This window comes from Saccopteryx leptura, chromosome 4 (genome assembly GCF_036850995.1).
Source record: "Saccopteryx leptura isolate mSacLep1 chromosome 4, mSacLep1_pri_phased_curated, whole genome shotgun sequence".
Taxonomy (NCBI): domain Eukaryota; kingdom Metazoa; phylum Chordata; class Mammalia; order Chiroptera; family Emballonuridae; genus Saccopteryx; species Saccopteryx leptura.
The window spans coordinates 84,301-211,968 of record NC_089506.1 but is presented as its reverse complement, the minus strand read 5'-3'; the positions used below and the strand labels follow the sequence as shown (position 1 = coordinate 211,968).

At 46.6% G+C, this 127,668-nt stretch overlaps 2 protein-coding genes, 1 long non-coding RNA gene, 1 other non-coding gene and 1 pseudogene across 13 annotated transcripts; 2 read left to right on the top strand and 3 right to left on the bottom strand.

Annotated features, from left to right (window-relative positions):
* Positions 1–9,826: 9,826 nt before the first annotated feature.
* Positions 9,827–40,992, bottom strand: FBXO25 (F-box protein 25). 9 transcript variants are annotated; one of them, XM_066380029.1, is made up of 12 exons: positions 40,859–40,922; positions 38,800–38,878; positions 35,128–35,268; positions 32,269–32,372; positions 31,298–31,347; positions 29,089–29,181; positions 23,276–23,369; positions 21,625–21,809; positions 19,660–19,839; positions 14,140–14,283; positions 12,462–12,488; positions 9,827–11,385 (listed from the first exon to the last, which is right to left on the bottom strand). In XM_066380029.1, exons 3-12 carry the CDS (start codon positions 35,259–35,261, stop codon positions 11,296–11,298), a joined length of 1,101 nt encoding a protein of 366 aa, XP_066236126.1. In that variant the 5' UTR covers positions 35,262–35,268; positions 38,800–38,878; positions 40,859–40,922; the 3' UTR covers positions 9,827–11,295. The 9 variants fall into 9 exon arrangements, with proteins under 9 accessions (XP_066236126.1, XP_066236128.1, XP_066236127.1 ...); XM_066380031.1 differs by lacking the exon at positions 40,859–40,922 and adding an exon at positions 39,483–39,787; XM_066380030.1 differs by lacking the exon at positions 38,800–38,878 and having other exon boundaries at positions 40,886–40,992.
* A 254-nt stretch (positions 40,993–41,246) lies between these two features.
* Positions 41,247–42,235, bottom strand: LOC136402558 (uncharacterized). The gene is made up of 2 exons (XR_010750988.1): positions 42,136–42,235; positions 41,247–41,786 (listed from the first exon to the last, which is right to left on the bottom strand). It is a non-coding gene; the product is annotated as an uncharacterized lncRNA (long non-coding RNA).
* On the top strand, positions 41,780–58,900 carry LOC136402557 (zinc finger protein 705A-like). Of its 2 annotated transcripts, XM_066380036.1 has the most exons (6): positions 42,840–42,903; positions 44,212–44,297; positions 46,244–46,304; positions 49,051–49,176; positions 51,422–51,502; positions 53,866–54,995. In XM_066380036.1, the coding sequence occupies exons 3-6, from the start codon at positions 46,293–46,295 to the stop codon at positions 53,902–53,904; spliced, it is 258 nt and encodes an 85-aa protein (XP_066236133.1). In that variant the 5' UTR covers positions 42,840–42,903; positions 44,212–44,297; positions 46,244–46,292; the 3' UTR covers positions 53,905–54,995. The 2 variants fall into 2 exon arrangements, 1 of the variants encoding a protein (XP_066236133.1); XR_010750987.1 differs by lacking the exons at positions 44,212–44,297; positions 46,244–46,304; positions 49,051–49,176; positions 53,866–54,995 and adding an exon at positions 55,282–58,900 and having other exon boundaries at positions 41,780–42,903.
* Positions 58,901–59,021: 121 nt separating this feature from the next.
* On the top strand, positions 59,022–59,128 carry LOC136404618 (U6 spliceosomal RNA). Its single transcript, XR_010751339.1, has one exon. It is a non-coding gene; the product is annotated as a U6 spliceosomal RNA (small nuclear RNA).
* Positions 59,129–77,637: 18,509 nt separating this feature from the next.
* LOC136403391 (zinc finger protein 337-like) lies at positions 77,638–117,661 on the bottom strand (annotated as a pseudogene).
* Between the last annotated feature and the right edge of the window lie 10,007 nt (positions 117,662–127,668).

Genomic DNA, 127,668 nt, shown 5'->3' with positions numbered 1-127,668 from the left:
CATTAGGACAACACACCCGCGGAGCCACCGGCCAGTGCTTCCAGGACCTTCTTGCTGAGTGTCGGCTGCGAGGCTGTGTCCGTGTCAGAGAACCGCCCGGTGCTCCAGGGGCCGAAGGAGCCGCTGTGGCCAGGCCGCCTGTGCCGTTAGGACTCTCGGCTCTGGGCCTGACTCTGCGGTGGCTGCCCCATGAGCCCCGCTGTGACTTACAGCTGTGTGGGCTTGGGGTCCCTGTGCCAATGTGGGTTGGCTCTGTGGCCCAGACGGTGGCTTCCCAGGGTTGTCTGCTGTGCCATTCCACCTCAGGGAGTCCTCTCCTCCCTGGGGGCAGCTGTCCCGAGGCTGGTCCTTGTTTGGGCCACTTTCACTGGTTCTGGACGTTGACCGAGGCTGTGTGCTCCTGGGGGATGTTGTGCGCGGTTCCAGGCCTCACCAAGGCCATATGGTAGTTAATGTGTGCGCCCCCTACCCCACCTCAGGAGGCCGGTGATGAGCGAGCCCTCCTTCCCACCAGATCTGCCTGCTGACAAGGCTCCTTCCAGAAGCCTCTGCTTTGTCAGTACCTGGACGTGGGGACAGCGGGCAGGCCTGATGGACATTTGTTCCTTCCTCTGGGATCGGTGACCAGTGGGGACCATGTGTGGGGAGGCCAACCCCCTCCGAAAAATTGGGGCCAAATCCTTGGCTTTCTCCCCCATTGCCTGAACAAGGCCATGTCCTCTGTGCAGCTGTCTGTAGGACTGGACACCTTCAGCCAGGAACCCAGAAACAGAACCGGTGGTTTGTGTGATGGTGGCATCCTTGCCAGCTGCCCGCAGACCTCCCTGCCCTGGTTCTAACCGTGTAAACTCCAGGGTGTCAGGCCTGTGCCTCCCAATGCCAGTTCTTACAGAGAAAGCTGGTGGAGGAGGACGAGGGTGGGGGCGGGAGACACGGCCGGACCACCACGCAGGGCCCTCCTGCAGGCCCCGGGGCTCGGGCCATGCTGTGGGCAGTACCAGGTTTTAGGACCTCTGCCAGGAGGCTCACCAGTCACCTGCTGAGCACCAACCCTTTGGAGCTCAGCTCTGAAACGGCCCTTCACTTGGTGATGAAGTTGTGTGTGCAGCAGGTCGGGGGGCACAGGCCCCTGGCTTTAGGAACCACAGGGACTGGGTCTAAACACTGGCTCAAGCCCAGAGAGGGTGAGCCATTTGTCTGTGGTCACACAGTGTGCCTTGCCAGTGACGCGGGTGTTCCTCATCTCACTAGCGTGGGGGGCGGGGGGTCATGGGACGGCTGACCAGGGCTCCCAGCAGCTGCTGTACCCCCAGCACAGGGTTCCACCCTGCTGGTGAGCATGTGCCAGGCTGTTCTTTGCTGGAAGTGTCGAGTCCTTGAGAGGCCACGTCACAGCAGCAGTGGAAGCTGGGCCTGGGGGCTGGGGGGCCAAACAGAGCCATTTCCATGGCAACAGTGGTATCTGTGGGCACTTAGTCCATGACCATGTGAAACGAGTGTTAAGAAAATTACAGTGAGGTGTTAGTGCAAATGGTTAAAAGAAAAGAGCTTCTAGCTGGAATTGACCTTTCAAACCTGCCAGCTGCCCTTCCTGCTCCTTGTCCCCCAAGCTGGGAGAGACGTACCAGGGACCCTGGGCTCCCAGGCCTCGGTGACAGTCCCATGGGAGGCAGGCAGCATTGGCAGCTACTGTAACTTTTAATGCGTCTCAGGCACTTGTCACTCTGCCTTGGTGGCTGGGGCTCCGTCTCAGAATGGGAGCCACGTGGTGATCATCTCATTTTCCCCAGAGCAAGCCCGCCCCCTGGTGGTGGTGGGAGGGGGACCCACTCCCCTGGTGGTGGTGGGGGGGCTGCTCCCCTGGTGGTGGTGGGGGCCCTCTCCCCTGTTGGTGGGGGGGGGCCCCGCTCCCCTGGTGGTGGTGGTGGGGGGCCTGCTCCCCTGGTGGTGGGGGGGGGCCCGCTCCCCTGGTGGTGGTGGTGGGGGGCCTGCTCCCCTGGTGGTGGTGGTGTGGGGGCCCGCTCCCCTGGTGGTGGTGGGGGGGCCGCTCCCCTGGTGGGGGGGGGCCGCTCCCCTGGTGGTGGGGGGGCCGCTCCCCTGGTGGTGGTGGGGGGCCCGCTCCCCTGGTGGTGGTGGTGGGGGGGCCCTCTCCCCTGGTGGTGGGGGGGGCCCTCTCCCCTGGTGGTGGTGGGGGGCCCGCTCCCCTGGTGGTGGGGGGGGTCCTCTCCCCTGATGGTGGTGGGGGGCCCGCTCCCCTGGTGGTGGGGGGGGGGTCAGCTCCCCTGGTGGTGGTGGTTGGGGGGTGGCAGGCCTGTCAGCAGGGACCAGGTTATTCCCACGCTCTCGTACATGACCTGGCATGTTTCCATATGGCTTATTTTTGGAGGGGACAGGTATTTCAATTAAAAAAAACACACTTTATTATGAAAAACTTACAGAGTGGAAGAAATTGCAGCGGACGTTTTAACGTGGCGGCTGCCACCCGACAGGTGCTGACGCCGTCCCCGCTGCGCGTCTGTGTGTTTGAGGAGCTATTTGAAAACTGGGTGGTATGTTTAATGCAGCACTTAGAGTACAGTATAGATACCATGAGTTTTTTCATTAGAAAAAATTACTGAATTTTAAGAGGAAGGGAAACAGGCGGGGGGAGAGACATTGATCTGTTGTTCCACGTATTCATACATTCATTGGTTGATTCTTGTCTGTGCCCTGACCGGGGACTGAACCTTCAACCATGGCATGTCAGGATGATGCTCCAAACAACTTAGCCACCAGGCCAGGGCTTTATCGTGACATTTCACCTACTTTCAGGATGCTTTTTTTTTTTTTTTTGTATTTTTCTGAAGTTGGAAATGGGGAGGCAGTCAGACTCCTGCATGTGCCCAACCGGGAGCCACCCGGCATGCCCACCAGGGGGCGGTGCTCTGCTCATCTGGGGTGTCGCTCTGTTGCAACCAGAGCCATTCTAGCACCTGAGGCAGAGGCCACAGAGCCATCCTCAGCGCCCGGGCCATCTTTGCTCCAATGGAGCCTTGGCTGCTGGAAGGGAAGAAAGAGACAGAGAGGAAGGAGAGGGGGAGGGGGTGGAGAAGCAGATGGGCACTTCTCCTGTGTGCCCTGGCCAGGGATCGAACCCGGGACTCCTGCACGCCAGGCTGAAGCTCTACCACTGAGCCAACCAGCCAGGGCCTCAGGATGCATTTCTAAAGACAGGATACCCTCCCTCCTAGCTGTTGTATCAGTAACACACCTTACAAAAATAGTAATTCCTGCCTGACCAGGCAGTGGCGCACTGAATAGAACGTTGGGCTGGGATACAGAGGACCCAGGTTCGAGACCCCGAGGTCGCCAACTTGAGCGCAGGCTCATTTGGTTTGAGCACAGCTCACCAGCTTGGACCCAAGGTTGCTGGCTTGAGCAAGGGGTTACTCGGTCTGCTGAAGGTCCATGGTCAAGACACATATGAGAAAGCAATCAATGAACAACTAAGGTGCTGCAAAGAAGAATTTATGCTTCTCTCTCTCCCTTCCTATCTGTCCCTCTCTGACTCTGTCTCTGTCACACACACACAAAAAAGTAATTCCCTAATATATAATACCCATATATGGATTCAATTTCCCAATTGTCTGTAAATGTCTTTTTTTTGTGTCTTTTTTTGTTTGTTTTGTATTTTTCCAAAGCTGGAAACAGGGAGGCAGTCAGACAGAGTCCCGCATGCGCCCGACCGGGATCCACCCGGCACGCCCACCAGGGGGTGATGCTCTGCCCATCTTGGGGCGTCGCCCTGCTGTGAACAGAGCCACTCTAGCTCCTGGGGCAGAGGCCAAGGAGCCATCCCCAGTGCCCGGGCAAACTTGGCTCCAGTGGAGCCTCGGCTGCGGGAGGGGAAGAGAGAGAGAGGAAGGAGACGGGGAGGGGTGGAGAAGCAGATGGGTGCTTCTCCTGTGTGCCTTGGCCGGGAATCGAACCCAGGACTCCTGCACGCCAGGCCGATGCTCTACCACTGAGCCAACCGGCCAGGGCCTGTAAATGTCTTTTTAGCCGTGTTTGCTTTCTCCACAATGCCAGGACATGGCGTCTGAGTTGTGCCTGCCGGTTGTGTGGGCTCGGAAGCACTGGCTGGCTCGCTCCTCACTCGCCTCTGCAGGCAGGCAGTGTGGAAGCTAGTAGCCCTGTACTCGGGTGTGGGTGGGGGCAGTCTGCTCCCTGTGCGCCCACCAGTGTCATGGCCGCTGGTGCCGTCGAGTATCCCTCGGACTTCTTTGCCACCCACTCTGCCCAGGGGCCGGGCTCCTGCCTCTGCTCTGTGTGTTGCCTAGTGTCTCCAACAAGCTCTTTCCTGGTCAGTCTCCACTCAGTTTCTGGTGATGGTCCAAGGCCATTATACCCTCTGCATTTGGGTCACCGTTCCCTCACCAGGGTCTGAAGGGTCTAACCCCATTCCAGCGTGTCCCTGCTGGTGGCTCTGTGCTGTCAGACTGTCCATTTGGACAGACTTCTGTCAAGAGGTCATGTCTCAGCATGGCTCCTAGAGTTGCGGATGGTATTCTCACGTCATGATGAAGGTGGAGGAGAATTTCAGCTTTCCAGACTAGTGATGACTAGGGATTCCTCCTGGAGTACTGCTGTTTTCATCTACTTTTCTTACTAAGTCAAAATCAGGGTTGCAGTTTTAGGAAAGTATGTGTATAACTTTTTAAAAGTACAATGTAGATAATTTAACTGTTTTCAAGAAAGCTGAACAAATCTGGAAGGGAGTGACAGGAAATACCATTTGCTTTGAGCTCTTGTCTTTTTTTTGAGAAGTGATTTTTTTTTCTTTGGAGACTAGGGCTTCAAACACTCTTCCCCTGGAGGCTTTGGAATGGTGCAGTGAGCCAGCAGGAGGGTCTGTAAGAACTCTTCAAAGCTCAGCAGCAGCGGAAGCACCAAGCACGTAAGCAAGCCCTTCCCTGGGGGCAGGGCGGAGACCAGAGACAGTGCTCCCTGTCTGGTCGGCTTCTCAGGAGACACAGCCCAGGCGGGGTGGGGGTGGTCGGGGTCCTGGACTCTGGGACTTAACTGCTCTTCTTACTTTATATTTGAGAGCTGTGTGTCTTCAAGAAGGCACAGGGAGCAATGTGCCAACGACATTTTGTCCAGTCGTACACTTGAAACAATGTCATCCCAAAAAACTCAATTTAAAACTAGTAATATGAGCTAAGAGATTTGAACTATTGGAAAGATGTGTCAAAATGTAAATAATTACCTCAAAGTAGAATTATGGGTAGTGTTTAAAATTTTGTGTGTTTTGGATTAAGGCAACTTTTCACGACAAACATACTTTAATTCTGCAATCAGAAAGCAGAGTAATGGCCCTGGTCAGTTTGCTCAGTGGACAGACATTGCAGGTTTGATTCCTGGTCATGGCACACATGAGCATCGGCCCTGGGTGCTGAGGATACCTCAGTTGATTCAAGCATTGGCCCCAGACGGGGGTTACCAGGTAAATCCCAGTTGGGGTTCATGCAGGAGTCTATCTCCCCTCCTTTCACTTTAAAAAAATAAAAGACAAAAAGTAGGGTAACAAGTACAAGAGGTAACATTACCTAACTTTAAGTGGAAACTATCAAACATACAGAAAAGAGACAAAGGTTAAGTTATGTATCAGCCTACCAGCCCTGTATTTTCATGGCACACCACTTGAGAATGGTTTTCATTTTTTTTTTTTTTTTTTTTTTCAGAGACAGAGAGAGAGTCAGAGAGAGGGATAGAGAGGGACAGACAGACAGGAACGGAGAGATGAGAAGCATCAATCATTAGTTTTTTGTTGCGTGTTGCGACACCTTAGTTGTTCATTGATTGCTTCTCATATGTGCCTTGACCACGGGCCTTCAGCAGACTGAGTAACTCCTTGCTCAACCCAGTGATCTTGGGTTCAAGCTGGTGAGCTTTTGCTCAAACCAGATGAGCCTGCGCTCAAGCTGGCGACCTCGGGGTCTCGAACCTGGGTCCTCGGTATCCCAGTCCGACGCTCTATCCACTTCGCCACCGCCTGGTCAGGCGAGAATGGTTTTCATTTTTAAAGTGAAAAAATTAAGATGACACGAAAAGTACACGCCAGTCATGTGACCAAACAGTCATAATAATTACACGCACATGTGAACCAAGATTCAGTTGCAAAAAGACGTAAACACTGAAGGAAGACGGCAGACCACCCTGGGGGGCGACCCCCACCGGTTCCCAAGTCTCAGAATAACGGGGAAAGCATCACTCAGCTGGTGCGGGAGGGGGAAGGGAGGGAGGGAGGAAGGGAGGGAGGAAAGGCGTCCGTGTCCTGGAGCCCGGAACCATGCTCAGCGTGCAGACAAGCCTGACCTCTGAGGTCAGGACAGGACCGGCCACTGTCACCACGTCCACACGGCACTGGGGGTCCCGGCCAGACAATCAGGGAAGAAGAAACAGAAGCATGCAAGTTGGAAAGGAAGAAGTAAAGTGATCTGTTTGCAGGTGACATTCTATGTAGAAAACCCCAGAGTCCACAGAAAAACCCATACAAACGGCACATCGCTGTGTTTCTACACACTGACGATCACACGAAAAGGAAATTTAGAAAATTCCATTTGCAATAGCAAAAAAACAATAAAGTTCTTTGAATAAAGTTAACAGAGGAGGCTAGAGAGCTGCACACTGAAAACTACAAAATGTTGCTGAAAGAAATTAAAGACAAGTAAAGGGACAGACATCTGTGTACACAGCAGGGGAGGCTCCGCATTCTCACTGCCAGGCCATCCAGGGCGTAGGTGCAGCCCCTGTCAAAACCACAAAGGCATCTTTTTTTTTTTCCCAGAATTAAAAAATCCATCCTAAGTGTGGAATCTCAGGGGACCCCAAATGGAGGCATCAAACTTTCTGTTCTCAAAATTTACTGCAAAGCCACAGGAATCAAACAGGTGGTCCCTGCATAAGGGCAGACACACAGACCAACGGAACAGGACAGAGCCCGGAAATAAAACCCTCACACACATGGTCAACACTGTGGGGAAAGGGCAGTCTTTACAACAACAGGTGCCAGGAAAACTGGACATCCACATACAAAAGGATGAAGTTGGACCTTGAGCTTATGCTATATGCAAAGATTAACTCAGAATGGACCAAAGACCTAACACTACAAAACTCTTAGAAGAAAACAGAGGGAGGAAGCTTCAACATTGGATGTGGCAATTCCTTGGATATCACATAAAAAACACAGCCCACAGAAGCAAAAGGGGTGAACACACACTACAGTGTATGGAGATGTGTTGTGGATTGGGGCACCTGAGACATGTATAGTTATGTTAACCAGTATCAACCCAATGAAACTCAATTAAAAAAAGAACAGAGAAACTGGGCCACATCAAAATTAAATACCTCTGTGTATCAAAGGACACAATCAGAGAGTGAAAAGTCACCTTATACAACGGGAGAAAAATATTTTCACATCCAACATCTGACAAGGAGTTAATATCCAGAATATATAAACTCAACAACACACACAACAATACGCACAACTCAATTTTAAAAACGGGCAAAAGACCTGAACAGACATTTCCCCAAACACAATAAACAAAAGACCAAGAGCACTGAATGAAAAGGTGCCAGCATCACTGATCCTCCCGGAAACGCAAATCTCAACCACAGTGAGCTATCACCGCACAGCTGTACGGATCAGGAAGACAGGAAACGGGGGTCAGGATGTGGGAAGGAGGGAACCCTCAGGCACTGCTGGGAATGTGAACTGGTGCGGTCACTGTGGAGAGCAGTGTGCAGGCTCCTCAGAAAGTCAAGCTAGAACTACAACAGAACCCGCAATTCCACTCCAGGACCTAACCCAAAGCAGGGTCTGGAGCCGACGTCTGCACACCCGTTTTCAAGAAGCATCATTTCAGAAAAACCAAAAGATAAAAACAATGTGATACATAGACACAGTGGAATGTTATTTAGCCTTAAAAGGGAGGGAACTCTGGACACCTGCTCTGAAAAGGAGGGACCTTGAGGACAGTGTACTAAGTGAAACAGGACAGTCACTAAAGGCAAACTGCGTGACCCCACTCACAGGAGGTCCCTGGAGGAGTCAGATTCGCTTCACATTTCATGGGGGGTCCACCAACTGTTCAAAAGAGAACTGATACCAATTCTTCACAAACTCCAAAAAACCCAGCAGAACACTTCCAGGGCGAGCTCATTCTAGGAGCCATTTTCACAGATACAAAGACCAAAGTTGTCACAAGAAAAGTGTAGTCTAAAATCTCAGTAAAATTCCAACACACTGAGTCCAACAACTTACCCTTTAGGATAAAGGATAGATGGTGACAGAAAGAGATGTGACTTGGGGAGGGGAGCACACAATACAATATCCAGATGATGAAATACAGAATTGCACACCTGCAACCTATATAATTTTATTAACCATGTCACCTAGTACATTCTTAAAGAAGGATGAACACCACAGCACTGCAGTGCAAGGTTGACTGAACATACAGACGTCACCAGCAGACACATTAGAAGGAAGACAGACCACATGATCACCTTAAGATGCGAAAAAGGCAGGCTCTGGCTGGTGGCTTATGGATACAGTGTTGTCCTGGCGTGCTGAGGGCGTGGGTTTGATTCCCACTTAGCACGTACAAGAAGCAGTTATGAGTGTACAACTAAGTGGAACGAGTTGATATTTCTCTCTCTCTTCCCTCCCCACCCCTCAAATAAATGGGACTTTTTTAATGCAGAAAAAGCATTTGACATAATCCAACACCCTTGATAAAAAAAAAAAACCTCCACAGCCTGACCTGTGGTGGCACAGGTCAGGTGGATAAAGAGTCGACCTGGAATGCTGAGGTTGCCAGTTCAAAACCCTGGGCTTGCCCAGGCAAGGCACATATGGGAGTTGATGCTTCCTGCTCCTCCCCCTTCTCTATCTCCCCTCTCTAAAATGAATGAAAAAAATGTTTGTTTTTTTAAAAAAGAACCAAAACTCCAAAAGTAAAACAGGCAAAGAACACATGAGGTAATTTACCAAAAACGAAACAACAAATGGTCAGTTAAATATACAGAAGCGATGTTAAACCTCATAATCCATTCCTTATTAAAATAGCACCAGCAGCAAAAGGAATAGTCACATCCTACATATTTCATCTCTTAGAAGAACTGTAACAACTTCTATTTTCAGGAGCAGTCTGGGATACCTGGTCTGACTCTTACCCTCATCTCTCCCTCTGGACCCCTGGAGCTGATGAGCAGATATACAGACATTCACCACAGGGTCACTGTGTGCACAGCGGAGCTCAGAACAGCCTGCATGCCCCCACGGACTGTTCCACTTCTGTGATACTGTGTAGCCAATAGAAACCACGTTTCCACAAATGTTTCATTCCCATGCAGACAGGTGTGACAATTAAGAAGCATAATTCTTAGCCATCAGGGTTAGTTCAGCACAGAATGTGGAGCTGAGAATCCAGAATCATCATTGACAAATATGCAAACTGCAAACGTTAATCTGTTTAGAAGAAAGAGCATTAACGAAGGGAAGCAGGAATGATTTTGTGTTGGCCCGGACCTTGATAATTCAAAGAGGAAAACACACAACCATAACTCTCTCCACAACTGCTGAAAGCAATGGCCACATTCTTTCTGGCAAGCAGTTGTTGGCAAGATTATGGGCGATTTTATTTTATACACCTATATATACATTTTCTAAAGTGGACATGCATTATTTTTTAAATCGAAACAATCTTATAAACATTTCATAGGTCTCAATAAATACCAAAACCATGGGCACATCCTTTTTCAGTAAGATGCAAAACCAACAATGTCAAGTCAGTGAACAGGATTTATTGTCTGTAAACGCGGTGTCAGCACAGAGAAGTCAGGGTGTGCCAGGCTGCCCGATCTGTCATGCTCAGTAGTCGTCTGTCCCTCCAGGGGGCTGCTGAGGACCCCCAGACAGCCTGTCCGAGAGCCTGGAGCCCTGTGCACGAGCAGTGGGGCTGTGGTGGAGGAACAAGGCCACAGCACTCACACCTTTGCTGGTCAGTCTGCACAATTCACAACCCAATCACTAAACACCAGAACGGACACACAAATATTTTCCCTAGGGTGGTTCTGCATTCAAAGAGGAATCATTTGGACACAACCCATGTGGTTAAAATACATCTTAAGAAAAATAAATATTCTGCAGTGTATTTTACAAGGATCAACTGTTCTGTCCTCCACTCCCAATTACTGCAAAATCGAGAAACTCCCATGTGACAAGTAAGCCTGATACTGGCCATTAGTGTCAGTTCAGCACAAATGTGGAGCTGAAAATCCAGGATTGTTTTAGAGCCATATTTATAAAGATGCAAAGTTGCAAAGTTTCATACACTTAGAAGAAAAGAATTTTTTTTGTGTGTGACAAAGACAGAGAGACAGAGAGAGGGACAGAGAGGGACAGACAGGAAGGGAGAGAGATGAGAAGCATCAATTCTTCGTTGTGGCTCCTTAGTTGTTCATTGATTGCTTTCTCATATGTGCCTTGACTGGGAGGGGGGCTACAGCAGAGCAAGTGACTCCTTGCTCAAGCCAGCAATCCCGTGCTCAAGCTGGTAAGCCCTTGCTCAAGCCGGATGAGGCCATGCTCAAGCTGAACTTGGGGTTTCGAACCTGGGTCCTCCATGTCCCAGTCCAATGCTCTCAACACTGTGCCACCGCCTGGTCAGGTGAAAATTTTTTAAAGAAGTTAGTTGAGCCTGACCAGGCGGTGGCACAGTGGATTGAGCATCAGACTGGGATGCGGAGGACCCAGGTTCCAGACCCCGGGGTCGCCAGCTTGAGCGCGGGCTCATCTGGTTTGAGCAAAGCTCTCCAGCTTGGACACAAGGTCGCTGGCTTGAGCAAGGGGTTATTCAATCTGCTGAAGGCCCACAGTCAAGGCACATATGAGAAAGCAATCAATGAACAACTAAGGTGTTACAACGCACAATGAAAAACTAATGATTGATGCTTCTCACCTCTCTCCATTCCTGTCTGTCCTTATTTATCCCTCTCTCTGACTCTCTCTCTGTCTCTGTAAAAACAAAAAAAAAACACAAAAAAACAACAACAACAAAGAAGTTAGTTGAAATGACGTCGCTTGGTTCCTGGACCCTCTCACAGGGGAAAGCAGGCAGCCTCCTGCCTGGGTGCCTCTCCTGCTCTGTCCGGGCAGCACGGCCCCCGGGCAGCACGAGTCCCAGTGAGTCACTCCTGCGGGCATGCAGGGCACCAGCTCTGACTGGATGGACGGCAGGGGCGAGGGCACCTCTAAAACTTGAAAAGGTCGATGAAGTGCTGTGGGGACACAGGTGTGAAGCAGCTGTCAGGGTCGGTGGCCGTGCAGGGGTGCCCTGAGTCCTGCGGGAGGAGGGAGACGGTTACACGATTGGTCAGCAGCTATTTGTGTGAAGAGGCCCAGAACCCATTTCGAAGGTGATGAGAATTATGGAGAAGGCAGCATGCAGTTTTCCAGTTCAGAAATTTCCTGGCAGATTTCTGCTCCAGTAGATTCCATCTAAGCCGCCCGGCTTGGAGGAAGGGGCCACCAGGGTTCCTGCTGCCCTCGTCCCAGCGGGGGCTTCCCTCGGCAGCTCCTGGACGACTACCCGCACTCCCACAACACCCGAAGACCCCAGACTGCATTTATGAAGAAAAATAGTTTTTTTGGAAAAAACGGACAAACTTGAGAGAGAACAAGGTACCTAAAGATTACAGGCTGGTCTTGGCCAGTTGGCTCAGTGGTAGAGCATCAGCCTGGCGTGTGTAAGTCCTGGGTTCAATTCCCGGTCAGAGCACACAGGAGAAGCACCCATCTGCTTCTCTACCCCTCCCCCTCTCACTTCTCTCTCTCTCTCTCTCTCCCCTCCTGCAGCCATGGCTTGATTGGAGCGAACTGGCCCAGGGCACTGAGGACAGCTCCATGGCCTCCACCTTAGGTGCTAAGAAGAGCTGAGTTGCTAAGTAATGAGCAACTGCCCCAGGTGGGCAGAGTATCGCCCCCTAGTGGGTTTGCTGGGTGGACCCGGGTCAGGCGCATGGTGGAGTCTGTCTCTCTGCCCCTCCCCCCCAATTAAAAAAAGAAGTTACAGGCCAGCAGGAGTCAGAGGCCAGTCAGGTCAGCGTATTCCCTAGGTGGCCACAGCGAGGATGTGACCACCCCAGGTGCTGTGTGGTGCCTTTTACCCAATGGCAATTGCAGGAGACACATCTACCGCTTCCCCTCAAGGCTGAGCCTTTGGCTCAACAGGACCTGAGGTATTTCACGAACACCCTTTCATGACGGCTGAAACAAGCGAGCCTGGGCAGTCCGCTGTTGGTCACCCCGTGGGCCGTGCACTGTGCAGCTGAGGCTGCAGTCTAGGTGTCAGGGTGTCCCAGGGGGGCAGGCAGCCTCTGGGTTAGTCCCGAGCAGGGCAGAGAAGAGAACAAGGTACCTTGAACAGCAAAGCAAGGCGGCAGTCCTTGGAGATGTGAAGACAGATCGGAAGGAGTGCAGGGAGGGAGAGAAAGGAGAGAGATTAGAGAGCTGGGCTGGTGTGCACTGCTTATGACAACTGAAACCGTCAGCTGACACACGGGCAGTTACAGTGGTGGCAACGTGAGCACACAGACCCCAGCGGTGCCCCGAGACCCAGAACTCAGAGAGGGTCTTCGACCACAACACGGGGCATGTCCTGGCTGACCAGCAACGAGGTGGAGAGACACCTCACCTCAGGCTGTTCACTGGGGGACACAAACACAGCTGCTCCTGGCACAGTCAGTACCCACTGACAGCGTCACTCACAGGCTGGTGTGGCCCACCAGTCACAATGGACCTGGACGGTGCTCACGTGGACAAAGTGCAGGAGACACTATGAACAGGACACAGTCTGCGCTGTGAACGGCCGTCCCAGCTGTGTGTTTGCCACTCTGCTCCTCTCTCATGACAAATTCTGTGCCACCCCAGCAGCAGCTCGTCCACCTGCCCCTGCGTCTCTGGGTTGAGTCGTTTCTGTCATTCTGGACTCGGTCTGGTGCTGCTTGGTGCTGGGGCCTGCTGTCCAGGCCGGCAGCTGTGCCATCCAGGTCTGTGTAAATGCCTCTCTGATGTTCGTTAGGGTGAAGTCACCCAAGGACACTTCTGGAAGCATGTCCTCATTAAGGACACGTTTCTAGACAAACAAGGTGGTGTTTGCAGAGGCCCACCCCGAGGGAGGGGGCCTGTGGGCTGCAGGACGTCACAGCCTTCCCGTGTTCCCACTTTTCCCTGTGAAATCTCACCTCAAACACATTCGACCTCGAGGCAGAGCTTGGAAAGCACTCCTGGGGAAAGGGTTAATGTGAGGAAAAGAAAATTTTACCGAAGAGGAGGACGCAGAAGTTCTCCTTGAGCATGGAAAATCTACTTTTATGAGAGACACTCTGGACAGCGGAAAGTAAAACAAAGACTCGGCAAGTCTCGGGAAGAAGTATCCCTAAGGTGCTCTGGACGCAGAAAGTGCCAGAGATAAGTGTCCAGGTGTAGGTTTCTCCAGGAAGCGCTGGACTTGCTGACAAGAATGAGAGTCTGGTTAAGTGCTGACCAAATGCAGGAGAAGCCACGTTCACTGTGACCGTGTGACTCGTGTGTGTGCGCTGGGCAGAGGAGCCAGCTGGAGGCCCCGAGGGGGGCTTCCCTGAGGACAGCTCCGCTGGCCGGGGTGGCTGTGAGGTGAAGGCCAAGTCTGGGGCCCAGGTAAGAAGAGAGCTTCCTTTTTCTCAAGATCGGGGCTCCTAGGAAAGGCATCAGCCCAGCAAACAGCCCCCACCCAGGACGAGGGCCCAAGGACACCAGCCCGACCGGCCAGCCTCACTCCCCTGGGGGATGTGCCCCTCCACGCTGATGTCACAACAAGGAGGACCGTCACCGGGGAGGGGCAGTGGCCAGACACCTGTTCTCATCTCTGATGCCGCCACAGTGCACGATCCAGGTTTACAGCCCTGTGCCCCGGCCCCAGCGCCTGGTGACGTATATCATTCTCCTCCTCATCACACACAGACTTGCTCACCTTCTCACCACTGCGGTTCAAGTTCAGTTGGAGAATTTGTTTCACCGCATTGCAGCCCACACCCCGAGCCAAGGGAAGCCGTTACCTTCCAGAAGAGGATGCTGCAATGCCGGCAGAACTGCAGGGTGTCCCCGTACTGCTCTCGGGCCGGATAGCACTTCTGCAGAGCGAAGTACATCAGCTTCCACTCGACGTGGCCTTGCTCCGAGAGGATCAGGTGTCTGCAGAACTGGACACACGTGGGACCGGTTCAGAATCGCAGGTGGTGTTCACAGCACCGTCTGAGAACTACTTACAAAAGCACACAGTGCATGAAACACTGGGTTACTGGAATTAAACTTACTTGGATTAAATTGATAAGGGACTAATCAGACAAACCAACGTCCATACTATGGAACACCATGCAGCTGTTAAACATTTAAATATTCGGATCTGGTGATGCTCATATTATGTAGTGAAAAGTAAGTCTAATTGTATGTTATACATGTGAAACTAATAATAATATTGTATGTCAAATGTAGTTGAAAAATAAGTTTTAAAAATAAGCTATATACAACATATATTTGACAAGGGACTTGTATTTAGAATACATAAAGAACAAACTAGTCAAAAGACAACCCAATGAGAAGTGGGCGAAGGGCATGAAGAGACATGTCTGCAGATACACAAATGGCAGAAGGCGCTCAGCATCCCCCGCCAGCCGCAAGGAGGGTGATGAGGGCCAAACCTGACGCTCACACATGGCTGGGGGATGCAAGATGAGCAGCGCTGTGGATGACAGTCGGACAGCTCCTCAGAGATACAAACATGGTCACGGTCTGGGCCCAGAATGTCCACACACCCAGGAGACATGCAGGCGCATGTCCACAAAACGTGAACGACCGTGGCCACAGAGATCACTAAGCCACAAGGTCCAACGTCCACCCAGTGATGGGCAGTAACAAGTGTGGTCAGAAAGGACTACAGCACGAATGAACCCAAGGGTGTTACGCTGTGGGAAGGCCCGTCACAGGAGGGCCAGCTGTCACGGCCACAGGTGCTAGAAATGTCGGGGACAGAGTGATGGGGACAGCTGAGTCCTGTGTGACGCTGACAGGCGTGGGGCTTCTTGCTGTGGTGATGGACACGTCCTACCGCTGACTGAGAGTGCATCTGAATAAAGGTGTGAAGAGCACCTGTTACAGCCCGCAGGTTCTGTGCCTGTGGAAATGCTGGACAAAATGCATCAACCAAAGGTCCAGCAGAGCCACCTGGGAGGGGGCGGTTTCTGCTCTTCCTCAGCACCACGCGGACGTGGGCTCCAGACCAGGGCATGAACGTCAGCACAGGTTCTGCGGTAGAAGGTCTGGCCTTCACTGGGTAAGACATGCAACATCAGTGAGGCTCAAAAAAACCAAACCCCGTCTGTCAATGTTTCCGAACCCTGGTACACACATGCCTTGTTTTTATATTTGAAAATAACTTTACTTTTTATAATTAAAACCAATCACCTGGATAATACATGCATACTTCAGTTGTGGCTTTTGAGGCCTCTTGAAAGTATGATGGAGTCGGTGGAAAGCTGTTTTTAATGAACTTTGCAAAGCGGACAGCTTGAAGAAGAAAGCAGGTCAGGCCTGTTACTGTGACTTTTATACCCTGCAAGCACGGTTAGAGAATGATCCCTAGAGGGTGAAATCAGCTGTCCATGTGGCCACTGGGAACCTGGGATGAGCCAAAAGGTCACATGGGCTCCCCGTGTTTCCTCCTAAACAACCGACTGTGTTTCCTGAACTCAAGCCCAAGATCACACCAGATGCCCATCAGCTCCTCCTTCAGTGCCGTCTCAGACAGGTCCCTGCATGTCACCTGCGCCGTCTCAGACAGGTCCCTGCGTGTCACCTGCGCCGTCTCAGACAGGTCCCTGCGTGTCACCTGCGCCGTCTCAGACAGGTCCCTGCGTGTCACCTGCGCCGTCTCAGACAGGTCCCTGCGTGTCACCTGCGCCGTCTCAGACATGTCCCTGCGTGTCACCTGTGCCGTGTCAGACAGGTCCCTGCGTGTCACCTGTGCCGTGTCAGACATGTCCCTGCGTGTCACCTGTGCCGTGTCAACGGGCTGGCCTGTGTCCGTGTCTTACTGTTAGCTGCTGAGCCCTGAGGAACAGGTGAGTTTTCCTGGATGTTGTTTTTACATCTGGTCAAGAGAACACACGCAGACGAGAGCACCTGCAAAGCCAGTGCTGCTTCTAGCCTGACATCAGGTGCTGGGTGCACAGACCCTTTTCAAAGTGGCTTCTGTATGGAAACCAATGCAAGGACCTCGCAAGTGGTCAACAGGTGTTCTAAGAAGCTGCCAGGCACTCTGACCCCCACGCGGGGGACAGCCGGGGGGACAGCCACCCACCCGGCTGCATCTGGGTGGGGCCCACGCGTGCTCCTGGCCTCCGTCCCAGACACACCTCCCTCCCTTGGCCCTCGGCCATACCCTTCCCTGCAAACACGCAGTGCCCCCCGCCCCGTGCCGATCCACACTGCAGTCTTTCTTCCCTGTTCAAACCACTCCTGACTCCTCTGCTTCTCCCCCAGTAAGTCCACCTAGAATCGTTTCCTGGTGTCACTCAGAAATTAGCAAAACTGTCTGACAGGTGTCTTCCTGGATCCTGGGTGGCTCTGGGACCCTCAGCACCTCATCTTTGAGCCTCAGGGACCCATCCACCGGCTTCCTCGACGCCTACCCGCTCCCAGCCTTCTCTCCCGAGTCCCGCAGGCCCGAGGACCCCCTGCACTCTCATACCCCCAAGCTGCTGGGCCTTTCTCAGACCCCCTGGTCCTCTCTCCTGAGAGGCACCTCCACCCACCCTGTCTCCAGTGGCCACTCCCATGTTCCCCCAGGGACGCCATCCCATGCCTGCAGAGACCCCTGGGCACCTCTTGCCCACTGCCCCCACCTGGCCTCAAGTCCATGGGTTTTGTCCACATCTGCACCTCTCTGCGCCCCTCCTGGCACAGCCTGTCACCTGGCTCTCTGCGTCCCACTGTCTGTCCCTCAAACTACAGCTGCACTTGATCCAAGCGCTCCCTGCAGTGGCCGTCCCAGCTGCCAGGCAGGATGTGGTCTGAGGTGGCTTCGCAGGCCCGGCAGCTGCACCGCCCCTCAGGTGCTCAAGCTGACGGCGCTCTGCACGCAGGGCCTTTGTGCACGGGCTCACTGCCCGCAGACCCCAGTTCCTCAGGGAGTCCTCCCCGTCCCGCCCTGCAGGGCAGATGGTGCTCACACATGCAGTTCTCCCTGATGGTGTCCATCAATGTCCATCGCCAGCTCAGCCAGACTTGTCTCTGAGATGCACACAGAGGACCACCCTGACCCTGTGCCCAATGTGAGGGTGTCCAGGGGGCACTGCAGACAGCCCTGACCCCGTGCCCAATGTGAGGGTGTCCAGGGGGCATTAACAGACAGCCCTGACCCCGTGCCCAATGTGAGGGTGTCCAGGGGGCATTAACAGATAGCCCTGACCCCATGCCCAATGTGAGGGTGTCCAGGGGGCACTGCAGACAGCCCTGACCTCGTGCCCAATGTGAGGGTGTCCAGGGGGCACTGCAGACAGCCCTGACCTCGTGCCCAATGTGAGGGTGTCCAGGGGGCATTAACAGACAGCCCTGACCCCGTGCCCAATGTGAGGGTGTCCAGGGGGCATTAACAGACAGCCCTGACTCCATGCCCAATGTGAGGGTGTCCAGGGGGCATTAACAGACAGCCCTGACCCCATGCCCAATGTGAGGGTGTCCAGGGGGCATTAACAGACAGCCCTGACCCCGTGCCCAATGTGAGGGTGTCCAGGGGGCATTAACAGACAGCCCTGACCCCGTGCCCAATGTGAGGGTGTCCAGGGGGCATTAACAGACAGCCCTGACCCCGTGCCCAATGTGAGGGTGTCCAGGGGGCATTAACAGACAGCCCTGACCCCGTGCCCAATGTGAGGGTGTCCAGGGGGTATTAACAGACAGCCCTGACCCCGTGCCCAATGTGAGGATGTCCAGAGGGCATTAACAGACAGCCCTGACCCCGTGCCCAATGTGAGGGTGTCCAGGGGGCATTAACAGACAGCCCTGACCCTGTGCCCAATGTGAGGGTGTCCAGGGGGCATTAACAGACAGCCCTGACCCCGTGCCCAATGTGAGGGTGTCCAGGGGGCATTAACAGACAGCCCTGACCCCGTGCCCAATGTGAGGGTGTCCAGGGGGCATTAACAGACAGCCCTGACCCCGTGCCCAATGTGAGGGTGTCCAGGGGGCATTAACAGACAGCCCTGACCCCGTGCCCAATGTGAGGGTGTCCAGAGGGCATTAACAGACAGCCCTGACCCCGTGCCCAATGTGAGGGTGTCCAGGGGGCATTAACAGACAGCCCTGACCCCGTGCCCAATGTGAGGGTGTCCAGGGGGCATTAACAGACAGCCCTGACCCCGTGCCCAATGTGAGGGTGTCCAGGGGGCATTAACAAACAGCCCTGACCCCGTGCCCAATGTGAGGGTGTCCAGGGGGCATTAACAGACAGCCCTGACCCCGTGCCCAATGTGAGGGTGTCCAGGGGGCATTAACAGACAGCCCTGACCCCGTGCCCAATGTGAGGGTGTCCAGAGGGCATTAACAGACAGCCCTGACCCCGTGCCCAATGTGAGGGTGTCCAGGGGGCATTAACAGACAGCCCTGACCCCGTGCCCAATGTGAGGGTGTCCAGGGGGCATTAACAGACAGCCCTGACCCCGTGCCCAATGTGAGGATGTCCAGAGGGCATTAACAGACAGCCCTGACCCCGTGCCCAATGTGAGGGTGTCCAGGGGGCATTAACAGACAGCCCTGACCCCGTGCCCAATGTGAGGGTGTCCAGGGGGCATTAACAGACAGCCCTGACCCTGTGCCCAATGTGAGGGTGTCCAGGGGGCATTAACAGACAGCCCTGACCCTGTGCCCAATGTGAGGGTGTCCAGGGGGCATTAACAGACAGCCCTGACCCTGTGCCCAATGTGAGGGTGTCCAGGGGGCATTAACAGACAGCCTTGACCCTGTGCCCAATGTGAGGGTGTCCAGGGGGCATTAACAGACAGCCCTGATCCCGTGCCCAATGTGAGGGTGTCCAGGGGGCACTGCAGACAGCCCTGACCCCGTGCCCAATGTGAGGGTGTCCAGGGGGCACTGCAGACAGCTCTCACTCCGTGCTCAGCACGGGGGTCAGAGGGCACTGCAGGCTCTAACCCTGGATGATGGAAGAGCAGGCCTGGCAGGTGTGCTGGTTCCCACAGTGCAGGACCAGGGGAAGGAAGTGGACAGCGGATGCTGCCTCCGGTCAGAGGACCCCGGTCAAGGAGGACACGCAGTGAGCTGAACTGGAGCTCCGAATCCAGGGGAAAGGACAGCACGTCAGGACTGTACATGCTGCCACAACAGAGAGAACACTCGGCCCTGCTCTGTTCATTCGGGATATTTCTGAATTGTGGTTCTTGTTAAAAAGTGTGAGAAATAACCTATACAAGCTATCGAAGAAACCACAGAATTGTAATAAATCCGGTCATTTCTGATGCTCTGAACTGCAGCCGAGGGCTCCAGTGTGAGGCCGCTGCACTGACCTGTTTCTCAGCAAAGTGGTACTGACACAGCTTCTTCCACAACCGCCTGTCCTCACTGAGCAGGTACAGCGTGGGGGTCACCTGCCCCAGGGTGACGACGTCCCACCCGTCTGAGAGCCTGTACAGGATGTTGTTCAGCGTGTGTAAGGGCAGGTCGCTGAGCGTGAGGCCATGGTTCACCTGTGGAAAGGGGTGACACGTGGTTACCTTCGGCCACTAGAATCCAACGGCCAAGCAAGGCCCGCAATCCTAAAGAAATGCTGCTATGACCTTGGCTGGTTGGCTCAGTGGTAGTGTTGGCCTGGCGTGTGGAAGACCCTGGTTTGAGTCCCAGTCAGGGCACACAGGAGAAGTGACCATCTGCTTCCCCACCCCTCCCCACCCCCTCTCTCTCCTCTCCTCCCACAGCCATGGTTTGATTGGTTTGAGTGCATCGGCCCTGGGTACTGAGGATGGCTCTGTGGAATCTCCACCTCAGGCACTAAAAATAGCTTGGTAGTGAACATGGCCCCAGATGGAGGTTTCCAGGTGTATCCTAGGCAGGGCGCATGTGGGAGTCTGTCTCTTTATCTCCCCTCCTCTCACTTGGAAAAGAAGAAAAAGAAAAATAATTAAAAAGAAAGAAAAACAAAACGCAGCTCCCCTCCCCCCACTCCCCAGTGTGCCCCGGCCTGTGTCCGTGCCCCACGCCCTCCTCTGGGCGGCCAAGGTGGCGCTAGCCACGCAGGAACAGTGGGAGGCAGAGGAGCCAGACACAAAGCAAGGCCGGTCTGTGGTGACAACTCCTCCAAAACCAATCCACACACACGAGGTCCATTTACGAGATGACGACACTTAAAAGGGACCCCAGGAAAAAAGCAGAGCTGAGGACGCTGCCAAAGGCCACGGGGACAGAGTTCAGGCCCAACAGAGCCAGCCCGAGGCCATGCCCGCCCTGTCACTGAGGTCCCTTCCTGCTTAAAACTCTAACTTCAAATATACAAGCTACACCTCCCTCACCCCAGCTGGCAGCTGAGCACATCTGTCCCTCAGGAAAGTGACCCTATCTGTGTGCTCATCAGAGGCCAGGCCACAGGGGCCTGTGCCGTGTCTGGCCTCCACCATCCCTCAGTGTCCCCGAGAGCCTCCCCCTGACAGAAGGCCGGCATCTGTGTGGCCCCAGCCGGCTCTGCCCTGCTGCCCGCTGTGCCCTCAGTGATGATCGGCACCTACCCCCCCCCCCCACCGTGTGCTTCTGCTGAGGCAGAAGTGTCCCCAGCTGAGAGCACTCGCCGAGGACAGGGAACTGTGTGAGGACACGGCCCACAGCAGCTGAGAGACAGCAAGCGAGGGAGGCACTCGCTCCGCAGAAGCCACGGCGAGGGCACGGCCACGCACTACACCGGAGCCTCGACGCACTGACTGTCGTTTGAGCCAGAAACACCCAATTTCTCTGAAAGGTAAACTAGTTTCCTGCCTCGTCACCCACAGAATTAGCTCTTTTCAGTAACAGCTATAACCCACTCAAGGGTCTCTGGTCCGAATCCAACTTAAAACAAGTTCACACTAAGAAAGGGTGAAGACAAGAACTCTTCCCAGCCTGACCAGGCAGTGGCACAGTGGATAGAGCGTCGCTCTGGGACGCAGAGGACCCAGGTTCAAGACTCTGAGCTCTCTAGCTTGAGCGCAGGCTCATCTTGTTTCAGCAAAGCTCACCAGCTTGGGCCCAAGGTCGCTGGTTCGAGCAAGGGGTCACTTGGTCTGCTGTAGCCCCATGGTCAAGGCACATATGAGAAAGCAATCAATGAACAACAATCAATGTCACAACAAAAAACTGATGATTGATGCTTCTCATCTCTCTCCGTTCCTGTCTGTCTGCCCCTATCTGACTCTCTGTCTCTGTAAAAAACAAACAAACAAACAAAAAACCCCTTCCCAGCGCTGTGAGTCTCTGGAGAGGTCAGGACTGTCCTGAGAAACCCGCACCTGGGTCATCTGTAGGTTCTGCAGCTGCCGCTGCCAGGTGAGAACCGTCTCTAACCGGCACACCCAGATGTTGATGTTCCCCACCAGCACGGACTTGCCCACTCCTTGGAGCAGGATGCAGAGGGTGGAGCTCAGGTCTTGGAGAAGGTCTTTGATTAGGCGAGGGTTCTGGTGGTCGTCGAGCACTGGAAGACACACAGACAACACGAAGGTGGACACAGCTGCCGCCTGTGAGAAAGGATCGCGTTTCACAGTCCGAGTGTCACCGACAGACAAAACGTGGTCCATGCACACAGCCTTAGAAAGGTGCAAGCCTGCCACGTGCTATGACTGGATGGGCCTCGAAGGCACCGTGCTCAGTGACAGGGACGCTGCTGCTGGGGGCATCCCTGGTTGAGGACCGGGAGGACTCCGGACCACAGAGACAGAAGTGGCGGTGGCACCAGGGACACTGCTGCTGGGGGGCATCCCTGGTTGAGGACCGGGAGGAGTCCGGACCACAGAGACAGAAGTGACGGTGGCGCCAGGGGCTGGGGCACGGGTGGGAGGGAGCGCCAACTGGGGACGGAGATGAGCAAGTTCTGGACGGGATGGCGGTGAAGGTTGTACAACAGTGTAAATGTACCTAACGCCACTGAACTGTCGCTTCTAAGTGAACAGAGTTGTTATTTTCCTATTATGTGTATTTTGCCACAATAAAAACAATGATCTAATTTCACTGAACTCCAAATGGGCATTTTTGAACTATCACAAATATGATGATAAAGTGTTTCCTGGCCCCGGCTGGCTCAGCGGTAGAGCGCCTTGGCCTGGAATGTGGAAGTCCTGGGTTTATTTCCCGGCCAGGGCACACAGGAGAAGCGCCCATCTGCTTCTCCATCCTTACCCCTCTCCTTCCTCTCTCTCTCTCTTTCCCTCCTGCAGCCAAGGCTCCACTGGAGCAAAGGACGGCTCCATGGCCTCCACCTCAGGCGCTAGAATGGCTCCAGTCGCAATAGAGCGACGCCCCAGATGGGCAGAGCATCGCCCCCTGGCGGGCATGCCGGGTGGATCCAGTTGAGCGCATGTGGCAGTCTGTCTGTCTGCCTCGCCCACTTCTCACTTTGGAGGAAAAAAATGTTTCCTGACAGTGCATTTTTGGTCAATAATTTTGACTTTTAACTGTCACTCTGTTTTCTTTATACATATTTATCATATAGAGAACTGATGCTTAAAAATGGCTGTGCAGAGTCATAAACTCATATACATGTAGAAACCCCTAATGCTCTGTTTATCAGCCACTAACTAATCAACATAAGCTTTAAATGATGAAGAAGCCGCAGGTCAACCTGACACTGCAGCCCCGCCTGGGATACACGGCTGACCTCCATGGGACCAGTGGCCATGTTATCTTCTTGTTACAGGGTTATAATATAATGTTTCCTATTATGATATAACATATTCCTTTGTATTCAAAAGCAACTGTAAGGAAGTCAGCAGCAGCCACTGAGCAGAAGGACCTGGTGGGACTGACCTGAGCCTTTGCTGACCCTGTCACATTAGTAATGTCGCTGCTGTGACAGTACACACACTGGGGGAAAGGAAAGAAAAACCCCCTCCTCATATTAAATTTCAATATTCCGACAAATAAAGGTATTAATCACCCTCTTACCCTTTTGAACGATTTTATCCAAAACGCTGAAGTAATTCTTTTGTGCCACACCACTCAATGAAGTTAGCTGGGATTTTGCAATGAGTTGCAGTAGCTTGAAAGAAAGAGGGAGAGAGCTAAGTCAGCATCAGTCTGTGTCACATGCAAGCACAAACCACAGCAATGCGGCCAGCAGGGACGACTGGCCTGCAGGAGGGCGCGGCTCTCCTCCTCCTTCTCCTCTGCAAGAGGGACGCCTGCCACTCCACCCTGAGCGCTCTGTGCTTTCCAAGGACGCGACTCGGACTGTCCTGGTCAGCGCCTTGCACGTGCTCAAAGCGCACACTCCAGCCTGTTCTGCAGGAAGGCCTGCTGGGTGGGGTCTGACCCCTAGCTCTGTGCCAGTCCCATTCTGCTTCCTCTGAGACCCCAGCTGGAAACGTGCGGGCTCTTCTCAGTCTGCCTGTCCCTCAGCTGAGCCTCCCATTTCCCTTCTAACCCTAAACACGTCACCTTTATTCTGCCGAGGGGAAGCTGTGCAGTTAGCTCGAGCATTTCCTCCTATAAGCAGGCCCCACACTGCTGTGTCTCACTTTGCTCCTTCATTTATTTTTCGGGGCATTCACATCACTAAATGAGAGGCACAGCAGGCTTCCCGGGTGCACCTGCAGCCCCACCTGCCGCCTCCACGCAGGCCATTCTTAGTGCGTGTTGGCTGCTGGCTCCTCACTGTGCACCCCACGGTGCTCCTCACTGTGAACTGCTGATGTTACAGTCCTCTGCAGAAACTAGGAAAAGGTTTCAAAATCTTCAAATGTCACCCGCATCTTTCCATTGTTTTCAGGGCTTTGCTGTTTAAAGGAGCCATGAAGTACTTGGGAAACAGGGAGGAGTCCGTCCCCAAAGCAAGTACCACTGGAAACAAACCTCTGGAGCTAAAGGGCCCGAGACAGGCGAGTCCCTGGGGGACACAGGTGGTGGCCAGGTGAGAGGCAGCGCTCGGCCTCCCGCGGGGCAGAGGAGACAAGCGAGGAGGAGGGCTGGGAGGCGGGAGGCTTTGGGTTTATGGGCGACTCATCCCACCCGGACAACTGTGTGGTTTTGGCGTTGGGACACCGCAGTGAACAGAGCTGACCGCATCCCTGCTCTGCGGGTGAACAAACGTCCAAACCAGCACACACATGGTCAGCCAGCAGGCGAGGACTGGGAGATGCTGTTTTCCTACCGTGTGGTCAGGAATGTCTCTGTCAGAAGCAGGTGTCTGGGGTGGAGGTGGAGGGAAGGTGGGCAGTGTCCCGGAAGCAATGCTGAGCTGTCCCCGTGCACTGAGCTGGAGTTGGCCCCACTACCTTATGACCCTCTTCCTAAGACTCCGTCTCTACTGCACTGGGGACAAGTCAATGAGGTTGCACTGACAAACATGACAGGTTTTCCTGGGCAATTTGATTTGGAAGATTTCCTTAGAATGTGCGTTTGTAAAGACAGTGGACGGTGCACAGGACCTGACTGCTCACGATGGCACAGGGCTGCAGCGTCAGCAAGAACATGCTGTCTTCCTGTGTCCAACAACAGAATGGCCATCGCTGGACAAGAAACAAAGACACCGACCATTTACTCTGTCCCCAAACACCACACTGAGCTACAAGTCTATCTCAGAGGCCTTTTAAAACTCCAGCTCAGGACGCTACGGAGCTCCTGTTTTGTGGTGAAGTAACTACAGGTGTGCTAACAATTCCAAGTCTTTGGTTAATTTCCTTATTTAAAATTTTCAAAATTCTACCAAGTTTCTTTGATTTATCTTAATGAAAGGAAGGTCATAAAACTGACCAAAAGTGCAGTTACCTCTCTTAGTTACTGTAACGGGACTGGACCAAACACAGGACGTGTCTACCAGCCAGGATCAGGGTTACATCGTGTCCTCACTTGTCGTGTTTTGTTCAATAGGCAGTTTCTTAGGGCACATTATAAAATAATAACTGCGAATACTCAGTTAATGAGAGAAAAATTACTAGTGAATGAAAAGATGTCAGTTTTTACTAATTTTCTGAAAGTTAGTAAATTTAACAGCTCAATGAATTATGGTAAAGGCTCTTTAGTAACCGGCCAGGACCATTTTCACAATCAATTATAACAGTTGTTTTTTAATTAAAGATAGATGCTACCAGCACCTTATCGTAATGGTGATGTCATCAACACCCAGTTATTCTGAAACTAACATACATGACCTCTATAAAGAAGTCTCAATGAGACAAACCACCACCATCCAGTGGTGCAGGCGGCGGGCAGGTGCTTATCATGTGTCAGCTGGGCTCACGCTTCCCAGACAATGGCATGGCCAGGTGAACACATGTGCTGTCCAGATGGACCCACGTGCGTGACGTTTAAGGACTTCCCAGCTGCACAGACAGGGTGGCCCTGATCACACACAGGTCTGGGAACTGTGTCAGGAGCCAGGCAGCTGCTGTGAGAACAGGGCACTTCACACTAGTTTTCTGTTCTCCTTTAAGAAGTGTAGCGAATGCAGCTTGGAAAAACAACATGTATTCTCCAAAAATAACACTGAAATTTGGAAAAATGACTAAAGTAACCTATATATGAAAATGTTTCAAATATTTTTAACAGACAATATGAAAAGGGGCTTATCATTTTATAGAAAGGATTGTGGAACAGACAATTTAATTTAGATATATTTTAGAGACATCAAACTTCCATCGCTATCAAGGTTTAGGAGAATGAAGACTAAACTTGTATTCCAAAGGACTTATTTTTGCCAACTGAAACAATTTATAATTGAACACTAAACTCAAATACTAATTTTTATTCAGAACTGCCTGACCAGGCGCTGGCGCAGTGGATAGAGCATTGGACTGGGATGCGGCAAACCCAGGTTCGAGACCCGAAGTTGCCAGCTTGAGCACGGGCTCATCTGGTTTGAGCAAGGCTCACCTCAAGCAAGGGGTTCCTCGGTCTGCTGAAGGCCCATGGTCAAGGCACATATGAGGGAGCAGTCAATGAACAACTAAGGTGTTGCAACGAAAAACTGATGATTGATGCTTCTCATCTCTCTTCGTTCCTGTCTGTCCCTATCTGTCTCTCTCTCTGTCATTGTAAAAATAAATAAATTAATTTTAATTTTTATTCAGAACTATGTGTAGTTGTTTAGTCTCCGTTTAAAGTAGTTAGTTTTAATTGAACAAGAGTACTTTATATAAAATGTTAATTAAAAAAATAAATTTTTTTCATGTAAGTTCTCAGGAAAGTATTACTGAAGGCCACTGGGAGCAAGAGGAACCTCTGGCAGGCATTTCATAAAAATGCTTCTTTCCTGCCATAGCCTGTGGACAACCGTCAGGAGACAGGACAGCCCCCCCCCACGCCCACCCCCGCACCCCCCACCCCCTGCTGTGGAGCTGCGGGAGAACCTGCAGGGTGGGGTCTGGAAACCAGCACGCACAGCCATGCCTGTGTCTGCAGCACTGAGGCCTGGACAGCCCGGAGGAGAGGGAAGGGTCTCCCTCCAGGTAGCAGCAGCGAGCAGAGGGCGGAGGTATGTCCCAACCCAATCCACAGACAGGCAGCGAGCAGGGGAAGGTGGGAGGGGGGGCGGGGGGGGGGCAGGAGGGTGGGGCCTCAGAGCACTTGGCATCTCATGGGCCAGCGGCCTGAGGGTTTCTCTCGGTCTTTGGTTCTAACAGGAGGCGGAAGGCAGCAGTCAGGATTGGAAGTACTCGGGGGGAGGAGGGGTCTTGTGAAGGCGCTAGAGGAACAGGGCAGTGAGGTGGGACGGAGGCTGAGGGGGCGCCTCAGAGCTCAGGAGGGATGGGCCTGGGGGAGGGACACAGCTTCGGGGAACCAGGCACTGCTGAAGGTAGGAGATCGGTTCCCTGGGTCCCCAGACACAATTTAAGGGCTTTTAAATTCTTTATTTTTTAAAACTGAATTTTCAAAGAGACAGAGGAAGGGAGGAAGAGAGAGACAGAGAAACACTGATTTGTTGTCCAACCTATTTATGCGTTTATTGGTTGAATTTTTTTTTTTCAGTGAGAGGAGGGGAAATAGATTCCTACATGCACACGACCAGGATCCACCCAGCAACCCCATCTGGGGCCAATGCTCTAATCAACCAAGCTATCCTCAGTGCCTGAGAATGACGCTCAGATTAACAGAGCCACCGGCTATGGGAGGGGAAGAGAGAGAAAAAGGGGAAGAGAAGCAAATGATCATTTTGCATGTGTGCAGTGACCAGGAATTGAACCTGGGACGTCTGCATGCTGGGCCAACACTCTATCCACTGAGCCAACCAGCCAGGGCCTCATTGGTTGATTCTTATATGTGCCCCGACTGGGGATGGAACCTGCAACCTTGGCATAGTGGGAAAACACTCTAACTGAGCTATCCAGCCAGGGCTAATACATGAATTTTATAGTTCTTTAATTATAACGTATTAGTAAACAATCGGCACAGAAAACCTATGATTTCACAGGTATTACTGTCTAAAATAAGGCTAAAGGAGGCATTTCCATTTTAAAAGATGCCGGAAGGCAGGGTCCTCAGTAACAGTGGGGCACCCAGGTAAGACAGGAAATCCCCCGGTGGCTCAGGTGACAGGATCAGTGACTCCTGGCAGCCACAGGCCCTCCCTCAGCAGCTGAGCATCCGGCTCCTTCTCCAGAAGGACCCAGACTCCTGTCCCCCAACCCAGCCCTCAAGAATGAACCCCGCTGGGTGGACAGGGCAGGACCATGCAGTACAGTAACTGAGTGTGATCCAACGATGAGATATGGAGAAACAGTCATCGTGGAACAGACCCCTGTGGGCACGCACCTCCCCGCTCCACAGCTCGTGACAGCTCTGACCACTGAGTCAGGTCTCTGTCCTGTGATGGAGACCCGCGTGTGCACCTGTGCAGAGCTCAGGAGTGGACAAAGGAGCCTGAACTCGCCACGCCCACTGCCCGGGGAAACCGACTGAGACCAAACCAAACAGTTAAAACCACCTCTGGCTGCCTGACCTGTGGTGGCGCAGTGGATAAAGCGTCGACCTGGAAATGCTGAGATCGCCGGTTCAAAACCCTGGGCTTGCCTGGTCAAGGCACATATGGGAGTTGATGCTTCCAGCTCCTCCCCCCTTCTCTCTCTCCTCTCTCTCTCTCTCTCTCTCTGTCTCTCTCTCCCCCTCTAAAATGAATAAAATAAAATAAAAAACCACCTCTGGCTTCACAGTTGCCTACCCCCCAAGATTTTGTCCTCATAACACTTCTGACTCCTGAAAGCCACCATACGGGAAGTCTTTCCCAACCCAGCCAGCAGCTGTAGGAACCATCACTTCCTGCTCACCTGGAACGGCAGGAAGGAAGGTGGAGGGACGGCAGAGCAGGTGACTGCACACGGCCAAGAGCCTTTCTTTTTGAATGCTGACCAAGACACAAATTTCTTCTAAAAAGGTATCAGTAACCCAACAGGCTTTTGTGAGTTGTTTTGTGTAAATTTCCTTTTTCCTACGAGCTTGCCCTTCCCTGTGAAACAGGGCTCTCAGGGACACAAAGTAGGAAACACAGGTGACAACTAAGTAAGCCCACAGAGAAACGTTTGCTTCCCGTCACCTTGGACAGTGTGCCATGTGTGCAGGTTCCAAACACTGCACGTGGGGTTCAGAAAAATTGCCTAAAGACGGCGTGGGAGACGGCGGGTCCCCACCCTGATCCCAGAGAGGCCCGTCCACTGAGCAACACCAAACCTACCTTCTCCTGACCCCGCTCCTGTGCTTACTTTCTACACAGCAAGTCTGTGTGTCTTCGCACAGTTGCCAAAAGCACCTCCCAGAGAAATACTCACTCTGACCACGTAGCTGAACCTGCGGACATCCTGCACGGCACTCGAGAAGTCCAGGCGGGTGAAAGCCTCCCCCAGCGTGCAGTAGCCGTGCCGCTGGAAAACAGGCACCAGTCAGCATGCAGCGAACGCAGAGAACGCAGCGAACGGGCTGCCAGGTCAAAGTGAACTGGCTGCTAAGGTGAGTCTGTGCAAAATGTGTCTTAACTCTCGGCAAAGGAGATTTGGTTTTATTATGATGTAGTCCATATTTACATGAGAGTAGAATCATTCCCACCATCGGGACAGCACACATTAACATTTCACACCACTGTTGAAAAAGTGACACAGACATTTACTAAGTAGCTCATTGATTTCTACTCGGTGGGAGGGCACACTAACCCTAAAATCACAGAAAACGTGGGATATTCCAGGTTGCACAACCACAAACACATAACTAGAGTGCCCGCTGCTGTGAGGGTGCCAGCCAGCAGTACCCATGCTGGGAGTGTGCCCGCAGGTCTGCAAGTCTGCCCAACACACCGAGTGAAGGCAGAGGCTTTTCTTGAACGATGGACCCCGTATTCTAATTGGTTTGTATCGATTGGTTTGCACATATGGTTTCAGGCTTCACTTTAAACTCAAAGTATTTGAAATACAAAAAAGTCTAGAAAGAGATTTTCAATTCCGAGTCGTAGGGACAGATAAACGGAAATAATCATATAAAACAAAAGGTGCGCAGAAGAGGGTTTAAAGGAGAGACACACACCTCAGGTTCAGACAAAGCTGCAGGAGAGGGACAAATGTGTGGTCTGTGCCAGGTCCCAACAACAATCCTCATGGGGCACAAACTGACAAAATGCATGTACTTAAAACATCCAATACATATTTTAACTGAATACCTACTATGTACAAAGTATTTTCTGGGGGCTTTTGGGGAGAGGTGGCAAAGGTTAATTAGATAGAATCTGAAATCAATCATAGCTGGCATTCCTACTTTCATGTCTTCTCAGTGAACAAAGTTCTAGTTCTGGGATAGCAGACTTCTCGCCTGGTCACCACCCCCTCACACCAGCCTCTGCTTAGTAGGGAATCAACTCTGCCTCATGGAGAGAACAGCAAATAGCACGTCTGAGCCATGACCACGCCCACCTCCTGGGGCACTGGGACCACACAGGGGGCAGCTTGGAAAGTGCCAGCAGCCGTTGGCCATCATCAGCCATGTGGACAGGCAGGAATCCCAGGAGAAGAGACAGAAGGGCCTGTAGCAAAGGCAGGAACAGCTAGCAGAGAAGTGCCAGCTCTCAGTTTCCGCCTGCTTCCTCCCTGAGCCTGGGTACACTCTGCTCCTGGGACCCACAGAGACTCCCAGACTCCCTGCCAATTCCATCCTGTTGCTGCGGCTGGGCTAAGTTGTAGTCAGTATGGTAACACGGACCAAATGAAATAGCTCAAACAAGGTGAGACTCGGCCATTCCTGACTGTGCGTCAGACTGCAGGCCAAGGGTGAGCTGCCTCACACCCTCTTAATGTCAGCCATCACCCACAGGTCAAATAAGTGTTGTCTCAGAATCTAATCCTTAAGCTTCAGGAAGCTGGGCTGGCTTGAGAACACCCATTATTCTCCCTTCTTGAACATTTAATTTATTAAATTATATTCCCCAGTTGCTACAAAATGAGGTTGCAAATGCTGAGTTTCTCAGACTGCACAGGCAAGTAAGCTTCCCCAGATACTAAGCAGGGAAAGAGGAAAGATGCCTGGTTGATGTGAGCAGACTGTTCTATGGCTCATAAAAAACCTTTTCCACGTTGGTGAAGGAAAGGAGAGGAAAGGTTCAAACTGCTCTGTGCAGATTCACAGTTGATTATGAATGTCGTATTAGCTAGTCAACATATTAGATGAAGGTTTAACAAAGGTTCTCACCATGCCAACACAGTAGAGCCACGAGCACCACAGGCTCAGCACGAGCAGCTGTCGTGAGAGGTGGAGAGGAAATGCCACTCTCTCTAGGGGCCATGCTTGTTCTGTGGATTCAGGTTTGTACCCGCACCGACCACATACACATGTGCACATATACACACACACGAGTTACTGTTTCAAAGAGCCTCATGTATCTTCATCTGTTAGAATGTGAACCACAGATTTGATGTTGCAAAACAAATAACTTGTGTGAAATTACACATTCAACATAAACAACACAAAATATATGCTTATTTATCATAGAATACTTACTTCTCTTGTGCTTTCTTTATGTACATAGATCCATTTTTCACGATAAAAACCTAGAATAAAAATAAACTTTCTTTTTAAAATTTGGGGAATCATTTCAAAATGAAGAATTTCAGGAACTTAAAATAGTTGCATCTGTTAACAAAATTATCTGATGTATAGATAGAATGATATTGTAATGTAAAATCATTACATTTAATGATTTTACTTCATTAAATGTAAAAAGAATTGCTTTGTTTCCTAACATGATGCTGAAACATATCTCTACATAAGAAATTATTTAAGACAGTAACAACTCTAGTAACTAAGAAGGAAATTAGTGTTACTAATGACTGTGGTAATAATGAAAACATAAATCATTAGAAGAGTGCGATTAATAAATATGTTAACAAAAAGTTCTTCTGTCGTTCCCTTTATGTTGTATTTGATTTAAATAAGTCTTTTCATGTAATTCAAAGCCCCAAGGATCATGATAGCTGTTCCCCACAGGACCTGCCTTCCTTCTGTACAGGTGAGTACACGGAAGCATTGTTCACAGCACAGGGGAAGCCACAGTGCAGAGCAGGCCTCGTCCAGGTGAGTCACTGCCTCCAGCCCCACACTCCTACCCAGCTGACCCCGCTCTGACTGTGTCTGTGTCGGTTCTGAACGGCAGTGTCTCCTGCACAAAGGTCCAAAGTCAAGACACCTCAGGTTTGGGCTCGCTGCAGGGCGGGGGACTAATTACGACCACTATTGTCAGTCAGATGCACGGGCTCTTTTGTGGGTTTTGCTAACTCTTGTTTTGTTTATGTAAATCTTACTAAGAAAATGGTTGAGTTGCAAAAAATGTCATCAAGAGGTCTGTGGGCAGCACTAGACAAGTACTGTTATTACAGCTTTGTGTCACTTTCCTAACAAGACTGTCAAAGTGATTCAGTATGCCTACATAGCAAGTGAAATATAATGAAGTTATTAAATGAAAATGACCTTACATTGAGTACTGTTGTCATTTCTAAAATGGTCCTTTTTCCTTTTCTTGGATGTATATCCATTCTCTTCATTAGTGAATATTTCTTTATCTTCACTATTTAAAATGCTGAAATAAAAATACATTTTATTAAAATATCTTTACAGGGGGATCCTCATTTGGCTTTACATTTTTAAAATGATAATAAATGTTTTGCAATTCAGGAGATCAAAATAAAAATCAGTTTAAATTCTGAATGCAAGCAGTTAATTTTTAAAGTGATGTATCACAGTTTGACATTACATGGCTAATGTCTAATATATTCTTTTTGTTTTGAGAAACCTAAAATTTATCTTGCTTATTTTGAGAACATTATATCAGGAAGTGCTTCACATGTTTTAGAATGTCTCAAGGGTTTTCATATGCTCAATTAAGGTAGTTTCAGACTTCAAAATGCTTTATTTAAACAGGCAGATTATAAACAAAACTAGAAACACTCTGGAAAAATGTTAATATGACAATATGATACCTGATACTGACTAATGATTTGCCATATTCCTGATCCAATGTTACACAAATGTTGGCCTTAAGTGACATGTTAGACCAGATGGACTTAACAGACATATACATAACTTATTATCCAAAAGCAAGAGAATACACATTCTCAAGTGCACATGTGATGTGTTCCAGGATAGATCACACATTAGGCCATAAGATGAGTCCTTTTTTTTTGACAGAGAGAGAGAGAGAGAGAGAGAGAGGGACAGATAGGGACAGACAGGAAGGGAGAGAGATGAGAAGCATCAATTCTTTGTGGCAGCTCCTTAGTTGTTCAGTGACTGCTTTCTCATATGTGCCTTAACTGGGGTGCTATAGCAGATCGAGTGACCCCTTGCTCAAGCCAACGACCTTGGGCCAAGCCAGCAACCTTTGGGCTAAAGCCAGCGACCATGGGGTCATGTCTATGATCCCACACTCAAGCCAGTGACCCCTCACTCAAGCTGGTGAGCCCGTGTTCAAGCCAGATGAGCCTGTGCTCAAGCCAGTAACCTCAGGGTTTAGAACCTGGGTCCTCCATGTCCCACCTGAATGCAGATGGGAGGCTGACACTGCACCGTGGCACCGTGGGCTGTGCAGATGCAGCTGCACTCCCAAAGCAACTAGACGAACCGTCACTCCATCCCTGAGCAAAGGCGGGCTCTCAAGAAAGAGAAATACATTTGTCTCATGTAAGTCCCTATTATTATGGGTCTCGGAAATACACTGCCCAAACTACAGCTGTTAATTTCCTCTGGTTCCTCACCTATCATGTGGGGTTAATAATCATGATACCTCTCTCTCAGATTATTGTAAGAATTAAATGTTTTAAATAAAAAGAAAGTGTGCCCTGGCTGGTTGGCTCAGTGGCAGAGCATAAGCCCAGCATGTGGAAGCCCTGGTTTGATTCCTGGTCAGGGCACACAGGAGAAGCGACCACCTGCTTCTCCACTCCTCTCTCTTCTCTCTCTCTCCCCTCTTTCTTTCTCTTTCCCTCCCACAGCCATGGCTCAAACAGTTTGAGCAAGTTGGCTCTGGGCACCGAGGATGGCTCCATAACCTTGCCTCAGGCGCTAAAAAATAGCTCTGGTTGCAATGGAGCAAGGGCTCCTGATGGGCAGAGCATCGCCCCCTAGAGGGCTTGCCGGGTGGATCCTGGTCGGGGAGCATGTGGGAGTCTGTGCTTGCCTGCCCACCTCTCACGTAATAATAACAACAACAATAATAATAATAATAATGATAATGATAATATAAAAAAGGAAGTATAACTGCAGAACCAGCTCAAACTGGTGCTGTCCTACTTCTAAGGAGATGCTGAGTTGCTTTGAGAGACAAGAGACCACAACTGCCACTCTGCAGCCACAGGGAGCGCAAGAGAGAAGCTTGACCTCCAGCTGCATGGGGAGCCAATGCCTCGTCCTCACACAGAACCAAAGGAGCAGGACACAACACCTGAACCTCAGAACCCTCTCGGGAGCGAAGGATCTGCTGTTCAGGAAGATCTGGGCCCCTTTACCATACAGCACCACCAATAGTGAATCCATAACACTCCAACTGAAGGTGCCCAGCCAGCACTTCCACATCCCAGCCGGTTCACTGTGCACCCCTCCTTTCTTTCTGAGAGACAGAGACAAGAAGGGAGAGAGATAGGAAGCATCAACTTATAGTTGCATCACTTTAGTTGTTCACTGATTGCCTCTCATACATGCCTTGATGGGGGGGGGGGGGACTGAAGCAATGACCCATTGCTCAAGCCAGCAACCTTGAGCTCCAGTCAGCCATCTTAGAATCATGTCGATGATTCTACCCTCAATCTGCACTCAAGCCGGATGAGCCCACACTCAGGCCGGCAAACTCAGGGTTTCAAACCTGGGGCCTTAGAGTCCCAGGTCGATAATCTATACACTGTGCTGCCACCCCTTAGAACTGCTCCCTGTGACCCTTTAAAATTTGCCCTGGACCCTGGAAAGGGAGATAGATTTGAGCCTTGCATCCTGTCTCCTTGTTGGTTGACATCACAATAAAAGCCTTTCCTTTTTTCAAAAGCTGGTGCTATTGTGAAGCCAATACAGCTTTTCAAAAGCTAGTGCCATAGTATTGGCTTCTGTGAGCATCAGGCGGCGAGCAGTAGTAGCTCAGTAACAAAAGCAGCATCTGTGTGTAGGGACTGACAATATACTGGGCTCAGCCGTAGCTAAATAAGTTCTTTCAACATACCAGCCTTGAGTGTGGGCAGATCTCAGCCAGATCACAAGTTACAGAGCTTTGCAGTGACTTGAAAAATAGATAAAACCATAAATGTTAAGCAGGCTTTTAAATGACATGGCTCTGCTTAGCTGTAACCTACATGTTGTGATTGATGTTACGCTGGTTATTCTCTCTTTCAAGTTCCTCACTCAAGGATTCACATCTTTTCCAGCCGTCTTCTGTTTTAATCCAACTCCATCCAGGAGATCTCCAGTCCTGACCCAAAAATGGCATAGTTCTCCTATAAAAAACAATTGATTTATGTTAAAAATATATGTGTAATTAGCAAGTTTCTTTTCACTTAGAACATTTATTCATTCTTTTTTAAAAAGGAAGTTCTTAATATTTCAATGTTTGGCCCTGGCCAGGTAGCTCAGTAGGTTAGAACATTGTCCCAATGTTCCAGGGTTAGATACCCAGTCAGGGCACATACAAGAATCAACCATGAATGCACAACTAAGTGGAAAAACAAATGAATGCTTCTCTCTCTGTGTCCCTCTTCCTTTCTCTGTCTAAAATCTATAATTTTTTTTGTGTGTGTGACAGAGACAGAGGGAGAAACAGAGAGGGGGACAGATGGGGACAGACAGGCAGGAAGGGAGAGAGATAAGAAGCATCAATTCTTCATTGCGGCTCCTTAGTTGTTCATTGATTGCTTTCTTATATACATCTTGACAGGGGGGGGGGGTACAGCAGAGCGAGTGACTCTTGCTCAAGTCAGCGACATTGGGCTCAAGCCAGCAACTTTAGGCTTAAAGCCAATGACCTTTGGGCTCAAGCCAGTTACCATGGGGTCATATTTATGATCCCATGCTCAAGCCAGCGACCCCTCACTCAAGCTGAAGAGCCTGCGCTCAACCCAGTGACCTCGGGGTTTTGAACCTGTGTCCTCTGTGTTCCAGTCTGATGCTGTATCCACGGCACCACCGATTGGTCAAGCTAAAATTTACAAATTTTTTAAAAAAGTTTTTGAGCTATGTAGCAGCAACATATGCAGTGCTGTTTTGAGAATTACTTGCCAGGGTCTGTAGGATAGATCAAATGGGAGAAAAGAGGCAGAAAGAATAACTTATTAGGCAAAAGAAACTTCTTGCCAACACCTCAGTTAACAAAATAACTCTAAAACTTTATGACACACAAGCACTATACTTAGCTGCTCAGACATTATGGGCACTCACCACTTAATACACCCATATCCAGGCCTCACAAGCAAACCCAATTTACACAGTTTCCACTGTAAAGAAACAGTGTAGTGTTTCCAATAAGATAATCAATTTTTACAACTACCAAAACTGTATAGAAAACTCATTTTGACTTTCAAAACTCTTCAGAAATGACTATGGTTGGCTTCAAATTTTCAGCTGCTAAGAGTTTGTATTTCTCTGAGTAGGAAGGAGCAAAGTGCAGATAAATGGACTATGGAAATAAAAATAGCACATTTCTAAGGTTTTTATCCCCCCCCCTTTTTAATTCAGTGAGAAGGGGAGGCAGGGACAAACTTCCACATGCCCCCAATGGGGATCCACCCAGCAAGCCCACTAGGGGGTATGCTCGGCCCATCTGGGGCACTGCTCTGTTGCTCAGCAACCGAGTTCTTCTTGGCACCTGAGGTGGAAGCCATGGAGCTATCCTTAACACCCGGGGGCCAACTCACTCCAGTCCAGTCATGGCTGCAAGTGGGGAAGAGAGACAGAGAGATGGAAGTGAGAGGGAGAGGGGTGGAGAAGCAGAAGAGTGCTTCTCCTGTGTGCTCTGACTAGGAATCAAACCTGGGACTTCCACACACCAAGCTGATGCTCTACCACTGAGCCAACTAGCCAGGACTAAGGTTTTTATTTTCAAGAGAGGAAAATATTTGTTTCATTATAGATGTGTGTATTCCACAGATTTGTCATGTTATGCTCTTTGGAGTACAATCAAGTTTTATTTTAAAGTATAACCTCATACAGATCATAAACTAAAAAAGCATAACTCCATAAGCGCACTTGTTACAAATAATAACAAAAAACCCATGGGCTGGGGGGGGGGGGGGAGACAAATTGCAATTTGAAAGGCCTGGGTCTCAAATGATCAAAAATAGTCTCAATCTGAGGCATCTAACTGCAAATCAGTAAATATCACTGAACTTTTAGAATGATGATGACCCATCCCTGTCCTGCCAAAGACCTGCATTTCTAGGGTTTTATAAGGATTTATTAAAATTTATTTATTGTTTAGAGAGAGAGGAAGGGAAGAAGAGAAGGAGTGAGTGTGACAGAGACAGAGAGAGAGAGAAAGAAACATCTATCTGTATGTGCCCGGACCAGGATCAAACCTGCAACATTGACATATCAGGATGATGCTCTAACCAACAGAACTATTCGGCCAGGGTTAGGGTTTTACAAGTTTATGTTAATTAAAATTACCTATGAGGCTTCCCGGCCCCATCAAGGGACACACCTGTGCTGTGGAAAGAGGGACATGAGAAGGTAAGCTGCCCCCTTGCTCCATGGAGGGAGATTTTCTCTTCTAGCCCTGCTCCAGCTACCTTTGACCTGACCTTGCCCAGCATGCTGGGAATTGCCACTGAAGGCCCAAGGACATCGTTCACGAGCCTAAGGTATTTCTTCCAAGTAGCAGATAAAGTAATCTCATTTCTTGTAAACACAAGGGCAATCTACTATGCATTGCCTGAATATTTAAGTTTTATTTATCCCTCGAAGATCTTTACTGTGGGTATTGACAGTTTGATTCTGTTGCTTTATTGAATGTATAGTGTCTCCTTTATTCCTCTTGTCTCAATGCCCCATGACTATTGTATGCTGGGGCCTGCTGCTAATTCCAGCTAGAAGCAGTGGTCACTAGGACTTAAACTCTAACTGCAAAGTGTAGAAATGTAACCACCCTTTCCCTAAGTACTTGCAGGATTTACAGGTTACTCAGCAAACTGTTCAAACACTGTCCAAGAGGCACTTCCAGCAGTACATCACCCAAGGACTAACTTTCACATGGACAGGTTCACACACGGAGATCCTGACAACTCCCACTGCTGCTAAGGGTGGCTCTTTCCTTCACCCTGGCCATCTGGAGCTCAGAAACAGAGAAACAAAACTGACCCCTTGTCCTTCTATTCTCTATTCACCTCTTGGCCTGCCTCACCCAATCAGGGGTTTCCTACTCGTGTGGGACCAACACCTATATGTGTCTCCTGACTAATTGGACAAAAACCTGTACCCTAGTCTATCTCACCCCACATATCAACCTAATCCCACCCCATGATGAGCCTCTTTCAATTCCTAGTACACTACCTGTCAATCTAAGGACCAAATGAGCTGTACAGGTAATCCCTCTTCTTGTTGCTTTAGGAATCTCTACAGAAGTAGGTCTAGGGGCAGAGGGACTGGCCACTGCCCTGTGTTATTCCTATTTATTCTCTCTCTCTGAATCCTAGCAAATTTGTATACATGGAATCAGTGGTTTCACACAAACTGGGTGTCTTGACTATTGCCTTTCATTAGGCCACTCACTCTCCTATTTATTTTTCTAACTTTTGGACCCTGCCTCTTACGTTTGTTCACTAGTTTCTTATAGAACCACATGCAGACCTTCACCAATCAGAAAATTGGAAAAATCTACCTAACCCTACACACCAACCCTGAATCTTGAAAAAACAGAAAAATCTGAAATCCTATATCAGCAAACCTCCTATATCTTATCTTTCAACCCCTACAGGTCCCCTAACCCTAAAGCTCTCCCATATCCCTCAAGAACTAGGAGAATGAATAGCATTCACCTCTTAACGCTTCTCAACCTTTTTACTCTTCACATAGTAAAGGGACAAGATTGCTGGGTCGTCTTGGCTGAAGAAGAGCCTACAAACGGACATGAAACATTTCTTTTAGCTCAAGCTAACTGCTCTTTCCAGGGCTGTCAGGAAAGAATATCTCTACCTTTACCATGGAAGAACTTTCACCTCCCCCCCCCCCCCCGCTATACAACCCTCCTTATCTCTGCATTCCTGATCTCCAAATACTTGCCCCCTTCTTTATCAAGTTCCTACAGGCCCAGATGAGAGAAATCTCTAGGATTTCCTACAATCAAATGCTCCTACACTCCTATCCCCCAATACCCCAAGGAGAACTTCACGAGGGAAATATCAAATAGGTAGGGATGACAGCAGGAAGAAGCCACCCCTCAGCCCGAAAAGTTCTCTCCTGAATGTTCTCCAAACCCCCTTCCTTTTAAATCACACATACTCAGTCCTTCTAAAAATTACACCAACAGGTTCCCTGTCTCTAAAAATCTCCACATGTCCTCCCATTCGAGAGAAACAAGACCAGCACGTCTCATGAGGCTCATCCAGGAGACCATGCATCACCATGTCACCCTGTTCAATTAGCACTCACAGCAAGCAATTCACAATTATTACCTTGCAAAATTTTTTTACTTCCTCACTCAGGTTTTTGGAGACATTACCTGGTTCAGACCTTACAGCACAGAAATTGAAGACCTCCTTAACTGGATGGGGGACTTGGCTTGGCAAGGTTCTTTTCTTGAGTTCCCTCCAGAAGCAATAATTTTCCAATTTTTTCTCCTCTTTCTCCTCGTCACCCTTCACTGTATATTATAAAGTTAATAACTGCCTTTCTTTTATATGGAACCACAGAGTTGAGAAATGATAAATACGTGAATTCCAAACTGCCCTCTTGATGTTCCGCTTATCCGTCAAACCTCACCCTTACTGGACTTTGCCCCCAGGGACAGAGGAATTCCAAGAAGCTGGCAAGCCCCCCAAGGAGGAGCATTCCGGACATACCAGGACTTTTGCCTCAGTATCCCCTCAGGCTCTCCCAAACACTATATAATTCGCCCCTAGTCTGTAACCGGTGCTCTTCTTCCCAGGAGAAGTGCCCAGCAGGGTTCCTTTCTTCCTTTCAATAAAGCCTGTTACTCTGGTCTCTTTCGGACTCCCACGGATCCCAACCAGTAATCGAGTTTACAGCAGTTATTCAACAATAAAACTGAACAAGAGCTAGCAGTATACATACAGTATAAGCAAACAAGTACAAAGGTTACTAAGACAATAACAGTAAGGCACTGTCAGCGAATAAAGTGGTAAACGAGTCTGCCCACCCCCTTATTTGTTATTTTTCATCAAAAATTTTGAGAAAATTATTTTCCTTGTTCTAAGAAAGAGTGGCTGGCTGGTCCTCAATTGGATAAGCATTTGACCTTTCTTAGAGCTTCGTTTTTCTCACAAGATTTCCAAGTAATTTAAGGTCAAACGTGAGTACAGCTTGTGAAAGTGCAAGAATGGGATCCAGAGACAACTTCAGGAAAAGGCGAATGAGGCTGAGCCTCAGAAGCGGGTTTGCGGCTAGGAGGCCCGGGAGAGTCGCAGACGCCTCGTGGGAATGGATGGCGCAGAGAAACGGGGAGCGATGGGACATGAAAGAATGAAGGAAAATGTGTTTTTTATGTTGGGCGGAACGGGAAAGGTCTGGAGGAAAGTGGGCTCCCCAAGGAAAGGACGTTCCAGAACCCCAAGTTTTCAAAGGAGCTTGCACAGCCCGGGGACGACGGGCCCAGGGCGGAGGGTCAGAACCGAGCTCCCTGTGCGGGGGACGCAGATCAGGACTGCCAGCCGCAAGACCGCGCGCGGAGGGGCGGGCCGGACACGGGCTGGATCTGACCCGGCGACGAGAGACCGGGGCGCCGTCGGTGGGAACCTGCGGCGGGAGGGCGGGTCGCGAAAGGGGGACGGAACACACGCAGGGGTCCCCAGCTGCCACGCCCCACGGCCCCATCCCCAGAAGAAAAGCGCACCTGGGGCTGCCGCATCCTGTCCCTACCTGCGCTCCCTCTGTCCCCGTCCCCACCTGGAGCGCGGGCCACCGCGATGTCCCCACCTAACTGCAGCAGCACGTCCGGGTTTATTGCCGGAAGTCGCTGCGGAGAACCCCGTCCCCAACTGCGCGGATTGGCCAGGGCGCTCCGCGTGATCGTGTTACCAACCCCACGGCCAGGCATGCGCCAAGGGCTCTCCTCCCCAACCTGTGCGCGGGTATATCTTAGAATAGGTAACCCGGATCTGAGCGGAGTGGCTGCAGGTGGGGTGACATCGTGTCCCCTGTGTGTTTTCACAGTATAGGGGTGGGTGGAGACCTGGGTCCTGCGGTCAGACGCAGATCTACAGATCCCAACCCAACCACTGAGTCAGTGTAAAAACGTCCAAACCTGTAAGAATTATGATTTTATTTGAACCAAATCGTTGACAGTTGCTAGGAGCAATGTCTCAAAGGATTGAGAAAATGCTCCGGAAAATGGCGGTTTTACCACTTATTTTATACATCAGAATCAAAGGGGCAGGTAGGGGTTAAATGAAATCCATTGGCGATAGATTAGGGAGGCGGGAGAAAGCCAAGCAGGAAAATCTTTGGGATTAGATACAAAGTAAAAATGTATATGTTGGAATCTATGGGAGTCCGAAAGACCAGAGTAACAGGCTTTATCGAAAGGAAGAAAGGAAGTGCTGGGCACTTCTCCCGGGGAGAATAGCTCTGGTTACAGACTAGGGGCGAGTTATATAGTGTTTGGGAGAGCCTGAGGGGATACTGAGGCAAAAGTCCTGGTATGTCCAAAATGCTCCTCCTTGGGGGGCTTCGAGCATGTGGGTGTTGAATCAAAAGTCCTGGTATGTCCAGAGCCCCTCCTTGGGGCGGCTTGTCAGCTTTTTGGAATTCCTTTGTCTCAGGGGCGATAGTCCAGTAAGGGTGAGGTCTGACAGAGAAGCAGAACATCAAGAGGGCAGTTTGAAATACACATATCTATCAGTATATACTCAAACTGCTTTTACATAGGCAAGCTTAAGATAGATAAACTAATAATTAACATAACAATGAGGGGATTTGTAGTTTCTGCTGTGGCAGGATGGCTGTGCCTAGAGTGGGTAGGAAAAGATTATTCTTACATTCAAAGGGTATGTTATCAGGTACCTTATTGTACATGCAAAAAGACGACAGGCTCAACTGTGGTAAGCGTGGACCTTCATTAGACCTAGGACATGGACTCCCACCATGAACTGCTTTTAGTTAGAAAGTTTTAATTTCAGACTGTCCTGTGTGTTTACTTTAGGTCTCTGAGTCTGTATGGCCACTGGGCAGGCCTCCAGGAGCTTGTCAGGTTCAGCACGTTTCCCCTTTTTCATTTACAGCATCCACGCTTCTGGATTCCTCCCAAAGGTCTTGAATTCACAGGTCGCCTCTGTAAGTGTCAAAGAACAAGTCAAATGTGCACAGGCTGTCTGCCTCGCTGGGAACGCGGGAATGAGACGCGGGTCACGCTCTGCAGCGACCTCATGCTTGGACGTGGCTCCCTCCCTCCAGCACAGACCGCTCCGTCTGGGCCGAATTGAATGGCCCCTAATATGCAGGAGCCGCGCCCGCTTGGGGTTCCACTGGGACCCGCGTCCCCGCCGCGCTCCCAGACCGCAGCAGCTTGTCCGCACGCCCTGTAATTGGCTTCACAGCTCTAAGCGCTTACTTTAAACTGTCTGAAACGTTTAACTTGAAGTCACGAGGGAGCAGCTCGGTGGCCCTGGGCGCACAAACACTCCAACCCGCCCAGAGGTGGGTCTCCGCCGGGTGGAATGGAGGGGCCACCGGGAGCGGGGCGGGGCGGAGAAGACACGCCCCACCGGCAGACCCCGCCCAGAGGACACGCCCCCACCGCCCGCGCCCTGGCGCTCCTCGCCGCTGGGTCCACGCGCTTCCTCAGGCCACGCCCACCCCGCCGACCGCGTCGTCACGGCGCGCGTCGTCCTGGCTGAGGCCCCTTCCACTGGCCACATTTCCTGTGGACGCGGAAGGCGCTGTCCCAGAGTGAGGCTCCGAGTTCGGTGAGTGAGCTCCGCTCTCCGGGGTTGGCACACTCTTCGCGGCCTCCTCCCGGTGGCGTTCTTCACACCCGGGGCCCAGGGCTCTTTCCGGGCGTCATCAGCCAGCACGCGCCCGTGGAGCCCGGGAATTCCGAGGCCGATCCCTCTGCGGCCGCTTCCGGTCACTTCCGGTTCCGGTCCCAGTCGCCGGTTCCGGCTGTCCCTGCCCGCACCCTGTCCTGTTCCCGCTCGGCAAGTGGCTTCGGGCTCTTCTCCCTCGTCACCCCTCGCTCCGCGGGGCAGCCCCAGGAGGCCGCGCTGGGCCCCCGCCCTGGTTCTGCGTCCCCGGCCGCCGCCCCCCAGGACCCCGTTTCTCCGCCTGCCGGAGCACCCTCCTGTCCTCTGTCCCCGTTCACCGCTCTGCCTGTGTCTGCCGGCGTGTGTTTGCGTGTTCGCTGTCCCGCCGGGAAGGGCCGAGGGCAACCTCATTCCGTCCTCGTGCATGTCGTCGGGTGCGGGGGTGAGGAGGGAAGAGGGAGCGGGCAGGCGGTGGAGGCTAGCGCGGTGGACACAATGGAAGTGAGAGAACGACCCCGGCAGGGGACACGGGTGGTTTTGGCAGCGGAAGGGGGGTGTCATTCAGAGACCTGGATGGCACTTTCTGAACATTCAGGAGTGACTTACCAAGGAGGACTTTGCCGAAAGGAAGCTCAGAGCAGGAGGAAGTTGGGGAAGGGTCAAGAATGGCCCTTTCACTGCAAAAGGTCAAGTTACCTGTTGGTCTGTCTTCTGGTTCCTGTAATGCTGTTCTTAGTACGTGCAGATCGTGACGCTCAAGTGCCCCGCGTAACACATTTCCTTACTCGCCTGTGGACTTCCGTCGTCCTCTCCCGTTTCCAGACCTCTTCCGTCTCACCTGTGAAGTGGCTCCCTTGGGGGGACTCTTGAGAAGCGCTCCATGTCCGTGCATTGATTGGGTGCTGGGACGGGGACTGCACAGAAACCAGAGCTAGGTGTTCTTTCCGTCAGTGCTCTCAACCTGGATTGGAGAAACAGCGCAGTTAGTTGTGAATTATGTCAGGAAAACCTGAAAAATCCAAGAACAGGACATTGATAAGGTGAAGTTTGCTTTACCTGATCATATAATGCACTTGAAACTTAACAGAGTAAATCTATATATTTGCTTCAAAATATTAACGATTTGCAATAAAAGGAAGAGCTAAGAAACTGCTAGGTGTGGCAAATTAAGGTGGCATTTCATCCACACGATGATGTGTGTTTTATTTTGTAACTGTTTAAACAGTAAGGGGATTTTAAAATTGTTCACAGAACATCCATCCCAAGGAGACCTTGGTGTTCATGGATTTTGAAAGAATTGACTTCTCTGCAGCTATCTAAGGGTTCCTATACTTTGGGTAAGTTGGGGTTTGATTGCTGGATCAAGAGATGGTGAATTTCATATTTTAATAAATTATGGCAAGATGCCTGCCCCACATACAGCTGCAAAGAAATTCTCATCCACCAACTCATTAGATTTTCCCACTTTAACCAGGACTTCATATATGTAAATGTAGATATGTGTGTGTGTGTACATATAAATATACAGGGTGGGGCAAAGTAGGTTTACAGTTGTTAGTATTGGAAATAATACAATGACTAGTAAATAATCAGAATAAACTGTGGGTTTCATATATTCACAACTGTAAACCTACTTTTGCCCCACCCTGTATATATATACATTTGTAGATTTGGAGAAGCTACAACTCTGTTTCTATTTTTATTCCACTAATTTTTGTAAGCACACACGCACGAGAGAAAGACCAACAGACTGAAAGGAAGGGAGAGAAATGAGAACCATCTACTAGTAGATGAGGCACTTTAGTGGTTCATTGATTGTTTCCTCCTATGTGCCTTGACTTGGGGGGCTCCAGCTGAGCCAGTGACCCTTGCTCAAGCCAGAGACCTTGGGCTTCAAGTCAGCAACTCGGGTTATATTGGTGATCCCAAGCTCAAGCCAGTGTCCCTGCATTTGGGGACTTCGGGGTTTCAAACCAGGATCCTTGGTATCCCAGGTCTACGCTCTATACTCTGCCACCACCTGGTCAGGCCAGTCACATTTAATAAAACTTTACTGTTACATACATTACAAATGGGTGAGTTAAACCTACTTCTGTTATGAGTCGTCATTCTTTGTCTATGAAATGCACGTAATTATTGTTGACGTTTTAGGGAAGGATTTATAGTTCTATAAATGTCACAGACATACAGTGAAATGATGAAATTAAGGAAAGTTGCAGCAGATATGACTGGTAAAAAGGCAGGATTTCAGCTCCCACTTATTTAAAATATTAGCTGTGACAAGTTTCTTCCTGAAATGCCTTCATTCCGTATTTTCTAAGCCTCCTGCCCTGTGAGTATTGTTGAACATGATGGTCGTTCTGTAACTCACGTACTCACAAGTAGGAGACCTTCAGGAATAATTCTGCAAGGTGAATGCCATTGGTTTCTCTAAATAGAATAAGTCATTAAATTGATTAAACCTATCATAAAATATATTCCTAATTCTCTTGGTTCATAACCAAATTTATGAGGATAAATAAAAACGTGTTGAGGGATTGATGTTCCTGGAATCCTCAGGTGTACTAGGATATCTGTATGAGGGTATCTGGAGGGACAGTGGCAGGAAATAGGAATGGATGAGGCACCAGAGGGCTGGATGGAGTTAAAGAAACTGTGTACAACGTAAGAATAATCAGGCCTGACCTGTGGTGGCACAGTGGATAAAGTGTCGACCTGGAAAGCTGAGGTCACTGGTTCGAAAACCATGGGCTTGCCCAGTAAAGGCACAAAGAGGAGTTGATGCTTCCTGCTCCTCCCCCTTCTCTCTCTCTCTCTCTCTCTCTCTCTCTCTCTCTCTTTCTCTCTGTCACTCTTTCTATCTCTCTATCTTCTCTCTAAAGTAAATAAATTTTTAAAAAAGTAAGAGTAATTAGACCTGAGCAATTTCACAGTGGTTGCGGGTGGCAGAGACACGTGGCATGTGTTAGGGATCTCTCTGCTTTGGCACAACGAAGGAATTGAAACATTCTGAACACCATGGGTTACGTAGCATACAAAATAATGGTCTTCGCATTCTTCTCTAAGTTGACAGTATTTGTATCATCTTGAATAACAACAGTAGTCAGAGTCTGCCTTTGACTTTGTTAGAAGAGAGCTCTCCCATGATTTCTCTTGGCAAACACTGTCTGCTTCTGTTGGGCGGGCTGGGGGCTGCTACCAGGTGAGGCAGTGGGGCTTCCCGACAGTTGGGTCTAGAAATTGTAGATAACTGTAGTTTCATGGTCTCTTTCCCCTTCCTCAGCTTTGCCTTCTGTTGCTTGGACTGTGTGTCAGTGAAAACCCCGAAGACGATGGAGACACAGGTGAGCTGGGAATTACTCTTTTTTCTGAAGTTGCATCTCTGTTGCCAGCATGTGGGTGGTTTTCTCCTACAGTACACTCAGAATATTTTTACAGGATCTGAGTTCAGTTAAGTTTCCCAAGAACTCTAGAATGGTCATGTTGGGTCAAGGACTCATTAAATGGTAATCTCTATCCCAGCATTACAGTAATATATACCACTCTCTGTTAATGCTGAGGAAAGTTAGTTTCTCATTTGTAACTCATGACTTTGTAAGCAAAATTTAAAAAAATTACATATTACTGTATTATTAACTGTAATAGCCTTAGGATTGAGGTGAATACAGGCGATAGAAATGCAGGAGAAAACATTGTAGCCAGAAAAGGAGGCAGATGTTTCCACAAGTGAGCTGTCAATCCAGTGTTACCAGAGCTGAAGGGGGGTTTCTGATTAGTGTTGAGGGGAAATGCAGGAAAGGCAATGAGGAGTCATTCTTTCCACGTCCAAACCTTCTAAAGTTTTGATAGAATATATATTAGTGTTTTTTGAAAGGTAAAGAGGAAAACAAAAATTATTATTACTGATGTCTCAAATCATGAATTTTCTGTTTGTAACTTCCCCTTTCTTCAGTGTTGATTAGGTAGACGTAATGCATGGGGAGTATTGTTTCCTTATTTTGCTTGTGATTCAAGAGAAGGACTACAGCAGGTAGACTGAGACCTAAGGCCCTAGGGGAATTTCTGATGAGCGGCAGAGGCCAGATTAACCAAGTAGCTTCAGGTGTGCTTGAATAGAGAGACAAGATGGAGATACAAAAGAGGCAGTGACAAGTCATATTTTGAGGCTCCAGAAAAATTGAGACAGAGAAGTCTCAGACCGTAGGAAGAGTGAGGATGGTAGTGTGCTTCAGCACAGAAGTCTCAGTGTGTCTGGCTTGTGCTGCTGCACCCTTGATCTTGATCCTTTATAACGACCATCTGAGCTGTGTGGAGATGAGCACTGCACCTGCTGATCCCAAGTCCTCTGAATTGTGTTTAGTTTTGCAGAATTCTGAACGTTGCTTCAGTATTCTCTAACCCTGTGCCATTTATCAAGCAATAAACATAGAGTTTGTATTTAATGTTGTTTGCTAGAGTTACCACTTTACACATGCTCATCGGATATTTAAAAACTTATAACAACCAGGCCCTGGCCGTTTGGCTCAGTGGTAGAGCGTCGGCCTGGCATGCAGGAGTCCTGGGTTCGATTCCTGGCCAGGGCACACAGGAGAAGCGCCCATCTGCTTCTCTACCCCTCCCCCTCTCCTTCCTCTCTGTCTCTCTCTTCCCCTCCCACAGCCAAGGCTCCATTGGAGCAAAGTTGGCCCAGGTGCTGAGGATGGCTCTGTGGCCTCTGCCTCAGGCGCAAGAATGGCTCTGGTCGCAACAGAGTGATGCCCCAGATGGGCAGAGCATCGCCCCCTGGTGGGCATGCCGGGTGGATCCTGGTCGGGCGCATGCAGGGAGTCTGTCTGACTGCCTCCCTGTTTCCAATTTCAGAAAAATACAAAACAAACAAACAAAAAAAACCTTATAACAACCATTGAACAAGTTCATTGATGAGGAAACTGAGGTGATAAAGGAGAAGAACTTGATAGTTAAGAAGTGGCAGTTCATGTATATAGCATTCCTTGTGATGAGTTTGTCGATTTCCTTGAAATTGGTAGGGTGTTTTAATTATAAATTTTCAAGTGCAAATTTTGTAATCATTATCTGGACTCATAATTAAAAGTTCATTGGGGCCCTGGCCAGTTGACTCAGCAGTAGAGTGTTGACCAACATGTGGAAGTCTCAGGTTCAAATCTCAGTCAGGGCACATAGAGACAACCATCTGCTTCTCTACCCTTCCCCCCCTCTTCACTCTCTCCCTTCCTCCACCCCCTGCAACCATAGCTCAATTAAAGTGAATTGGCCCCAGGCGCTGAGGATGGCATCCTAAAGCCTACATCTCAGGTGCTAAACATAGCTCGGGGTTGCAAGTGGCCCCGGATAGGCAGAGCATCAGCCCCAGATGGGGTTGCCAGGTACGTGCCAGTTGGGACGCATGAGGGAGTCTGTCTCTGTATCTCCCCTACTATTTATTTATTTAATAAATAAAGTAAAATAAAAGTTTATTGGGCTTGATCAGGCAGTGGTGCAGTGGATAGAGCATTAGCCTGGGATGCTTCCGACCCTGGTTTGAAACCCTGAGGTTTTGAGGCTGGGTCATCTGATTTGAGCTCGGAATTACAGACATGACCCCATGGTCTCTGGCTTGAGCTAAAAGGTTGCTGGCTTGAGCAAGGGGTCACTTTTTTGGCTGGAATTCCCCTCCTTCCCCCCTTCAAGGCACATATGAGAAAGCAAATCAATGAACAACTAAGGAGCCACAACAAAGAATTAATGCCTTTTATCTTTCTCCCTTCCTGTCTGTCCCTCCCTTCTTTTTCTCTCACTAAAAATAAAACAAAAAATTTATTGGGTTATCTCCAAGTTATTTTACACCACACCTCATGTGATAGTTCTTTATAATGAGGTTTTATATTTTTACAGTGTGTATGTCTCTCTGGGTATATCTGAAAATCATATGTCTAGGTCAGCAAGGAGAACCATGTGACTGGATCCAAAATACTGTTTGAATTTTCTATACACTCAGCCACCACTTCCTTAGGGCTGACACCTATCTGTCCCATCCTCCCCTAGAGATTGGCAGAAACGACCATGTCTGAAACAGTAACCATAATGTTTTAGGAAGCAGTGTACTTTGAGGATGTAGCCATAGACTTCACCCAGGAAGCGTGGGCCCTGCTGGACGCATCCCAGAGGAAGCTCTTCAGAAACGTGGTGCTGGAGAGCATCAGCCACGTGGTCTCGGTGGTGAGTTTGTGAACACGTGTCTTGTACATGTTGTCTTCACTTACTCATTTCGCAGCTGTGTCAGAAAGCTTTCCCATTTCTTACCCCAACTTTGTCTTGAATCTTTTATAACTCTCAACTACCTTACAGCAGTTTTCTCTACTTTTTACTTATATTCAGTTTGTAATCCCTGTAGAATGTAATCTTCCTGCCTCAATGTCATGTCTTCTTGCTACCCAATTTCCAACACTCAGTGATGGAAACTGTTTTTGAATGATAAGTAAATGTAGTATTTTTTTTAAAAAATATTTACTTTGCTGCAGGGACTGTGGTTAGATTAGACCACAGTATTAAAAAGAAGAAGATATATTATTTTCCACATAGGGCTTAGATTTTTTTCCTGGTAGAGATTGTATTTGTTGGATTTTTTTTTTTTTTTGGCTGTAATAGTCAAACACTGAAAACATATTTTCTCACTGAATGAAAATATTGATGATTTTGTAGTTTTTCTTTGAATTGAGCATGGGCATCAGCAATGATTGCTCCTTAATACCTTGTGGAACAAGTTCAGGAGCTTCCATTTTGCTGATAAAACACTATCCATGTTGTTTTCAACATACTCTTCCCTGGGCAGACCTTCCGAACTTATCCTGTTCTTTCTTGTAGGTTGACCCTATATTGATGATCACGTATTGTTATTAGCACAGAACTCAGAACCCACGTATTATTTTCCTACAAGCAGGCAGTCACTTGACAAATTCGATGTGATTTCCCATTTGAAGGAGGGGGAGCAAGTTTCAACAAAGCCGCTGGTGTTCGGCAAGGCCAGAGTCCAGGCGAGCTCCCGGAGCTGGGCTTCAGGGGGGGTCGGAGCCTGGCCAGTGAGCGAGGGGGCCCTGAGAATGTTAAGTAAGGATATCTCGGTTTAGTGATGCTTTTTAAAACGGGAGAAATCCTGAAGATGTCACTGTACCTTGAAGGTATCAACTCCTATACAAGTGTCTCCCATTATCTTTGGCTTTAGGGAGGTTATATTCACAAAGTTACTGTAGTTCTACCCTCCCCACCTCCCTCCCCAGATTCCCACAGCTGTAGTTGAACCCTGCAACTCTATCCTCACTACCTATCCATCCTGGAACACTCTGATTGTGATTTCATAGTTGACAACAAGGCCATCTATGACATCTGTTATAAAACCTTGATTATTGAGCACCTAGCCTCACTAACCTTAACTGCCTTGTTGGGCAGATGTGTCTTCCATCACTGCTTCTCTCAGGTTTAATAGAGTCCTGAATGTTGATCTTACAGAATTCTAGACCAACTTGGTGACAATATCCGAGAATCCACTTTCCTCCAGCCACAGATGCCCCTGTCATCTCTGCTAAGAACATCTACTGTGAACAGCTTACTGTAGCAGAGATCACCAGTGTGTGTTTTGAGCCAGCCAGCGAGATGGTGAAATTCGACCCTTGCCATGGTAAATGCCTGGCTTGCTTCCTGTACTACTTTGGTGATGTGGTTCCCAAAGATGGAGTGCTGCCACTGCCACCAGCAAGACCAAACGTCCGTCCAGTTTAAGGATTGGTCCCCACTGCTTTCATAGTTGGTGTTAATTACCAGCCTCCCACTGGACATGTGGCCCAAACACAGTGAGATTTGTATGTGCTGAGCAACACCACAGCCGTTGCTGAAGCCTGGGCTTTCCTGGACCAAAGTTTGAACCTGCTGGATGCCATGTGCCTTTGTTCACTGGTACGTGAGTGAGGGCAGGGAAGAGGGACAGTGTTCTGAGGTCCAGGAGGACTGACTGTCCTTGAGAAGGGTTATGAGGAGGTTTGAGTAGATGGTGCTGAGGACAAGGCTAAGGGTGAAGAGTATTAACTTGTCTCCTGTCGTTTTACATTTCAGTATCTTACTGTGTTCTGTGATTCTGTCCATGTGACCCTAACTTGTTAATAAAAACGATGTGTTTATTTATTTATTTTTAATCCACAGAATGTTCCTTTTTCATGGAACTGTTCTATGAAGATTTTTCCTCTCTTGCTTTCCCCAAGTTGCTATCCTTATTTTATTTTTCTCATGTTCTGTCTAGTCCTGAAAATTTCATTTGTTTGTAATGTGTTTCTTCTTAGAGTATTCCTTATTTGACATTGTTTCTCATCTATGCGTTAATATTTGAAACATACTTATATGGGCATCGGGTCTCTTCAACACTTTAATATTTGTAATGCAGCTCTAACAGTTTATCTTTTTCTATTCATTTCAGGAAAGGAGAGATGATTTTAAAAAACAGGAGATGATATCCACTCAACGTGTCTACAAGGACACATCCTTACTCGGTGCAGAGGTAAGCTTTATGGGTGTGAACCTGTTCTTGTCATTGAAGACCTGGGAATTGAATCAGTAGGAATTTGGCACAGTTGCCAGACTAATTAGAGTTGGGATCAAGGACTCTCACAGCAGAAAATTTTGTTACTTTGGCTTTAGGAAAGAAATTAACCTCTAGTCAAAACCATAATCTGAGTTATTATAATCAGGTATCTCTGCAGTTAGGATGCCACAAAATAGGAAATCTTTATACAAGTAGAAGAGCAATACCCCATGTCTGTGTAACTGACAAGAACAATTTTAACTGGTGCCTATCACAGAATGATTACTCTAATTATATTTATATGTAGAGGAATGAATGAAAGAATGAATAAATGTGGATAAACCTTTAACAGTCTCATTTCCTTTCAAAAAGCAGAGATTTCTTACTCAAGAAGATCCTTTTGAATGTAACGATTTGGGAGAAAATGAAATGTCACTGAAATCTTGACATTGACTAAAGGTGTGATACCTTACATGGGAAAGAAACCCCATGTCATCCCAGAATTTAGAAAGGTGATCAGTTACTTTAATCAGCAGAAACAAATTGACACTAGCAGTAAATGTTATGAATGTCAACGTGGTAATGCTCTGATTCAACACTCTGTTGTTAGACAACACAATAATACTCAACATGGAGAGAAAACATTTGAATGTCACGTATGTGGGAAAGCCTTCAGTAACAGTTCTAACTGTAGACGACATGCAATAATTCACACTGGAGTAAGCGACATGGATGTCATCTCTGTAGCAAGACTTTCACTCGTTCTGACCTTAGAAAACATGAGAGAACTCACTTTGGAGAGAAACCATATGGATGTCGTTTATGTGGGAAATCCTTCAGTAACAGTTCTAACTGTAGACGACATGAGATGATTCATACTCGGAAGAAGCCACATGGATGTTGTCTGTGTGAGAAGGCCTTTACTCATTGTTCTGCTCTTACAAAACATGAGAGAACTCACTTTGGAGAAAAACCATATGGATGTCGTTTATGTGGGAAATCCTTCAGTAACAGTTCTAACTGTAGACGACATGAGATGATTCATACTCGGAAGAAGCCACATGGATGTTGTCTGTGTGAGAAGGCCTTTACTCATTGTTCTGCTCTTACAAAACTTGAGAGAACTCACTTTGGAGAAAAACCACATGGCTGCCATCTATGTGGGAAGACATTCAGTAAAACTTATTACCTTAAAAAACATGAGAGAACTCACACTGGCGAGAAACCATATGAATGTCATCAATGTGAAAAGGCCTTCACTGATTCTTCTAGCCTTATACTTCATAAGAGAACTCACTGGCGAGAAACCATATGAATGCATTGAATGTGGTAAAGCCTTCAATAGAAGGTATAACTTTGGACTGCACAAGAGAATGCGTACTGGAGAGAAACCATACAAGTGTTACTGTGTGGAACAGCCTTCAGTAATTATTGTAGCCTTAGACAACATGGGAAAACTCATACTATAAAGGTTATAAATGTGGAGAACTCACCACCCATAGTTTCAAACTTGAAACACTCTTGAGGACTCACACATTGAGAAATAACACTATGTTTATAATCGATGTGGAAGAGCCTTTATTCATCCCTATTTCCTTCAATCAGAGTTAATTCAAAATGGAGAAGATCATATGGATGGCATCTACTTGACAGACTAGACAGTGGACTGACCTGGGAGAATTCAAGCTGTAAATGGAATGAGTGTGTAAAAGTTTTTATACACAGGCCCTAGCTAGATGGTTCAGTGGCTAAAGTATTGATCCCACATGCAACAGGTTGTGAGTTTGACCCCCAGTCAGTGGACACGCAAAAGCATCAGTGAGAACAGGACTAAACAGGGTGAACTAAGTGAAACAGCAAAGGGATGCTTCTCTCTCTGTCTCTTTCTCTTCTCACATCAATGGAAAAACTTTAAAAAGAATCTTTATACACACTCTGTTAAACAAAATGGAGAAGTCAGAGGCAGATACAACAGGACTGGGAGGTGGGGCGGCAGTAGTGTCACAGCTGTTGTGGATGGATGGAGTTAGGGGGGTGGGGTGCACAGGCTGGGCTGGGCAGTAGTGTCATAGCTGTTGTGGATGGATGGAGTTAGGGGTGGGGTGCAGGAAGCTTTGTGGAGGTGGGTGCACAGGCTGGGCCGAGCTCCAGGGAGTCAGCTCTGCTGGACGGAGGGCTGCAGTGTGGTGTGGTCTGGGGAGGCCGGGGCCTGCAGGCTCCTGTAAGGCAGGATCTGGACTTCAGCCCGGACTGGAGGCACTGTCACCATGCACATGGTGGCAGGTGCCATGGCAGGGATTCTGGAGCATTGTGTGAGGTACCCTGTTGAATGCCTCCAGGTGAGACTTGGACCGGCTCTGCACCTGATCTGGAACTGATCCAACCCCTGGGTCCTATCCAGAGGAAGGATTCTGGCTGAGACTGAAGCCAACATGAGTTTCTTCTCGGTTTCTGCATGTACCACACAGTTTGACAGAGATTTTCATGTAAGCTACGTCCCGGCTGGCGGTCGATCCCTGTCAGGAACCAGGAGCTCTTTCTGACTGTCACTGAAATCTGATTCGGGACTCTGGAAAGAAAATCTCACCAGCCCAAGCTCTGGACCTCAGCTGGGGTTCAACAGGAACAGGATGGGGCGGAATGAGTACAGTGCTACAAACTTGATTAAGGTGGCCAGCTGGAATGAGTTTGGCCCTTGGTCACTTGAGATGTTCTCGGGCGAGTGCTTTTATGAGCTCCTTGCTGTCTTCCCTTACAGGTGACGGGGCAGGAACTAGAATTTGGGACCTCTCCACTAGGTGAGAGATTGAGTTAGTAGATCTAACCGATGAGGGTTTGGGAGGCAATGGAGAAATCACATGTCAGAGAAATTCTATGTGTGTAATCATTGTAGAAGTACTTATATTTTATCCTTTAAACAAATTATAAACACAGGAGAGAAATTGGAGATCTGTAATCATTGTGCAGTGCTCGACTCAGCACCACCTTTGGTGTGCTCAAGAAAAGTTAGTGTCAGTTAACTGCTAAACTAAGACACAAGGGGGAAAAATACAGTACGAGGAGGAAGCCTCTTGGAAATTAGCAGGTCTATATTGAAAAAGTTATTCTATGAAAAACGTTAAAACGTTACTAATAGAGCAGCACTTATAAAACACTTGATGATTCACAATGTGTTGAACACTAAGTGTTACAAATGATGAAATCTTTTCACTTTCTTTCTTTACCTAGTCAGCACTACCTCACACTGAGAAAGTGGGTAAACCTTCAAGTGAATTTCATGTTAGAAATTTTGGATTGAAAAAAATGTCCAGAACTGATTAGCATATGATTCAGAAAAAAATTCAGATTTTTACCAAAGATTTGTTAACTGAAAATATGTAGGTTGCCTGGCCAGATGGTGATGCAGCGGATAGAGCATCAGCCTGGAATGCAGAGGACCCAGGTTTGAGACCCCAAGGTCGCTGGCTTGAGCAAGGGGTCACTGGCTTGGCTGGAGCCCCCAGGTCAAGACACGTGTGAGAAAACAATCACCGAACAACTAAGGCGCTGCAACTATGAGTTGATGCTTCTCATCTCTCTCCCTTCCTGTCTGTCCCCCTCTGTCTCTCTCTGTCTCTTGTCTCTCTCGCCAAAAAAAAAAAAAAAAAAAAAAAAGTTAATGGAGAAAGAAGTAGATACTGATAAAATATTTAAGTTCCTGTTTTAGGAGGAAACTGAACATTGATACAACTTGGAGCTGTCTGCTCTTTTCCCAGAATCTGCCCGGTCCAGCTTTTGTGGAGAAATGAGCCGTAAGCGAAACGTCATCACAGCTGGATTCCATGGGCGCACCCTGATTTTGGCAGGTATTAGGGCCTCCTTCCCTGGGACACCTCCCTCTCCTCCTTCACCTTGATTGGATTTACAAGACAAAGAGTTAAACATCTCATTAAATAATGGAGCACAAAGACCATTTTGAAGGGTAACTTGAAAATAATATTTCCTTTATAAATATTTGCTGTCATTTTAGTTCAGTTTTATAGAACATACCTTGTAATGGAATCTTGACTCAGATGCCTATAATTTGAGATGAGCATTCATTTGGGTGGAAGCAAATGAAGATTTAAAGTAACCATTACATTATACAAGTGTGTAGAGCTGCTACAACACTATGCGATTCCTGGGTGTGGGAACAACAATATGACACAATGGCGTTTTTGAACACTTGATCAATGCTTTACATAAAAACGTGACCCTATTTACTCCCTAAGTTTGTAAGATACTGCAGAACGATCTGCATCTGCAGCCATTCAGGAATTATAAGGAAACCTCTGTGCATGATCTGAATTCCTAGTCCCAGGCTTACTGGGCTCAGCAACAAAAGATCACAGTCACTGAACACGGTGCTTCACTTGAGATCAGACTGGACCCTGGCTCAGTCCATATAGGACAAAGATTGCACTGCGCCCAGTGGCCTTCTGCAGTAGGGACACGTGCTGGCTCTGCTCAGCCATTCTGACGTAGCAGCAGTGGCCCCGTCTTCTTCCCAGTGTGAACCAGAGCCCAGTGGCCCTGGGACCAAGACTCAGGAGCCCAGGTGTCATCAGAAGTGGGGGATTGGAGGAAGGTCCCCGTCTTCCTGACCTGTGGTGTGGTCTGTGCAGTGTCCTGTTAGGCTTTGCAGTTGTAGTTCAACTCCCTCTCTTCCACTCAGAGAAGGAAAGTTCATTATGAGAGGTGGCTTCTGTGATTACAGAACCTGAGAATGTACCATCTACAGGTAGAGACATAGGTGAGCAGTGATGTGGTTTAGTCCACTTTCCAAGGCCTGAGAACTGGGAGCCAAGGTCTGTAGCCAGGAGGAGGTGCACGTCCCAGCTCACACACAGCAGCTTTGCCTTTCTGTGCTTGGAGTGGGTGATGCCAGACTATGCTGTAGTCACTGAAAACCTGCGAATGTGTGTCACCCTTACCACTCCTTACAGAATACAGAAACTGAAACAAGTTCAGGAACCGAATTCCATTCGCTTTCAGTTTAAATGAGCACTCCTGAAATATTTCCATTTCAAAGCAGTAATATTCAGAGTATCTAGCTAGAGGAATCATACCATTCTACTGAGTAGGTAAAACCAGAACAGTATATCTAAATACTTTCTATTCATGTAGTTTAATATTTTTTGAACCAGCATTTTCTGATTTTTTTTTTTTATTCATTTTTACTGGAGAAAGAGAGAGAGAGAGAAGGAGAGAGAGAGAGAAGAGGGGAGGAGCAGGAAGCATCAACTCCCATATGTGCCTTGACCAGGCAAGCCCAGGGTTTCGAACCGGCGACCTCAGCATTCCAGGTCGACACTTTATCCACTGCACCACCACAGGTCCGGCTCATTTTCTGATTTTGCATGCAAAAAAAACTACCCATAAAAAGAGCTCAGTTTTGGGCATCCTAAATTGATATCACTTCTGGTTAAATCTGTTTCTGTTAAGTACTTGCAAGTAAAAGCTTTCTGTTGAGTCTATCAACCCGTAGTGCCACTGCGAGGATTTCCTCCCATTTCCTAATTTTTTGACAGAACAACTCTGAAAACACTTTCTTTTTAGTTGTAGATTTATAAGCATAGGTAGACCAATCAACCAGAGTTTGCCCTCACGGGCTGTCTGTCACCAGGAGTGGAGGCAATGCCACCCACTCCACCAGATGAAGTTCTGTAAAACCAAATACCAGCCTGACCAGGTAGTTGTGCAGTGGCTAGAGCATCAGTCTGGTAAGCTGAGGACCCAGGTCTGAAACCCCAAGGGGAAGATGAGCAGAGACTTACCTCGCTTGAGCACAGGGTCACCGGCTAGACCATGGGATCATAGACATGACTCCATGGTTGCTGGCTTGAGCCCCCCTCCCCCATCAAGGCACAGATGAGAAAGATTCATGAACAACTAAGGTGGCACAACTATGAGTTGATGCTTATCTCTCTTCCTGTCTGTCTCTCTCACTAAAATAAAAAGGGATTTTTTTTGGTTGCAGCTTATTTTAATTATACAGAAGGCAAAGTTAATTCAAAATTCTACCCTGAGAGATTGAAATGGCTATTTTAAGTATATATACCCTTCCAGATATCTCTGTGTGCACATTTCCTTTCTTCAACTTACTCTGGATATAATTTACCATTCTGGGTTCTTAATATAGATGAAAAATTTGTGCATTTTCAGCTTTTCCACTCCCCTCATGTGCGGATTTACCACATTTTTTTATGTAGTATTTTTAATATTTAGTTCAAATTAACTTCTAACCCCAACTGATTTATTTGAGGCAATATTTAGAAGTGTATTTTATAACTTTTAGAATATTTTGATTGATTTTTTTTTTTTCAGAGACAGAGAATGAGTCAGAGAGAGGGATAGACAGGGACAGACAGACAGGAATGGAGAGAGACGAGAAGCATCAATCATTAGTTTTTCATTACGAGACCTTAGTTGTTCATTGATTGCTTTCTCATACGTGCCTTGACCACGGGCCTTCAGCAGACCGAGTAACCCCTTGCTGGAGCCAGCGACCTTGGGTTCAAGCTGGTGAGCTTTTGCTTAAACCAGATGAGCCTGCGCTCAAGCTGGTGACCTTGGGGTCTCGAACCTGGGTCCTCTGCATCCCAGTCCGATGCTCTATCCACTGCGCCACCGCCTGGTCAGGCTTGATTGATTTTTGGGAGAGAGAGAGATGTGCTGTCCCACCCATCTGTGTGTTCATTGATTGATCCTTGCATATGCCCCAACCAGGGCTTTAACTCGCAACCTTGGTGTATTAGGATGACACTACCCAATTGAGCTACCCAGCCAGGGTTGTAATTTAGGACTTTCTAGTTGCCTTGGATTATGATCTCTATATTAACTGTGAGCAAGAAACATACATTGTATTAACTTCAAACCTCTAAAGTTTGTTGAAACCTACTTTATAGCTCAGTATAGTCACTTTTTAAATTGTTCCAAGTGTGCTTCTTTGCTGCCATCTTGTGTGCATCGTGGGAATAACACCTTAGTGCAGGTTAGTGGGAAGTGTTGGGTGTAATGGGATTATCCATGAATGTTAAATCCAATTTGCTGCTCATGTTCAATTTCTTTTATCCTTACAGACTTTTTTGAGGGGATCTATGGTTCCTGAAATATTTACGCTTCATCCATGAATGAGAGTGGTGTGTTAAATCTGTTTTGAGTATAAATTTGTCTAATTTCTGCTGTGCTAGTCTCTATAATTTGAGTTGATGTTATTAAGTGCATGTGAATTTAAATCTTCCTGGTGTTATACTTATTGATATGAAGTGGTCTTCATTTTTACTAATGGTTTTTTCCCTTCAACTCTACTGTAAGTTATTATATAATTTTCATCTTTTTTATGTTTGCATAATATAGTTTAGGGCAAAAATGGGTTTACAGTTCTATGGAAAATAATATAATAATGCAATAATTTTTCTTGTAATTGAAACTCTAATCTACTGTCACTTTACCAAAGTTAAAAAGTGTCACATAAGTGCTCGCTTTGGCAGCACATATACTAAAATTGGAACGATACAGAGAAGATTAGCATGGCCCCTGCGCAAGGAGGACACGCAAATTCGTGAAGCATTAAAAAAAAAAAAAGTGTCACATAAGCTACACTTTTCTTAAATTACCTGCATGCCACTCATTTCATCTCCAGAATCTAAGACCCTGTTTTCCCATTTTCCAAAATGTCTTATCTACCCAATATTGCTTCCCTGGTGTTAGTATTCATTAGTATGTGAATTTCCTGTATGCATGTATTAAACATTGAATATCTCCTGTAAATCTGATCATGTTAATTTTATTGTTAACCCAGCTGTTAGCGCTGACAAGGTATGAGGGAAATAAGCAGTGTTATACCTTCCACAATTTTGTTAAGCTGGACACTTGGAATTAATGGCTGGGACACTGCTGACCTCTGGAAACTCCTGCAGCTGAGAGGTTATGGACACCTGCTGTAAAAGTTAATATTGTTTTAGCTCACTTTTCAGCCTTTTTGGTCCCAAATTGCAGGATTTGGTAGAATTAAGAAAGATTTTGAGTCATTTTCCTCTGTTACAGCTACATTGGCATGAATAAATACTTGCAAAGTATGTACTTGGATTAAAGACTCATTGTTTTTCTTTATGGAAACCTTTCACCCACAAATGATCATTTTCTTTGTGACCATCTTTTGTATCATTTGTCATAGGAAGGAAATCCATAGGGAGAGAAACAGACAGACTTCTTATAAGCTTTCTGCAGCTGACCTCACAGCCTCACAGAAGTGGTTCTGTTCAGACCGCCTCTGTGGAGACAAACAGTTCTTTGAGTCCTCCACTAAAAACTGAAGGATGTTTTCCTTTCCATTTTGTCTTGTGTGGATTAACCTGCCCTTGTGACCAGCAAAAATGCCTGGTCTCCACGTCCTGGAAGGTGCGTTTACTGGAGTGCACCTGCTGGCCAGTTGACAACACTGGCGTTGCGAGTGCACTTTTTCCAGGGACATTACCTGCCAGCTCTTGAGGGAGCGTGTCATGATACACCCCTCCATGTGGCCTTTGTATTCTCAACCTTCGTTTCCTGTTCATGCTTCCACTCCCCCATTCCAGTAGTGTCTGCTGGGGCCCCTTCTGTGGGGCAGAGGGTTTTCTGTAGTAAGGGGCCAGGGAAGACTGGGGGTGAGTTTTTTATCCAGGTTCAGCCAGCGCGAGGTGGGGGGTGCCTGAGGAACGGAGCAGGGGAGCCATGGAGGTGATTTCTCCACCAGCTACAGCATGTGCTTGAGGACCACTGGGGATGCCGAGGGGAACTGGTGTACTTTTGCAGCAGGAGTTCTGTGAGCGCTTTCTCCGGGCTGCTCACAAATGAGCTGCAAAAGTACACCAGTGCTCTGTCCCTCAATGACAGCAGTGTGTTTAATCTCCTAATATGATTATGAATTTGTCTATTTTTCCTTGTAGCTGTTGTTTTGTATGCTTTATAAAAATTTTATTATTTTTTTAGCGAGAAAAGGAGGCAGAGACAAAAACATCGATCTGTTTCTGTCTGTGCCCTGACCAGAGATCAAACCCACAACCTTGCTGTATCAGGGTGATGCTCCAACCAAGTGGGCTATCTGGCCTGGGGTGTAGTCTGTACACTTTTAGTTTATGTTATTAAGTGTGTATGAATTAGGAACTTCCTGGTATTTTGAACTTATCGATATTAAGTTCTCTTCTTTATTTCTAGTCATGCTTTCCCATTTAAGTCTATTTTATGTCATTACAGTTTCTGTTTGGTTTATTTGCACAGCAGATCTATTTCTATTCTTTCACGTTTCTTCTGTTTGTGCCCTTATGTTTTGAGAAGCTCCCAGTGTTTTATATTAGTTACAAATGGTTATAAAAATTGATTTTGGTGGAAGGTATGATGTTAGTGTTCAATATTTTCCCATTCAGTATTGCCAACACCATTTATTCTATAATATATAATGTATACTTTTTTCACTGATCAAAGGAGATGTCTTTATTTTAGAAAATTTCCATATAGATTTGGATCTATTACTTGACCTTCTATTTTATTCCATCAATTTGTCTATAACATTTTACCCCACTGTTTGAATTAAGGTAGCTTAATAATAAAATATATTTTTTATGTCTGGTTTTGCCAGCTCCTACTCATCACTTTTATTTTATATTTTAACGAGTCAACCTAAAATGAGCTAGTTTCAATTTTTAAAATTTTTATTGATATTCTAATCTAGATCATATTGTATTTGTAGAGAACTTTGAGGAATTGACATCCTTATATTTTTTTTGTATCCAAAACATGATGTTACTTTTTAGTTACGCATGTATCTTTTATTGGGTGGAATCTTAAACTTGAAGATTGTACACATTCATGTTCGGTTTGTTCCTAGGCATTTTATCCGTTCTGTTGCTATTGGGTCTTTTCCTTGATTATATCTTCAATTTACTGTTTGCACACAAGAAGGATATTTATATTAGCATGTTATTCCCATCTTAATTTAATAAGTTCTATTATTTGTAATCATTTTTAAGTTGGTTCTCACATGTTATCGATGGAAATAAGCTATTGTGCAATAATAAAATCACATTACTTTAGCTGGATAAAAACTTAAAAATAGTATAAGCTTGGAAGAAATCATGAAGAAACAAGGTCATGTAAGGAGTTAGAAAAATTAATTTTGCTACTTGTAAGTTTATTAAGGCTTATGTAAAAGATCAACAGGATATTTATGATTTTAAAATTATTCCAAGCCTGACCAGGCGGTGGCACAGTGGATAGAGCATTGGACTGGGATGCAGAAGACCCAGGTTCGAGACCCCAAGGTCGCCAGCTTGAGTGCGGGCTCATCTGGCTTGAGCAAAAGCTCACCAGCTTGAGCCCAAGGTTGCTGGCTTGAGCAAGGAGTTACTCGGTCTGCTGAAGGCCCGCAGTCAAGCACATATGAGAAAGCAATCAATGAACAACTAAGGTGTTGCAACGTGCAACGAAAAACTAATGATTGATGCTTCTCATCTCTCCGTTCATGTCTGTCTGTCCTTGTCCCTCTCTCTGACTCTCTCTGTCTCTTAAAAAAAAATTATTCCAAGTCCGACCAAGCGATGGCACAGTGGACAGAGCATCAGCTTGGGACACTGAAGACAGTTCAAAACCCCCACGGTCGCTGGCCTGAGCATAGGCTCACCATCTTGAGCGCAGGGTCCCAGGTGAGATAGATGTTTCTGTCTATCTGTCTGTCTGTCTCTCCTCTCCTTCCTCTCTCTAAAATCAATAAATGAAGTTTTAAAAAATTGAGAAATAAATGACAATGGCTTTTTTTTTGTGGCAAACACAGTCAGAGAAAGGGTCAGATAGACAGGAAGAGAGAGAGAGATGAGAAACATCAATTCTTCGTTGTGGCTCCTTATTTGTTCATTGATTGCTTTCTCATATGTGCCTTGACTGGGGGTTACAACAGAACGAGTGACCCCTTGCTCTAGCCAGCAACCTTGGGCTCAAGCTGGTGAGCCTTGCTCAAACCAGATGAGCCGGCGCTCAAGCTGGCGACCTCAGGGTCTCAAACCTGGGTCCTCCGCGTCCCAGTCCGATGCTCTATCCATTGCGCCACTGCCTGGTCAGGCGACAATGGCTTTTTTTTTTTTCAGCTTAAATTGTATAGATGAATGATTTTTTTTTTCAAAATCCCAACCCAAGCAGTAAAAATTGCTAAGGTGTAAAGTATACACCCTCTAGACATTTCTATGTGGACATTTCTTTCTTCTACTTTCTCAGGATTTTATTTACTATTCTGGTTCTTAGTATGGGTGGAAAGGTGTGTATTTTCAAGTTTTTCCCCCTAAAATGGATTCATCACTACAGCTGCCATATGTTTTCTTATGTAGTGGTTTTTATTATCATTTAAGTTTTAAATTATAACTGTGATTTTAAGAGGGGTGATTTAGGAGTGAATTTCTTCTTGATTGAGTATATTGACAACAAGAAACATACTGTATATATAATTTCAAACGGTTGAAGGTTGTTGAAACTTGCTTCATAGAACATGCAATATGGCCTTTGTTAAATGAGTTCCAAGCGCGCTTCTCTGCTGCCACCTTGTGTGCATCTTGGGAATAACACCTCAGTGCAGTTCATTTGGGTGTTGTGCATTATCTATCAATGTTGAATCCAATGCTATCTAGAAGTTCCTTTGATAATTTGTAAGTATAAGGAATTTCTAGTTACATTTTGTTACTGGTTTCAATATTAACTGCAATGAGAGCAAGACACATACTTTCTATTATTTCAATTCTCTGAAGTTGATTTAAACTTGCTTCATATCACATACAATATGGTCTCTGTTAACTGTGCTTCTCTGCTGCCACCTCGTGTGCATCATAGGAATCACACCTCAGCTCAGGTCTGCAGGCAAAGTTGGGTAGGATCGTCTATAAAGGTTGGTTCCAAATTGCCGTTCATGTAGTTTCTGTGTGTCCTTGGCAATTTGTTTTTGTGGGAATCTATTGGTTCTGAAGAGACATGCTCAGCTCAGAAGGGGAGAGTCTTTGTGTTAAATTTGTTATGATTATACATTTGCTTATTTTTTTCTTGTAGTTCTGTATAATTAGAATTTATGTTATTAAGCACAGATCGATTTGGAACTCCCTAGTAAATTAAAGTCACTGATATGAAGTGCTGTTCGTTTCTGTTACTGCTGTTTGTCCTCAATGCTATTATATCATTTTCAGTTGGTTTACATTTGCATGTAATATAAGTTGGAGTGAAAGGAGGTTTACAGTTCATATGGAAACAATACAATAGTTCATAAATATCATAGTAATCCCGGAAATAACTGTGTTTGACATATTCAAAAATGTAAACCTACCTTTGCACCACCTGTGTGTCTTTTTCCATTCTTTCATTTTCAATCTCTTTGTACTTTTATGTTTCAGGTGACTCCGTGTCCTATATTAGTAATGAGTAGTCATAAAGTCTATAAGGAATGGAGTTTGGTCAAGGCAACGATATAAGGCTCCAATATTTTTTTGTATTTAGTTTTCTCACAGTATTTATTATATAATGCATATTGTTTTCATGCAACTAAAAAGATATCTCAGACAAAATTTTCATATGGATGTACAGGTATCACCGCATTTTTTTCTGTTTTGTCATCTGGTCTATTGACGTGTCATTACCCCACTGTTTTAATGATTGTACCTTCATCCTGGAATGCATGTGTGTGTGTCTAGTTGTGCAAGCTTCTGTGTTTTACTTTGCTTTGCAGAACTGTCCTGTGCCTTGCAGGTGCTCCTCAGCATCTGTTCTGTGCACACTGCCTGCCATTATGACCCTCCCTCAGCTCAGGTTCAGGACAGCCCAAAGTGTCTGCATACATTGTGGTTGTCCCTGGGGCCACCATCCACCCTTGGTGAGAGTCACTGACGTTTGGAGCTCAGATAGTTCTAGAAGCTAAATGATTGGCCTGGAAATGTACCCACCCCCCCAATGTAGTGAGTTAACCTTCGAGGCTTGAGGACTAATCTAAAATGTTATTCATTGATGAATAGGGGGACTACAGTGCTTTCTGTGTTCTTCAGGTCTCAGTGTACCGTTATGGGGAAAATATTTGCTTACATTCTGGGGTTATAGTGAGCACACGTTGAATGAGTCAGCTCTGGAAATGACCACCTTTATTTACTGTTTGGTTGAATGTGGAACCTCCCCATCAACTTCCCCAATGGCCAGGTGAGATAGGGAGCAAGGAGGAGGGGTAGGGCTCTGAGGGAGCTCAGTTTCCCCACGTAGCCTGCTATGAGCAGGTAGTTATTGTCCTCCAGTCCCCCTCTCCCATGTGGACCTGGTGAGTGCATGGGGTGGAACAAGAGGGGAAGATGAGGAAATCCAGTCTGTAGCAGAATAGCTGTTCTTCCAGCTGTTTTGTATACTTTGGGTGTGGTCTCTCTTAGTAGATATGGGCTCTATTTCTGTTCACATGTCAGAATCCAGATGTGAAGTAAGCAATGTGGTCCAGGGAATTCTAGGTAAGTGGAGGGGATTGAGGTGAGCGAGAGTGGGGAACAGCTACAGGCAGCTTGTGAGGACCCAACAAGGGTACCCAGACTATTTCTGAGGTACACGCCTCATGCCCAAATTAGATGAGCTATTCCCACAGGACCACTTTTTGTGAGCCCTTCCTATAGATGCAAAGCAGATTCAGAAGCACACTACTTGTGGTCCCAGTTTATTGAGCATGGCGAGGTCCAACCTCACAGGCTCCAGGCAGCAGAGCCAAGTCCAGAGCCTAGATGCGTGTTCCAAGCTCCAGAAAGGAGAACTTTTATAAGCGATGGGCGAGAGACCCTGAGAGGTTTGTTCCCTGGACCCACGTGTCTGATGTCTGGAGTCCTGGGGTGAGGGGTGAGGGATACCTGGAGGCAGACTTTCTATCTCGATTCCCAGCAACCATGGAGGAGAAGAGGGAATGTCTGGAGAAGAATGTGGCTGAACTTGTGACAAGTTTTCCATGGAGGCTTGAGGTCAGTGTGTGAGGGCAGAGCAGATGTTTCTGCTAGGGGATGAGGAGAGACCAGAGATGAATATTTATCTCCTCTGCATGCATCTCTTTGAGGGGGTCATGGGAAAACGGGAAGGAGAGACTGGCTGGTGAATTCTCCCTTCTTGCTCAGGCCAGGGTGTGAAGAGCACAGTGAGTCTTCAGTTCACTGGCCAGGAAAGACCGTGAGCAGGATTCTGCATCCCAGCTGCAGTAGCTTGTGTGGTGAAAGGGGTCATCTGGGGCTGAATTTCCACCCCTGCTTTAGCCAGAATGATAGGCAGGAGAGGTTTCTGTAGGAAGGGGCCAGGAGAGACCTGGAGGAGAATTGTTTCTCCTGACTCCAGCCCAGCATCTCATGGGCAGCTGGAGCCTCCGGAAACAGGTAAGGAGAGATCTGGAGCCACTTCTTTCTTCCTGGCTCCAGCAGGTCTGTGCTGGGCAGAGGGTGTCCTGAGGTCAAGAGCGAGGAGAGACCTGGACATGGCTTCTGGCCAGTCTGTGAGAGGTTTTGGGGTTTCTGGGGTGAGGGGTGCACTTCAGCCAGCACGAGTCCGGCCAGGCCACTGCCAGGGAGGCCTGCCCCAGCTGCTCAGTTCAGGTCAGGGCTCACTGGTCCTGAAGCCTCCCCCAGCCGGCCAGGTTCCAGAAGCACTTCTCAGATCACAGCCTCTCCCAGCCTTTGCCCGTCTCTCCTCTGCTTTTCCCTCCCCGCGGTGTCAGGACCTGAGATGCCCAGTGCGGATGAATCTGCATGGGCAGACGTGGTGGCAGAAGTCGTTCGGGGTGTCAGGCCAGACAGGGCACAGGCTGCCAAGTTTCTGGGGGAGGAACGCTGATGGGGGAGGGTGGTGATGTCCAGACAAATAACCTCCAGAGAAACAAGTGACTAGGACGCTGCCAGGTGGGGGAGGGGAGGAGGCGAGAGTGGGGGAAGGAGTGCAGCTCTGGTGGGAGGTGAGAGCAGGGCCCAGGCTGGGACAGGTGAGGGGTGTAGTAGGTGGAGGTGGAAGCGGCGAGGGGGGGGGGACCCCATCACTTCTGGGCTGGAGGAATCCGGGGTGAGAAGGGAGGGGCTGTGGCCTGTGTTTGGAAGGAGGACGGGGCTGCTGTGAGGGGCGCTATGAAGAGGTGGGTAAGGGAGGGGGGGTGCGTGCCTATGGTAGAGTAAGGTGCAGTAAGAGAGGACTGAGGCTTTCAGAACAGAGAGCCTGGGTGCGACGAGGTCATGGAGAGAGAGAGAGAGAGAGAGAGAGCTGCAGGAAGGAGAATGGGATGGAAGCCACGACCGTGGAGCTGGTGATGTGTCTGGACTCCCGTTTCCCCCGCAGAGAGGAGGAGACAGCAGGGTCCAGCAGCATCAGTCGCCGCCAATTCCAATTGCCAGGCCTTCAGTTTTTTGTTTTTAATGTTTATTGATGAGAGAGAGAGATTTGTTGTTCAATTTACGTAAGCACTGGTCACCGCAGCTGGAGGACTCGGAGTTGACATGACAGGACCCCCTAGTACCGGGTGGGACCCCTGCCCCCAATCACAGGGTCAGATCTGATGTGCCAGGGCGCCGTACTCCCTCAGGGAAGACCCCTGGGCACACTCAGAGGAGGCAGAGCCAATGATACCGGACCCTCCACGCTGTCTGGGCGGAGCCCCGCGCACACTCCTGTGCGGGGGCGGGGAATGCGTTTCTCTGCTGCCATCTAGAGTGCACCTTGGGAACAGCACTTTTTTCTGACAGAGGGACAGATAGGACAGACAGGAAGGGAGAGAGATGGGAATTAACAGTTTTTCCTTGCAGCACCTTAATTGTTCATTGATTACCAAGCATCTGTTGTTGTCATGTTGCAAGGGCACAGTACATGTCTAAGGCGCCTCCCATCCCCCCCGCTCTGGATGTCTGTGTCTCCATAATGGTAAGAACTAAAGCGCATGGGAGAAAGCTCATCACTCTCTTGGGTGGGACTCTTCTCCACGGAGACAAAATCCAAAGCCCACGTGACCCCTCCTAGGTGGGGCCCCTCACCACAGTCAGAAGACCCAGCCATGCTGAACCATGACTCCTTTGTTAGGACCCCTTCTTACATCACAGGGTCCAGAGCCAATGTGGTCAAACCCAGACCCTCTACTATCTCAGTTGTGACCCTTCCACACCGTCAAATGACACAGAGAAGATGTGACGGGATGCTGTGTGCTCTCAGGGGAAGACCTGTCCTTGCACTCACGTGGATCAAAAATGACGTGATGCCCTCCTTACTCTCTCAGGGAGGGACCTCTCCTCACACTCACAGGTTCCAGAGCTGATGTGACAGGACCCATTCTCTCTGGTGGGCCTGTTTCCTATGCTCACAGGGAACAGAACCAATGTGACAGGACTCCTGTGTCAGGCGAGACCCCTTCCACAATGACTGGACCCAGAGCTTATGGGCACGACCCCTTACCTTCAAGAGGCAGAGCCTTCTTCCCGTGGGAGGACCCGTTACTTCACTGTCTTGTATGAATGTGAATTCACCTTGAGCATGTATTGTATGTTGATTATCTCTTGTTCATCTGATTATGTTCATTTGATTATTACCACAGGTGTTGGAATTTACAAGGTATAAAGAAAATGTGTTTTATTGTTTGTTTATCCCCCACACTATGGATGAGCTGGGCATGTAAGATAAAGGATGAGAAACTAACTTCAGAAAAGGGCTGCAGCTGAGACATTTTCCAGGTAGGGTTACTGTTATTTTTGTTCACTGTCAGCTGTTTGGATTAATTTTTGCAGGGTTTGGTGGAATTCTGTAATGCTCCCTCATTTGCACTGGCATGAAAACACATCTGAGAAGCTAGCTGCTTGGACTCAGAGTCATGAGTTTTCTGTATTGAGTCCCGGCTGTGTTTACATTGTGAGGATCCGGTTCAGCTCCTGCATCTGTCGTGTGGAAACTTGGGTCCGTTGTCCAGCTCCATGCCTGGAGTTTGGCTGTGGGGTCTCAGTTACAGATGTGGATTCAGTCTCTGGGGTCTGAGGTTGAATCTATATTGAGCTGTGTGGCATCTGGGGTGTGGGGTCCCTCTGTGTGTGTCTCCATGTCCTGGTTTCCAGGGTGGGGCCCACACACAGCTCTAGCCATGAGATGTAATGTGTGGCATCTGGTGTCCAAGTTCTTGTGTCAGTCTCTGGTGTCTGGCGTTTGGGTTCCAGGGTCTGACTTGGGTCTGGAGAACAGTGTTTGGTTTGGGGCCTGGGGCTCAGGGTCCTACTTTTGGTTTGAGATCTGTTGTTTAGGAGGAGAAATGTAGGGTCTGTGTCTGGGGTCCCGAGTCTGTCTGTGGCCTCTTTCTGGTGTCTGTCAGTAATGGTTGTTGTGTTTACAAAGACAGGTAGCTGGCTATTGTTGAAGAAAGAAAGGTAAGGAACTTGCACATTATATTTTATAAATCTAGGAAAGCCTGTTTTAGGAAGAAGCTTCAGCATTCCATTTAGCTTAATTAGCATGAAAGCTCAAGTATTTCTAGGCTTGATGGCCCATTTCAGGAATCCATTGTGTCCTCAGAAGTTCATTGTCCCCTGTGTTCCAGGCAGTCAGGGGTGAGTGAAGGAGGCCCAGGTCATCACGCACTGGAAGGTGTCCCAGTTCTTAGATGTGGACACAGATAAGCCACTGTAAAGCCAGGAGGCAGGGCCGGGGCCACTATCACAGCAGCCCGGCTCATGCAGGTTCGCATTGGATTCGGACAGTCGGTAAAGAAACCATGGAGCCAAAAACTGGTGGGCCATAGTCTTTAATCTAGCTTGTACCCGGCGGGCAAGTAAAAATACACACTGGGCTCCAAAACCCAGTCACATTCAGTGCTCACAAAGCTACTGATTTATCCGAGTTTCCTAGAATCAAAGGTTTCTAGCTCACCAGCCTTATTTCCCTCAGTTCCCCATCTCCTTCCTTATCCCAGATACAAACTCTGTACAAACTGGCATCTCACTCAGCACTCCGCCATCTTGGCTGCTTCTCCTGGCCTCCTCCACGTGGCCTCCTTTAGCTGCTGGCTCTACTCTCTCCGCTCTCATGCTAACCTCAGGAACCAAGAGCCAACTCCCGTTCTGCCCCCATTTTATAGTGTAGCTTCACAACCTTTAATCCAATATACAAAATAGGGTAGTCTCTAATACAAAGTCACTTCTCTGAGGCATGATTGGATTGTACCACCCTACATCAAAAAGGGTAGGAAAGGCTTAATCCCAAAACCAAGCCTCAGGCTACAACAATTCTCAACACACATTAATATCACCTGGGCAACGGCCTCTTTAACAAAGTGAGCATAATACATTTTATCTGCCCAACAATCCACCCCTATGCTCACTTTACTACCCACAATTTACATCACCAGCATTCCTGTGCAAGGAAATTAGAACATTACACAGATTACAACAGCAAAAATCATACAGTTTCAACAATTACAAAGGTACATTTCACCAGTCTCTGAGCACTTAGCCCAAAGCGCAAAATGTCCTCGGTCTTCTTTCTAGCCACGGGAAAAGCTTCCCGGGGTAGGGGAGTGCTTCCAGCAAAGCCACCCCCCCACCCCCATCAGGGTATTTTACATTGTCCAAAATCCGTAATCCGAAAGTCCATCCAACAAAGGAGCCAATGCCCACTCCGGTCGTAGTCCAGGAAATCAGTCCACGCACGTGGGTCATCAGCCACCCCCCTCATTCCTGCCGTCCTGGCAGGTTTCACACTGTCCCAAAGAGGGGCACGTGGCAATGGCAGTCAGCATTTCCATCTCTGCTCCGGAAAGCATGTCCAGCCATATTTCCCAAAATCGCAGACCTACCAGGGCCGAAGTAGGTGCTCCTTCCAGCTGCGCTTTCACCTTCTGGAGACTGCGGATTGCAACTCCAGTCCGATTCTCCTCATCCTCCAAAGAGGGACTGAAAACACCAGCTCCGGCTGCCGGGCTCGAGCCTCCGTCTGCCACCGCCTTCTGCTCCACAGACCTTGCAGCTCCGGACCCGGCCTCAGCTTCAGCTTCAGCCTCAGCCTCAGCCTCAGCCTCAGCCTCAGCCTCAGCCCCGGCCTCCTGCCGCTGCTGGCTCTCCGCAACATCCAGGGCAAGCTGCAACTCACGAACCTCTGAATCCTCCTCCAGCGTTTGCTCCATTTCCAGGCGAATCTCGAACACCTGGTCGGCCTCCTCCTCCAGCATTTCCTCCAGCTCCAGGGTCAGCATCGGTTTCTCCTGCGTTTGCTCCAGCTCCTCCCGCTGCTCGGTTTGCAGGTCCCAGGCAGCCTCTTCAACAGAGCTCTCGGTTTCCTCACGCATGGCTGTAAAAGTCAGCCAGCCTACGATCCCCAAGAGGACAGCCATGGGGAACCCTAACACTAGCCAGTCCTCTACTCCACTGCTCAAAGGCTCCTTGCCGATCTGTATCGAATCCTGCCGACTACGCCAAATGTAAAGCCAGGAGGCAGGGCCAGGGCCACTATCACAGCAGCCCGGCTCATGCAGGTTCGCATTGGATTCGGACAGTCGGTAAAGAAACCATGGAGCCAAAAACTGGTGGGCCATAGTCTTTAATCTAGCTTGCACCCGGCGGGCAAGTAAAAATACACACTGGGCTCCAAAACCCAGTCACATTCAGTGCTCACAAAGCTACTGATTTATCCGAGTTTCCTAGAATCAAAGGTTTCTAGCTCACCAGCCTTATTTCCCTCAGTTCCCCATCTTCTTCCTTATCCCAGATACAAACTCTGTACAAACTGGCATCTCACTCAGCACTCCGCCATCTTGGCTGCTTCTCCTGGCCTCCTCCACGTGGCCTCCTTTAGCTGCTGGCTCTACTCTCTCCGCTCTCTCATGCTAACCTCAGGAACCAAGAGCCAACTCCCATTCTGCCCCCATTTTATAGTGTAGCTTCACAACCTTTAATCCAATATACAAAATAGGGTAGTCTCTAATACAAAGTCACTTCTCTGAGGCATGATTGGATTGTACCACCCTACATCAAAAAGGGTAGGAAAGGCTTAATCCCAAAACCAAGCCTCAGGCTACAACAATTCTCAACACACATTAATATCACCTGGGCAACGGCCTCTTTAACAAAGTGAGCATAATACATTTTATCTGCCCAACAGCCACATTGGCATATTGAGAGCTAGCTTACAAAATGAATAGGGTGGAGCCCTGGCCGGCTAGCTCAGTGGATTAGAGTGTCCTCCCAATATATAAAGTTTGTGGGTTTCATCTCTGGTTAGGACACATGTCAGAAGCAACTATTAAATGCTTAAATAAGTGGAACAACAAATCAATGTTTCTCTCTCACGCCCTCTGTCTGTTCCCCCCTCCCCACTCCCCTTCCTCTTGCTCTCTAAAATCAATAAATTCCCTGACCTGTGGTGGTGCAGTGAAGGAAGCATCGAGCTGGAAATGCTGAGGTTGCTGGTTAGAAACTCCGAGCTTTGCTGGCCAAGGCATATAGGAGAAGCAACTACCAGTCGATGCTTCCCGCTCCTCCCCACCTTTCTCTGTCTTCTCTCTCTAAAATTAATAAATAAAAACTTTTAAAATTAATTAATTTTAAGAAATATATAGTTTGGAGAGTCCCATCTTTACAGGGACCAAAGTAAGGCCATATGAACTATTGCTACAGCTTGAGGATCTCACATTAGATGCCAGCAGGAGTTTAGGGAAAACAGCCCAGCGGCCTGTGGGTCTGACCCCTCTGTGCCATAGCCGCTCTGCTTCTGGAGAAGGTCAAGAGCAAGTCATAATAATGGTGGAGGTTACGGGCACTGAGTCCTTCTGCCCTTTTCCTCTGGATGCCTCCCCTTTTCAGGTGGCCCCTCAGTGTCCCTTCTCGGGCTGTGGTCTCCAAGGAATGAAGAGGTTGTGAGAGTGCAAAGACTGGGAGGGTTTCCTTGGCTAAGCCCTGGGCAAACCAGGAAACTCCCACATTTCTCTCCCCTCTCTCTCTACAGAAGAGAGGACAAGAAACCTGACTCTTCCTCCTAAAATATTAATTTTTGCAATTCTTTGGTACCTTACCACACTTATGTTTTAAGGCATAAATGACATTTTCTAAATAACCCCCCAAACGCATCACAATTGGGAAAATAAAATAACTTCAAATGAATGATGATTAAAATACTACATTGAAAAGCCTATGGGGCACTGGCCATGTAGCTCAGTGCATAAGGCATTGTACCAAACATCAACGTGACAGGTGTGAGTCCTTGTTGGGCAGATAAAATATATTATGCTCACTTTGTTAAAGATGGCGCTGCCCACGTGGAGGCCGTTGCCCAGGAGATATTAATGTGTGTCTCTGTGGGCTGTAGGCAGGCAGGATCCTTGTAGCCTGGGGCTTGGTTTTAGGATTAAGCCTTTCCCACCCTTTTTGATGTGGGGTGGTACAATCCCATCATGTCTCAGATAAGTGACTTTGTAGTAGAGACTTCCCTATTTTGTATATTGGATTAAAGGTTATGAATCTACACTATAAAATAGGGGCAGAACGGGAGCTTGCTCTCTTGGTTCCTGAGATTAGCATTAGAAAGCAGAGAAAGGCCACGTGGAGGAGGCCAGGAGAAGCAGCCAAAATGGCCGAGTGTTGAGTGAGAAGCCAGTTTGTGCAGAGTTTGTGCAGGGAGAAGGAAGGAGATGGGGAACAGAGGTGAATAAGTCTGGTGAGCTAGAAACCTTTGCTTCTAGGAAACTCAGATAAGTCAGTAGCTTTGTGAGCATTGAATGTGAGTGGGTTTTGGAGCCCAGTGTGTATTTTTACTTGCCCGCTGGGTGCAAGCTAGGATTAAAGATGATGGCTCATCAGTTTTTGGCTCCATTGTTTCTTTACCAACTGTCCGAATCCAATGAGAACCTGCATGGGCCAGGCTGCTGTGATGGTGGCCCTGGCTACTGGCTTTACAGTCCTATTGTCTTCACCTAAAAGGAACAACCAATGAGCACATAACTAAATGGAACAAGTAAGTGGAGCAATGAGTACATTGATTTGAGAGGGAGAGAGAGAGAGAGAGAGAGAGAGAGAGAAGCATGAAATCATTTTTTTCAATTAGTTCCATTTAGTTGTGTACAAGTTGGTCACTTAGGTGCTGAGACCTGTGACAAAACCCACAGCCATGCACTGAGCCATCTGGTCAGGGCACCATAGCTTTTTTAACTTTATTCTCTTTCAGTTGATAAAATTATTTTAGAATTCCAATTGCAATGTATGTTACAGGTTATCTAAAATTGTATTTTATAATGTAAGGACTTTCTGGATTATCTGTTACTAATGATTTCATAAGAGGAAACGGGTTAGATAATTTCAAATCTTTGAAGTTTGTTGTCACTTGCTTTATATTGCAATGTGGTCCCTTTTAAATGTGTCCTCAAGGTGAGTGTTGGGCGGATAAAATGTATTATGCTCACTTTGTTAAAGATGCCGTTGCCCAGGTGATATTAATGTGTGTTGGGGATTGTTGTAACCTGGGGCTTGGTTTTGGGATTAAGCCATTCCCACCCTTTTTGATGTGGGGCGGTACAATCCAATCATGCCTCAGAGAAGTGACTTTGTATTAGAGACTTCCCTGTTTTGTATATTGGATTAAGAGTTTGGATTTCTACACTATAAAATGGGGATGAAGTGGGAGTTTGTGCTCTTGGTTCCTGAGATTATCATTAGAAGAGAGAGCAGAGGAGAGCAGAGAAAGGCCACGTGGAGAAGGCCAGGAGAAGCAGCCAAGATGGCTGAGTGCTGAGTGAGATGCCAGTTTGTGTAGAGTTTGTATATGGGATAAGGAAGGAGATGGGGAACAGAAGTGAATAAGTCTGGTGAGCTAGAAACCTTTGATTCTAGGAAACTCGGATAAGTCAGTGGCTTTGTGAGCACTGAATGTGACTGGGTTTTGGAGCCCAGTGTGTATTTTTACTTGCCCGCCAGGTCCGAGCTAGAATTAAAGACTATGGCCCACCAGTTTTTGGCTCCGCTGTTTCTTTACCGACTGTCCGAATCCAATGCGAACCTGCATAGGCCAGAAGGCTGCTGTGATAGTGGCCCTGGCCTTGACTGCTGGCTTTACAGTGAGTCTCTTCTGTTAGGTCGTGTGCATCTTTGGAACACCTTGGTGGCTGTCAGGAGGAACAGGGGTACAGTGCGTTATCTGTCAGTGGTTGTATTGCAGGAATCAAAGGAGGACAAAAATGCCCAGACAACTTTTTTTTTCCCCCTATGTGTTTGCTCGTTGGCTGGTGCGAGACTTTAATAAATGGAATGGTGTCGGTCAAATAAGTTTTTAAAATATGATATATATGTTTGCTCGCTTATAGTTCGTATTGGGTGTGGCGGACAGGCTGTAAGCAGGCAGGGTCGTTATAGCCTAAGGCTTAGTTTTTTGTTGTTGTTGTTTTGTTTTTTTTACAGACAGAAAGAGAGTCAGAGAGAGGGATAGACAGGGACAGACAGATAGGAACGGAGAGATGAGAAGCATCAGTCATTAGTTTTTCGTTGCGCATTGCAACTTCTTAGTTGTTCATTGATTGCTTTCTCATATGTGCCTTGACCGCAGGCCTTCAGCAGACTGAGTAACCCCTTGTTGGAGCCAGCAACCCTGGGTCCAAGCTGGTGAGCTTTTGCTCAAGCCAGATGAGCCTGCGCTCAAGCTGGCGACCTCGGGGTCTCGAACCTGGGTCCTTCCACATCCCAGTCCAACACTCTATCCACTGCGCCACTGCCTGGTCAGGCATGCCCAGACAACTTGATGAAGGAAGTAGGATTTATTTAGCTGGTGGAGCAGTGTGACCCCAAAAGAGGCAACCAAGCATGTGCTCCCCAAAGTTAGATTTCTTACATTTTATATACCTTTTACAGAATACAGGTTTTCATGCAAGGGGCTCATGACCCCTTTGTCTAGAGGTATAAGTCACTCCCATGACTCCAGGATGGGAGGGTGAATTTAGGTGGAATAAGACAGTAAGTGTTGGAATTTTTAATTAAGGTATGTAAACATTGTTTCTTAAATGCTTTTGAGAAAAGAAAAGGGGAAGGAGTTTTCAGATAAGTTCTATCTTCTTTGCTCTGTGTAGCAAGTGGCCTCAGGCACCCTTTCAGTGAACTATGGGAAGTAGTTAATCTAGAACTGGCTGACTCAGTTACCCCTGCAGGCTCCCTTCCCTTGCATTCTTCTTGTTTCTTCCTCCTCAGGGAAGAGGGGGCCTGCCCCTCCTTCCTCAGTTGATCCACTTACCCGCTTATGTTAAGTAAGTTTTCTATCTCTCTATGGATTTTCTTTTTTTGTGGTAATCTATTGGTTCTGAAAAAGGTATTTTCTATCCCTAAATGAGAGAGTTGGATGAAACCCATGGTGATGCCCTGGCCCGGTAGCTCAGTTAGTTAGAGCGTCATTCTAATACACCAAGGTCATAGGCTCAATCCTCAGGCAGGGGACATCTAAGAATTAATGAATGCATGAGAACATTGGTACTGTTGTATTTGGAGTTTAGCAGTTCTAACAGATGTGAGTGCCATACTATAGTAGTCTGAATATGCCATTTCCTAACGATATATCAGGCAGAGCTAATTTTTACAAGGTTAGGTACTTGGTCTTGTCGAAATTAGAAACATGCAAACTAGGAGTTTTTAAGGAGTTTATCTGAGGCAAAATGACTCTAAACTTTTGGAATGAAAATCTCCAATCCTGCAGACTGACAGTATAGCAATTTCTATTTCATTTATTTATTTAAAATTCATTTTAGAGAGTGGAGAAAGATAGAGAAGGGGGAGAAGCAGAAAGCATCAACTTCCATATATGCCTTGATCAGGCGATTCCAGTCTTTTTGTTTGTTTATTTATTTAATATATTTTAGAGTGTGGAGAGAGAAGCAATTTTTTTGTTTGGTGAGAGAGATAGAGAGAGGGACTGATAGTGAAGGACAGGAAGGGAGATGAGAAACATCAGTTCTTTGTTGGGGCACCTTAGTTTTTCATTTTTCTCATATGAGCCTTGACCAGAAGGCTACAGCAGAGTGAGTGACCCCTTGCTCAAGCCAGCAACCTTGGGCTTCAAGCCAGTGACCATGGGGTCATGTCCATGATCCAATGCTCAAGCGTGCAACCCTGCACTCAAGCTGGTGAGTCTGTGCTCAAGCCAGCAACCTTGGGGTTTTGAACCTGGGTCCTCTCCATCCCAGCCCAATGCTCTATGCACTGCACCACTGCCTGGTCAGGCACCATTCCCATTTTATAGATTAAAAAACAGGCACAGAGAAGTTGAGAATCTTGCCTTAGGTCACACAGCTGGTGAGGGCAGAGCTGAGATTCAAACCCACTATGGAATTATCTGGAGTCCATGTGGTGTACACCATGAGATTCTCACCCTGAAGGAGCAGTAAGGAGAGAGTAGGGGAGACCAGGTACCCAGAACTAGCCAGGCTCATGGACATGCACATATTTCTCCCTGGCTTTCACCTCTGATTCTAGAGGTCAGAGGAAACCAGGACGGTAGCCAAGAAAAGCCAAGGGAGGAGGGTGGTGAGCCTAGTAGAAGAGAAGTCACCACTTCCCGGGAGTCAAGGAAATACCTTTCCCTGGTGAGTCTGTCTCAAATCCCTCTCCCTGGGCAGTAACCTAAGTAGATTGACTCCAGTCTTCCATGTTTCCAGGGATTGAGCTTCTGTGCCTGACAGTGTGAGTTCTCTGTGGCCCTCTGAGAATTCTCTGCTTTCATTGATGGGAAGGGGGGAATGAGGTATGTGGGATTCCTAGTTTTATGGAGACAAGATTTATTAGAACAGGAGGCCAAGAGACCATGGAGGAGATTGGTGTTGACATTCCCATAGCACTTAAGGAACTGTTTGTCTAGCTCATCTCTTGTCATGAAAGTGAAGAACATGTTTAACCAGTTACTTCTGTACTAATTACAATCTAATGAGGGTAAGGGGTCAGTAGACTCCTTCTAAAGTCCCCTCAGAGCTGGGATATGACCTGTTTAACAGCTATGGCTGTGGAGATGCAATTTAATGCTAATGACTCGCTCACCCTCTTTGCAAACAGAGGGCTTCTCCCCTGAGTGTGTCCTCTGGGTGTGAGGAGTGATGACTTCAGTGAAAAACCTCACTCACACTCCCTGCAAACATAGGACTTCTCCCTTGAGTGTGTCCTCTGGTGTCTGAGGAGAGATGACTTCTGTGCAAAGCCTTGCTCACACTCCCTGCAAACATAGGACTTCTCCCTTGAGTGTGTCCTCTGGTGTCTGAGGAGATATGACCTCCATGTAAAGCCTCACTCACATTCCCTGCACAGATAGGGCTTCTCCCCTGAGTGTGTCTTCTGGTGTGTAAAGAGAGTTGACTTCAGTGAAAAGTCTCACTCACACTCCTTGCAAACATAGGGCCTCTCCCCTGAGTGTGTTCTCTGGTGTGTGAGGCGAGTTGACTTCAGTGAAAAGCGTTGCTCACACTCCTTGCAAACATAGGGCCTCTCCCCTGAGTGTGTCCTCTGGTGTCTGAGGAGATGTGACCCATCATCAAAGCCTTGCTCACACTCTCCATAGTTGACAGCTACAATTCTTGACATTGTTATTCTTTTTTTTTTCTTTGTAGTTTTTCTGAAGCTGGAAATGGGGAGAGACAGTCAGACAGACTCCCGCATGCGCCCGACTGGGATCCACCTGCACGCCCACCAGGGGCGACGCTCTGCCCACCAGGGGGCGATGCTCTGCCCCTCTGGGGCGTCGCTCTGCCATGACCAGAGCCACTCTAGCGCCTGGGGCAGAGGCCAAGGAGCCATCCCCAGTGCACGGGCCATCTTTGCTCCAATGGAGCCTTGGCTGCGGGAGGGGAAGAGAGAGAGAGAAAGGATGGGGGGTGGAGAAGCAAATGGGCGCTTCTCCTATGTGCCCTGGCCGGGAATCGAACCCGAGTCCCCCGCACACCAGGCCGATGCTCTACCGCTGAGCCAACCGGCCAGGGCCGACATTATTATTCTTATAGATAGTTTTTCTGTGGCCACCGAATTTACTTTCTGGCCTCTGCTGGGTGCTTCCTGCATCATTCTCTCTTGGTCACTAGAGCTTCCCATGTGTCTTTTGGGAGGTTTGAAAAAGGCCCTTGAAATCTTCCTCAACCTGGTCCTTTTAAGCAAATGTTTTGACTTTTTTTTTACCTTTTTACATTCAGCTGTGTCATCCCAGCTGTGTGTATCAGTATGTTGCTGCTGCTGATTTGGATCCTCAGGGCAGGGATCCTCTGAATGGAGGTGTTTTCTTGCAGATGTTCCCGGGAGAATCTGAGAGGGGTGATTGTGTCCCACATTTTGACTAAGGAATTTCTGAATGGAGAAGGCCAGAGAGCAGTAGTGACATGGGTGTATCTCTGGTTGTGGTTTTGCTAAAAGAGAAAATATTGATAAGACAAATGTTGACAAGGCTGCCTGGGTTATATGTTTTGTCTGCTAAGACCTGTCCCATGAGTCATTCTTATAAGGTTGACAGTGTAATCTTTGTCTCCCACAATGTGTTTTTTTTACAGTCTGTTTCTCTTTTATTTTTATGTATTATATCTTCTTTGGAAATCCAGAAAGCCCATATCTAGGGTCCTTTCTACGCACTGCCAGATGAGAGACTGTGAGTAGCATCAGGGGCACTTTCACCCCTTTTATAGGTGGAACAATGCTGACCTTTCCTATATACACGTAGCTTTTAACACAGTTTCTTAGAATGACCACTGGCCCCAACTAGGAATTGCTTCCCTCATAGTTTCCCACAGATGATAAACTGAAAATATGTCCTTTCTCAAACCTCACATCAAATATTCATGCTTGATTTTATTTGGTATCAGTGCATTTCATATACAATGGAAAGCCCTGTTTCAAAATATTTCCCCAACTGTACTTTTTAAAAATTGATTGATTTTAGAAAGACAAAGAGAGGAGGAGAAAGAGGAGAAGGAAAAAGAAGAAAGAGAGAAAGAGAGAGAGAGAGAGAGAGAGATAGAGAGCAGCATTTATTTGTTGTTTTACCTAGACATGCAGTCATTGGTCATTTCTTATATGTGCCCTGACTTGGGCTCAACCTTGGTATTACAGGATGGTGCTCTAACCAACTGAGCTAACCAGCTAGGGCCCCCAACCATACTTCTTACATGCCTGATTTCTATCTCTCTCCAGCTAATCCACCATCCTCTCTCATTTGGAGATGAAGTAATCTCTGAGAGGATTTCAGACTAAAGTGTATTTTTCAAAAATTAACAAAGCAACTCTTAGAGAATAAGCCACGCTGTAGCATAGAACAGGACCATTGTCTCACCTCACTCAGGAAGGTCTGCAGCATCTCAGCTTGGATCACAGCACTTCATTTCCAGGCTACTGGGCATCTATTCAACCTCTGCTCTTACCCTGTATGCTAGACAGGAGAGGCCCTCAGAAAACAGGCACTGGCTGGTTTGCTTAGTGAACAGAGTGTTCTTCCGGCATTTGAAAGTCCCAGGTTCAATCTCTGGTCAGGGCACACATGAAAAGCAACTGTCTGCTTTTTCCCTCCATCTCCCCCCTCTCTCTCTTTCCTTCTCACAGCCAGTGGCTCAATTGGTTTGAGCATCAGCCCAGTAGCTCAGTTGTTCCAAGTGTTGACCTCAGGGGCTGAGGATAGCTCAGGTACTCTGAGCGTGGACCTCAGACCAGACTTGCTGGGTGGATCCTGGTCGGGGCACATGAAGGAATCTGTCCTGTCTATCTCCCCTTCTCTCACTTAAAAAACTTAAATCAAAAGTAAAAAATATAAAGATTTTTCCTAAAAACCAAAGGCATATAAAATGAATCCTTAATTTCTGAAGCATCTGATTAGAAATCTTACTAACTTTAGAGTGTACCATGAACATTTCTAAGGTGAGTTCTCTCTTTCCTTTCCATTTTGAAGAATGGTTGTGCTCACCTCTAGCTGCTGCGAGGTCACTCTTTCACTTGCTGCCCCACTTGATGCCCAGCTTCTGGCCATACTCGTCACCATACCAGAGTAGCAGCTCACAATCTGGCCTGATGACCTGGCAGGTTCGGTAGAAAATCTGCCTGCGATACTGAAAGGCCACCAGGTTCTGCTCTTCATCATCCCGGCACAGTTCACATACCTGGGATTGAGGCAGGTGAGAGAAAAGAAACCCACAGATGATGAGTTTCTACTACCTCTCAGATTCATGTCCAGCTCTGAACCTGATACTCAGGCTCTGATGTCACCCACTCCCACAGTGCTCCCAGAGAACCTTCTGTTCAATGTCTGAGCCTGTCATGATGTCATACAACTTCCTATCTTCAAGTCCTGCTTACGGTGCTCATCCTGCCTAATACCATTTTCCAAAGCCAATTTTAGATGTAACCTCCACCCTGATTGGCCATAAAACCCAGTGACCCCTAACTTCTCTAAACTAACTCAGGTCCTGTTTATATCACAGAACTTGATACTTGATGTAGGACTCTGTGTCTAGATTAGTTCACATCATTCAATACTCAGCCTAAGTTCATCTTTTTTGAGAGGCCTTTCTCCATTCTTCTCACATTTTATTTAGGTAGCATTTGATGCCTCACCCAGGTTTCCAAAAACACCTGGAGGTCCCCCTGCCCCACCAAAGTGAGAAATGGGGAGGCGGATAGACAAACTCCTGCATGCAACCAACCAGGATCCACCTGGAATGTCCACCAGGGGGAGATACTCAGCCTATCTCAGCATTGTGCAGCTGCAACTGAAGCCATTCTAGCACCTGAGGCAGAGGCTATTTCCTCAGTGCTCAGCCCAACATTGCTCCAATATAGCCTTGGCTGCGGGAAGGGAAGAGAGAGATAGAGAAAAAGAAGAGGGGGAAGGGTAGAGAAGCAGATGAGTGCTTCTGTGTGCCCTGGCTGGGAATTAAACACTGGACTTCCACAGGCCAGGCTGATGCTCTACCACTGAGCCAACCGGCCAGACTTGGAAGTCTCTTTGTCTTAGCAAAATCATAAAGAACAATAATAGCTTATTCACATTTTGTAACCTTGATAAAAGAGCCCCTCAGGGAAGTGGCCCATGATCATTGCTCTGCAGGCTTCAGAACTCAGTTCTAGTTAGAAGGGAGACTGGGATAATTTGCTGCCCTCACAGGTTTAGGCCAGTGGTCGCAAACTCATTAGTCAACAGAGTGAAATATCAACAGTACAATGATTAAAATTTCTTTTGAGAGCCAAATTTTTTAAACTTAAACTATATAGGCATGTACATTTCTTACCAAGGTAGCACCCACACATGGTATTTTGTAAAAGAGCCACACTAAAGGGGCCAAAGATGCATGTGGCTTGTGAGATGCAGTTTGGTAAGCAGTGGTTTAGGCTATCCTTGGTTTAGGTATCCTGGCACTGTGCACTTCTCAAAAAATAAAAATATATAGTTAAATATTTCTAAAATCAATTGTTTCACTCTGTCTGCAATTACTACTCCATAAGAAGATGGGTTATATGATCTGCTTAAGTAATGAATACCTTCAACTAAACTTGAATATAGAAAGGGCTTAAATAATGTTCATTAGATCAATTAAAGTGTAACCCAGGCCCTCAAAGTTTTTTTCCAGTGACTAAATTTTTTCTAGGAAAGAGATTTATATTTTGAGGACATACACTATATTTTTATTGCCTTTTTTTCTGTAAATACCTCTTTCCTTGAAAGAGCACTAAATAGAGATAAAAGAGGAACAGAGGATTGAGGGAGACCACTGAGGGAGGCATGATGAAAAGGAAAGATGTATGGGCCTGAGAGGGATGAGTGTTCTCTGTGACTCCCAGAAACTTCTTGGCCTTACCTCATCCAGTTGGCCCAGGATTCATCCTTCCCATTCACATACTCATGGCAGTTTCTCCCTTTGGTGATCTGCATTTCAGGAAGAAAATATAAAGGCTGCTTTTGGATGAGGAGGTAATAGAAGAATTTTTTACCCTACTGTCAAGAAAGCTCTTTCAGCTTGCATGCATTGCTACTCTGGACCACATGATAGTTTTCTTACTCATCACATCTGAGTTGACCTGTCCACTCAGAGATGGGAGGAGGCATTACTTTGTGTCTGTACCACTGTGCTCCCACTTAAACTGCAATCCTCAACAGGAGCTCCATGTTCTGCAAAGTCCACTCAGTACCCAGAGCTAACCATATTGTCTCCATCCATGTCCTAGCATGTAGAAGGGCAGGTCCCACCAAGCCATGGGAGAGATGTGGGAAGCCACAAGACAGGAAGAGGTAAATACTTCTCACCTGCCAGGAGTATCCATTGTTGCCTGCCTCTTTATCATCTGTGATCTGGCCCTTATAAGGGCCAAAGTGCAGACCCACTGGCAGAGCAGATGCCTGATTCCACATGCCAAGCCCAGCTTCAGGGATGCCCAATGGTCTGATTCTCAACCCAGGAGGCAGAGTGAGGGCTGTGTTGTTTGGATCCACTGCACTGTCTTTTACAAATGTAGGGGGCGCATGCACATCACAACTGTCAATGAAGAAGTTCTGACACTTCTCACAATCTGGGGGTGAAAGCAACAGGGGTTAGGGAAAGTGTAGTGCATGTTCCTGGACATATAGAGCTTCAGAGAGAGCCCAGGAACTCACATCATTGAACCCAATTCTGTAGTGCAGGTCCGTAAGAGAATGGAATTCTCTAACGGCCAAATGACCAGATAAAATTATTATATGAAGGCATAACACGCTTCTTTGTGAGAGTAACTTACAGAGGTGGTCATCATCCTGGGGCTCGCTGACTTTCTGGTACACATGGCCTTTTCTTTCTCGTATGCTATATACATCTTTACTTCAGTCTCCTTTCTCCTGAGTTCTAAGTTGGAGAAGAGTAAGTTTGGTGGAGTCTGGAGTGTTAATCCCTATTTTGTCAGAAAACACACAATCTCCTCCCATCAAATTATCACCTGTTCTTCTATATACTCTGGTATTTTCCTTTGTCAACTATTGGCTTAGAGAGCCTCTGTAATAGTAAGCCTTTACACTGATGGTCAATTCAATTTTTGTTTGTAGATCTTCCCATTATGAAGTTTAATTCTCAAATTTTAGTTATTCATAACATATTTATTAAGGGCACAGTATATGTAAGGTATTGAGGAAAGGCCTGGTATACCACACCAACAGCGTATGGTTGCTACTATCAGAGATGTATTTATTGAACAACGTGTGTGTGTCAGTTCTTTTACATAGAATTTAAGCCCTAGCCAGTGGCTCAGTGGATAGAGCGTTGGCCCGGTGTATGTCCCGGGTTTGATTCCAGTCAGGGTACATAGGAGAAGTGAACATCTCCTTCTCCACCCCTCCCTCTCCCCCTTTGCTCCCTCTTTCCTGCAGCCAGTGGCTCAATTGGTTTTAGCATTGTCCCTGGGCACTGAGGATGGCTTGGTTTGCCGGAGCACATCATCCTGAGGTGCTAAAAACCAGCTCAGTACTTGAGAATTGGGGTTGCCAAGTAGATCTTGGTAAGAGTGCATATGGGAGTCAGCCTCACTATCTCCCCTTGTCTTACCTAAAAAATAAATAAATACATACACAAAGAAATAAATTGAATTAAATACTGTCAAAGAATATATGCACATATCTTCACCTTACACATTGGCTTTCAAGAGCTCAGAGAATTTGTAAGATTTGCCCAAAGCTCCAGTGCTAAATTCACTCTCAGTTTAGTAGAGCTTAAATCCAGGCCTATCCAAAGTCCACCCCACACACCTAGGCCATACTTATTAGCCTCTCTAGAGGACTTAGGGGAACTGAAATCTACAAATGATTTTCTCTTACCCAATTGTCATCTAGAGTGTTGTCCAGAGGGTCTTGCTTCTCCACGATGGACTATGATGCTTGAAACCCAGGTTTGAAACCCCAAAGCTGCTGGCTTCAGTGCGGGTAATCTTGCTTTTGTGCAGGCTCACCAGCTCGAGCACAGGGTCGCCAGCTTGTGTGTGGGATCATACGCGTGACCAATGGTTGCTGGCTCAAGTCCAAGGTAGCTGGCTTGAGCAATTGGTCACTCACTGTGCTGTAGCCCCCCATTCAAGACACATATGAGAAAGCAATCAATGAACAACTAAGGAGCTGCAATGAAGAATTGATGCTTCTCATGTCTCTCTCTTTCAGCCATTCTGTCCCTGTCTGTTCTTCCCTCTCTCTATCTCTCACTAAAATAAGAAAAAAAAAGAAAGAAAATTGGCCGTTCATGTCAAAAATATAATAAAGTCACTTCACTGTGCAGAAAGTCCATTTCTTTTTTTTTTTTTTTCTTACAGAGACAGAGAGAGTCAGAGAGAGGGATAGACAGACAGGAACGGAGAGAGATGAGAAACATCAATCATCAGTTTTTCCTTGCGACACTTTAGTTGTTCATTGATTGCTTTCTCATATGTGCCTTGACCGTGGGCCCTCAGCAGACCGAGCAACCCCTTGCTCGAGCCAGCGACCTTGGGTCCAACCAAGCTGGTGAGCTTTTTTTTTTTTGCTCAAACCAGATGAGCCCGCGCTCAAGCTGGCAACCTTGGGGTCTCGAACCTGGGTCTTTCTGCATCCCAGTCTGATGCTCTATCCACTGCGCCACCGCCTGGTCAGAAAAGTCCATTTCTTTAACATAACACTTTCTCCTTTCTGTTTTCTTTTTGTAAATTTTTTAAAAATTTGCATGACCTGTGGTGACACAATGGGTAAAGCAGTGACCTGGATACTAAGGTCAACAATTCGTAACCCCATTTTTTGCTGGTCAAGGTACATACAAGAAGCAACTACTACAAGTTGCCGCTTTCTGCCTGCCTCCACCTCTCTCTTTCTCTCTCTCATTTCTCTCTGAAGCTATGCACTTGATGGAGCAGCCCCGACACAGAGAGAGAGGAGGGAAGAGAGTGAAAGAGTAATATTGATTTGTTGTTCCACTGATTTATGCATTTAGTGCTTAATTATTTTTTTTTCTTTTTTTTTTTTTAAGTAGAGTGACAGGCAGACAGGAAGGGAGAGGGATGAGAAGCATCAAGTTATAGCTGCAGCATCTTAGTTGTTCATTGATTACTTTCTCCTATGTGCCTTGACTAGGGGACTCTAGCTGAGTAAGTGACCTCTTGCTCAAACTGGCAATCTTGGGCTCAAGCCAGCATCCTTTGGCTTCAAGCCAGTGACCATGGGGTCATGTCTACAATCGCATGCTCAAGACAGCGACCCCACACTCAAGCTAGTGAACCCATCCTCAAGCCTACAACCTTGGGGTTTGGAACCTGGGTCCTTATCCTCCCAGGTTGATGCTCTATCCTCTGTGCTACCACCTGGTCAGGCTTCAATGGTTGATTCTTATATGGGCCCTGACTGGACATCAAACCCACAACTTTGGTGTATGGGGACGACTCTATCGAATTAAGCAACTTGGCCAGGGCTCCTTTCTGTCTTCTTGTTTCAGAGTGGCCTTGTCCAGTCTAATGGTACAGTGACCACCTTGCCTCCTTTCCTTCTTATCCTTTCACCTTTACACATTTGGCCGTCCTTGCCCTTCCTTAATCATCAGAGTCTGGTCAGCACCAAACAGTCTTGGGAACAGCGTCTCAGGTCTGTGGACCACAGAAACCAATTGGGTCAAGTTAGAGATCACATCTGGACTTCAGCTGTGTTTCAATGCTAGACCCATGAAAATGGAAGGACCTTACTGACCACACCCTCATGAAACCAGACACACTGAAGAGATGGCTGACACAGGGCTTGATACAATGGTCCCTACCCTGGCCCACAACCCCAGCTGCCTTAATCACCATGAATAATACTTTCCCATCTGCGATGTGGCAGCTGCTGCCCAGGCAACCCTGTCCTGGAGCACTGCTCACCGGCCAGACCTGCCTCCTCCTCTTGTGATGACAAGTGTTCTGAATGAGTTATTTCTTAAGTGCTTTTATCTTTATTATATGCGGCTTAAGTGTCTGTTTGTCACCGATAGCTTATTGGTTGCTTGCGTAACTGTACTAGCCAATGGGGTGAAGTTGCCACAGCTGAATGCAAATTGAGCGGGTCAGGGGGAAGGTGAACATTTGTTTGCATTGGCAATCATCTGTTTTACATAAAAACTACATCTTAACATAATTTCTTTTAAGAATGCCTCCTAGAAAATACAGCACTGAAGAGGAGAGAAAAGGAGCTAAAGCTGCACAAAAACGGCTTTCTCGACAAAAAGAAACCACTGAGCAGAGAACGACAAGGCTTGCTTCAGTTGCAGAGCAAATACGTCTTTCAATTGAGACGTAGACAATTTCTTGTAAAACTTGCCTTTGCTATGACCATCAATAAGTCTCAGGGCCAAACGCTTAAGCGTGTTGGCATTTTTTTACCTGACCCTGCATTTGGACACGGTCAACTTTATGTTGCCTGTTCAAGAGTTCGTGAAAGGACGGACGTAAAATTAAAAATAATTGATGGTCCTCTGCAAGGTGAGCTTAAAAATGATGGAAAGATCTACACAAGAAATGTTGTGTACAAAGAGATCTTAGACATGTGAATTAACATTTTATTATTTAAATCACCTTTATTTATTGAGCTAGCGGTGGCTCTTAAGAAATGTACCACCAGTGGTTTCCTTCATTGCACTCTAAGCAATTAAGCAAGGAGAAGGGGGAAACCCCATGGGGCACTAAGCAAAGGGGCATCCTCGCCACCTGCCCTGGGTAATTCAGTTTGAATTAGCAGACACCTTTGCACAAATCATTTTAATTACAATTTATAATATCTAGAACAGCGGTCATTTCATATGACCGCCGGGCTTCCTAGTACTTTTATACCGTTCCTGCTCATTAACACATCTATAAATACGTGTAATTATTTACACATAAAAGCAGTGTAGCAAATCGCCCGTTACTGCACAGGGCACTGTTTGCATCTCGCTCATTTGCTAAACGCAAGCTCTGTTTCTCGTTAGCTGTTGAGACACCGGGGACCTGACCCCAGGTCGGTTTCAAAAGGAAAACGCTGTGCCTGCGGCCCCTCACCTCGCTGCCTCTGAGTCCATTCTTCATGCGAGTTCTCAGTGTCCTCCGCCAGGAGTCTGGTGGCGTGCCGGTGGTGACCCATGAAAGTGGGAGAAAGGGCTCTGAGGCCTGGGGAGAAACAAAATCGTGGTCCCAAAAGTGAAGCACTTGAAAGAGCAGCCCTGACAGAGACTGGCCCACATGCCGCCCGCGGTTCCCTCCCGATTCCCGCGCACTGTTTCCTGTGCGCAGCAGGACGTCCTGGTTCCTCTCCATGTTGGGGTAGCGCGCCTTCTCCCTGTCGCTTATGGCAGCCACCCATACCGGGAGAAGTAGGCGCGGATGTCCCTGAAGATGTGGGGGGTCTGGGGGAGTTGCGGCCATGTGACCATGTGCAGAGGCTGGCGGGACCGCCCCTCGCCGCCCCCCCCCTCCCCCGGTCAGGGTTGCCCCGAAATTGCCTCCCTGTGCTCCACGTCGCTCCATCCTCGCTGCTCCGCCCCCGCAGGCCCTCGTCTGGGTCCGTTCTCCTGCCACCCCTCACTCCCAGCTCCGACGTGCCTGAACAGGAGACAGCCCTAAGGCTGACTGCTTGGCCCATGGCTGCACATTCTCACGTGTGCGTGCGCGCTCACGGTGCGGTGTCCCAAGAGGGGACCTGTGGGGCTAGTCCTAGGGACGCAAGGACGGGCCAGGGCAGGGACTCCAGCCAAGTCAGTGACCCCCCCCTTGCTCAAGCCAGCCCCTGGGCTTTAAGCCAGTGACCTTTGGGTTCAACCAGTGACCATGGGGTCATGTTTATGATCCTGCACTCAAGCTGGTGAGTTTGCACTCAAGCCAGATGAACTTATTACATTTTCTTGTTGTTCAAGCACTCTCTTGAGTTCCTCTATTCTACTCTCAAGTTTATTGAACATCGTTATGACTGCTTGCTTTGCATTCTTTATCTTTCCAATTACCTATCTCCATTTAATTAGGATATTTCTCCTGAGTTTTTTTTTCTGTTTCTTCATTGGGGGTATATATTCTTCTGTCTCCCCATGTTGTTTGACTTTCTGTTCTTTTGAGTAGAATGAAGTATTCATCTCACCCAGTCTTTAAAAGGTTGTCTTTGTTACATTGTGTATTGAATAATTTCAGCCTGCCGGTTGTAGTTGGGGGGAGGTACAATACAGTGCCTGTCCTGTCACTTGGCCTGAGTGGGTTCTGATCAGGCCGCCTGGGGTGTGTGAACATCCTTGCCCTTTTAATCTGGGCAGGGCTACCTGGTGTAGAAGCAGCTGTGTTGTGTGCTTTGTGTGTCCTGTTTTAATTATCTGTTGTCAGAGCAGGGTCTGCGCTGGGTATCTGATTGCTTTCTTGCATCTCACCCCCCATTAGATCTGTTGTAAAGTAACTAAATTCACAAATCCATGGGTATTCATAGAGGCATGTAGTTTAAATAAGTTTTTGAAAAGTTTTATTAAAGGAGAAAATTTATTAAATATGCCAGCCGCATATAGCTGACACAGGGCAACAGACCCAAATTGTGCAGCCCCCAAAACAGTTCAGGGGCTGTTTATATACTCCTAATTATACTTGAGAGGGGAGAAAACCTGATATTATGGCTTAAGTTTATACTTTTATTTAGAGATACATACATTAATTACATGCTTTCAGGAGGGGAGTGGTGGTTTCCATGGGAACAAATGCCTGCAAATGATCCATCAGTCCAAGAAAAGATTTAATTCTTTTCTCCCTACACCTGGCTAGCCATTGAGTTTCCCCCCATAGGTATGGGGGGAGGTCAGGGAATCCAAGTCTCCTTCCTCTTTCTGCATTTACAACACAATGCCATCCTGGTCTTATGCTAATCACACAGCATAGAAATCATACTTACATGCCTAGCCCAAATTAATAAAATGTTCTTTAAATTTCCTAAAATATTAATATTGATTCTGTAGCTTTTGGCATTTTACAACAGATCCACCCTTTGTCCTGGTGGGGTAGCCTGGGTGCACACACAGCCTTAATTTGTTCATTCTTCACCTTCTCGGGGCTTGGCAGCCCTGTGCACATGCACAGCATTGCCCCCCTCACTCCACACTGGGCCACAAGGTTTTGCTAGCTTTGTGCTTTCTTTGGGTAGAGCAGCCCAACCAGTGCATGCAGCAGCGCCCCCCAATCTCTGCACTTTCTCTCATCAGGCAGTCCTGTGTGCAGACTATATCCCATTTGCTGGCTCCCCATTTTCCAGGAAGGGTAATGCCAATAGTGACCCACTATCTCTGCACTTCCTCTGGGTCAAATAGTCCTGCAGCTGGTACCAGAGTGTTTTGCTAGCTCTGCACTCTCTCTAGGTGGGGGAGACCCACATGCACATGCAGCTCAGTGGGTGAAGTGTCGCCCTGTCATACCTACCTGCTGGGTCTATATCTGGGAAGAGGAGCTCTCTTTATAGAAGCTATTCTGCTCTCATGATTCTGTTGTGTTTAGCTCCAGAAGGGGTGGATGGGGATGTGCTGCAGCACCCTGCAGGTGGCCATGGACCCTGGATGGAGCTCCCATCTTCTACCTACATGCTCTGGAGGTGTAAACAGTGGTGCTCACTGGTCCTGAGCTGATCCTTCACCTCCTGCAGAGCTCTCATGGTTCCTCAGCCTTCTCTATGCTCTCTGTCTCTCTCTTGCTTGTTATCCAGAAGCTGTTTAATTGTTTCTTAGTTGTTGTTGGGCAGATAAAATGTATTATGCTCACTTTGTTAAAAATGGCACTGCTCAGTGGAAGCCGTTGCCCAGGTGATATTAATGTGTGTCTCTGTGGGCTGTGGGCAGGCAGAATCCTTGTAGCCTGGGGCTTGGTTTTGGGATTAAGCCTTTCCCACCCTTTTTGATGTGGGGTGGTACAATCCCATCATGTCTCTGATAAGTGACTTTGTATTAGAGACTTCCCTATTTTGTATATTGGATTAAAGATTTGGTTTTCTACACTATAAAATAGAGGCAGAACAGGAGCTTGTGCTCTTGGTTCCTGAGATTAATATTAGAGGAGAGAGCAGAGCAGAGAGCAGAAGGAGGCCACGTGGAGTAGGCCAGGAGAAGCAGCCAAGATGGCGGAGTGTTGAGTGAGAAGCCAGTTTGTGCAGGGAGAAGGAAGGAGATGGGGAACAGAGGTGAATAAGTCTGGTGAGCTAGAAACCTTTGATTCTAGGAAACTCGAATAAGTCAGTAGCTTTGTGAGCACTGAATGTGAGTGGGTTTTGGAACCCAGTGTATGTTTTTTGCTTGCCCACTGGGTGCAAGCTAGGATTAAAGACTATGGCCCACCAGTTTTTGGCTTCGTTGTTTCTTTACCGACTGTCTGAATCCAATGCGAACTTGCATAGGCCAGGCTGCTGTGATAGTGGCCCTGGCCATGCCTCCTGGCTTTACAGTTGTCTTTCAGGAGGAATTGTTCTAAGTAAAGTGGTACATTGGATAGGTTTTAGGGAGGGTGTGTTATAAAGTACTTTATCCACAATTTTGAGGGTTTTTGTAGAGACACCAAGTCCAGAAAAATTTTGAAGAGTTTTATTAAAGGAGAAAACTTCTTAAATATGTTGGCCACATATAGCTTACATGGGGCAGCAGTCCCAAATTGTATGTGTCTATAATATTTTAGGGGCTGGTTATATACCCTTAAGTACACATGGGCAAGTAAAAAGCCTAATATTATGATATAAGCTTTGTTTTCACCTGCACACGTTTGAGAAAAGGATGAAGGGGGGATGGGACACAATTCATTAGTAAGTTTATAACATTCATCTATAGGGTTTATAAAAAGATATTTTTATATATTAAAATTTACAAGGCAACACAATGGTAAAAATGTTATTTTACATAGTAAAGGACATTTATATAATTTTTGTTGTTCATTTGTTATTTTTTTGTTTAGAGATATATATATTAACTACATGATTTCAGGAGGGGAGAAGTAGTATTCATGGGGACAAATGCCTGTAAATGGCCTGTTAATATAAGAAAAGGTTTATTTTAATTTTTTTTTATTCTTGACCTGGCTAGGTATAATATTTACTCATTTCCCCATAGGGATGTGGGAAAGTCAGAGAATCCAAGTCTCCTTCCTCTTTGCATTTACAACATAAAGCCATCAGGCATTTTGGTTTTATGCTAATCACATAAGTACAGAGATTATTTACAAAGTCTCTCTGTAAATAGAAGAATTTTAAAAAATTAACAAAAGGCCTTTGAAATAATATATATATTTTAACATAGAAAATATTTTTTATTTTATAAAGGATTTTTGGTACAAATTATCTAGTTGGCAAAGAGATATTAACTTTTTTTGACTTATAGTAATTTACACTATTAAGTCAATTATGAGGAGTGGGATGGATGCCTGAGGGGGGAGCCGACTCCAAGAACTGGAAGGAGAGTCTGTTGCATTTATTTATTTATTTATTTATTTATTTATTTATTTATTTATTTATTTTCAGTTTGTAGCAAAGTTCCTTAGCAAGATAATGGGGCTTCTCCCAAGCAGGAATTGAATCAATTCTCCACTTGTAAACTAACTGTCTTGTTTTGAGCAGCTAAATATAATTTTCACAAAATTATTTTCCCAATAGTGAGTTGTTTTAGCCTATATGAAGTTTCTAGTTTTTTCCACAATTCCTTGAAAAATTTTTAACAATATTTATAATACAGTGGGTCTCCCTTATAAACTTCATGCCTTCTATGTAACTGAGAGGCTTATAGAGGATTAAGCATCCCCTTTGCCTGTGGGAGAGTGTTGGAATTTTTTTTTTACACCAGTAGAGGTCAACAAGCCATTATCCCCAACCCATGAAGGGCTTATTTTTAATTTTATTTCCTATAATTCTATCATTTATGTTTTTATTATTCCTTCTGGAGTTTAAATTTAATTTAAGAAACTGCCAATTAACTAGCAAGGTCCACACCTATGGTTTGTTAATTTCTAAATTCTATTTGTTTTAAGATTTTTCTAAAGCAGTTTTAATTTTTAATATTCCTACTTTATATTTTCCAAATGGGCAAAACCTCTTTTGATCATTAGGTGGACATTTGAAACTAGTTTATATTCTATATATTTAGTTACCTCACCCTTTCCCTAGTGCCTTTCCCCATTGCTCCACACACAGCAGGCTGAATCTTAGCCTAACTATGCATCTGGAGGTGGTGGTGGGGCTCTCCTCTTGGTGCTTGGCTTTCTGCCTGCTGTTTGACTTCTGCTTGGGTGCGCTGTGTGGCAGGAGTGTGGGTAGTGGGGAGGGGTCTTGTCTGTGTTCACCTCTCTGCCGTCGTGATCCCACTCCATCGTTCCGCACACAGCACCCCCACTCCATCATTCCGCACACAGCGCCCCCTCCATCGTTCCGCACGCCGCATCCACTCCATCGTTCCGCACACCGCCCCCACTCCATCGTTCCGCACACCGCCCCCACACCATCCTTCCGCACACAGCGCCCACTCCATCCTTCCGCACACAGCGCCCCCACTCCATCCTTCCGCACACAGCGCCCCCACTCCATCCTTCCGCACACAGCGCCCACTCCATCGTTCCGCACACAGCGCCCCCACTCCATCCTTCCGCACACAGCGCCCCCACTCCATCCTTCCGCACACAGCGCCCACTCCATCGTTCCGCACACAGCGCCCCCACTCCATCCTTCCGCACACAGCGCCCCCACTCCATCGTTCCGCACACCGCCCCACTCCATCGTTCCGCACACAGCGCCCACTCCATCGTTCCGCAAACAGCGCCCACTCCATCGTTCCTCACACCGCCCCCACTCCATCGTTCCGCACACAGCGCCCACTCCATCGTTCCGCACACCGCCCCCACTCCATCGTTCCGCACACAGCGCCCCCTCCATCGTTCCGCACACAGCGCCCACTCCATCGTTCCGCACACAGCGCCCCCACTCCATCGTTCCGCACACAGCGCCCCCACTCCATCGTTCCGCACACAGCGCCCCCACTCCATCGTTCCGCACACCGCCCCCACTCCATCGTTCCGCACACAGCGCCCACTCCATCGTTCCGCACACAGCGCCCCCACTCCATCGTTCCGCACACCGCCCCCACTCCATCGTTCCGCACACAGCGCCCACTCCATCGTTCCGCACACAGCGCCCCCACTCCATCGTTCCGCACACAGCGCCCACTCCATCGTTCCGCACACCGCCCCCACTCCATCGTTCCGCACACCGCATCCACTCCATCGTTCCGCACACCGCCCCCACTCCATCGTTCCGCACACAGCGCCCACTCCATCGTTCCGCACACAGCGCCCACTCCATCGTTCCGCACACCGCCCCCACTCCATCGTTCCGCACACAGCGCCCCCTCCATCGTTCCGCACACAGCGCCCACTCCATCGTTCCGCACACAGCGCCCCCACTCCATCGTTCCGCACACAGCGCCCCCACTCCATCGTTCCGCACACAGCGCCCCCACTCCATCGTTCCGCACACAGCGCCCACTCCATCGTTCCGCACACCGCCCCCACTCCATCGTTCCGCACACAGCGCCCCCACTCCATCGTTCCGCACACAGCGCCCACTCCATCGTTCCGCACACCGCCCCCACTCCATCGTTCCGCACACCGCATCCACTCCATCGTTCCGCACACCGCCCCCACTCCATCGTTCCGCACACAGCGCCCACTCCATCGTTCCGCACACAGCGCCCACTCCATCGTTCCGCACACCGCCCCCACTCCATCGTTCCGCACACAGCGCCCCCACTCCATCGTTCCGCACACCGCCCCCACTCCATCGTTCCGCACACAGCGCCCCCACTCCATGTTCCGCACACAGCGCCCCCACTCCATCGTTCCGCACACAGCGCCCACTCCATCGTTCCGCACACCGCCCCCACTCCATCGTTCCGCACACCGCCCCCACTCCATCGTTCCGCACACAGCGCCCACTCCATCGTTCCGCACACAGCGCCCACTCCATCGTTCCGCACACAGCGCCCACTCCATCGTTCCGCACACAGCGCCCCCACTCCATCGTTCCGCACACAGCGCCCCCACTCCGTTCCGCACACCGCCCCCACTCCATGTTCCGCACACCGCCCCCACTCCATGTTCCGCACACAGCGCCCCCACTCCATCGTTCCACACACAGCGCCCCCACTCCATCGTTCCGCACAGCGCCCCCACTCCATCGTTCCGCACAGCGCCCCCACTCCATCGTTCCGCACAGCGCCCACTCCATCGTTCCGCACACCGCCCCCACTCCATCGTTCCGCACACAGCGCCCACTCCATCGTTCCGCACAGCGCCCACTCCGTTCCGCACACCGCCCCCACTCCATCGTTCCGCACACAGCGCCCACTCCATCGTTCCGCACACAGCGCCCCCTCCATCGTTCCGCACACCGCCCCCACTCCATCGTTCCGCACACCGCCCCCACTCCATCGTTCCGCACACAGCGCCCACTCCATCCTTCCGCACACAGCGCCCACTCCATCCTTCCGCACACAGCGCCCCCACTCCATCGTTCCGCACACAGCGCCCCCACTCCATCCTTCCGCACACAGCGCCCCCACTCCATCCTTCCGCACACAGCGCCCCCACTCCATCGTTCCGCACACCGCCCCCACTCCATCGTTCCGCACACAGCGCCCACTCCATCGTTCCGCACACAGCGCCCACTCCATCGTTCCGCAAACAGCGCCCACTCCATCGTTCCGCACACCGCCCCCACTCCATCGTTCCGCACACAGCGCCCACTCCATCGTTCCGCAAACAGCGCCCACTCCATCGTTCCGTACACCGCCCCCACTCCATCGTTCCGCACACAGCGCCCACTCCATCGTTCCGCACACCGCCCCCACTCCATCGTTCCGCACACAGCACCCACTCCATCGTTCCGCACACAGCGCCCACTCCATCGTTCCGCGCACACCGCGCCCACTCCATCGTTCCGCGCACACCGCCCCCACTCCATCGTTCCGCACACAGCGCCCACTCCATCGTTCCGCGCACACCGCCCCCACTCCATCGTTCCGCGCACACCGCCCCCACTCCATCGTTCCGCGCACAGCGCCCACTCCATCGTTCCGCGCACAGCGCCCACTCCATCGTTCCGCGCACAGCCCCCACTCCATCGTTCCGCGCACACCGCCCCCACTCCATCGTTCCGCACACCGCCCCCACTCCATCGTTCCGCGCACAGCGCCCACTCCATCGTTCCGCGCACAGCGCCCACTCCATCGTTCCGCGCACAGCGCCCACTCCATCGTTCCGCGCACACCGCCCCCACTCCATCGTTCCGCGCACAGCGCCCACTCCATCGTTCCGCGCACAGCGCCCACTCCATCGTTCCGCGCACCGCCCCCACTCCATCGTTCCGCGCACAGCGCCCACTCCATCGTTCCGCGCACAGCGCCCACTCCATCGTTCCGCGCACACCGCCCCCACTCCATCGTTCCGCACACAGCACCCACTCCATCGTTCCGCGCACAGCGCCCCCTCCATCGTTCCGCACACAGCGCCCCCACTCCATCGTTCCGCACACAGCGCCCACTCCATCGTTCCGCACACCGACCCCACTCCATCATTCCGCACACTGCACCCACTCCATCGTTCCGCACACAACGCCCCCACTCCATCGTTCCGCACACCGCGCGTCCTCACTCGGCTTTTCTCTCTTCTCTCACCTAAATCACTTTCTTGCCAGCCCTTTCTCCTAGAGGCTAGAGAAACTCTTTCCCGGGCATATTCCTTATTGCAATACGCACATTGATTTCTTCTTAACTGAGTTCTCATTTATTTTCTTGAATTTTTTTTCTGTCTTAGATATAAGTCTGGCCGGACTAGAAAGATGTATCACCCTTTCTGTATTGAACAAGCTTTAAGCCATTGTGGTGGATCTAATGTTAAATTTAGCCATTAATTAATATATGGAAACTGATTGGGACAACCTGGATTCCTAGTTATTATATTGCAGACTTCTTTTACTATTTGGGGATTAAAAGTCTAAGCTTTTGGTCATTTAACCCTGAAAGTTGGCCATTGTGATTCACAGAGAGTGCAAAGCCTTCTCTTAGACCATTTAATTTCATACCCACAGTTGTCTTTATAAATTTCTTGAAAGTGCTTTAAAACACAACCTAATGGAATCTTCTGTGAACTGGCCCCTCTTCCCATATTTATTTATTTATTTATTTTTATTTTTTTTGCATTTTTTTGAAGCTGGAAACAGGGAGAGACAGTCAGACAGACTCCCGCATGCGCCCGACCGGGTTCCACCCGGCACGCCCACCAGGGGGCGTCGCCATGTTGCGACCATCCTGGGCGTCGCCATGTTGTGTCCAGAGCCACTCTAGCGCCTGAGGCAGAGGCCACAGAGCCATCCCCAGTGCCCAGGCCATCTTTGCTCCAATGGAGCCTTGGCTGCGGGAGAGGAAGAGAGAGACAGAGAGGAAGGCGCGGCGGAGGGGTGGAGAAGCAAATGGGCGCTTCTCCTATGTGCCCTGGCCGGGAATCGAACCCGGGTCCTCTGCACGCTAGGCCGACGCTCTACCGCTGAGCCAACCGGCCAGGGCTCTTCCCATATTTAATAGCCAAGATTACTGATTACAAAATTAAAACTACTTCAGAAATATTCAGAAATTTGTGAATAAAAACAAAAAGATAAGACAGATAAATAACTAGTGCCCAGAATAAAAGGTGTTTGACTACAGAGATATTAATTATTACACAAGACAAGGGGAAGAAGCCGAAAGAAGAGAATAATTTCTTTCAGAGGAGAAACCTAACAGGGCACCCTGAAGCTAATTTGAGAACAAAGAGAATAGTAATTCACCACTTAAGATTGTTTTTTACTCAGAAGCTTTCCATTTTGACACAAAAGACCTAATCTATGCTTTAAAACAGACACATTTAGACAATAAACAAAGGACTTATACACACATGCACAAGCACATTTTCATAGACGAGAGATGGGCTCCCCATCGTGGCCACTTAGGTGTTCACAGGCCGTGACCCTGCAAGAACTTTAAACTTAAACCTAGAAATTTTTTATACAAAAGTAAGGAGAACAAAGAAGAATGAGATTTCGAAAAATACAAAGGTGTCTTAACTCAGGTTTTTCTTTGAGAGCATGCCATAACTAGCTGCCTCTGGAAGTTTGGGGTCTTTACTCTGTCCTTTTTAGTTATTTTTTCATAGTACAACTAAATGCATCCAGAGAATCCTAATTAAGACCAATGGATCTCCTACTGACGTCTCGGTCTCTGGAGGGTCCACACAGGGTTAGATTCAACTCAGTAATGCCAGGAAAGTGGCTTTACCTACATACTTCCGAAGTTACAACTCAGCAATGCAGACAATTTGTTTTACCTACACATCTCTGGAGTTACAACTCAGTAAAAGCAACAGCTTTGCTTTTACCTACAAAATTCCAGAGGTACAACTCAGAAAAACAAAAGATTTATTTCACCTACAATTTTTCAGAGTTTCAGCTCACCAAAGCAGCTTTGAAGGCCCTACTTACATCACCAGAGTCACATCTCCAGAGTCACACCTCAGTGAAGCCGCCAAAGTACCTACATTCTAGTACCAAACAAATTTTTTTTTTTTCATTTTTCTGAAGCTGGAAACAGGGAGAGACAGTCAGACAGACTCCCGCATGCGCTCGACCGGGATCCACCTGGCACACCCACCAGGGGCGACGCTCTGCCCACCAGGGGGCGATGCTCTGCCCATCCTAGGCGTCGCCATGTTGCGACCAGAGCCACTCTAGCGCCTGAGGCAGAGGCCACAGAGCCATCCCCAGCGCCCGGGCCATCTTTGCTCCAATGGAGCCTTGGCTGCGGGAGGGGAAGAGAGAGACAGAGAGGAAGGAGAGGGGGAGGGGTGGAGAAGCAAATGGGCGCTTCTCCTGTGTGCCCTGGCCGGGAATCGAAACCAAACAAATTTGACTAGTACCAGTCACAGACAGAAAAGCGAAAGCAATAGTTTAGAGGAAAGCCAGAAAATTCAGTAAAGTCAGAGAGTTGCTTTACCTACCTCCGTTGTTTCTCTGCTGAATTGTCTAAATTGTTGAATTTGGAAACCAGGAGGCGTCTACCGGAGGACTGTTTGGACCCATAGGAAGACCAGGAGCTCTGAAAACATGTCAGGTGGCACGCCTCTCCTCGAGATTCAAGCGGGACTGGGCAGCCTCGTGGAGAGACCAGCCGATTCGGAGTGCCTCTACCAGGTGATGCGAAATACCATAGGCCCCACGTTGGGCACCAAATGTTATAAAGTACCCAATCCACAATTCCGCGTGTTTTCGTAGAGACACCAAGTCCAGATAAATTTTGAAGAGATTTATTAAAGGAAGAAATTTCTTAAATATGTTGGCCGCATATAGCTTACATGGGGCAGCAGTCTCAAATCGCATACGTCTATAATATTTTAGGGGCTGGTTATATACCCTTATATATGGGTGGGGGAAAAGCCTGATATTATGGTATAAGCTTTGTTATCACCTACACAGGTTTGAAAAAAGAATGAAGGGGGGATGGGACACAATTCATTAGCAAGTTTATAACATTCGTCTATAGGGTTTACAAAAATATTTTTACATTACTTTACATACTAAAAGACATTTTTATAATTTTAGTGTTCATTTGTTATTCCTTTGGTTAAAGATACATATATTAACTACATTCTTTCGGGGGGGGCGAGGTAGTTTCCATGGGGACAAATGCCTGTAAATGGCACATTAATATAAGAAAAGGTTTTTAAAATTTTATTTTCTTTCTGCACCTGGCTAGCTATTTACTCATTTCCCCATAAGTGTGTGAAAAGGTCAGATAATCCAAGTCTCCTTCCCCTTTGCATTTACAACACAATGCCATCGGCCATCTTGATTTGGTACATAAGTACAAAGATTATTTACAAAATCTCTCTGTATGCCTAGCCCAAATTAATGAAATGTTTTTTTGTTTTTATTGTGTGTATTTTTCTGAAGTTGGAAATGGGGAGGCAGTCAGACAGACTCCTGCATGCACCCGACCGGGATCCACCCGGCATGCCCACCAGGGGGCGATGCTCTGCCCATCTGGGCCATTGCTCTGTTGCAACCAGAGCCATTCTAGCACCTGAGGCAGAGGCCATGGAGCCATCCTCAGCACCTGGGTCAACTTTGCTCCAGTGGAGCCTTGGCTGCGGGAGGGGATGAGAGAGACAGAGAGGAAGGAGAGAGGGAGGGATGGAGAAGCAGATGGGCACATCTTCTGTGTGCCCTGGCCAGGAATCAAACCCAGGACTCCTGCACACCAGGCTGACGCTCTACCACTGAGCCAACCAGCCAGGGCCATGAAATGTTTTTTAAGCTTCCTAAAATATTAATATTAATTTTGTAGCTTTTGTACAACAGGTGGAAGTTCAGTGTCCACAATGCCACCATCTTGGACCCACTGGAGAGTTCTTAAATAAAGTGTGATATTGGCTGCAGCAACAGGCTTCTGCTCTGATACGCTCTTATTTTCCATATTCAAATGTCTATACAGTTTTTGAGACATTAGTTTTTCTCTGACTTTAATTAGTTGTTGGATTCAGGAGGAGGAGTTTATTTTCACCTTATTTAGCTTTTTTTTGTTGTAAAGTACTCAATCCACAATTCTGCGGGTTTTCATAGAGACACCAAGTCTAGATAAATTTTGAGGAGTTTTATTAAAGGAGGAAATTTATTAAATATGTCGGCCACATATAGCTTACAGAGGGCAGCAGACCCAAATCATGTGCGTCTATAATATTATAGGTGCTGGTTATATACACTTAATTATACATGGGTGGGGAAAAATCCTGACATCACGGCATAAGCTTATAACCTTTGTTTTCTCCTATACAGGTTTGGGAAAAGGATGAGGGGGAGAATGGGACACAATTCATTAACAAGTTTATAACATCTGTCTATAGGATTCATAAAAGGACGCTTCTACACATTAAAACTTACAAGGCAAAACAATGGTAAAAATGTCACTTTACATATTAAAAGACATTCCTATATTTTCTAGTGTTCATTTGCTATTCCTTTGTCTAAAGATACATACATTAACTACACACTTTTCAGGAGGGGAGAGGTAGTTTCCATAGGGACAAAAACATTAATATAAAGTTTATTTTAATTTTTTTTTTACTACACTTGGATAGCTATTCACTTGCTTACTTATAGGTGTGAGGGGAGGTCAGAGAATCCAAATTTCCTCCCCTATGCATTTACAATACAATGCTATTGGTCATCCCAGTATGATGCTAATCACACAAGTACAAAGATCATTTACAAAATCTCTCTGCATGCATAGCCCAAATTAATAAAATATTCTTTAAGCTCCTTAAAATATTAATATTAATTCTGTAGCTTTTGGTACCTTACAACAATCCCTACTGTTTTAATTCCTAAATCAAATCATTTACTTAATTTACTGAAGAGCATGAAGCTGTTGTGTAGAAGATATTAACTTATAACATGTAATAGATATTTAAGAAACAGCAATACAGTTCACTAAAGAAACAAATATTACTGATTGATTTTCTAAAAATTGTACAAATCTTTTGCAACTTACATAAAATTAATTGGCTTTTATAACAATTTACTTTTTGTCAGAACTCTTTAACCTTTAGTGACAATTAAGTTGACTTTTTTTTTTACCCTAGTTTCCCTTTTCCCAAAGTCTAATTAAAAGAAAGTCCTTAGTAAGTTTCTTCATGCATTCGCCATACATAAACCAACCAGCATTTGGTTTGTGGTTGAAGTAGAGCATGCCATCCTTGTACCTTAGCAACAGTGGGAGTGGTCAGGATCACGGTGTGTGGACCCATCCTCATGAGAGTCAGTCCTTGAGTGATGTACTTGATCTCCTGGTAATTCTGGAAGCACCTCTTGAACAGTCTTTTGAACAGTTTGCTGAGTAACCTGTAAATCCTGCAAGTAGTTAGGGAAAGAGTGGTTACATTTCTTTTACTATTTGATTCATGCATTTTATTTGCCCTGAACCTTTGGGTACCTGTGGGCACAATGTAACTTCAAATTAGTTCCTAATTTATATTCGGTTTCTTTTCTACTAGCTTTGAGACTGTAGACACAAATGCAGGTCCAATATTAGAATGGGCAAGCTAAATCTGGAAAGAACCATATATAGCAATTTCCTAACAATTGTCAATTATTTTATTAAAGTGTATTTCTAAATGTTTACTTGGGAAAATTCATTTTTCTTGGTAAAATCTTTTTCTAATTGGTTTTGAATAAACCTTTGGCAATAAGGATCCCAAGACCCTACTGGTTTTGGGTGGCATCTTTCTATCTATTTGAATTCCTATGTCCCGATTTTGAGGCAGACTGGAAAAATATAAAATAAACAATAAAATTCAAATAGGTAATGTTAACAAATACTATAACAAGCATCTTAATACAATAAAATGACTAAAGCCTATTAGATTATTAAACAAAACAAAGTTCTAACTAATATAACAGGATCCAAAATAAAATTGTTACAGTCACAAATGTTCTTAACATGTTAATGTAATTTCACTGAATCTATGTTGACACCATTGCTGCTTTATATTATTTACAAATGAACCTAATTTCTATTTCAGTCTGAGAAATGTACTAAATAGCATGAGTCATACATATTCAGGAAAAGTATACAAGGCACTGGAACTGTGGTCACATTTCTACACTTTGCAGCTAGAGACTAAGCCCTAATAATTAATGTTTCTAGCTGGAATTAGGAGCAGGTCCCAGCCTACAATAGGCATGGTGCATTGAGAAAAGAGAAATAAAGGAGACACTATACATTAAACAAAGTGACAGAAACTAGACTGTTAATACCCACAGTAGAGATCTTCAAGGGATAAATAAAACTTAACTATTCAGGCAAGGCATAGTAAATGTCCCTCGTGTTTACAAGAAATGAGATCAGTTTTACCTGCTACTTGGAAGAAATACCTCAGGCTCGTAAACGGTGTTGTGAGATGGGGCCAGTAGCCTTGGGCTCCTTTTAGCCTTCAATGGTAAGTCTGAGTAGGCTGGGCAAGGTCAGGTCACAGGTAGCTGGATTAGGGTAGGAAGAGACTGAACCCTCCCTCCATGGAGCAAGGGGGCAGCTTACCTTCTCATGTCCCCTTTTCTCTCTGCAGAGGTATATATCCTGGTGGGGCTGAGAAGCTGGCAGGCCTCAGCTCAATGACCTTTCTTTCCGATTTTGAAGCAGGGCCCTGATGGAATCCTATGAAGCCCCTTTGAGACATTGGAGCCTTTAAGGGTATATTCCAGAAGCTGGTATTTTCCTGATCTCTTTTGGTCTCCACTTGCCTTTTCTGTCTCCTTTATTGGTCATTATAGACCTTAAAAGCCATGCTCAGAAGATCTCACTGAGGGACTTGAAGGCCCTTTTCTGTCTATATAAACTCTTGGAACAAGACAAAAGCAGGCTTATTAGCTGGATGAAATCAGGAGAAACAGGTTTTGGTGTCTCCTTTAGGATTCCAAAGTCTTTTTGCTGCTGAATAACTCAGTACATTAGCATTCAAAAGAATTTTCAAACAAAGAGCATGATAAAATAGATTCGCAGGAGTTCCAGGATATGACTTAACATTGAACAATATTGTTGCAAAATGATAATAAACTAAATATTACATAAAAAGACATTATTAACAACTTCTAATATTTAAACTAAGATTTCAGTATCACTAGGCTATAAAACAGCAAATAAAAATTTTAAAAAAGGCCTTTGAAATAACATATACTTTTAACATGGAAATACTTTTAAAAAAAATAGTGGGGGAACAATAAGTCACCACTCCTAACCTAGTGGTTGGAAAACCTATTAGTTAATAGAGCCAATTACTAACAGTACAATAACTAAATTTTCTTTTAAGAGCCAAATTTTAAATTAGAATTATATATGTAGGCACCTTCCCTGTTGAGGCAGCGCCCACACTTGGCTCTTCATTCGAGAGCTATACCTAAGAGAACTAAAAGTCCTATGTGGCCTGCGAGCTCTTTGTAAATGGCAGTTTGCCAACCAAGGTTCTTAGGAGAGGAGGAAAGGAAGAGGCATCCGACATGCCTGCTTCTCTTTGCACATCCCAAGGGCTGACTGAACCCTAGCCTGGCCAAGCGCAGGATGGCAGCAGCAGCGAGGCTCCGGGCTCATTTCCAAAGTGGCGCCCATCCTTCTCAGGGCTCCCATTTCCTTCTCTTTCACTGCCAGATTAGGGACACGATTTCCATGCGAGAGGGGCGTGGATGGGCGGGCATTTGGAACCAGCATTTCCAAAAACCAAGCCAACTTTCATTTCCTCCCCGGGCAGTGGTTTAGTTTTATTTCTTACCAAAAAAAGCAGCAATTAAAAATACAATTTTTATAAATTTACCTTTCTAACAGTGGGCTGCTTTAGCCTATATGAGTTTTCCAATTTTTCCTCAATTCCCTAAATTTTTTTTTATAATTTTTACTATTTTGGCTAATGCAAAGGGTCTCCATTATGAACTGCATGCCTTCTATGTAACTGAGAGACTTGGAGAGACTTTAACATCTCCTTGGCCCTGTGGGAGAGTGTTGGAATTTTTCTCTAATTTTTTACCCCAGTGGAGGGCAACAAGCTACTATCCCAACCCAGGGAGGGGTTATTTCTAATAATTTAATTTCCTATAATTGTATTACTCATGATTGTATTACTCCTTTTGGAGCTGCAATTTAATTTCAGAAACTGCCAATTAACTAGCAAGGTTCACACCTATGATTTAACTTCTAAATGCTATTTCTCTCCTTGAACATTTTCTAAAGCAAAGTTTTAATTTTTAATACTATTCCTACCCTGTTTTTTTCAAATGGGCAAAACCTCTTTTGGTCTGTAGGTGGATATTTGAAACTAGTCTCCCTTCTATATTTTTAGTCACCTTACCCTTACTTTATTGCCTTTCCCCGTCACTCTGCACAGAGCAAGCTGAACCCTAGCCTAACCATGTGTTTGGAGGCAGCGGTGGGGCTCACCTTCTGCCTGGGTGCACTGTGGTGGTGAGGGCAGGAGCGCGGCTAGGAAAAGGCATGTCCACGTTTGCCTCCCCACAGCCTCGCCCCAACTCCATCGTTCTGCACACTGCGCGTCCCTGCTTGGGTTTTCTATTCCTCAAACTGCCTATTTGCTAGTCTTTCAGCTCTAGAGTCTGGATAAACACTTTCAATCTGTGTGCTTCTCTTTTCTTTCTTTCCCGTGGCTGCTTGTAATATGGGACATTTATTTTTCCAGTGGCCCTCTTCCTTACAATAAGCGCATTGATTCTTTTCTTGCTGAGTCCTATTTTTTTCTCAATTTTTTTTCTTCTCTATTTTGCTCCTTTGGTGATCCCTCACCCTTAAAAAGTTTGTGGAAGTGCTGCTACTATTGCCTTAGTTATTCTTTTATCCTGTTTCAAACTCAAATCTGGCCTGACTAGGAAGATGTGGCACCCTCTTTGTATGGAGCAAGCTTTTAGCCACTGAGGTGGATTTATTTTTAAATTTAGCCATTGATCAATATATGGAAACTAATCAAGACAGCCTGGATTCTCAGTTACTATATTCCAGACTGCCCTTACTATCTGGGGATTAAAGGTTCCAATTAGTAGCCACTCAACCTTGAAATTAGGCCATTCTGATTCACAGAGAGTGCAAGGACTTTTTTTGGACCATTTAATTTTATATTCATGGTTGTCTTCATAAGCTTCTTGAAAGTGCTTTCAAAGATAATCTAATGGGGTCTTTTGTAAAGTGGACCCTCCTCCCTTATTTAATTGGTGGCCAAGGCCACCAATTATAGAATTAAAACTAGTTCAGAAGAATCCAGAAATAAGTGCACCAGTAAAGCAAGAAAGGTAAGACAGATAATTAACAAGCACCCAGAATAAAGGGTATTTGACTATAGAGGTATTAATTATTATACAAGACAAGGGGAAGAAGCCAACAGAAGAGAATTATTTCCTTCAGAGGAGAAAGCTAACAGGGTGCCCTGAAGCTAATTTGAGAACAAAAAGAGAACAACGATTCGCCACTTAAGATTGCTTTTTAGTCAGAAACTTCCAATTTTGACACAAAAGACCTAAGCCAGGCCTTAAAACAGATACATTTAGACATAAAAGGCACACACACACACACACACACACACACACACACACACTCACTCACACGAGTGCACCTTCATAAACGAGGGAAGGGCTCCCCCTTGTGGCCTCTCAGGTGTACACAGGCTGCATCCCTGCAAGGACTTTAGACTTAAACTCAGGAATTTTAGACAAGAGTAAGAAAAAGAAATACTGAGATCTCAACAAACAGAGAAGTCTCTGGAAGTTTGGGGCGAGATTAATCCAGGTTAGCTCAGCCTCCACTGATTCAGTGCAATGCGAGACTGACTAATCCTGGATGGACTCAAACTCCACCATGTCCTCCCAGAGATAGAAATAATTGTCCCCACTTCTGGCATTTAACTGAGAGCCCTACTAGATACCCCCAGAAGTCCTGGGCCAGATGAAGTTCCTACTAATACCTCTCTTAGAGAAACTGATGTCTCTGAAGGCCCGCTGCAGAACTGGTGGACCTGATCTACTTGGTTCTCATTAATGTCCATCTAAGGTACCAGCAGATATCCCCAAGTGCCTGAAGCAGGAACCAATCCCCAACAATCATCCCTTCGAATTATAACCAGATGTTCCCCAGCAAAACCCAAAGCAGGACCACTAAAACTCCCCACTGACATCCTGCTCTTGGAGAGTGTACTGCAAACATATGACTACGTCTAATCTATTTTCTCATACCCCAAAACAGAAAGAATATAGACTAGTTACAAACAGCAAAGTAACTTTGAAGGCCCTACCTTCTCCACTGGAGTTCTAAACATCTTCGAAGTCACAATTCAGCAAAGCCTCAAATCCACTCTACCTACTTCTAGTCCAAAACAGAAAAGCGAAAGCAAGAGTTCATAGGAAAACCAGAAAATTCAGTAAAGCAAAAAGAGTTTCTTTCCCTACCTCCTCAAGTTCTCTGCCAAATTATCCAAATTGTCGATTTTGGGAACTGAGAGGCATCTACAGTACTGTCCAGACCCCACAGGAAGACCAGGAGCCCTGAAAACACTTCAGGTGGCACCTCTCTTTGAGATTCCAGCAGGAAGGGTCAGCCTCCTGGAGAGACCAGCCGATTTAAGGTGCCTCTACCAGGTGATGTGAAACAGCATTGGCCTTGCATGGGAGCCAAATGTTATAAAGTACCCAGTCCACAATTCTGCGGGTTTTCATAGAGACACCAAATCCAGATAAATTTTGAGGAGTTTTATTAAAGGAGAAAATTTCTTAAATATGTCAGCCACATATAGCTTCCATGGGGCAGCAGTCCCAAATTGTGTGCATCTATAATATTATAGGGGCTGGTTACATACCCTTAATTATACATGGGCAGGGGAAAAGCCTGACATTTCAGCATAATCTTATAACCTTTGTTTTCTCCTACACCGGTTTGGGAAAAGGATGAGGGAGGGAATGGGACACAATTCATTAGTAAGTTTATAACATCTGTCTATAGGATTCATAAAAAGACACTTCTATACATTAAAACTTACAAGGCAACACAATGGTAAAAATGTTACTTTACATATTAAAAGCATCCCTATATTTTCTAGTGTTCATTTGCTATTTCTTTGTCCAAAGATACATACATTAACTACATGCTTTAGGAGGGGAGAGGTAGTTTCCATGGGGACAAATGCCTGTAAATGGTCCATTAATATAAGGAAAGGTTTAAATTAATTTTTCTCTTCCTACACCTGGCTAGCTATTCACTTGCTTCTTTATAGGTGTGCAGGAAGTTCAGAGAATCCAAATCTCCTCCCCTCTGCATTTACAATACAGTGCTATCAGCCATCCTGGTATGATGCTAATCACACAAGTACAAAGATCATTTACAAAATCTCTCTGCACGCCTAGCTCAAATTAATAAAATGTTCTTTAAGCTTCCTAAAGTATTAATATTAATTCTGTAGCTTTTGGTACCTTACAACATTTTCTCCTGTGAGGATGGGCATAACTGTCAAGCTTTTTACTTGTAAGACCAGAAACCAGAATTCTTGCATTAGTCACTTTTTATCTCTTGGCTTCTTGTTTCCTATTTGTAAAATAAAAGGATCAGATCACTTTGTGGTGCCAAAATTCTCCTCTAGCTCCAGCATTCTGTTCATTCCATAGGCAGAGACTTGCGTGAATGACAGTGCCAATTTATGACATTTGCTATCATTCTACAGGTAGACCTGCAGGTGGACAAAGAGAGGCACAGTTTTTTCGAGTCCTCCCTTGATTACATTTATTAAATCCAAAAATTTCAGGAGTCCAAGAAATTCAACTTTGTGGAGCTAGTAAGTTCCATGTATTCTTTAATGCTCTAAAAATATTTTCCAAATGCTTGGTAAATGTGGAGAACTTTGATTGTAAACCTGGGATCTCAAAGTATGTGAATGTGCATAATTGTGATGAATCTCTCTTTCCTCCCCCATTTTTTTCTCTCTAGCTATGATTTGTTTTTCTCTTTATTTTTTCTCTCTTCCTCTTTCCCTCCCTGGATCTCTCTATCACCCTTCTTTTAATCTTGTTTTCCTTCTTTCCTTCCTGCCATGCTTTCATAAAGCCTTTGAAAGTGCCCATCATATACCAGGCACTGTGCTAGGAACTCATATTCCTGCACTCAATGACTTCCCATTCTACTATTTTTACTTCTGTCTTTTTAACTTTTTAAATTTAAATCTCTTTAATTTATTATAAAATATGATGTGCTTTGATTTGACAACTATATTAAATTTTAACAACTTTTTTATTATAAAAATGTATTTTTTTTGCAGAAATGCTAGAAAAAATTATAAGAAAAAAACAAATTTCCCAAATAGAGATAATTACTGTTAATACTACATTTTCATCCCATAGTCTCTGTGTACCTATTATATTTCTCTATCTATATGTACCGAGGTAGAATGGGTGTGTGTACATCTGTGTGCATAGATGTGCATTGCACATGAGCATATCTCTCCGTGTCAATGTGTGTCTGTTATTTGTGTATACCCTTGCTCGAGGCTATCCCCAAACCTAGAAAGTTTTACCTCAGTCTGTTTCGGGGGCCCTTCTTCCCGGAGAAGTGCCCTGGCAGGTCTTTCTCCTCTAATAAAGCTTGCACATCTGGTGTTCGAGTGCCGTCTCATTCTTACATATACAAATGACTATTCACTTATCCAATAAATATTTATTGTACTTTTGTTGTGCTGGGCACTGTGCTCGACACTGGTTGTCTGTAGTGAATGAAACAGATGCATTTTCTGTCTTTATGAATACTATGCTGTCATGGGGTAGACAGAGGTAATAAAAATATACATAAATAATATAATTATCAGTTGTGACAAGAACTGGATTTGGCAGTGCAATGTCTTTGGTTTCAGTTTTGATGGATGGTGGCGAGGTCCAATATCTCAGCTCCTTGGAAGGCTGAGCTGAGGCCTAAGTCTCAGTCCTTTAGCAATGCGTGTTCTCATCTAGCTATAAAACTGAGAAAATTTACAAGTGACAAAACAAATACCCTGGGAGGTGTTCTGTGACCAAAAGAACCTAGCTTGTAAGTGGTGACCCTGGCTCGGATAACTTCTGGAAGCCCCCAGCTTAGGGGGTCTCTCAGTCTGGACTGCTAACATGGCACAAGAAAAAGTGCACATTAGGAAAGAGGCAACTTTGTGCTAAACTATTAGAAATAGTGTTTATGCCCCTGACTGTCAAGAGCAAAGAAAAGACTTTTGGTGTTGTCACAACAGCAGACTGGATTATTATTTTTAAAAATTACCTTAGGTTTTTTCACGTACTTTTATTTTCCCCAAAAGACAATGGCTTTCTCTCACCAGAGAGCTTAGTATTTTAGAGCATCACACCCATACAATAATGTCATAGGTTTGATCCTGGGTCAGGGCACATACAGAAACAGATCGGTGTTTCTGACTGTCTGCCCCCCCACTGCCTTCCTCTCTCTAAGATTAATAATTAAAATATTTTTTAAAATGTAAAAAATGACAATGGCTTTTGTTGTTGTTGTTGCAACTTAAATTATATGGAGAAATGAATTATTTTTTTTCAAAATCTTATTCCAAGTGGAAAAAAACTGGTAAGGTTGTAATGTACCATATTTCCCCATGTATAAAATGCCTCCATGTATAAGACGCACCTTAATTTTGGGGCCCAAAATTTGAGAAAAAGATAACAAATGTGAATAAGCAGGAAATGCAAGTAAAAAATTTGCAAGCGCTGTATAAGATGCACCCAGTTTTTAGACCCCACATTTTTCAAAAAAGGATCAGTCTTATGCATGGGGAAATATGGTATACACCCTCCAGATGTCTCTGTGAACATTTCATTCTTTTACTTTCTCTGGATTTAATTTACTATCCTGGTTCTTAGTATGGGTGGAAAAACTGTATTTTTTGGGTTTTCCCCCTAAAATGTATTCATATATTTTGCCATAGTTTTTTTTTTATGTAGTTTTAACTTGAATTGTTGATTTTGAGGGGGGGTTATGTAGGAGTAAATTTCTTAACTTAAAAAAGTAAGGGTTTTCTAGTTAGTTTCTATTACTGACTAAGTGTAATGACAAGAAGAAACATGCTTTATATCATTTCAATGGTTTGAAGGTTGTTGAAACTTGCTTGAAAGAACATACAGTATGATCTCTGATAAATGTTTTCCAAGCGCACTTCTCTGCTGCCACCTCATGTGCATCTTGAGAATAACAGCTAGGTAAAAGTCACCAGAAAGTTTTTTCCTCTGCTGCTATTTGGGTGCATGTAACCAGAAACTGTCAGCCTATTTGTGCATCACCGAGGTGTCTTTTCCCATTTATTCACTTTGAATTTCTTTGCATGCTTCTGTTTTAGGCATGGCATGGGGGGGGGGGAATGATGAGAGGCGGGGAAAGGAGGCACACAGACGGCCTGAGGTGCAGACAGCGTGAGGTAGGGCGCATGACCTGGGGCAAGGACATCACGGGGCAGGGGACTGGGCGTGGCTGTGGAGGGTGGGATCAGCTAGGGGCTGGCGCATGGTGAAAACTACATGAGTTGGGGAATGAGCGGGATGGGGCGGGGCAGGATGTGAGACTGGGCGGGACGCGGGGCAGGTATGTGGGGCATGGATTGCGAGGGGCGGGAATGGTGGGAAGTGGGGCAGAGTGGATGGCGATGCGATGAAGAGGCAAGTGGGGCACCGCGGGACAGGGTAGACGGCGAGGGATGGGGGCGGTGCGAGGCAGGGATGCTTAGGGCATGGACTTCGAGGGCAGGACACTTCCCTGTGGCCTGGTCAGTCCCTGGAAAGGAGCTGCAGCCTCGTCTTAGACAGGAGCTTCCTCCCTGGAGAGGGGGTATGTCCCTGGAGAGGGTCTTCGTTTTTGGATTTGGTGACCATCCAAGTAAGGGGCCCTCCCTCTGTAGAGTGGCTCTACTTCCATGGAGAGGCAACATCTCCCTGGAGATGTTTAGTGAGGAGAGGGATCCTCCCCCCACCCCCCGGGTCTCCCTTGTCAATTTAAGCAACGTCCAGACCTGTAGAATATTTATGAGTTTATTTTAGCCAAACTCACGACAGTTGCTGGTAATCAAAGTCTCAGTGGATTAAAAAAATGATCTGGAAAATGGTGTTTTGCCCCATATTTTGTGATAGATACATGAATATACCAGAACTTCCAACTGCCCTTGGGTTCTTCCACCTGGCTTCCTGACCTCACCCTTACTTACTGGACAATCGCCCCTGAGGCAGAAGAGTTCTTGGAAGCTGAAACCATAAAACTGCCAAAGGGAACATACCAGAACTTCTGACTCAGTACTTGCTCAAGACTGATCCAAACCCTATAAAATTTGCCTCCTAGTCTGTACCAGTGCCCTTCTCCCTGGAGTAGTGCCCAGCAGGGTTTCTTTCTTTCTTTCTATAAAGCCTGTTTCTCTGGTCTTTTCAGACTCTGATAGATTCTTATATTTGGTGCTAAAACGTGGGCCGGAGTACCGGTTTCGTGGACAATCCCTCTTTGCCGTGCAAACTTACAATCAGAGAAGCAATGGGCAGTGGCAGCTCATCCCAGGCTTACTCTCTGATTCTGTTTGGACATGTAATTGTAGGTTGATTGGCTGGCAATCTGACCATGTCCCGAACCCTTGCTGGACAAGAAGGTAAGGAGTTTTCTTCCTTCCCCTTCCCCAGTTGGCTTCTCTTTTCCACAAAAATTTGCTCTGGTCAGATGGTTTTCTCTGACATGCCTCAGCTTTTGAGGGGTTGGACTTTCAGTCTCAGTAGACTGCTCAGAAAGACTAGGCACCTAGCCAAACCTCTCCACTCTCTCTCTCTTGGAGCTCCCTGACAGGTGGTGACGACCTCTATCAGGGAAGACTCCCCTGCATGGAGATTTTCTTCTCTTGGGACAGTGACAAAAAGTGGGGATGCCCCCTCTTGCTCACCTATCTCCACTACGGGATCTTCAGGTCATGTGTTTTGGGAAAGTGAGAGAAAAATGGTTCCAGTGTAGAAGAGGCACTATGTGAGGCAGAAACGGGCAGAAAACACTGTGAGGTGCAGAATTAGATTGTTGATGGTAAAAAAAAAAAAGTAGTCTTTTCTAGGTGAAAAATAGAAATATGGTCTGAAGAGATATCTGCATTTTTTAGTGTGTTTCTCTTTTCTTTGTTTTCTGCCTTTCTGTTGAGAGAAATGCACTAGGCATGTTGCAGGTCTATCACAGCTTTTTCCATTAAATTTTTAATTTTTTACATTGATTTGAGAAAGAGAGAGAAACATAAAATTATTTCTTGGTCACTTCTCTTAGGTGCTGAGACCTGCGACAAAACCCAAAACCTTGGCACACAGGGGGACACTCCATGCACTGAGCCATCTGTTCAGGGCACCATAGGTTTTTTTTTGTTGTTTTTTTTTTCCCCCATTTTTCTGAAGCTGGAAACAGGGAGAGACAGTCAGACAGACTCCCGCATGCGCCCGACCGGGATCCACCCGGCACGCCCACCAGGGGCGGTGCTCTGCCCCCCAGGGGGCGATGCTCTGCCCATCCTGGGCGTCGCCATATTGCGACCAGAGCCACTCTAGCGCCTGAGGCAGAGGCCACAGAGCCATGCCCAGCGCCCGGGCCATCTTTGCTCCAATGGAGCCTCGGCTGCGGGAGGGGAAGAGAGAGACAGAGAGGAAAGCGCGGCGGAGGGGTGGAGAAGCAAATGGGCGCTTCTCCTATGTGCCCTGGCCGGGAATCGAACCCGGGTCCTCCGCACGCTAGGCCGACGCTCTACCGCTGAGCCAACCGGCCAGGGCCGGCACCATAGGTTTTTTAAAATTATTCTCTTTCAGTAGATAAAATTATTTTAGAATTCTAATTACCATGTATGTTACAGGTTATTTAAAATTGTATTTTACAAGTGTAAGTAAAAGGACTTCCTGGTTTATCTGCTAATAAGGATTTCAAGGTCAGCTGTCATGAGAGGTGGAAACAGGTTATATAATTTCACATCTTTTTTTTTGTTGTTGTATTTTTCTGAAGCTGGAAACGGGGAGAGACAGTCAGACAGACTCCCGCATGCGCCCGACCCACCCGGCATGCCCACCAGGGGCGACGCTCTGCCCACCAGGGGGGCGATGCTCTGCCCCTCCGGGGCATAGCTCTGCCACAACCACAGCCACTCTAGCACCTGGGACAGAGGCCAAGGAGCCATCCCCAGCGCCTGGGCCATCTTTGCTCCAATGGAGCCTTGGCTACGGGAGGGGAAGAAAGAGACAGAGAGGAAGGGGGGGGGGGGTGGAGAAGCAAATGGGCGCTTCTCCTGTGTGCCCTGGTCAGGAATTGAACCCGGGTCCCCCGCACGCCAGGCCAACGCTCTACCACTGAGCCAACCGGCCAGGGCCTATAATTTCACATCTTTAAAGTTTGTTGTCACTTGCTTTATAGTGCAATATGGTCCCTTTTAAACGTGTCCTCAGTCTGTGTCACTGCTGTTAGGTCGTGTGCATTTTTGGAATAACACCTTGGTGGCAGTAAGGAGAAACGGGTGGGTACAGTGCATTATCTGTCATTGGTTGTATTGCAGGAATCAAGGCAGGACAAAAATGCCCAGACAACTTGATGAAGGAAGTAGAATTTATTTAGCTTGTGGAGCAGCATGATCCCCAAAGAGGAAACCAAACGTGTGCTCCTCAAAGTTAGATTTCTTACATCTTATATACCTTTTACAGAATACAAATATTCATGCAAGGGGCTTGTGATCCCATTGTCTAGAGGTATATGAAACTCTCATGACTCCAGGATGGGAGGGTGAATTCAGGTTTAATCAGAAGATAAGTGTTGAAATTTTTAATTAAAGTATGTAAACATGGTTTCTTAAATGCTTTTGAGAAAAGAAAAAGGGGTTTTCAGATAAGTTTTATCTTCCTTGCTCTGTGTAGCAAGTGGCCCCAGGCACCTTTTCAGAGAACTATAGAAAGTAGTTAATCTAGAACTGTCTGACTCAGTTACCCATGCAGGCTCCCTTCTCTTGCATTTTTCTTGTTTTTTTCTCCTCAGTGAAGAGAGGGCCTGCCCCTCCTTCCTCAGTTGATGCACTTGTCTGCTTATGTTAAGTAACTTTTCTCTCTACTGGTTTTCTTTCTTTGTGGTAATCTATTGGTTCTGAAAGAGGTGTTTTCTATCTTTAAATGAGTTGGGTGAAATCCATGGTTGTGCCCTGGCCAGGAAGCTTAGTTAGTTAGAGCGTCATTCTGATATGATACACCAAAGTTATAGGCTGAATCCTTAGTCAGGGGACATCTAAGAATTAATGAATGCATGAGAACATTGGTACTGTCATATTTAAACTTTAGCAGTTCTAAAAGATGTGAGTGCCATAATATAGTAGTCTGAATTTGCCATTTTCTAATCATATATCAGGCAGAGCTTATTTTTACAAGGTTAGGTACTTGGTCTTGTTGAAGTATGAAACATGAAAACTGAAAGTTTTTAAGTTTATCTGAACCAAAATGACTCCAAATGTTTGGAAGGAAGATCTCCAATCCTGCAGACTGATCATGTAGCAATTTCTATTTTATTTATTTATTTTTAACATTTATTTTAGAGAGTGGAGATAGAGAGAGAGAGAGAGAGAGAGAGAGAGAGAGAAGGGGGAAGAGCAGAAAGCATCAACTTTCATATATGCCTTGATCTGGAGAGTTATTTATTTATTTTATCTATGTTAGAGTGTGGAGACAGAAAAGCAATTTTTATTTTAGAGAGATGGAGAAAGGGACAGATAGTGACAAACAGGAAGGAAATGAGATAAGAAGCATTAATTCTTTGTTAGAGCACCTTAGTTGTTCATTGATTGCTCTCTCTTATGTGCCTTGAACAGGAGACTAAAGCAGAACAAGTGACTTTTTGCTCATGACAGCAACATTGAACTTCAAGACAGTGACTATAATGTCATGTCTATGATTCCATGCTCAGGTATGCAACCCTGCACTCAAGCTGGTGAGCCTGTGCTCATGCCAGCAACCTTGGTGTTTTAAACCTGGGTCATTTCCATCCCATTCCAATGCTCTATGCACTGCACCACTGCTTGGTTAGGCACCATTCCCATTTTATAGATTAAAAAAACAGGCACAGAGAAGTTGAGAATCTTGCCTTAGGTTGCAAAGCTGGTGAAGGCAGAGCCAAGATTGAAACCCACTAAGGAATGATCTAGAGTCCATGTGGTGTACACCATGAGATTCTCACCCTGAAGAAACAGTGAGGAGAGCGTGAGGGAGACTAGCTGCCCAGCCTGAGCCAGGGACACAGACATGCACATGCACATATTTCTTCCTGGTTTTCACCAGAGACTACAGAGGTCAGAGAAAACCAGGACAGGAGCCAAGAAAAGCCAAGGGAGGAGGGTGGTGAGCCTACTAGGAGAGAAGCCTCCACTTCCCTGGAGTGAAGGAAATCCCTTTCCCTGGTGAGTCTGTCTCAAATCCCTCCCCCTGAGAAGTAACCTATGTAAGTTGACTTCAGATTTCTACATTTTTTAGGGGTTGAGTTTCTGTGCTTGACAGTGTGAGTTCTCTATGGCCCTCTGGGAACTCTTTGCTTTCAGTGATGGGGAGGGAAAGAATGAGGTATATGGGCATCATAGTTTTATGAAGATAAGATTTATTAGAACAGGAGGCAAGAGACCAGGAGAATATGGGTGTTGACATTCCCATATCACTTGAGGAACTATTTGTCCAGCTCATCTTTTGTCATGAAAGTGAAGTTGTTTAACTAGTTACTTCTGTACTAATTACAATCTAATGAGGGTAAGGGGTCAGTAAACTTCCTATGAAGTCCCCTCAGAGCTGGGATATGACCTGTGTAAGAGCTATGAATGTGGAGACACAATTTTTATTTTTTTTTATTTTTTATTTTATTTTTCTGAAGCTGGAAACGGGGAGAGACAGACAGACTCCCGCATGCGCCCGACCGGGATCCACCCGGCACGCCCACCAGGGGCGACGCTCTGCCCACCAGGGGGCGATGCTCTGCCCCTCCAGGGAGTCGCTCTGCCGCGACCAGAGCCACTCTAGTGCCTGGGGCAGAGACCAAGGAGCCATCCCCAGCGCCCGGGCCATCTTTGCTCCAATGGAGCCTTGGCTGCGGGAGGGGAGGAGAGAGACAGAGAGGAAGGAGGGGGGGGTGGAGAAGCAAATGGGCGCTTCTCCTATGTGCCCTGGCCGGGAATCGAACCCGGGTCTCCCGCACGCCAGGTCGATGCTCTACCGCTGAGCCAACCGGCCAGGGCCTGTGGAGACACAATTTATTGCTAATGATTCACTCACTCTCCTTGCAAACAAAGGGCTTCTCCCTTGAGTGTGTCCTCTGTTGTCTGAGGAGAGTTGACTTCTGTAAAAAACCTCGCTCACTCCCTGCAAACATAGGGCTTCTCCCGAGTGTGTTCTCTGGTGCGAGAGGAGAGTTGATTTTAGTGAAAAGCCTCGCTCACACTCCCTGCAAACATAGGGCTTCTCCCCTGAGTGTGTTCTCTGGTGCGTGATGAGATGTGATGTTTGTGTAAAGCCTCGCTCACACTCCCTGCAAACATAGGGCTTCTCCCCTGAGTGTATTCTCTGGTGCCTTAGGAGAGCTGACTTCTTTAAAAATCCTCGCTCACACTCCCTGCAAACATAGGGCTTCTCCCCTGAGTGTGTTCTCTGGTGCGTGATGAGATCTGACTTTTGTGTAAAGCGTTGCTCACATTCCCTGCAAACATAGGGCTTCTCTCCTGAGTGTGTTCTCTGGTGTGAGAGGAGATGTATCTTCTGTGAAAAGCGTCGCTCACACTCCCTGCAAACATAGGGCTTCTCCCCTGAGTGTGTTCTCTGGTGTGTGATGAGAGTTGATTTTAGTGAAAAGCCTTGCTCACACTCCCTGCAAACATAGGGCTTCTCCCCTGAATGTGTCCTCTGGTGTCTGAGGAGAACTGACTTTCGTTTAAAGCCTCGTTCACACTCCCTGCAAACATAGGGCTTCTCCCCTGAGTGTGTTCTCTGGTGCCTTAGGAGAGTTGACTTCTTTGAAAATCCTCGCTCACACTCCCTGCAAACATAGGGCTTCTCCCCTGAGTGTGTTCTCTGGTGCATGATGAGATCTGACTTTTGTGTAAAGCGTCGCTCACACTCCCTGCAAACATAGGGCTTCTCTCCTGAGTGTATCCTCTGGTGTCTGAAGAGACTTGACTTGTGTGAAAAGCGTCATTCACACTCCCTGCAAACATAGGGCTTCTCCCCTGAGTGTGTTCTCTGATGTGAAAAGAGATGTGACTTTTTTGTAAAGCCTCGCTCACACTCCCTGCAAACATAGGGCTTCTCCCCTGAGTGTGTTCTATGCTGTGTGAGATGTGACTTCAGGGAAAAGAGTTGCTCACACTCCCTGCAAACATTGGGCTTCTTCCCTGAGTGTGTCCTCTGGTGTCTGAGGAGGTCTGACTCTTTTGTAAAGCCTCGCTCACACTCCCTGCAAACATAGTTCTTCTCCCCTGAGTGTGTTCTCTGGTTTTTGAGGAGATGGGACCCATCATCAAAGCCTTGCTGACAATCTTCATGCTTGATAGCTTCATTTGTTGACATTACTACTCTCATAGACAGTTTTTCTGTGTCCACTGAATTCACTTTCTGGCCTCTGCTTGGTGCTTTCTGTATCATTCTCTCTTGCTCACTAGAGCTTCCCATGTGTCCTTTGGGAGGTTTGAAAAAGGTCCTTGAAATCCTCCTTGGCCTGTTTCTTTTAATCAAATGTTTGTACTTCTCTTTGACCTTTTGACCTTCAGCTTTGCCATCCTCGTTGTGTGTATCAGTATGTTGCTGCTGCTGATTTGCATCCTCTGGGTAGGGATCCTTTGATTGGAGGGGTTTTCTTGTAGATGTTCCTGGGAGAATATCAGAGGGGTGATTGCGTCCCACACGTTGACTGAGGAATTTCTGACTGGAGAAGGCCAGAGAGCAGGAGGGACATGGGTGTATCTCTGGCTGTGGTTCTGCTGAAAGAGAAAATTTTGGTCAGGACAGATGTTTATAAGGCTGCCTGGGTCATATGTTTTGTTTAGACCTGTCCCACGAGTCATTATTATGAAGTTGACAATGTAATCTCTGTTTCCCACAAAGTGTTTTTTTACAGTCTGTTTTCTCTTTTCATGTTTATGTACTATATCTTCTTTAGAAATTCAGAAAGCCAATATCAAGGGTCCTTTCTATGCATTGCCAGATGAGGGACTGTCAAGTAGCATCAGGGGCTGTTTCACTCCTTCTATGGGTGGACCAATGCTGACATTTCCTATATACATGTAGCTTTTAGCACAGTTCTTTATAGAGACCACTGACCCCAACTAGAAATTGCTTCCATCATAGTTTCTGATAGATGATAAACTGACAATATATTTTTCCTGAAGCTTCACATCAAATATTCATACTTGATTTTATTCAGTGTCAGCCCATTTTATATACAATGGAAAGTTTTTTTTCAAAATATTTTCCTAGCCATACTTTTTAAAAATTGATTGCCTTTTGAGGACAAAAAGAGGAGGAGGAGGAAGAAGAATAAGAGGAAGAGGAGAAGAAGAAGAAAAAGACAAAAAAAGAGAAAGAGAGACATTTATTCATTGTTCTACCTAGACATACAGTCATTGGTCATTTCTTGTATGTGCCCTGACCTGAGCTCAACCTTGGTATTATAGGTTGGAGCTCTAACCAACTGAGCTAACCAGCCAGGTCCCCCAATCATACTTCTTACATGCCTGACTTCCATCCCTCTCCAGCTAATCCATAATCCTCTCTCACTTGGAGATAAAGTAATCTCTGAGAGGATTCCCACTGAACTGTATTCTCCAAAAATTAACAAAGCAAAACTTAAAGAATAAGCCACCCTATAGCCAAGAACAGCACCATCATCCCACCTCACTCAGGAAGGTTTCCAGTATCTCAGCTCGGATCACAGCACTGCATTCCAGGCTTCTGGGCATCTATTGGACCTCTGCTCTTACCCTATATGCTAGACAGAGGTGGCCCTCAGAAAACAGGCCCATGCTAGTTTTTCCAGTGGATAAAGTGTTGGCCTGGCATGTGGACATCCCAGGTTCAAAATCCGGTTAGGACACAAATGAAAAGTGACTATCTGCTTCTCTTCCCCTTCATCTTCCCCTTCTCTCTCTTCCCCTCCCACAGCCAGTGGCTTGATTGGTTCGATCACCAGCTCAATAGTTTAGTTGATTCAACTGTTGAACTCAGGCACTGAGGATAACTCAGCTAGTCTGAGCATGGACCTCAGACTTGGGTTGCTGGGTGGATCCTGGTTGGGGCACATTAAGGAATCTATCTCCCTTCCTCTCAAAAGAATTAAAATTTTTAAATTTTTTCCATCATCATAGAAAATTAAGGTTAGTGCGGTGTTAAAAGGCTATCATGTTCCTTGCTTATTGGTTAAAGGCAGTTTTTTTTATTTCATCTGGTGCCTGGGGAATGGCAGGAGCAGTGAAGAAACAGAATCAAAAGGGCTTAGGAAATGTTTGGCTTGTCAAGGAATATTTGTCCTAGAGAGACCTGAAGATGGCAGCAAAGTAGGCAAATGCACAGACTCCCAGCTCACACCACCAAGCTGGATTACAAATTAATTTAAGATCAGTGTGAAAAACCAAATCTGGACTACAAGAACAGCTCTAAAAACTAAGGAGCAAAGAACAAGCCACACTGTGCCTGGTAGGGAGTGCCAAGGAACGGTGAGTCTCCCCTGCTTAAGGGAACAAAGGGATTGTGAGGCTGAGAGCACAGAAGGGCTCTCATTCCAAGAAAAAGAGTAGTAAATATAGCTCACAGCCACTTGCCTGGGACCTGGGGATGAGGTGTGTTGAAAGGGCTGGCTTATCTTCCAAAAGGAAAGGGGGGAGAGTGACAGACAGTGACTGGCATAGGAATACATGGGAGGACCTGAGAAGCTGACTCATCCAGTGCTGGAGTAGGCCGTAGCTGGGGGAGGGGTTTATCCTTCCACATAACACAAAACAAGTGGTTCCGGGTTACCCATCTCAAGATATTTCTCCAGTTCCAATCAACGCAAGAAGACAAAGCTGAAAACAAGAAGTGAGGAGGAGGGGCAGTAACCCAGATCTCCATGGAAATCTGAGATACACCTCCCCTACTGACCTGAGAAAACACCCTGACCCCAGAGAGAGTAACTGGCAGATCAGGCCTTCAGAGTCTCAGGTTACATCCACCACATTCCTGGATACAGTTTCAAATAAGCTCCTTGCTGAGATCAGTAAACAAGACTACCACTGAGATAACTCAGAAGAAAACAAACAAATCAAGACTTCAAAATGGCTCGGCTAGAAAAGCCAAACCTGACAGTGGATTACAAATGACAGCTGATAACAACCCAAGAAGACCTAGGAATAACAAAAATAAAAGTTGGAGGCAGACAACACCAAACCTAGACTCAAACAGCCCTACAAACAACACACCCAAACACACAGACATAATGAGAAGACAGAAAAGTGTAATCCAAATAAAACCACAAGAGAAATCTCCAGAAAAGAAACTGTGTGATATGGAAATTAGCAAACTGCTGGATACAGAGTTTAGAATAATGATTGTTAGGATGCTAAGAATCTTAGAACAACAATGGATGGTCATTACAAACACCTAAAGAAAGAGATAGCAAGTATAAAAAAGGACATTGAAATATTTTTTAAAAAGCAGTCGGAGGTGACAAATACAATATCAGAAATAAAGACCACAATAAAAGGAATTAAAAGCAGAATGGATGAAGCTGAGGATCAAATCAGCAAGTTAGAAAACATGATAAATAAAGGCATGGAAGCAGAGCAGAAAAAAGAGACTCAAAAAGTCTGAGGTAACTCTAAGAGAGCTCTGTGATAACATGAAGAGAAATAACATTCACATTATAGGGGTTCATAAAAAAGAAGAGAAAGAACAAGGGATAGAAACTATATTCAACAAAGTCATAGCTGAAAATCTCCCTAAATTGATGCAAGGGAAAATTTCACAAGTTCAAGAAGCACAGAGAACTCCATTAAAGAGAAACCCAAAAAGACCTACACCAAGACACATCATAATTAAAATACCAAAGCTAAGTGATAAAGAGAAAATATTAAAAGCTGCTAGAGAAAAAAAGACTATAACCTACAAAGGAGCCCCCATAAGAATGACATCCAACTTCTCAACAGAAATATTTGAGGCCAGAAGGGAATGGCAAGAAATATTCAAAGTAATGCAGAACAAGAGACTACAACCAAGACTACTTTATCCAACAAGACTATCATTTAAAATTGAAGAAGAAATAAAAAGCTTTCCAGACCAAAAAAGAAAACTAAAAAACAAAAAAAACCTCAAGGAATTCATTACAACCAAACCAGTCCTGCAGGAAATGTTAAGGGGTCTGTTGTAAACAGATCAAAGTGGGAAAAGAATATAGCAAAAGAGGAATACAGCTTTAAAGAATAAAATGGCAATAAACAACTACATAGCAATAATAACCTTAAATGTAGAAGGATTAAATGATTCAATCAAAAGATAGCTGCATGGATAAGAAAACATAGGATAGCTGCATGGACCCGTACATATGCTGTCTACAAGAGACACACCTTAAAACAAAAGATGCACATAGACTGAAGGTAAAAGGATAAAAAAAAAATTTCATGCAAGTGGAAATGAAAAAAAAAATTGGGGTAGCAATACTAATATCAGACAAAATGGACTTTAAAACAAAGACTATAGTAAGAGATGAAGAAAGTCACCACGTAATGATAAAGGGAGCAATCCAACAGGAAGATATAACCATAATAAATATCTATGCATCTAATATAAGAGCACCTAAGTATATAAAGCAGACATTGATGGATATAAAGGGCGAGATCAACAGCAATGCTGTAATAGTAGGAGATCTCAATAACCCACTAACATCACTAGATAGATCCTCAAGAAAGAAAATTAACAAAGAAACAGCAGACTTAAAGGACACACTAGATCAACTTGATTTAATAGATATCTTTAGAACCTTTCACCCTAAGGCAGCAGAATATACATTCTTTTCAAGTGCTCATGGTACATTCTCTAAGATAGACCACATGTTAGGACACAAAAGCAGTCTCAACAAATTTAAGAAGATTGAAATCATATCAAGCATTTTCTCTGATCACAATGGCATGAAACTAGAAATCAACCACAACAGAAAAACTGAAAAATACTCAAACACATGGAAACTAAATAGCATGTTATTAAGTAATGAATGGGTTAACAATGAAATCAGAGAAGAAATAAAAAAATTCCTAGAAACAAATGATAATGAGCAAACAACAACTCAAAATTTATGGGACACAGCAAAAGCAGTCCTGAGAGGGAAGTTCACAGCACTACAGGCATTCCTTAAGAAGCTTGCAAAAGCTCAAATAAACAACCTTACCCTTCATCTAAAAGAACTAGAAAAAGAACAGCAAGTAAGGCCCAGAGGTAGTAGAAGGAAGAAAATAATAAAGATCAGAGCAGAAATAAATGACATAGAAGCTACAGAAACAATATAGAGGATCAATGAAACCAAGAGCTGGTTCTTTGAAAGGATAAACAAGATCAATGAACCTTTAACAAGACTCACCAAGAAAGGAAGAGAGAAAACTCAAATAAATAAAATTAGAAATGAGAGTGGAGAAATAACAACTGACACAACAGAAATATAAAATATTGTAAGGAAACACTATGAAGAACTGTATGCCAAAATATTAAACCACCTAGGTAAAATGGACAAATTCCTTGAAACATATAATCTTCTAAAAATCAATCTGGAAGAATCAGAAAACCTAAAAACACTGATTACAACAAAAGAGATCAAAATAGTTATCAAACAATTCCGAAAAAACAAAACTCCTGGGCCTGATGGCTTCACTGGTGAATTATACCAAATATTCAAAGAAAAACTAACTCCTATCCTTCTCAAGCTATTTCAAAAAATTCAGGAGGAAGAAACACTTCTAAGTTTCTTTTATGAGGCGAGCATAATTCTGATTCCAAAACCAGGCAAAGACAACACAAAGAAAGAAAATTATAGGCCAATAACCCTGATGAATTTAGATGCTAAAATCCTCCCCAACCTGTATGTGGTCAAAGTGTATATAACCAGCCTCTGAAATGTACTCGGGGCTCAAGATTTGGGACTGCTATACCCCGTGTCAGCCATATGTGGCCGGCATATTTAGCAAATCTCCTCCTTCAATAAAATTCTTCAAAATTCATCTGGACGGGGTGTCTCTACATAAACCCGATGGAGTGAGGTACGGTGCCTTTCAGAATCTGGGGTAGGGTACTTTGTAACATATCATAACTGGTATCAAAACAACCATATGAGAAAACAAATGGCACCCCTACATCCTGACATCCACTGAAAGTACTTCCTTCTGGAAGTTAATAGCTACCCACACCTAATAGAAAACCCTGGAGCTGCCTACAACATAAGGCAGCAAGACATTAAGAGAACTAAAAATAACCACCAAAAATATTTGGGTAACTTACAGTACATTTTAAGGCAAAACCTGGTCCCATAAATACACAAAATCCTTTTAGTAGGTTCAGTAGACCAGGAATATCTACATTCACATGCAATTTGTAACAAACTCAAATAATACACCACACCTAAAAGAGAAAACAGAAACACACATAACTATAAAGGTAATTGAACACACCCATCTCAATCGGCAATGGAGCACAGCTTTCAAAACTGATGCATGCAACTAAAAAATGTGTAAAAACATTTTTTAAAATACCCTAAGTGGCAAATAACATTCCATAAATATAACTACTCCACTGTGAGGCCAGTATCCAAGGCCACCATCACAGCAGCCTGGCCCATGCAGGATCGCATTGGATTCAGAGTCGTTAAAGAAACAACGGAGCCAAAAACTGGTGGGCCATTATCTTTAATCCTAGCTTGCACCCAGCAGGCAAGTAAAAACACACACTGGGCTCCAAAACCCACTCACATTCAGTGCTCACAAAGCTACGGACTTATCCGAGTTTCCTAGAATCAAAGGTTTCTAGCTCAACAGACTTATTCACCTCTGTTCCCCATCTCCTTCTTTCTCCCTGCACAAACTCTGCCATTTTGGCTGCTTCTCCTGGCCTCCTCCATGTGGCCTCTCTGCTCTCTAATGCTAATCTCAGGAATCAAGAGCACAATCTCTTGTTTTGCCCCCATTTTATAGTGTAGAAATCAAAACCTTTAATTCAATATACAAAATAGGGAAGTCTCTAATACAAAGTCACTTATCTGAGATATGATGGGATTGTACCACCCCACATCAAAAAGGGTGGGAAAGGCTTAGTCCTAAAACCAAGCCCCAGGCTACAAGAATTCTGTTTGCCCACAGCCCGCCCCTAATGCACATTAATATTGACAGGCTTCCATGTGGGCAGCGCCATCTTTAACAAAGTGAGCATAATATATTTTATCTGCCCAACATCCACAATACTCCAAATATTCAAATCTACCATGCTTACAAGAATGCTTGCCACTTTTTAAAAACTGACCCTACTGGATGATAAACCACCTTCCTACACATTTCAATGAACTAAAAAAAGTGCCATGAACTGTAGTAAGGCACCAGAGAACTGTAAAACTTAGTATTGACAATGCCATTTTAAAGGGAAAAGTCAGGCTTTCTGTCTAGTCCTTTCTTTGGAAAATGGAAGAAAAAGAATATAGAAGTCTCCTGACTTACAAGGATGACTAGGGTCATTTGGTTTTAAGTTCTCTGAAACGATTATGGTTATCTGAGGAACTCCCTTTTGCTTTCAATAAGAGACAAAATTTACATACCACCCTACACTGATCTTAGCTCTTCCTCCCTTCCTGGAATTCTGAGACTAACATGTACTTCTAGGCAAAGGAGGAGAGATAGACACTAAAAGGATTTGTGAATATCTGTATTACCTTGAAAGTTTTAATGTTAATCTTGTTAATGTAATGTAAATCTTGTTAATGATTGTGTCATGCTGTCATGCTTCCCAACCTGTGTGTGGTCAAAGGGTATATAACCAGCCTCTGAGATGTACTTGAGGCACATGATTTGGGACTGCTATGCCCCGAGTCAACCATATGCGACCAGCATATTTAACAAATCTCCTCCTTCAATAAAATTCTTCAAAATTTATCTGGACTGGGTATCTCTACGTAAACCTGATGGAGTAAGGTACAGTGCCTTTCAGAATCTGGGGTATGGTGCTTTATAACATTACTTTCTTTACAGCTCTTCTAACCCTCCATCTAGAACCCTGTAAGAAAGATATCTGTATGGCCAGTAGTCACGGCCATCATCACAGCCACCTGGCCCATGCAGGTTTGCATTTGATTTGGACAGACAGTAATGAAACAATGGAGCCAAGAACTGGTGGGTCATCAACTTTAATCCTAGCTTGCACCCGATGGGCAAGTAAAAACACACACTGGGCTCCAAAAACCCACTCATTCAGTGCTCACAAAGCTACTGACTTATTCGAGTTTTCTAAAATCAAAGGTTTCTAGCTCACCAGACTTACCTCTGTTCCCCATCTCCTTTTCTCTGCACAAACTGGCTTCTCACTCAGCACTCCACCATCTCCGCTGCTTCTTTTGGCCTCCTCCACATGGCCTCTCTCTGCTTTCTCCTCTAATGCTAATCTCAGGAACTGAGAGAGAACAAGCTCATTGTCTGCCCAGTTTATAGTGTAGAAATCCAAAACCTTTAATTCAATATACAAACAAGAAAGTCTCTGATACAAAGTCACTTATCTGAGACATAATGGGATTCCTCCTAAGAGTGCACCACCCCACATCATGCAATCAGTCAAAGGTGTTGGGAAAAGCTTAGTCTTAAAACTAAGCCTTAGAGCTGTAATGACCTGGCCTGCTTACAGCCTGTCCCCCACACACAATACAAACTATAAGTGAGCAAACATGTACATTATATTTACAAACTTATTTGACCAACATTATCATTACATAGACATGTTATCAAATGAATGAACATTAAATTAAAAAATACATAGAGTGGCTCTGATTGCAGCAGAGCGACGCCCCAAGATGGGCAGAGCATCACCCCCTGGTGGGCATGCCTGGTGGACCCCAGTCGGGCGCATGCAGGAGTCTGACTGCCTCCCCGTTTCCAGCTTCGGAAAAGTGAAAAAAAATTAAAAAATACAAATTTTAATCAATGATAGCCTTATAAAATAATTTCAAAGGAACAATGATGAAAATACTACTTCCAAGGCCAGATTGCTCAAAGCTTCCAGGGCTGTGCTTTCTGACAAAGGTGAATAGGCCCTGGGGCCATATTCAGCCAACAGGGTGCCATTATCAAGAGCAGGGTGATCCGGCTGGATGTTAATTCTAGGCTGTGAATAGAAGGAACACCTCCTCACAAGCACCTACAATGCAGAGGACGTTCCCCAGGACACACAATGATCCTGCCCCAAAGCTCAATAGTACTCAGAAGACAAACCCTACCCCACAAGAAACAGGATGATGAGTGACATACAATACAAACAGCAGGTCATTCTGCTGATCTTACACGGGGAGCAGAAGCGTATTCCCTACAAACAGTCCGGGAGCTCTTCTCTCCTCGCAGCCGGCTGCACCTCCTCCCTGAACCTCTAGCTCGCTCGCATCCCCTCTGTCCCATCCCCCACCCCGTTATCCCTGGGCCCCGGGGATACACTCACGTTTATCGGAGCTCTGCACCGCCCGACCCGTGAACTGCGGCCCCCTGCCCGGAAGCCTCTCACCTCACATACACAGCCTTGCTGCCTCTTCCGCTGCGCCTCATCTCCAACCTGCTCGCGGCCAATTTCCCTCGGCCCAGCCCCGCCCCGCATCTACGCGGGGCCCCACCTCTCACCTCCCTGCTGATTCTGTCTTAGGCCTCGCGACAGGCCCAACAGCTCACACACAACTTCAGTTTTCAATGGTTCATTTACATGAAAACAGCCATGAACCTGGTACACACGTCCACGTTTACTTTAGCAAAATAAATTCATTGTCACTTTATAAAACTAAAAACTGCCATTGAAAACGCCATCTTTAGAGAATATAAACAGGAATCACAACATAGGAGACATTCTGAAATGCAATAACCCTAAAGGGACACGATGATTGCAAGGGAAATGGTAGAAAAACTGCGCGGTGGGGCGAATAAAGGGTGACGGTCATTCCAAGGAAAATACTACAAGAATTAATAAATATGAATACGACAATTAATTCCTTCTCACAGTCACAGCGAAAACTTATTGTGAAACCCTCCTACATTAGGAAAACCTTATACAAATAGATATTATACAACTGTTGTTATAATTGAGGGCAAAAATCATCACTGCAAACAGTAGCGCTTCCTATCGATAAGCTTTAGTCACTCGGTGATTCCAACTTTTCCTGTACTTAATATAAACTCAATAACATAAACTCCCACTTACAGCACAGTTACAAAAACAAAGAAAAACTATCATTGAAATATATTCAACACATCTCTCATTCAGAGACGAATCGTCACTCCTTCAAAAGTGATAGACACCCTGCTTAAAAAAAATCAGTAAGGCCTGACCTGTGG

Coding starts and splice junctions, on each gene's coding strand:
- FBXO25 (XM_066380030.1), bottom strand. CDS start 35,261: ATGCCATTTTTGGGTCAGGACTGGAGATCTCCTGGATGGAGTTGGATT. Junction 32,373..35,127: donor CGTAACATCAATCACAACAT/GTAGGTTACAGC, acceptor TTTTTATTTCAG/CATTTTAAATAGTGAAGATA. Junction 19,840..21,624: donor AGAACCTACAGATGACCCAG/GTGCGGGTTTCT, acceptor CCCTTTCCACAG/GTGAACCATGGCCTCACGCT.
- LOC136402557 (XM_066380036.1), top strand. Junction 49,177..51,421: donor TCAGCCACGTGGTCTCGGTG/GTGAGTTTGTGA, acceptor TATTCATTTCAG/GAAAGGAGAGATGATTTTAA. Junction 51,503..53,865: donor CATCCTTACTCGGTGCAGAG/GTAAGCTTTATG, acceptor GAATGCCTCCAG/GTGAGACTTGGACCGGCTCT.